The sequence below is a fragment of the Pinus tabuliformis genome, chromosome 7 (genome assembly GCF_031772625.1).
Source record: "Pinus tabuliformis cultivar Carrire ecotype Pingquan chromosome 7, CPIR1, whole genome shotgun sequence".
NCBI lineage: Eukaryota > Viridiplantae > Streptophyta > Pinopsida > Pinales > Pinaceae > Pinus > Pinus tabuliformis.
The window spans coordinates 1,735,252,481-1,735,396,659 of NC_142293.1; positions in this window are offsets into that span (position 1 = coordinate 1,735,252,481).

The following is a 144,179-nucleotide window of genomic DNA, read 5'->3' on the forward strand; positions in this document are numbered from 1 at the left end:
TGAAATGGAACTTGATCAGGAGAGGTAGACATGAAATGAAGGATTAAGAATATTGTAGCATAGATCAACTGAATTAATTCTCTTGAACACACCGAAAACACTGAATGGAGTTGGAAACATTGACCAAAAACTGAAAAATGGAGGCTCTAAAAATGGTATGATAACCATAAGACAAATAGATTACCTAACCTAACAGCCATTGAGATGAAGTGGAAAAGTTTTGTGTTCAAGAGAGATTCACTGCCATTAGCAAAATGGAATCCCTCTTTTTCCCAATTTCCCCAACCATACTGGTCAGTACCTCCTTATTTTTTAACAAGCTTGAGGATGATAGCATATGCTTGATATGTAAGTTCATCCTTTGGATGAATCCCTCCAAGTATATATAACGAAACCTGAGAAGGAGTGGTTTGATCCCATCATGATAGATGATTCCATCACCGTTTGATGTTTTTACAAGTCCAACAAAGGTAAAACTCAACATATTTTTCATGTTTAGAGAGTTTGAAGAAGAGGTGAAAAATAAAACTCCAAATGTCCCTTTTCATAGGTAGTCCCTTAGGTTAGAAAAGGTAGAAAACGATACCCAAGAGAACCTCTTAGCCATGTTCAACTAAGGTATTCCTTTTTCATAGCTAGTCTATCTTAGTCTAGAAACGGGTTAAACTTATGCTGAGTAGACATCTTTTCATTTACTTTTACGAGTTTGGAAAGAAAAGTGATCGATAATATTTCATATTTTGGGAGTCTGAAAAGAGCTGAAAGAGGACTCCTCCTAGAGTAATGAGTGTTATAAAGGGTAGCAATTGGTTCCGGTCATGATGGAACTGCTAAAAACACGTAAAGATCAAGAGGTGGGCTAACAACACCACTCATTGCAGTGGTTCCTCAGGAAAGGGTAAAAAAACCAAGTGAAAGCATATGATTGTCCAAGAAGATGGTGACGATGGAATGAAAAAAAATCCAAGGCTCATCTGGTAGAAACCAGGCTGATAAAAATGGAAATCATGAGGGATAAAATGGGAATGTTTCATTTTTATAGAACCTTGAAACATGGAAACTATGCTTGAAATTGGTTTCATTTTTTCACAAGCTTGAAACATGAGAAAACCTATGCTTGAGAGTAGTTTCATTTTTACACAAGATTGAAACATGGGAAAACTATGCTTGGAATAAGTTTGCATGCCCCCAACATAATGACTCAATTCGAGGTACATTCCCCCCAAACTTCATTTCATGCACCTATTGGGTAATAACAGGTTGATAGAATGAGGGTTCATTTACGAGATCAAGTGAAAGACTTGACTAGGAATTTACGAGATCTAATTAAAGACTCTAATTGAAAGGGGATACTTTTCATTTTTTAATAAGATTGACACAAGAAAAGAACTATTCTCATGGGACCTTCTTTCATTTTTTTAACGAGCTTGACACAAGAAAAGGAACTCTGCTCTAGAAACCTTGTTTCATTTTTTGAGGAGCTTGACACAATAAAAGGAACTCTGCTCCGGAAACCTTGTTTCATTTTTTAAAGAGCTTGACACAAGAAAATGAACTTTTCCCTGTGAACCTTGATCATGACTACCAAGAGGCCATGCCTTCCAAGAGGTTCTTATCAGATGGGAGAAAAATGCTCTTGAAGGGATACATATCAAGGGATCCAATAGAAATATCAGACTCCAATGACCCCAATAAATGATTCCCCATATCATCTTCTAGATCATTAGTAGTCGCGGGCATGGAATAGGTTTCCAAATAATTAGTCTTTAGCTAGGGAGATACCACTTGCATATAAGGACCATTTAGGGATGTTGGTTGATTGGGAGTCAAATTAGGACCAACAAAGGAAAGATGGTCAATATTCATGATTCTTCCTTCATGCAGGAAACACATCACATGAAAGAGTGAAGATACAAAAGCTCCCATGAAATAAACATAGTCATGCCCAAGGAGTAAATTAAAATCCAAAGGGCCTAGGACTACCATCCCATCGATATAGACAATTTTTTCTCCCAAAGTAATAGGCAAGTGAGGAAGGATCCCTGATGGTTGACTAGTTCCTCTATTAAAAGCCAACAAACTATGGGTAATGGGCACAAGATGCGAAGAGCCTTAATCTTTCCAAGTAGTTGAGGACATAATACTAACATATGCACCTTCATCTATGATTGTGCTACGTACAACCACATTATAAGTTTGTACTATGATTTGAAAGGAAATGTAAGGAGGTAGATGATATCATGTCAGTCTAATCCAATCAAAGGAAGTGACCATACTACTTGGAACTGCCCCCTTGTGCTATGGGAACAAGAGAACTGCTCCCCTGTATCATGGGAATGGGAGGATTTCCCCCTAGTTCATTGGAATATGAAGAAACGAGAAGAACCTGAGCGGTATGAAGTTCACTCTCTGAGGGAAAGGTACGATCGAATAAAGGTGGAATTGAGTCAACCATTTTCTCAACCAATGGTTGGTCAGGAACAAACTCATGGGATTCACATTCAAAGAGAGTGGGATTGACTGGAGATGGATTCTAATGAATCACTTCATCAACTAGTGGAGGATTGGGATAAAGCTTCCGTAACCAGTCGGAAGTTGTGGCTGAGAAGCTGTAAGGTTTTCCAACACTTTTGTGGCTTAACCCATATAAGGAAAAAGTTGAATAGGTTGAGTCCCTTCACATAAATTACTAGGAAATTTGACTTTACCCTCTTTCCCATGGACCTTACTATCACTATTTGAGGGTTTGTCACCAGCATAATCTCTAGAAGTTAATGCCAAAGGATGATGTGAGCATGTGAACCACACTTCTAATACCTTGGGAATACCAGGAAAATATTGAATAATGTGGTCACCCTTACATAAAATGCAAGGGAATTTAACTTTACAGGGTTGATTGGAAAATTTTTCCATACTAGTTGCGTTCGTAGCAATGGTTTCTCAGTTTCCCCCCTGCTTATTTTTCTTCTTATTCTTCATCCTTTTCTTCTTCTTCTTAGCTTCTTGGTTACTATAATCATGACACACGGAAAAGAGGAAGAAAGTGATGAAGAAACAAAAGGTGAAGAAGGCAAAGGGAAAAATTTAGGATCAACATGACGTTGATGTTTTCAGGTGGAGGGGAAATCGAATAGAGAGGTATTTTGGACATTCGGAACCATAGGGGTAAAAAATATCGAAACTAGAAAAGAAATGGTAAAGGTGGGAAGTGTTAACCCTGTTGGCATGTGATCCAAAAATGGATCCAAAACACTCTCTAAGTTCTTGAAACCTTCTTAAAAATCATTCAAATATCAAAACAGTCACATGAGAATAGCCCTTAAAATGGCAGACAAACGCTATCGAGAGGCCGAAAACAAGTAAAAACAATGAAAAAACAGAGTATCGGAGGCATAAACAATGGAAGGAACAGTAGTCGTCAGATCTGGTTGATCAAAGGTCCAAATCTGATTTGAAAATCGCAATCGGCCAACACAGAGGAGGACTTAAGGTTAGGTGGAAGACACCCTAAATTAGCGATCTCCTATGATAGGATCGACAGATCGGATCGGAGACAGGCGAAGTATACCCTAGGAAAAGATGGTGCGGTCGCCAAAAGCGGCGGATCGCAATTGGCGATGTCACGAAGCAGAGGCAGGACCCTGGGCCAAGCGATACCGTGATCACCGATATCAGTGTCGGCGGATCACGTCGACATAAGCTACACCATATGACTTACCCTAGTTCCACACGATATATGCGATCTGATGAACCAGACCCGATTTTATATACAAATTATTTCATAAGATTTGAGATCCACAGGAAAGGCATTTTTAATGTATTTCGTTATTTAACAAAATACAAAGAGCAGTGCCGATGCGATAAGACCTAGAACTGAAAGGGTTCGTGAAGAGAAATATATATATATTTGAAGTCCGGAGGGATCCATTTTCATGTTATTTTCATGATCTTTTGTATTTCTAAAATACAGAGGGAGAGGCCATGTGCGACATGCGAGAGCGACTTAGAGGATGGACCCGATGGGAGAATAGACTAGATTTAAGGACTTTTGAAAGTCCAGAAGAACAGTGAGTTTTGGCGGAATTCCACAATATTGCAGCATTCCTCTATGTTAACAGAAAGGGGTTGATTGAAGGGATTTCAAAGGCTTCGAAAACCCATTCGGTTATGATACTGGTGGCCACCATCCTTAGATGCATTATGAAATAATATCTACACGCCAGAAGATGGATTCGGTCGGGAGACAGTGGTCGGCAGACAGAGGTCGGAAGGGGAAAAAGCCCAACACGATGCAGCTGAATCAACCCAAAGAGATCATGGAGCATCGCCGGCACGAGCGAGCCACCTGCCAGCATGGCGAATTACCAAAATTGGTTAATGTGTTGTTAGAAAAGGAGCCCTCTTGCTCATATCTGTTTAATCATGGCATCAAGCAGTTAAAAGACAAAGGGGATAGATTAGGATAGTCGAGCCTCAGAAGGTTCAAGAGCATTGTAACAAGCCTATAAAAGGTTGAAAGTTAGAGAGAATAAGGGTTCAAATTTTGGAGACTGTGGAGACTCTATTCCTCTAGCTTCTCATCTTCATTCCAACAATATAAGCTTCTTTTGTTGTTACATATTCAATTCCCATTTTCTCTTTTGTTCTATGCTTGCACTTGAATAGGTTATTCATGTTTTCTTCCGTGTCTAATGCAAGATAACTGTCATCTTATCTCTGCATTGATAACATAGATTTGCAAGCTTCATTTACTTCCTGTATCTAGCCATTCATATGTGTTTATATATGCATCTGCTGGTACAGTCAGTATTCTCCATCTATCCATTGAATCTATAAACTATTGAGAATTAGGGGTCTAAAGCCTTGTATTGTTGAGGGTGTTCATGCATGCCTTGAGTGAGAATAGAGCTAAAATGGTTATCTAACTTGATCCAAACCATCACCCATTCCAATAGTTCAGAGAACAATATTGAAGATTATGTGTTACCAAGCATCTTCGAGCTACAACATAGGAGAGCTTCTTAGAGTGATAACATAATTGGCGCCATTGTTGGGGAGAGGAAACTGAAGCTCAACTTCCTTGGGAGATGACACAGATCCAGCTTTAATGATAGTTCTGGGCCCTTTTTTCAGTTGTAATCATCTATCTAGCAACTCTACTAGAGGACGAACCTTTTGGCGACTCCACTTCATAGTTTTGGTTCAGTTTGTGAGGCATACTCAGAGAAATCCTCAGAAGCCACAAGCTAACCCAGTATCTGACCCTGAAAAAATCATCAAACAAAGAAAGACATTACAGAAAGGATCATTAGGTTCAAGTAGTTCTAAACAATATTCTATATCTCTTCAAGAAAATATTGTAATATAGCAAATACATGTTGAGAGTATAGCATCTAGTACTAGCAGTGAAGAAAAAATCTGAGAGATTCATAAAGCTCCTTATTCTTTAGGTTCTACTTTTGTTGCAAGCCCAAAGGAAACCTCACCTCTTATCCATCATACCCTTTAGTCCTATCAATCACTCCTCAGCCCTGTGTCATTTAGACTTCCAGTACCCTTATAGCCACCACAGCTATGGTAGGACTGCAAGCACCTACCAAAATGGAAAGAATCATAGTTGCCAGGTATGGGCCTCTAGTACTGCCCACTCCTTTAAATGCCATGCCTACTAGAGAATATTAGAAGTATAGGCCTAAGTTCACTGCGACTGAAGGTGTTACAGCTGAAGAACATCTTGAATCATTCTATAGCTATGCTGATAACCTAGAAATTAGTGAAGATGATGTGTGGATTAGAGTCTTTGTCCAAAGCCTAGATGGAGTGGCTAGAAAATGGTTCAGAGAATTGACCCCAAGATCTATAGCAGATATTGAGGCTTTAGATGATGCATTCCTAAAGAATTTGGGGGATAAAAAGGATCTACTCTACTACCACACTGAGTTTGGGAACTTAAAGAGGGAAAATGGTAAGTTGTTGTCTGATTTTAATAAGAGGTTTAACCGCATGTATAACAAGATACAAGCTGAAGTAAGACCCACCACTGCCTATGCTAAACTCACCTATGCCAGTGCCTTTGATTGTAACTTTGTCTACTGTTGAGGGAGAGGCAATGTGCTACTTTGTCTAATAAGCAGGATGCAGCCTTGGAAATAGAATCAAACATCATGGCTGCAGAAAAGCTCAAGGGAAATGTTGATAGAAGGAGACAGTGGGGTGAGTCTTCATCATCTTCAGATCCCAAGATAGATAAAACGACCAAGATGATAGAGTCATTAGCCACTGAAATCTCCAAATTAAATGTTGAGCAGCACCTTGGGAAGGAATAGTTCCTAATACCTTTCCTCCTAGAAAGCCAAATCCAAATCCATATAGAAGAGCTAATGAAAAGTTGCACATTCTGCAAAGAAGCAACGATGCCAATGAAGATCAAAGGGTGAAGACCCCTTTCCAGAATGTAGTCATGGAAGAAGAGCAGTTTGAAGAAGATGATGAGATCCATTGTTTGGAAGACATAGGCAGTGCCTTCTTTTTGACCTCAGCTGCCTATGAAAAGTCATTATTCAATGACCAGATCAACCAAGAATGGGATGTTGAAGTTGTTCTGCAAACTGAAGATCAAAACAGATATAATCTGAGGTTGACGATGAATAATGCCAAGGAAACTCCTGTTCAAAGAGCTTTTGTGCCTGTAGTACAGCAAGCTAATAAGCAGAAGCGACCGACAGTTGATCGCATCATCCTCAAAGCTCCAGCTCACAAGGTAAGAGGCCTTGACAAGTCTCCTTCTCCTTTCAGTTTTCAATCAGAAATTCAAAAGCTAAGAATACCTATACCTTTGATTGAACAAGTGAAGAATGAGTCCTTCAAAAGATCCATCCTCAAGGCCCTTGAGCCTAAAGCCATCAAAGCCTCCACTAACTATGTAAATATACAAGATGACAAACCAACTGTTATTCTCAGCCCAATGATTGAAAATTGTGAAGACAACTCCCCATCATTCTATGTCTCACTGACTATTCATGACAAATTCCTTCATAACTACCTTCTGGACACTGGAGCCAGCCATAATCTAATGCCCAAGCCTGTCATGGATGAGTTGGGTCCTGACATTACCAAGCCTTATCATGACTTGTTTTCTTTTGACTCTAGAAAAGTGAAATGTTTGGGATTAATCAAGGACATAGCCATCACTTTGTCTCAGCTACCCATGAAGAGCATGACGATGGATATTGTGATAGCAGATGTACCCCCCAAGTTTGGCATGTTGCTTTCTAGAGGTTGGATCAAGAGATTCGATGGAACATTACAAAATGATCTGTCCTACGCTACTGTCCTAGTTTTTGGAGGTGAGAGCAGGAGATTATACAGAGAAGATCAGTTGACTTATATCATCAGTGATGAATGGAATCCAACTAATCATCCCATCTATGCTGTCGACACTAATTTTGGAGCTTGTATTCTTCATATTGAAGAATCCCAGTTGGCCTCCATGCAGCTTAAGAAACCAGTTTGCTAGATCATAGAGGAAGAAGGCCCACAAATTTGGGACATGTTCTTTTATGGAGCTTGCTCTAACGAAGCTGTAGGGGCAGGTGTAGTCCTTGTGTCCCCCACACAAAAATGCAACCAGCTCAAGCTAAAGGACGAGACTGGTCAGGATAGCATTGTTCAGCTGCCCAGTAACCATATACCCAAAGGATTGGTTCCCCTAGAGAAGATGTTTGACCATAATGATGTACCTTATAAGCCTGCCAAAAAGGAAAATGAGTCTGCTGTTCATAAACATAATGTAGGGAGTCTAGGCCATCCAAAATACATAAATATGTCCACTCACTTGTCTTCTACCCAGAGTTCTGAGTGTTGCACCCTGATGAAACAACTTGCAAATATTTTTTCTTAGGAATACAGTGATCTTAGGACCTATGACACCAACACCATTTGACATAAGATTCCACTAGAGAAGAACACCTGGTGGGCTCATGTATTGCAGCAATAATGCTGCAACTCCTGGGATTCCTTTCTTTACTCTTATCAACCCGGTAGTTCGTAACAAACTTGGAAGCGACGGTGCTGTATGCACAAGTACTAGCTCTTGCCGCAGCTGTCACTTGGTTAGCTGGCACAAGTCCGCAAGGAGCTTAAGCCAAATTCTATGAGATTTGAGAAGAAGCTTTCTAACTGATGGATGGAAGCTAACTCAAAGGAGGCTAATCTACTTGCAGAAAGAAACTGAAAAGCTAAAAGGAAATGCAAAACCTAATTTTACTAGCTAATCCTACTGATGCAAGAAAGAGGACGAAAGCTACTGAAAGAGATGCCATTCACTTCTAAGACTACTTCTACAGTAAAATCAAAGAAAACATATTTTTTGTATTTTTGAGTAAAATGGCAGAATCGTCACGCATGTGCTTTAACTGGTTTTTTACTGTGCAGAGGTGGATTGGCGAGTGGAAATGCTTGCAGGAGGTTTGGAAGGTTAGAAGAGGGCCTAAGGGGTCCCTAGCACCCTTCCAGAGAGTTTCATAGAGTTTTGCTATCAAGAAACAGCTTTCGTGAGCTTCTACAAGAATTCTGCAGGGGTTCTACAGGATGCTCTATGTTTTCTACAAGATGTTCTGTAATTTCTACAGGATGTTTAGAAATGGGATTTTGGAGGGTCGATGGAGAGAGAAAGGTGGAGAAGTGAGTGAGGGGGTAGGATAAAGGTGTGAATAGGTCCAAGACTTGGTGGATGGAGCTGAGGAGTGATGAGGATGGTTGGATTTGTTCAAGGAGGAATAAAGCAATGCTGCATAGAAATTAGGGCTATGCGAGTGGATGTGGCGAACGTGAGGCAAGAATCTGAGTTAGGGATGGAGCAGATGGGATTGATGGAATACGCGCAGATGGAGAGGTATTAAAGGTGCTCTGCAAGTTATTTCTCAAACTAAACAAACAATGACTTGGAAAACCAATGACCTTGCTACGTTACTCTAATCTGACCTAAGTAACAGCAAAGGAAATGAATAGAAGGTTATTTGCACTGAAATCATGTGAAATAGCTATGTGAAATAAGAAATCATGAACCTGAACACGTCCACAACTGGTATCAATTTCTGCAAATGAGAATATAACACTAATGATTGCATGGAGGAGCAAAGACAGTGATTTTGTTGGCAGCAAGGTCACCTTTGTCCCAGCTCACGATCCCACTGAGGGAGAGGTGAGATCAGAGGTTCTTGATGGCCTTTTTCTAAAGATCTTCCCTGTTATTAACCTATCAACTCAATCTGAACATGAAAAAAACCTTTCTAATCATCAACAATGACCTAGGTAACCAGCAAGATTTTAATCTACTTAACAGAAATTATTTTGCAAAGACATAAAAAGCAAATAACAGTACACAAAGGAAGCCTTGGCACTTGGGTTGGGCCCAACCCTAAGAGCTATAGGCTCTTAAGATGAACTCAGAAATGATGCCCAATAAAGCTACTTTCCATTACTAAAAAAATAATCGTGTCACGAGAAAGTTACATAGCAGTAGTTATGAAATTGAGCTGAGAAAACGACAGCACTATAGTGCAAAACCCAATAGTTCAAAATTAACCTACGAAGGTTGAAGCCTTCCTATTTATGCACCACGAGGGTCCTAGTAGCCCTCCTTAACTCAAGGGGCTCAACTGTTCAAACTGCCAGTAAACAGTCACTCTTCACAAAGCTGCTCGGCTGTCTTTAGGATTCGTTTTGGTGGCCTGGTGAGCTCTGAGTTGAGGGTGGAGATTTCAAGGAAGGGCCATTTAATGCAAGAGACACCCTTTCTATGAATCCTCACCCTTGTTCCTCCATGCTTGGCTGTCATTTGGCTCATAATTTCTTGGCCTTGTTCCAAAATTTGTCCAAAAACCTGAAATAACCACGTATTAGCCTTCTTGGTAAAGTGACCACCCTCATTCGTTCAAATAACATAAACATACTCAAAAAACATGCATAAACTATGAAAAATGGTGGATTGATGAAGAATAGTAGACAAAATGAGCCCAATAATTACCCATTTTCGGGGCTCATCATCACCCCCCTGCTAAATGGGTTGCTCATCCTCTGAGCAACTAATCTAGCTCATCATCCTTGATAGCTTTGACTGCCTCCCTCACATCCCAAGCCTCCGCGGTGATATCTTCTTCCTGGTCATGAAATCCTGCTTTCCTTTCCACTTCCTCCCACTGTCTGTTTTCCTCCTCTTCTTTAACTCCTTCTAGCAATCCCAAAAACCAGGGAGGACTGAATTTCAGGCCAATCCAATTGGCCTGCAGATTTTGCATCGACTGTTTGTAGAGGGGTACCCTTGCCAAGGCCTCCCTCATCCTGGTGGGAGAGTGGTATTCTCTTATCTTCAAGCTGTGGGGCAGTGTGTTCCACCGCCTTGTGCAGGCATGAAGGTAGTTATCCCCCAAAAGTCTCTCCATGTCCTCAAAGTGGGCAATAGCTTGAGCTTGTTGCTCAATGTACTCTGGTAAATCCTGAGGACTGTTGGCCAAGTGCTGGTGGGCGCTTGTCACTGCTGAGGGATCCTCTGGCTTTGCTCTGATCATTAGTGGCTCACTGAGTTCCCTGCTCATAATATTTCGGACCTCTGCTGCTCTTTTTTCCTCATGATTCATCCAAGAGGCCATGGCCATAAGTTGGACGTCTCCTACCACAGTGTTGGGATCCCATGAATTCATATTTGGAAGGGCTAAGTTGTGCAAATAAAACTCTGATAATTTAGCCTTGTCTTATGATGAGCTACTGTCACATAAAGCCACAAATTGATGATAATTTTGAAATGTAGTGATGCCCCTTTGGGCCAAGGTGTTAATCTGAAACTGCAACCACTGATCCTTAAGGTATAGGGCGTATGATTTGGTAGGTTGCCTACACTGCAGAGCTTCCATCGCCTAGCTGGCCATGCAGGCCAGTTGGGCCTCCTTTTCTTGCACCTGCTGTTTTAGAGACTATATCTCCTGGGATGCTTGTAAGTCCTTCTCCTGTAGTTGTCTAGTTAGTGTCTCAATTTCAGCTTGCAACCCATCTCTTCTCTGCTTTTCATTAGGGGTTTCTTTGTCTATTGTGGGCTTTTTGTGTTGCTGTTATTCTCCCAAGATGTGGGGTCTGTCTTCCTCATACTGTCCCTGTAGCTGTAGCTGGTGTTTAAGCAGCTTGTTTTCTTCATGTAGCTTGGCCCACTGGCTGCTTTCCACATGCCGTACCATAGTCAATTCCTTTCTCGCCTCTTTGAGTTGTTCCTCCAGGGGCCCTATATCTTCCACAACCTTGGACTTAGCGATCTTCATCCAAGTGTGGGTCCTCACTCTCTCTTCTTCTAGTGCAAGGAAAAGTGGCACTGCGAATTTTTGGGGAATGATCTTTCTGGCTTCTAACAAGTTATAGTAGGTGCCCAAGCTGGGTTGGGGGCTTGGTTCCACAACGTTCTTCACTTTTTCTTCTTCCTGTGGTGATTTAGCTGCCTTTCCTTCCAACTCTTTGGTCTCCTTTAGCCTAGCCAGTGTTTCCTGTAGAACAGTCTCAGCATCCTGTAGAGAGGTTTTTGTGTCCAGCATTTTCATCCTTTCTCTCCAGGTGGATGTTTTCGGGTTTCCCTGTTCATAGGTGATGGATGCCTTTGAAGGCGACCTTTCCTTTTGTTTAGCTAGGGTGTCCACAATCGTAATTGGCTCCTTTGACTGTGGCTCGGGTCTGCCAGTTTTTATCCGCATGCTCCTTCTTGCCTTAAAATACATGGAAGGCTCCCTTTTTCACTTCCCTTTTTGCTTTGGAGATGTGCTTAGGGCAGCCAGCATTGCTGCTGCCTCCCTGGCCAAAATCTAAGGTGATTTCTCCTTTGCTACTCCGTTTCCAGGCTTCCTGTAGAAAGTCCTGTGTTGACTGTTTTCATGCTTCCTGTAGAAACTATTTCAACTATTTCGGTCTGCTTGGATAGATGTGTATTTCCTTTTAATTTCTGTGTGGTTGCCTTGGTTGTGCCCTCCTTTGTTTGGAATTTTTTAGTCCTCTATGCTCTACTCTGCAATCATTTCTCCCTTGGTGTTTGTGCTTTTGTTCCTCCCACAGTTTTAGGCTCAGCAACTTGGCCTTTCCCTCGTTTCTCTTCTTGTTCTTTCTGTGGTGGTCTGTCCTGTGTTTCTTTACCACTAGCTTTCTCTTCTGCCTCAGTGTGTTCCCTTTCTTCACTACTGGATGAAGTGAGTTCCTCGGCCAGAATTCAAATATCATCATCTCTAGACATGTTGCGGAAAATCTCCCAAGAGAGAGGGACAGTGTAGGTGTGGAGGGCATTTTCCACTAGAAGCTTGATGAGCCCATGATGGGCTAGCTAATCTGGTGTCCCTTCCTTCAATTTTGTGCCACACTCAATTAATGATTGCAGAAGAAAATAGGGGATGCTTAACTTCTGTTCTGGAGGTAAATCCATCCCATGTCTGAGTTCACTCAGCAACCTGAAATGGTAGTCGTAGACAATACTGAACCGCCCCTCACAAGTAATGTATTTCATGATTTGAAAATTGACCTCGCTCCAAAAAGGATGTAAGCTGGCTCTCCGGACCCCGTTCTTATCTTTGAAAACTGTTCCTCTGGTAGGAAGAATTCTTTCTTTGCTTTCTGGCCCAATGCCCTCTCCTCCTTGCTCCAGGGTATCCCCAATGGCAGATCAGTAACTTGACTAATGAGTTGTGGGGTAAGCTTTAGGGTCAACCCTCTGCAATTCACAGTGGCCAATGTATTTGATTTAGGTTGCAGGGACATTAAGGACTCGTTTGTTATCTTATCGTCATGGCCCTGAATTCTGTCACAAAAGGTCATCCAATTAGCACAGGTGAAGAGTTTCACCACCTCGGGATGTTCACGCAATTTTTTGGAATCCGAGGGTTCCTTCCTGATAAACCCCCCTGGCATGGTGAGAGTGCTCTATTTTATGCTCTGAGCAGAGAGGGATTGTTGTTTTATAGTTTCCTCCTTTGAACTTCAAGACAGGATCTCTCAGGTGTTTATGTTTTAACTTTGCACCAATTCCCTGGTTCTAATGCTTTTGCTGCCCAAAACTCGACTGTCCGTGTTTAATAGGAAGAATTAGGTTTCCACAGACAGAGTGCAGAGCTCAATTTTCATCCCCAGCATACATACAACCATGTAAAATTCACATCCTTCATACACAGGTTAGCCCTGACAGTGCTTTATCTTTTCTACAGGAGGAATTTTCTTAACAGGAACTGTGGAGGAGAATTTGGACGTAGAACCAACGAAGAAATTCCGTGCAACACACAAGTAAACTACTATTTTCGACTCACAGGTAGACTTGTCTCTAACCCTCCAATTCAAGACAGCTAAATTCACCATTTTTCGAAATATACCATGCATGGAAGAGTGTTTTTGAGCCTACCTCTCTTGGAACTCCAAATTTGACGAAGAAAAGTCCAGGCTTCTCTGCTCCGGAAGGCTATGTTGTATTTCCTGTAGAGCTTCTTCCTGTAGAATGCTTGCCAGCTTCTGTAGGATGTCACGACGCTTCTAAACAAGCCAGGTGCGCAAGAGAATTTGGAAACAGGCCGAAAAGCTCGGGTTAACAGATTGTGGAGGCAGAGGACGCGTACTTCGGCTGAGGACGGTTGCAAGTGCAAATGAACAGCGCTTAACGCGAGTCTTCAGCCGAGCATTTTGAACTACGACACAATTCGTGGTGAGGGGGTGAGGTGGCTGGGCCGAACCGTTAGCCAACGTCACGGCCATCATTCCTCTTCGTGTCCCTGACCGCCATTACCTCTCCTCTGCCATTAACCGCTGCCACCACTGCCAGTCCCGCCGATTTTCCTCGATTGGACACTCCACACGTGTCGGCTGCACGTCTCGTTGGAAAATTTGAACGTAACCGATCTTGTTCAGATCCCATGAAGCTATGTGATTGGTTGTGGGTGGCCAGTTGACTAGCCACTGAATTCGTTCGATCCGAACCATTTTCACAGACATGCAGTTTTTGAAGTATAGTTTATGCAATTTGACGGATGAGGTTAGACACTTACCTGCGTGGCTGTGGACGTGTTATGCAGACTTCGGGACTTGGAATGACTGCTTCGCTTGCTGCTGCCTCGTGCACAGGTGCTAGAACCCATTCTTTCATTGGTTGATGCTGTATGCATGGCTTTGGAACCCGATCCTTCAGTTGGCAATGCTGCATGCACAGGTTCTATTTGGTTTCAGCTGTCGAGGATGTCTTCACGTCCAGGAGGGGCCTTTTTACATGTTTCCTTTTGCTGGTTTCGGCTGCCCCTACCTCTAGAGTATGTCTTCCAGAGGGATCAACCACTACAGGATTCCTGTAGGATGTCCTGTAGCTGCTTCTCCTCCTGGGATGCAGGCTAAACGAGCAGGGCTATATTCGCAGATGAAGAGTCTAGAGGGAGCTTGAACAGGTAGAGCGTGCGGGCCTTTGCTGCTTGATTTGTCACTTGAGTTTTTTTTTTTTTTTCTTTGTCCACCTGAAGAAAACAGGGTTTCTTGTATGACTGTGCAGGAACACACAACCAGGTGGGTGTAACAGGGGTGAGATACGGTGATGGATGGAGTAGAGGGGTGGTTGCAGGCCTAACCAACAGTTTCCAAGCTTCAGATCCCCTGCCAAAATCAAATTTGGCCCGCCCAGAGGTTCTATAGGATGTTTCCTGTAGAAATGTAGAACTTCCTGTAGAAAGCCCAAAACTTCCTGTAGAAAGCCCAGAACTTCCTATAGGAGGTGGAATCTCGGCCCGAATGTGATCAAATCCTAGGAAAGGTAAGTGGCCATGGAGGGAGTGTCTATAAGGATGCCCTGTAGCCTGGTATGGGCCCCTGTCCTCGTTTTGTGTGGCCTCCTTTACCTGCAATGTATTCCCTGCAACCTACAATTATTTTACAAAGATTAGGCCTATTTTTTTCTTTTTTCTTTTTATTTTTTTTTATTTTTATTTTTATTTTTTTATTTTATTTTGAGAGACATCTAGGGCGCCTCCATGAGGTTTTCACCCCCAATATCTTCCCTAGGCTCCTCGAAGAGATTTTCACCCAAGGATATTTTTCATTCCATTTCTTTATTTTTGAGAGATAGCTGGGGTGCCTCCATGAGGTTTTCACCCTCACTGTCTACCCTGGGCGTCTCAGAGAGGTTTTCACCCAAGGATCTTTTTATTCCTTTTTTTTTTTTTTTGATGATGATCAAGGTGTGGGTGGAATAGAGGCAGAGCCCTTCTCTACTACCAACACTGATTTTTCCAAAGTTTCAATGAACTCCTGCCTCGAAAGGGGTTTCTTGTAGATTTTCAATCGATGCCCATTGACAAGCATGGGGATGGATTCTTCATCAATGGTTTGGATAATGACTGAACCATTGTCATTGAATTTTTCCACTGCATATGGTCCTAACCATCTTGTCCTCAGCTTCCCTTTGAAATCCTTGTATCTTGAGTCATACAGCAGCGCCCAATCTCCCGGATGGAATTGATTTTCATTAAGGTTCTGGTCATGCCATATCTTCCTCTAGAGTTGAACTACTTCTGAGTGGAGGAGGGCTTGCATTCTATGTTCATTTAATCCATTCAGCTACAGTAATATTTCACGCCGAGCATGGCTGAGATCTAAGTCCAGTTGAGCTGCCACCCTCAATGTGTTGTACTTGAACTCTATGGACAACAAAGCTTTCTTCCCGTAAACCAACTCATAAGGTGTAAAACTTGTTGTAGTCTTCCAAGTGGTGTTGTAGGCCCAGGTGGCCTCAACCAAGCGATTTGCCCAATCCTTTCTGCTGCTTCTCACCACCTTAGTCAAAATCCCTTCCAATGCTCTATTAGTGACTTCCACCTGCCCATTTTCTTGTGGATGATATGGGGTGGAAGTCCTGTGATTAATCTTGTGATGAGCGAGCAAGTCTTCAATCAAGTTAGAGGTGAACTAGCTTCCTTGATCTGTGACTAACTCTCTTGGGTAGCCAAACTTGTGGAAGATATTTTCCCTTAAAAACTCAGCCACCTTTTCTTTTGTCGCTGCTTTGATTGCCTTTGTTTCTGCCCACTTTGTCAGGTAGTCGATGCACACAATGATGTAAGACCTTTGCTTTGAAGGAGGGTTGATAGGACCCACAAAATCCATGCCCCACTTCTCAAATGGCTCGAAGGTCACTTGAGGTTGGAGAGGCATTTCATCCCTTGGAGTCCGTTTCCCCATCCTCTAACATCGGTCACACTGGTTGATGTATCTTCTGACATCTTGATGAAGAGTAGGCCAATAGTAGCCCGCCTGCAGAATTTTGAAGGCAGTCCTTTTTGCTGCAAAGTGGCCTCCGCAGGGCCCATCATGGTAGGTTAGGAGGATGTCAAAGACTTCCTCCTCCCTAACACAACGCCTCAAGATCTGATCTGGGCCAAGTTTGAACAAGTTTCCCCAATCCAAGTGAATGGGGCACTCTTCCTCACAATTCTGCTCTTCTCCTTTGAGGATAGATGCGGAGGGAATTGTGTCGAGACCAAGTAATTTGCTATATCAACAAACCATGGAGAGAGTAATGAGATAGCAAACAGGTTTTCATCTAGCATCTGGTCATCCACTGTCCATTCTTCACCTGCAGGCAAATCCAATCTAGACAAGAAGTCAGCAATAATATTTTCCTTACCTGGCTTGCCGACAATAGTCAAATCAAATTGCTACAACAAAAGTAACCATCTAATGATACAAGCATTTACATCAGGCTTATTCATTAAATATCTAATCATAGCATGATCAGTGTGTACGAATGTTTGATAACCAGTGATGTAGTGTCTGAACTTGCTTAGGGAATGGACTACGGCTAGGAACTATTTCTCGGTTACAGTATAGTTCATTTATGCCTTGGACAGGTTTTTGCTGACGAAGTATATGGCATATGGTAGTTTCTCCTCAACTTGTCCTAAGGCTGCCCCTATGGCTTTGTTCGAGGCATCAGTGTGGATGTGGAAAGGTAGGGCCCAGTTTGGTCCTCTCAAGATCGGGGCAGACATTAGCTTATCTTTCAACTCATCCAGAGCCCCTTGACAGTCGTCGGTCCATTTAAACTCAACATCTTTCCCTAAGAGGCCAAACAATGGCGAGGCTAGCTTATTGAAATCTTTAATGAATCTTCTATAATATCCTGCTAAGCCTAGGAAACTCCGAACATCTCTTACCTTTTGAGGAGGTGGAACCTTCTGGATGATAGCAATCTTGTTAGGATCCACCTGTAATCCTTGCTGAGAAATTGTATGACCTAGCATAGTCCCTTCAGTCATCAGGAATTCACATTTTTCGGGACTGAGGGACAGGTTCATCTCAATACACTTGGTTAAAACTTTTCCCAGGTTAGTCAATGCTTCTTGGAAGTTGGACCCATAGGGAGTAAAGTCATCCATATAGATTTCTACCGAATCATGGACCAACTCATAAAATATGCTCAATACTGCTCTCTGGAAAGTAGCAGGAGTGTTGCATAGCCCAAAGGGAAGGACTCGGTAGGCAAAGGTACCCCGTGGACAAGTGAAGGTGATCTTATCTTGGTCCTCCGGGCTGATTTGGATATGATTACACCCGCTGAACCCATCTAGGAAAGAGAAGAACTTCTTCCCTGCCATTCCATCCAACACTTGATCTATGAAAGGCAAAGGGAAATGTTCTTTCTTGGTGGCTTTGTTAATTTCTAGGTAATCTACATAGATTCTCCACTTCCCATTTTTCTTGGGCACAAGCACTAGAGGTGAGACCCACTCACTGTCGGAGATGGGGTAGATGAATCCTGCATCCAACAATTTTTGCAATTCTTCTTTGACGATGTCTTTAAGGGCTAGATTCATTCTCCTCTGAGACTACCTGACTGGTTTACAATCTTCTTTAATGTAAATTTGATGGGTACATACCGAAGGGTGGAATCCTTTCATCTCCTTATAGCTCCAAGCGAAAGCATCCAGATGATTTTTTAGTAAGCTACACAACTCCTTTTCCTAGGAGGGAGATAGGGAGGAGCTGATCTTTAAGGTTATTTTGGGGCCAAATTCCACATTATTAACTCTGGGAGAGGTCGGATCAGTCACACAGAGGTCCATTAAAGTGCTGGCTTGGGTACCTTCCACTAACTCCTCTAAGGATAGTGCACTAGAAGGTGGATTTTGAATCAAATTCTCAATCTAGTCATCCTCGGTTTGAGGGCCTCCCCTGGTGGTTTCTACTGTGCACAATGGTGCAGAGTAGACCTCATCCTCATCTCCCTCTTCCAATCAAAGTGGTAAGTCATGTTCTAGCAGAGGTTGGGCAGGGGGGTATAGGACTAGCTGTTTGTACATAGGCCCATTCTTGATGGTCATACTTCCAGCTCGACAACTGATGTAAGCATTCGCAGTAGCTAACCAAGGCCTTCCCAAAATGAGGGGGTATCTAGTGAGCTTTGCCTTTGGCTGAAGGACCAAGAAGTCCGCAGGGTACTACCAAGAGTCAACAAAGACCAAGACATCTTCCACCATTCCTTCAGGAGTCACGGTGGAGCGGTCTGCTAACTGCAGGACTGTCGAGGTCTTCCTTAAGGAACTCTGAAGGTTGAGTCTAAGCATAGTGTCCCTGGTCATCACATTAATGGCAGCCCCTAGATCAATCAGGGTATGGGGGATTATGGTGCCATTGATGTGGACATCAACTACTGAACTCCCATGATCCAAATACTTTGGACAGATTACTTGCCCCAACATTAGATCGGACATTTGTCCTATGACATTGATAGTCGAGGCATCTCTCTTTCGCCTGCCTGGGTGCCTGAAACACTTCTCCTTGATCAATTTGTTGTATATTGGTACATCTTTTATGGCTTGGAGCAGTGGTATTTTCACACACAACTGCCTAAGTTCTCCCAGAAGTTCAGTCTCCTCTGGGTTTGGTTGCGTGGTTACTGTTAGTCACTCAGGAAAGGGTGGAATGGCCTTGGGTTCACTTTCCTGTTTCTCTTCCTCGTCCTCTGGGGGAGGAGGTTGGCGATCTGGAAGGACCTTCCCAGATCACAGGTTGATCTCCTAGATCTCCACAGCATAGGTAGGGCATGTTGTCTCCCCAGTGTATACCTGTTGGTCCTGTCTGTTGTTGGGGTTCGGGTTTGGTTGAGTAGGCATCTGGGGTTGTCTTGGAGGAGCAGGAGGTAATGGTTGTGGTTGAGCCAGTGGTGGAGGAAAAATGACAGGAGGAGAGTTGTATTGGGGCCTCCACCCTGGCTCAGGTGCATTCCACTGAGGTTGTGGCTGGACATGTGAGTGAAACGAATGAGAAGTGGGTTGAGTATGGTATTGAGATGGATAAGACCACGGAGGAGGTGCAGACCAGGAAGGATGGGCAGGGGGGCCCCAAGAAGGTATGTGAGCAGATTGGTTGGGGCTATAATAAGCTTGGGATGTCCCTTGCATCCCCTGCTGGTAAGGCCTGGGCCCATGCGGCCTCCTTTGGTTGAGGAAGTAAAGAGGTTCAGTGGTTGCCTCAGTCCCTTGGTACATGGCTTTAAATCCGGGTAAGGTTGGGCATTGGTTTGTGGGGTGGTCTTCCTCACAAACGAAACATACCTCTACTGAGTGCAATGGAAACTCATTCTTAGGGTGCTTCCTCGTACATTTGGGACAGAAAATGGCCAAAGCCCTCTCAGCTTCCTCTTTCTTTTGTTGGATTCAGAAAGTATCAAGTTGCATGGCAATGGTCTGTCTCACCTCACTTTTGAGGTCTTCCATTTGATTATCAAACTCATGCTTGGAGAAGGCAGAACTAGCTGAAAGTGGATTCCCCCTACCTCTTTTCCGAGCTTCCCTAGAATGGTTTCTAAACACAGTCTTTATGTCCTCATAAGGTAGTTGGTAGATGTCCCCTCCAGCTAGCAAATGGAGGGTATCTAGAAGGTCTTTAAGGACTCCTCAGAGCAGAACCAGCTTCAGATATTCAGGGTCAAGTGTGCACCTGGCCTGTTTATAGCTAAGTTGGAACCTTTCCTCGTAGTCTTCTAAAGACTCATCATTTCCCATGGTCATCCGAAAGATTTCTCCCTTTGTTTCCTTTGACCTACAGTAGTCCGATATTTGTTGTTAAAGGCTTGCTGCATCTGAGCCCAAGTTGTGATACTGTTTCCAGGTAACCCCATGAACCAGCGTAATGCTACATCCTTGAGGGTAGAGGGAAAGAGTTTCAACTTTTTCTTGTCTTCTGCATAGTCATAAATCTGAAAAAGGACAACAAACTCAAACAGGAAGGTATCAGGGTCCTCAGTGGTCAATCCATGGAAATGAGGTAAGGCTGAGGGACTTATGTTTTTCATCTTCATGTCCCCATTGGTCTCTTGGATGGGGAAGGTACCTTCTATTCTCTCATCATCTTCTCTACCGTTTTTGTGTTCAGCCATGGTCTCAAAAGGAATGTTTTCTTGCTCTTCTTGTGTTATAGGATCTTCGTATATCTCAGGAGGTTCACCTATAGGTTCTTCTAGGTCACTGCCACCAAAGAAGAGAGAAGGGTGACTCAGTGATGTGGTGGGGGTGTTGGGTAGGAATTTTCCGATATTATCTCTATTCCTGTGAGGCATGAAAATATTTTTGGTTGCTTTAGTTTTTTCTCCATGTACCTACAACACTGAAACAGATGGAATTGCAACTAACTGAAATCTATCTTGTGGAAATGAAAATGCGGAATTGAAATGAAAGCAGGAAAGGACTAATCTATTTTGCTGAAATGAAACTGCGGAATTGAAATGCTAATCTATGCTTGCAGAATTGAAATTCTAATCTACGCTTGCAGGATTGAAATGCTAATCTATGCTTGCAGAATTGAAATTCTAATCTATGAAAGTAGGAAATGTCTAATCTACTTTTGCAGAAAAGAAATTGCAGAATGGAAATGAAATAAACTACTTAGCAAAAGGTTGGAGTAGAAAAATAGAATAAAAGTAGCAATCACAAATACTCTGACGCTTCCCCGGCAACGGCGCCAAAAATAATGGTGGGCTCCAGTATTGTAGCAATAATGCTGCAACTCATGGGACTCCTTTCTTTACTTTTATCAACCCGGTAGTTCGTGACAAACTTGGAAGCGACGGTGATGTATGCACAAGTACTAGCTCTTGCTGCAACTGTCACTTGGTCAGCTAGCACAAGTCCGCTAGGAGCTTAAGCTATGAGAAGAAGCTTTCTAACTAATGGATGGAAGCTAACTCAAAGGAGGCTAATCTACTTGCAGAAAGAAACTGAAAAGCTAAAAGGAAATGCAAACCCTAATTTTACCAGCTAATCCTACTGATGCAAGAAAGAGGACAAAAGCTACTGAAAGAGATGCCATTGACTTCTAAGAAGGTGAAATGCATGTGTCTAAACTACTTCTACAGTAAAATCAAAGAAAACATATTTTTTGTATTTTTGAGTAAAATGGCAAAATTGTCACGCATGTGCTTTGATTGGTTTTTGACTGTGTAGAGGTGGATTCGCGAGAGGAAATGCTTGCAGGAGGTTTGGAAGGTTAGAAGAGGGCCTAAGGGGTCCCTAGCACCCTTCCAGAGAGTTTCACAGAGTTTGGTTATCAAGAAACCGCTTTCATGAGCTTCTACAAGAAGTCTGCAGGGGTTTGCAAGATGCTCTGTGTTTTCTACAAGATGTTTTGTAATTTCTACAGGATGTTCAGAAATGGGATTTTGGAGGGTGGATGGAGAGAGAAAGGTGGATAAGTGAGTGAGGGGATAGGATAAAGGTGTGAGGAGGTCCAGGACTTGGTGGATGGAGCTGAGGAGTGATGAGGATGGTTGGATTTGTTCAAGGAGGAGTAAAGCAATGTTGCACAGAAATTAGGGCTATGCGAGCGGATGTGGCGAACGTGAGGCAAGAATTCGAGTTAGGGATGGAGCAGATGGGATTGATGGAGTACAGGCAGATGGAGAGGTATTACAGGCGCTCTGCAAGTTATTTCTGAAACTGAACAAACAATGACTTGGAAAACCAATGACCTAGTTACGTTACTCTAATCTGACCTATGTAACAGCAAAGGAAATGAACATAAGGTTATTTGCACTGAAATCATGTGACATAGCTATGCGAACTAAGCAATCATGAATTTGAACACGTCCACAACTGATATCAATATCTGCAAATGAGAATCTAACACTAATGATTGCATGGAGGAGCAAAGACAATGTTTTTGTTGGCAACAAGGTCACCTTTTTCCCAGCTCACGATCCCCCTGAGGGAGAGGTGAGATCAGAGGTGCTTGATGGCCTTTTTCTGAAGATATTCCCTGTTATTAACCTATCAACTCAATTTGAACATGAAAAAAACCTTTCTAATCATCAACAATGACCTAGGTAACCAGCAAGATTTTAATCTACTTAATAGAAATTATTTTGCAAAGACATAAAAAGCAAATAACAGTACACAAAGGAAGCCTTGGCACTTGGGTTGGGCCCAACCCCAAGAGCTATAGGCTCCTAAGAAGAACTCAGAACTGATGCCCAATAAAGCTACTTTCCATTACTCAAAAAATAATCATGTCACAAGAAATTTACACAGCAGTAGCTACGAAAATGAGTTGAGAAAATGACAGCACTATAGTGCAAAACCCAACAGTTCAAAAAGTAACCTACGAAGGCTGAAGCCTTCCTATTTATGCACCACGAGGGTCCTAATAGCCCTCCTTAACTCAAGGGGTTTGACTGTTCAAACTGCTAGTAAACAGTCACTCTTCACAAAGCTGCTCGACTGTCTTTAGGATTTGTTTTGGTGGCCTGCTAAGCTCCGAGTTGAGGGTGGAGATTTCAAGGAAGGGCCATTTAATGCAAGAGACATCCCTCCTACGAATCCTCACCCTTGTTCCTCCATGCATGGCTATCATCTGGCTCATAATTGCTTGGCCTTGTTCCAAAATTTGTCCAAAAACCTGAAATAACCACGTATTAACCTTCTTGGTAAAGTGACCACCCTCATTCGTTCAAATAACATAAACATACTCAAAAAACATGCATAAACTATGAAAAAGGGTGGATTGGTGAAGAACAATAGGCAAAATGAGCCCAATAAGTTACCCATTTTCGGGGCTCATCAACACCATCCCTTGGAAGTAGAAATCAAGACCTATTAGCCCTCTCTTATTGCCTTTGATTGTAAGGATAATAAAAAATAGTTGGGATTCCAAGTTGAAGTTTGCACTATGGGTTGACAGAGTTACCAACAAGAAGTCCATAGGAAATTCTCCATTTAAGCATGGCGTTGATGCTGTTTTTCCTATCCGGCTGATTCTCCCTGTGGCCAATTTCTTTCAAGAAGAACAGGATGAAACAAATGACATGGTAAGGAGAATGAATAACCTAGTTGAATTATAGTATATTAGAGAGCAGGTGGTTGAGAAGTCAAAATTTCATCAGAAGAAAATCAAAGAAACCTTTGACAAGAAGGCAAAAGTTGACAATTTCCAAGTTGGTGACTGGGTTCTCAAATGGGATGCATTTAAGGAAAAGAAAGGTAATCATGGTAAGTTTGACTCCTTATGGACAGGACCATTTGTCATTACTTAAGTTCAGATGAACAATATTTTCATTTTGCACAATTTGGAGGAGGGAGGTGTTTTTGATGGCCCAGTCAATGGGCGATTTTTGAAATTTTACTTTGTATAAGGCTTTAAGGCCTTAATATTGTAAATAGGATTTATTTTCAGTTTCTGTTTTATGAAAATAAACTCCATGCCCAATGGAACACTAGGAGATAAATGTTTTGGTTGTTAAAGGAAAGGCAGTGGTATGCAGTTCTTGAAACCTCACAGGGAGGCTTTCATCCACAGAAGGAGCCAATGTTAGCCCTGTTGGCATGCAATCCAAAAATGGATCCAAAACACTCTCTAAGTCCTTGAAACCATCTTAAAAATCATTCAAAGATCAAAACAATTGCATGAGAAGGGCCCATAAAATGGCGGAGAAACGCTATCGGGAGGCCAAAAACAAGTAAAAACAGTGAAAAAACAGAGTATCAGAGGCATAAACAAGGGAAGGCACAATAGATGTCAGATCTGATCGGCAAATCGCAATCAGCCAACACAGATAAGGTCAGGTGGAAGACACCCTCGATCAGTGATCTCTGATGATTGGATCGACGAGCTTTTTTTGGATCGAAGACAGGTGGAGTATACCCAAAGAAAAGATGGTGTGATCGCCAAAAGCGACAGATCGCAATCGGCGATGTCACGAAGTAGAGGCGGGACCTCGAGCTAAGCAATACTGTAATTGCCGATAACCGCGTCGGTGGATTACGTCGGCATAATCTATGCCATATGACTTACCCTGGGCCCACGCGATATATGCAATCCGATGAACTGGACTCGACGGTTATATACATATTATTTCATAAGATTTGAGATCCGCAGGAAAGGCATTTTTAATATATTTTCATGTATTTCGTTATTTAACGAAATACAAAGAGCAGCACCGATGCGATAAGACCTGGACCCAAAAGGGTTCATGAATAGAAATATATAATATTTGAAGTCCGGAGGGAGCTATTTTCATGTTATTTTCACGATTTTTTGTATTTCTAAAATACAAAGAAAATACACAGGGACAGGCCATGTGTGACATGCGATAGCAACTCAGAGGACAAACTCGATGGGAGAATAGACCAGATTCAAGTTCTTTTGAAGTCCGGAAGAATAGTGAGTTTTGGCGGAATTCCACAATATTGCAGCATTCCTCTGTGTTAACAGAAAGGGGCCAATTGAATGGATTGCAAAGGCCCGAAAACCCATTCGGTTACGATACAGGTGGGCACCATCCTTAGAGGCATTATGCAATAATATCTACACACCAGAAGAGGGATTCAGCCGGGAGATAACGGCTGGCGGACAGAGGCTGGAAGGGGAAAAAGCCCAGCATGATGCAACCGAATCAACCCAGAGAGATCATGGAGCATTGTTGGCATGAACGAGCCACCTGCCACCACAACGAATTACCAAAATTGGTTAATGTGCTGTTAGAAAAGGAGCCCTCTCGCTCATATCTATTTAATCGTGGCATCAAGCAATTAAAAGACAGAGGGGATAGATTAGGATGGTTGAGCCTCAGAAGGTTCAAGAGCATTGTAACAAGCCTATAAAAGGCTGAAAGTTAGAGAGAATAAGGGTTCAAATTTTGGAGACTGTGGAGACTCTACTCCTCTAGCTTCTCATCTTCATTCCAACAATATAAGCTTATTTTGTTGTTACATGTTCAATTCGAATTTTATCTTCTATTTTATGATTGCACTTGAATAGGTTATTTGTGTTTTCTTCTATGTCTAAGGCCAGATAACTGTCATCTTATCTCTGCATTGATAAATTAGATTTGAAAGCTTCATTTACTTCCTGTAGCTAGCCACTCATCTGTGTTTATATATGCATCTACTGGTACAATCAATATTCTCCATCTATCCATCGAATCTATAAACTATTGAGCATTAGTGGTCTAATGCCTTGTATTGTTGAGGGTGTTCATGCATGGATTAAGTGAGAATAGAGCTATAATGGTTATCTTACTTGATCCAAACCATCATCCATTCCAATAGTTCAGAGAACAATATTTAAGATTATATGTTACCAGGCATCTCTGAGCTACAACCTAGGAGAGCTTCCTGTAGTGATAACAGGAAGGGAAAATGTTTCCATACAAGGAGCACCAACATTTCCAAAAGAAGGAAAAAGAACATGATTCCCATTAGAGGGGTTCCCTTGATTGGTATACTTCGGAACTATCCCATTAGTCTCAACCCAAGATCCACTAAGGAGTTGTTCCATGGAGATGATGTTGTTCCTTGATCAATTAATTGATTTTAGAAATTAAAGACACAAAAAAAACAAAAGGGGTAACTACGCATATAGGTTTTCCAAGCATTCGTGAACTGCAATATACACCTTGGTGAACCAAGGAATTAATGTACGTGTAGGAAATCTCCCTGAATGATGTGTTTTGTGTATCATGGTATACAAGGTGGCCAACTCAGTTACCTATGGATGGATAGCAACCTATAGGGGGCTCCCAAAATATACTTGGCGTTACATGGGAGTGCAGTTCATAATAGTGTTGTCTAATATGTAATGGTTCAATGAGAGTGTTCCCATATACTTTATGTGCATGGAGCGCCATCCAATATACCCAAAGGTACACATAGTACAGTCCTATACAATTACTTACATGGAACAGGATATCAGCCCCAAGATGCAACGCTGGAAAACGACGACAACTCCTACATTTAACGATGTTGAAACAAGTCTCTAGCCTAGACCTTTATGTGTGCCGTTAAGTTTCAAATTCTCCTCAGGTTAATTGAGATGAATTTTAAAGTTGAAATTGAATTATGTGTCAGTTTCAAGGCTCAAAAATCGATATCACTTGAACACACCTATGATGCAACTAATATGACAAAATAACTCTTTTCATTTTCGATGAAATCTATCTAGTGTAGGCGTGAGGTGCAAACAATAATGGAACAACGAAATATGCAACAAACAATATATTCCTAACTAGATATTTCAATTTCATTATTCCAATTCAATTCAAAGGATTAAAAGATGCCAAACCATGCAATGTAATCTATGCACGATTCCCATGAAAACTATGCAAATGTAATCTATGCACAATTTCATATCCAGTTGTGAAATTTGGGATTCTAATTATGCAAATGTAATCTATGCAAGAGAATTCTTCAAAACAAATACAAGGGGATTCCAATGAAATCAAACGTAATCTGAGATTTCATGAATAGAGGATTCAAACTGAAATTCGGTGAAAATTCCAAAAATCAAAAGATATGTCACTCAAAGGTGATTAAAACTCATACACAGTTCAACCCCCCACCCCCCCAACCCCTGATGATTGAGGGAAATTTTTGTTTGCAAAAATGAAAGAAGAAACACACAATTTCACACTAAGGAATTCCAATTTCACACATAAAACCCTAGATGCAAATGCAAATATTTTTCTTTTCACCACACTTAAATTTCAAAAATGAGGAAAAATAAGATGTGAAGTCTAATCATTGATTCAAATGCACTTTCCAAAATGAGGACTAGAACAACAATTCATCAAAGCGATCAATGATCAAATGAAGCAAGTCTGCAAGCGACCTAATGATAAGAACAAAGAAAAATCAAAACCATTATTAAGGCAATCAATCACACTTGCAAACCAAATGGAGGCTTCAAAGAGACCACAAGGCACTCTAGACTTAGGGAAGGTCAGTTGGAATTAGGTTTATCAAATCAACATTGAGCAGACAAGGAATTTTTTATCAAAAACAGTGGTCAACACAGTTGGAGAAGAGGCACAGTGCCCTGCAAATCAGGCACAGAGAGGGACCAGATGAGGTGAAATGCAGGCACAAAGAATTCCCAGGTGAGGTGTAATGCTCTGTCAGTAGACTAGAGGGTGCGTTGGTCATGGGAAAGAGGATTCCAATACAAAAATTGCAAACAAGACTCAATGCAATCACTTCCTAGGTTTGTTCTTGGATGGTTAAAGAAGGAAAGTTCTATGATAGAGGTAGACCAAACACAATGGATAAGGAAAACACTAAGGGAATACTCTATTCCCTAGTGGAGTCACCAATTTGTTATACGAGATTTACGATTGAAGAAAAAAGTATCTCCCCTAGGTCAGTGGCTAACATAGAACATCAAAGGGACAAGGAACCCAATGCTTTTCCTTAAAGTAAATAGATGATGGAGTGAGGACTACCTGGAAATCATTCACACACTTCGCTCCTTCTTTAGCTTGGAAGCTCCAATTCTAGCTCTAAATGACAAAATTAGAACCTGCACAGTCAGATAACACAATCCAAGAAACTTCGAGATCTATGCAGTATCATCTAGGCACTTCATTCAATAAATCAACATGGTATTGGAATATATGAAATGATAACATCACATATAGGAAAACAATGAATTATTTACATTAATATAAATGAAAGGAGATTTAAACCATAAGTAGAAATTGATATTTTCGAAGATCTCCTCCAAGTTGTTGACTTGTCTTTTCGTTTTCACAATATGCACTTCCAATCACCCTAAATGCATGATATGATGACCACTTAATACATCTCAAAAATCCAACCCCAAACCACATAGAAGGCTGGGAATATAGAGATAAGTAGGGTAAGTTGGGAGTTCTGATCCAATTACCAATCTAGGGTTTGAGATCCACCTTTGATGGAGGGATAGGATCAAAGTATAAGTGGTGAAAACTCCAAAGTAGGGAAGGATAGGATTTGAATGTTTTATCCAAGGTAAGTAGTTGAAACAAATTCTTGAAACTCCTCAAAGGGGAAGCTTCCAGAATCCCGATCATTCTCCCAGATTTCTAGAACTAACATAGGTGCAAAGGGGAGCAACCTACTGGTGACCAACACAGGCCACGATGGAGTAGCTTGTAGGTGATCACACCCAGTAGGCATACATGGAGTGTTGGTCCTAAAACTGGCTCAGATAATGCAGTTTAGGACTGAAATTTTGGGGGATGAAGGGAACATGCTTTGGGATTTGTACATGATAGTGACAAGGGGGAATAGGATGTTGAATGATCCCATTAGGAAACTCATTGATTGGATGTGTCAAAATGGCCTATAAAAATGTATTTCAAGCCTTGTACTTTATTTCATATCTTCAAAAGGTCCTGTTATCAATCTAGGAAGCTCTCCTAGGTTGTAGCTCGGAGATGCCTGGTAACATATAAATCTTCAATATTGTTCTCTGAACTACTGGAATGAATGATGGTTTGGATCAATTCAGATGACTGTTTCAACTTTATTTTCACTCAAGAGATGCATGAACACCCTCATCTTTACAAGGCTTTAGACCACTAATGCTCAATAGTTTATAGATTCAATGGATAGATGGAGAATACTAACTATACCAGCAGATGCATGCGTAAACATATATGAATGGCTAGCCACAGGAAGTAAATGAAGCTTGCAAATCTAATTTATCAACGCAGAGATAAGATGACAGTAATCTGGCATTAGACATAGAAGAAAACATGAATAACCTATTCAAGTACAAGCATAGAACACAAGAGAAAATGGGAATTGAACATGTAATAGCAAAAGAAGCTTATATTGCTGGAATGAATATGAGAAGCTAAAGGAGCAGAGTCTCCACGGTCTCCAAAATTTGAACCACTATTATTTTGAACTTTCAAATATTTATAGGCCTTTTACAATGCTCTCGAGCCTTCTGAGGCTCAAGAGGTCTTAATCTATCACCTCTATCTTTTTAACTATTTGATACCATGACTAGGCACACATGAGCTCGGAGGTTTCTTCTTCTAACAGTAGAGTAACTGCATTCTGGTAGTTTGTTGTGCTGTCAGGGAGCTCGCTCGTGCAAGTGATGCTCCATGATCACTTCTATTGGTTTTGGTTGCATCGTGCTGTGGCTTTTTATCCTTCTGGCCTTTGTCTCCCGGCTTCTGTCTGGATGAGTGCATCGGCCCTTTGAAATCCTCTAAACGGTCGCTTTCTGTTAACACAGAGCAATGTTGCAATACTGTAAAATTTCACCGAAACACGGTTCATTTAGGACTTCAAAAGTCCTCAAATATGGTCTATTTCTCTATCGGGTCCACCCTCAACTGCTATTGCAAGTCGCAAACGGCTTGTTCCCAGTCTTCCCTTTGTATTTTGAAATACGTTAAAAATTGTGAAAATAACGTAAAAATGGTATATGGCTGATCTGAAATAATATACAATGGCTTTAAGGAACCCTTTCGGGTCCATATTATCACATCGGTGCTTCATCCTTCGCTTTCATTTAATAAATGAAAACTGCGAAAATACATTAAAAATGATTTTTGACGGATCTCAAAATCTATGCAATAATATTTATACAGCCATCGGGTCCAGCTAATCGCTCTTTGTATTCTCCGATAGTGATCCTGTGATGCAACATGGGCCGTCGATCTGTGTGCTTGATCGATGGTCCACATTGCATCGTCGATCGCCATTGCAAGTTCCACACAGTCTGTCCTCAATCCGTTGGTTGTGACCCACTGATCAGATCTGGACCGTTGATCGACCAAATCTGACGACTGCTGTGCATTTCACTGTTTATGCCTCTGATACTTGGTTTTTCATTGTTTTTATGTGTTTTTGCCTCCCGATAATGATTTTCCGCCATTCTAAGGGTTCTTCTCCTGCAATGGTTTTTATCTTTGGCATGATTTTACTAGATTTTGAAGACTTAGAGAGCATATTTGGAGCCATTTGGATCAGGACTCGATGCAATTATAGATGTGAGAGTAATATTTTTAATTCTGGCTTATGGCCAAAGCGGAGAAAGAGGAGATGTGGCCATTAGAGCTGAAATAGGGGACATTTTCGTTAAAAATAGTAGCACTGCACCTTAGGGATTAACACTGGCTCCTTCTGGGGATGAAAGCCTCCCTGTGAGGTTTCAAGAACCACAAACCAATGCCTTTCCTCTAAAACCAAAATCAAATCTATCTCCTGGTGTTCCATTAGGCATGGAGTTTATTTTGCATAGAAAATAAAAACTGAAAAACATATTTACAATATCAAGGCTTTAAAGCCTTAAATGAAATAAAGTTTCAAGAATCGCCCATTGACTGGGCCACCAAAAACATCTTCTCCTTCTAGACTCTGCAGAATAAAGGTGTTGTTCTACTGAATTTGAGTGAGGACAAATGGACCTATCCATAAGGAGTCAAAATTACCATGATTACCTTTCTTTTCCTTCAATGCATCCCATTTGAGAACCCAGTCACCAACTTGGAAATTTTCCACTTTTGCCTTCCTGTCAAAGGTTTCTTTGATCCTCTTCTAATGAATTCTTGACTTCTCAACCAGCTGCTCTCTGATCTGCTGTAATTCAACCAGGTTATTGATTCTCCTTACCATGTCATTCATTTCATCCTGTTCTTCTTGAAAGAATTTGGCCACAGGGAGAATCAACTGGATAGGAAAACCAACATCAACGCCATAAACCAGCTTAAATGTAGAATTTCCTATGGAATTCTTGTTGGTAACTCTGTCAGCCCACAGTGCAAACTTCAACTTGGAATCCCAACTGTTTTTGTTTTCCTCCAACATATTTTTGATTATCCTTACAAGACTCTTGTTAGATGATTGTTCCAGGCCATTGCCTTGAGGATAATATGAGGTAGAATGCACCAACTGAATACCCATGGATTCACACTCGTCCACCAATTCTTTTGCCCTGAAAGCTGCTGCATTATCAATGACTAGTTTGGTTGGGCAACCAAATCTAGTGAAAATGTTCTCATTCAAGAACTTTATGACCACTTGATGATTAACATTCTTAGTGGATATAGCCTCAATCCACTTGGTGAAACAATCAGTGGCTACCAAGATCCATTTGTGTTGGCCACTGGAATGTGGGTTGATCTCACCTATAAAGTCCAAGCCCCATTGCTGGAAGGGACCATTGGTGTGTATTGGCTTCAAGGGCAGAGATTTTAGCTGTTGTCTTCCTGCAAACCTCTGACATTTGTCACAAGACCTCACAAAAGAACACACATTAGAGAACAGAGTAGGCCAATAATACCCAGCTTTCAGGATCTTGTGGGATGTGGCTTTCCAATAATGATGCCCTCCACAGATGCTAAAATGGAACTGGTGCATGACTTCCACAGATTGTCCTTTATCTAGACATCTTAAGAGGATTCCTGATGGGTATCTCCAATAAAGCAGTTTTTTACTAATCCAAAATTTGGTAGATTTGAGCTCAATGGCCTGGGCTTGACTTGAGCTAAGCGCTAGAGGGACTTCTAGCTTCTACAAAAAATGAACTATACTGGAATACCATTCACAAGTGGTTATATTTTTAGCCAAAGCCTGATTTTTCTCTTGCTCTTCTGCTAATTCCTTTGTCTTCTCATCACCTGAATTTGAACCCATGTAATTGATGTCTAACAAACTGCAATTTTCCTCAGCCATAAGTTTAGCCAAGCCCTGGCCTTTGACAAGCTTGGTGGGCTTCACCTCTATGTTGAACTCTATGAATTTTGCAATCCATTTAGCTCTCTTTCCATCAATATCTGGCTGAGTTAGGACATCTTTTACTGAGGCTGAAGGAACATATGCAACCACTTTTGAATGCAGGATATAAATTCTGAATGCCGTTAAAGATTTTATGAGAGCATAAGCTTGTTTTTCAATAAGGTCATACCTTAGTTCAACATCCCTCAGAGTTTTGATGAAAAAGGCCACAGGGTGCTCTATGCCTTCATCATTTTTCTGCAATAGAACTGCTGCAAGTGTATCATAAGAGGCAAAAGACAAGCTATAAAACTCCTTGGTGTAATCTGGGCTGATTAGAGTGGGAGCTTTCATGATAGCTTGTTTGATGGCTTAAAAAGAGCTTCTTGCAACATCTATCCATTTTAGTTCTGATCCTGTCTTCAACATGGAAGTGATGTGCTTCACTAGTTCTACAAAGTTTGGAATAAATCTCCTGACAAAGTTGATTTTACCCAGGAAAGATTGAATTTCCCTTTTTGATCTTGGGGTAGACAATGTCTGAATTGATTGAACTCTTGCTGGATCAATCTTCACACCTTCAGCAGAAACAATATGTCTCAGAAGTTTGCCTTCTTCTAGAGCAAACTGTGACTTCTTTGGGTTCACAAAAAATCTAAACTGTTTACACTTTAGAAACACCTTCTTCAAATGTTGCAAATGGTCCTTGTGAGTGCTGGAAAAGAATGTTATGTCATCAAGGTAAATAAGGACAAACTTGTCCTTCTCTCCCACAAAGGCTATGTCCATGGCCCTCTAAAAAGTAGCCCCAACATTCATCAGTCCAAAAGGCATCTTGGAGTACATGAAAGTGCCCCAAGGAGTAGTGAAGGTAGTCTTTTCCTGATCTTTTGGACGTACAACAATCTGATTGTAACCTAAAAATCCATCTAAGAAAGACATGACTCTAGCCCTTGAAACTTTTTGCAGCAAGTGTTCCATCTTAGGCAGGGGGTAGTTGTCTTTTTTAGAGCATTTGCTAAGATTCCTGAAGTCAACACAAAGCCTGATTTCTCCATTCTTCTTTCTTACTACCACAATGTTAGCAATACACTTTGAATACCTTAGGGGAACTATGATCTTGACATCCAACAGCTTCTTGATTTCCTTTTCAATCAAAGGAAATAAGAGAGGGCTGATAGGTCTTAATTTCTACTTAAAAAGGATGGTGTTCTTCTCTAGTGGAATCTTATACTGAATGACATTGGTGTCATAGGTCTTAAGATCACTGTACTCCCAAGAAAAAATATCAGCAAATTGCTTCATCAGGGTGTAATACTCGGAACTCTAGGAAGAAGACAAGTGAGTGGACAGATTTATGTACTTTGGATGGGTTGGACTCCCTACATTATGTCTATGAACAACAGACTCGTTTTATTTTTTGGCAGGGTTATAAGGTACATCGTTATGGTCAAATAGCTTCTCTAGAGGCACCAATCCTTTGGGTATATGGTTACTAGGTAGCTGGACAATTCTTTCCTAGCCAATCTCGTCCTTTAGCTTAGGGTGGTTGCATTCTTCCATGGTTTTATTTTCTTGGTCAATGTGCATTTCAGAAAATTCATCAACGACTTGTAAAAACCTATTAATTTCATCATCGTCTTCAAAAAATTTCCAGTATTTGACATTGTCAAGCATAGATGGTCTATATTTCACCTAAACTTCATAAGTCAATTTAGGAGGCAAAGGAGGAATAAACGTGCTAGCAGACATAGCAAGGGAATCAGCAAGTTGGTTCTTCATTCTTGGGATGTAAGAAATGCTGAAAAATATTAAAAGAGTCCTTAAGCTTCCATACCTCATCTCTATATGCTTTCAACCTTGGATGCTTTGCTTGGAAAGTTTTGTTGACCTGCTGAATGATAAGGTTTGCGTCTCTAAACACTTTCAGACCTTTGATGCTATGTTATTTGTGACTTGAAAAGTTAATTTGAAAGATAAATGAATGCATTCCTGTGTGGGGGACACAAGGACTACACTTGCCCCTGCAGCTTCCTTAGAGCAATCTCCATCAAAGAACATGTCCCAAATCTATGGGCCTTCTTCCTCTGTGATCTAGCAAACTGGTTTCTTAAGCTGTGTGGAGGCCAACTGGGATTATTCAATCTAAAGAATACAAGCTTCAAAATCATTGTCGACAGCATAGATGGGATGATTAGTGGGATTCCTTTCATCACTGATTATATAAGCCAACTGAGCTTCCCTGTATAATCTTTTACTCTCACCTCCAAAAACTGGGATAGTAGCATAGGACATATCATTTTGCAATGTTCGACCTAATCTCTTGATCCAACCTCTGGAAAGCAACATACCAAACTTGGGGGGTACATTTGCTACCACAATATCCATCATCATGCTCTTCATGGGTAGCTGAGACAAGGTGATGGCTAGGTCTTTGATTAATCCCAAACATTTCACTTTTCTAGAGTCAAAAGAAAACAGGTCATGATAAGGCTTGGTAATGTCAAGACCCAATTCATCCATGACAGACTTGGGCATTAGATTATGGCTAGCTCCTCTGTCCATAAGGAAGTTATGAAGGATTTTGTCATGAATAGTCAGTGAGACATAGAATGATGGGGAGTTGTCTTCACAATTTTCAATCATTGGGCTGAGAATAATAGTTGGTTTGTCATCTTGTAGATTTACATAGTCAGTGGAGGCTTGGATGGCTTTAGGCTCAAGGGCCTTGAGGATGGATCTTTTGAAGGACTCATTCTTCACTAGTTCAATCAGAGGTATAGGTATTCTTAGCTTTTGAATTTCTGATTGAAAAATGAAAGGAGAAGGAGACTTGTCAAGGACTCTTACCTCGTGAGATGGAGCTTTGAGGATGATGGGATCAACTGCCAGTCGTTTCTGCTTATTAGCTTATTGTATTGCAGGGACATTGTTCTTATGAACAAGAGTTTCCTTAGCATTATTCATCTTCGACCTCAGATCATATCTGTGCTGATCTTCAGTTTGTAGAACAACTTCACCATCCCATTCTTGGTTGATCTGGTAATTGAATAATGACTTTTCATAGGTAGATGAGGTAAAAAAGGAGGCACTGCCTTTGTCTTCCGGACAATTGATCTCATCATCTTCTTCAAACTGCTCTTCTTCCATGACTACATTCTGGAAAGGGGTTTTCACCGTTTGGTCTTCATTGGCATCTTTGCTTCTTTGCAAAATCTGCAACTACTCATTAGCTCTTCTCTATGGATTTGGATTTCTAGGAGAAAAGGTATTAGGAACTCTTCCTTTCCCAGGGTGCTGCTCAACCTTTAATTTAGAGATCTCAGAGGCTAATGACTCTATCATCTTGGTAATTTTATTTATCTTGGGATCTAAAGATGATGAAGACTCGCCCCTTTGTCTCCTTCTATCAACATTTCCCTTGAGATTTTCTGCAACCATGATGTTTGATTCTACTTCCAAGGCTACATCCTGCATACCAGCCAAAGTAGCACATTGTCCCTCCCTCAACAATAGATAGAAGTTAGAATCAAAGGCACTGGCATAGGTGAGTTTAGCAGAGGTAGTGGTGGGTTTTACTTCAGCTGGTATCTTGCTATACATGCGGTTAAACCTCTTATTAAAATCAGACAACAACTCACCATTTTTCCTCTTTAAGTTCCCGAACTTGGTGTGGTAGTAGAGTAGATCCTTCTTATCCCCCCAATGTTTTAGGAATGCATCATCTAAAGCCTCAATATCTGCTATAGATCTTGGGGTCAGTTCTCTGAACCATTTTCTAGCCTCTCCATCTAGGCTTTGGACAAAGAATCTCATCCACACATCATCTTCACTAATGTCCAGGTTATCAGCATAGTTATAGAATGATTCAAGGTGTTCTTTAGTTGTAACACCTTAAGTCCCAGTGAACTTAGGCCTATACTTTTGATATTCTCTAGTAGGCATGGCATTCAAAGGAGTGGGTAGTACTAGAGGTCCATACCTAGTAGCTATGATTCTTTCCATCTTGGTAGGTGATTGTGGACCTACCATAGCTGTGGTGGCTATAAGGGTACTGGAAGTCTGAATGACAGAGGGTTGAGGGGTGATTGATAGGACTAGAGGAGTCTGATGGATAGGAGGTGAGGTTTCCTTTGGGCATTCAAGAAAAGGAAAACCTAAAGAATAAACAGCTTTATGAATCTTTGAGATTTTTTCTTCACTGCTAGTATTACAGGATTTTCTTGAAGAGATATAGAATATTGTTTAGAGCTACCTAAACCTGATGCTCCTTTCTGCAATGCCTTTCTTTGTTTGATGATTTTTTCAAGGTCAGACACTGGGTCAGCTTGTGGCTTCTGAGGATTCCTACGAGTAAGCCTCACAAACTGAGCCAAAACTATGAAGTGGAGTTGCCAAGAGGTTTTTCCTCCAACAGAGTCGCCAGATACATGATTAGAACTGAAAAAGTGCCTAGACTTTGTCTATCATCAAAGCTAGATCTGTGTCATCTCCCAGGGAAGCTGAGCTTCAGTTTCCTCTCCCCGGCAATGGCACCAATTATGTTATCACTCCAAGAAGCTCTCCTAGGTTGTAGCTCAGATATGACTGGTAACATATAAATATTCAATATTGTTCTCTGAACTATTGGAATGGATGATGGTTTGGATCAAGTCAGATCATTGTTTCAACTCTGTTTTCACACATGCATGAACACCCTCATCTTTACAAGGCTTTAGACCACTAATGCTCAATAGTCTATAGATTCAATGAATAGATTGAGAATATTGACTGTACCAGCAGATGCATACGTAAACACATATGAATGGCTAGCTATAGGAAGTAAATGAAGCTTGCAAATCTAATTTATCAACGCAGAGATAAGATGACAGTTATCTTGCATTAGACATGGAAGAAAACATGAATAACCTATTCAAGTGCAAGCATAGAACGGAACAAAACAGAAAATGGGAATTGAACATGTAACATCAAAAGAAGCTTATATTGCTGGAATGAAGATGAGAAACTAGAGCAGCAAAGTCTCCACAGTCTCCAAAAGTTGAACCACTGTTACTCTGAACTTTCAAATATTTATAGGCCTTTTACAATGCTCTTGAGCCTTCTGAGGCTCAAGAGGTCTTAATATATCCCCTCTGTCTTTTTAACTATTTGATGCCATGACTAGGCACGCATGAGCTCGAAGGTTTCTTCTTCTAACAACAGAGTAACTACATTCTGGTAGTTTTCTACATTGTCAAGGAGCTCGCTCGTGCCAACGATGCTCCATGATCACTTATATTGGTTTTGGCTGCATCGTGCGGTGGCTTTTTATCCTTTGGCCTTTATCTCTTGGCTTTTGTCTAGATGAGTGCATCGACCCTTTGAAATCCTCTAAATGGCTGCTTTCTGTTAACATGAAGAAATACTGCAATACTGTGAAATTCCGCCAAAACACAATTCATTTCTAACTTCAAAAGTCCTCAAATATGGTCTATTTCTCTATTGGATCTGCCCTCAATCACTATCGCAAGTCACAAATGGCCTATTCCCAGTCTTCCCTTTGTATTTTGAAATACATTAAAAATTGTGAAAATAACGTAAAAATGGCCTATAGCGGATCTAAAATAATATACAATGGCTTTAAGGAACCCTTTTGGGTTCGGCTTATCACATCGGCGCTTCATCCTTTGCTTTTCGTTTAATAAATGAAAACTGTGAAAATACATTAAAAATGATTTTTGATAGATCTCAAAATCTAAGCAATAATATTTATATAGTCATCAGGTCCGGCTAATCGCTCTTTGTGTTCTCCATTAGTGATCCTGCGATGCAATGTGGGCCGTCAATCTGCGTGCTTGATTGATGGTCCACGTTGCATCACCGATTGCCATCGCAAGTTCCGCACAGTCTGCCCTCAATCCGCTGATTGCGACCACCAATTGTGACCACCGATTGCGACCCGTCGATTAGATCTGGACTGTTGATCGGCCAGATCTGACGGCTATTGTTCATTTCATTGTTTATGCCTCTGATACTTGGTTTTTCACTGTTTTTATGTGTTTTTGCCTCTCGATAGTGCTTTTTCGCCATTCTAAGGGTTCTTCTCCTGCGCTGGTTTTGATCTTTGGCATGATTTTACTGGCTTTTGAAGACTTAGAGAGCATATTTGGACCCATTTGGATCAGGACCCGATGCAATTATAGATGCGAGAGTAATATTTTGAAGTCTGGCTTATGGCCAAAGCGAAGCAAGAGGAGATGTGGTCGTCAGAGCTAAAACAGGGGACATTTCCACTAAAAATAGCAGCACTGCACCTCAGGGGTTAACAAGTCCAACATATGCTTAGGGGGAGCATGGTCAATTGCTTATTTCATGATTCATATAAGCAGATTAGACTTACAATACTGATCTTTATAAGGGAAGTACTTCATTCAACCTAGTTCAACCCTTTTCCCTTGATGTCAAAGGGGGAGAGAAAACTTGGTGTTTGTAGGAGGTTCCAAACACCAAAGTGGTTGCCATCAAGTCCAAAGGGAGAGATTGTTGGCATTATGGCTGATGTGTTGTCCTCGATGGAAACCTATTTGACAAATATGTACTTGATGTCAACTTAGTCATAATATGATGATTGTGGAACTATTGTAGATGGCATGTTTGATAGTACAAATATATCATAGTATTTGAAAGAGAAATGGAAGTTCATTTATAGATGGATGAAAATGTGAATTTTAAGTATACATGGTTCCTATGAAGGAGATTCACGTACATATGCAGGTCATATCAACAAAATTCATACACATAATGTGAACCATGGAAAATGGGATACTAGGGGCCATTACCATGGTAATTTCCCATAGTAATTGTGGATACAACATCTATTTGATCCCATCAACGAATACTACTGACTTAATTACCAAAAGAGTTTCCTGAGGCATTGACATAGGAAAATATATATAAGGAGATGGAAATTAAGGAGTTAAGGGTGAAAGTGAATGGATTATTCATGTGTGATCTGATATGGAACATGTGTACATCAAGGAGAAAGATGGCTCATATCTGATAGTTCTGAAAGTGTAGTGAAGACTAATGAATATACTTGCTTCATCTACTTGTAGTTAACAATGTTAGATATGTAGCTATGATGACAGTATGATCTGAATGTAGTGGTGCATGCCGATGTATGGTTTTAATAGATGTTGTGATTTGCAGTGAAGATCTAACTCAGTAGTCTAATATTTGTACGCAGGTTTCCTTTAGTATTATTGCATACATATGTGGATCCATTTATTTTTAGTCACACATATATTCTGAGATATGTTTTTATTACATTGAAATTTGTTCATGGGTGTTGCAAATGATAAGCACGTATATACACATGTTTGCTTAATAACAGTCATGTGTATATTCAGAGTTAAATCTGGTCAGGGTTTGCAGTGCTGCTTGATGACGACAATTAATAGGTTTTGTTGTATTTTTTGTTATTTATCAATGATGTCTTGATCAGGATGATTTGTATATGTTGTGGATTGGTTTTGCATTGATTTGATCTGGTTGTAATTGGTTAGCTTCAATATTTAATGGGATGATGTTACAATGATTCAGTTGGTTTACAATGCTTCAGTGATTGTATTTCAGATTTACTATTTAGTTTGGTATTGAGCATAATGTTGGGTGTGGGTCCAGTGTGAAAATTTGATGAAAGGTGGCCTACAAGTTTTGGTGTTTATTTGAGACAGGTGGATCCCGTGTGAAACATTTTGAAATGTGGTTCACAAAAGGTGTTGAGGATTGGAGCCTTTGGTAAGGGAGTCAGATCTTCCTTTTAGTGGTAGCTAATAAATTTATTCAGTGGGTAGGTGCTCCCTTCTGGTAGGAACTGATAAATGAAATCAAGGGGTTATAGTTACCTCCCAGTGGGTGTTGGAGAATGAGTGGAGGTTTTAGACTCTTGTAGGTGGGTGCTTGGATGCTAGTAAGAGTTTTCACTAGTACAAGATGTAATGAATATTTTCTTTATATAATAAGAAAAAAGATAGAGATGATGACATCGATGTTTTTCTCCCACATTGGGTTTCCACCTAAAATCCTGGTGTTCTATGTTTGTTGCTTATGTGATGTGATTTATTTGTTCTTTACTGCATATTGGATGGTTAATGAATTAATAATGCAATAATTAAGTTAACTCACTAATGGAAGTTATGACAAATTAAGTAAACTAGATATACATGGTTTTATTTCACTGAAGTTGCGTACACACGTGGGTTATAGAAATGATAGTAGCATACTTTTTTCTGAATATGAAATTGAAAGTAAAAGCGAATTAAAAATATTGATTCACCCCCCCAGTATTTTCCCTAACAACTCATAGTAGACCTTATATAGTCTTTGATGTTAGTATGGTCTCCATGTTCATGAAATATTTGAAGGAGAGCGATTTTAAGGGTACAAAGAGGATTGTTCGGTATATCAAAGGTATGTACCAATTTAGCATTGAGAATTTCAATATAAATTTGAATAAGTTGGTTGAATATATGGCTTTGATTGGGTTTATGATAGGGATGGTTGGAATTCAATCTGTATATAAGTCTTTTATCTTGGATATTATTTGATTTTATGATAATGTAAAAAAAAAAGTTGTTTCCTTATTGAGCACTAAAATTGAATATATATAAGAAATGGATGCTAGAACTAAGGTAGTTTGGGTTCACAACTTAATATGGGAGCTTAGGTATCCTAATATGAATTAACTATAGTGTATTGTGACAATCAATGTGTGATACAAGGGGCTTAAAATTCCATTTCCCATGAAAAGATGAAGAATGTTGAGCTTCATGCATGTTTTCTTAAACTATTGTTACATGAGAATATGGTAACTCTTATTTATTACATGATAGATTATCATATTGTTGATACTTCTAAGAAAATCATCAATGGAAGCAAAGTTTGCTAAGATTTAATCTATGTTTTCAGTTCAAGGAGCTATCATTTTAAGGGTATGTGGATATAATTCCACCTCCTAAATCTCTCATAATTTTTTTTTTTGGGTGGGGGGGGGGGGGGGTTGGGTGGGGAAGGGTGGGGGGGTTTGTTGGAATTTGTGTCAATCCAACTCGGAAAATTCAAGTTGTGCATTAACTAATTTGAGTGGGGTACTTCAACTAACAATTGAAATAAACTAAGGAGCAACCAAGTGATCGATTTATGTTGAAAAAGTAGTATTGACTAGGCCAAATTAAGTTGATTGGGAGAAAGAAGTCCAATAAACACATCATTGTCTAGTCACTTTGTGATTTCCTTGGGTGATTAAAATTGACTGAATCAACCTTATTATAAGGATATTGGTTATATATATATATACTCTTAGATGAAGAAATATCTTTATATTCCATATGAGAAATATGCATGTTATGGTCCTTGAGGGACTACTAGAGAATAAGGCTTGAAGCCATTACAAGGATGTACACATTATCAACTCATCATGTCACATGCGTGAATTAAAATCGAGTGGGAAGAATAACATATTTCTCTCTACCACCTGAGCTACATCCAATTGACCTTCTATATATACACACACCTTATTATAAGGAGTTTGGTTATGCCCTGAAGTGTGTGTGTGAATCTAAACCTATATGTGATATGAGAGTTATGTTCTCGAATATCGTAAAATTGTTTCTAAACACTACCAACTCTTTTTGGGTATGTTTTTTTTGTAATAAAGTTATGATTTCTAACAAAGTCATTAGTCAAACATTTTAGAACCAAAAATATAATTAACCCTATGTACACATTATCAACTCATCATGTCACATGCGTGAATTAAAATCGAGTGGGAAGAATAACATATTTCTCTCTACCACCTGAGCTACATCCAATTGACCTTCTATATATATACACCTTATTATAAGGAGTTTGGTTATGCCCTGAAGTGTGTGTGTGAATCTAAACCTATATGTGATATGAGAGTTATGTTCTCGAATATCGTAAAATTGTTTCTAAACACTACCAACCCTTTTTGGGTATGTTTTTTTTGTAATAAAGTTATGATTTCTAACAAAGTCATTAGTCAAACATTTTAGAACCAAAAAGAGAATTAACCCAATGAACTTAATAAATGACTAAAATTAAATAGTGATGTTCGAATATCCAATAAACTTTGTAGGATGTAGGTTGGCTTGAAATCATGAAAAGTGTGTGTGGGGGGGTGGGTTATTCTTAGTTAAGGGATTTTAGATTTGAAAATTTTTCTTTGATTTTTTTTAAATAACAAAAGTAAGATGCAATATTTGGTAAATAAATTAATAAGTAGATAGCTAGAATCATATAGACAATGAATTAAATTGAATATCTAGTTCATATCTAGTTTCATATGGTTTTTAATAATATATTGTAAAATTACATTTAAATATTGATAATATATTTTTTTCTTTATTCCCCTCAAAAAGTAAACTATATTTTTATTCACTTTCATTTTGAGTAATTTAAGGTTTGTTTTATGTAGTTGAGAATGGATATTGATGGTCACATACCCTGTCATCAATGTATAATAAATGATTTAGGATATACAACTTGAAAAACTATTCATATTGCATTAGGAATGTAGTTGTGTGAGAGAATTTACAAGTCTCTTTCTCTTATGCTTTTGGAACATAGTAACATGAGAGAATTTGCACGTCTCTTTTTCCTCTTGGATTATTCAAACTGTCTTGCAATTTTATGCTTATTTATTTATTTATTTTGCACAGTCTCACTCATTCTTTATTTACATGTGTTTTTTCCTTGATGACAAGTAAAAGTTTTACCAAAAAGGTTGGACTTGCAAATTGTCTCAAACAACTATAATCCAAAAACATTATGGACAATCAATGCGTATGTGCATAATATAACAAGAAGACACAATCAAACTAAACTTCATTTTCTCTTGCTTGGCCTATTTTAAGATATGTGAGAGATATTATTTCATATTTAGAAATCCACACACTTTGAGATTCTAGATTCCTTATGAAGGCTAAAGTTCCTTTCCTTTTCCATTAAAAAGCTTTGACTATGTCAAAAGAAATTATTACATACTCCATATTGAATTTCATCCAAATCTCTTTCCCATTAATCATATACATATAAAAAAAAATACATAAATATTACTAACTTTGAAAAGATCATTCAATGATACATCTCTTGTATAATTCAAATTAATTCACTTTAATATGTTATTCATTTTTTAAACTTCATTATTAAAACAAAACACATCCTTTAAAAAAAAATAATAATATTAAAACTTTAACCATTACATAATATCTTAATTAATATCATTAATGTGTAATTATAAATAACTTATCTCATCCTTAACTTTAGCCCCCAAAATATAATATTTATAAACCCTAAAAAAAAAAAACCAAACAAAACTCTTCCTCTAATTTCTCAATCATAAACCCCTATTCTCTCATGTTTCCAACACTACCCTAAACTTGCCCCCATAAAACTTAGCCCAGTAAAATTAAATAAACCTAGCAAGTACTCTTCCTTTGGTTTCACAATCTTAAACACCTATTATCTCCTCATCTTTTCTAATCTCCTTTGAAAAAAATATTAGACATACATACCTTTTGCGTGTTTTTTCCAACCAAATCACTATGATTTTTTTATCGTTACCAATCACTCATGAACATGAGTACATTATATTAAATTAAAAATATAATGACTTAAACCCTAGTATTAACATGAATAAATTAAAAATATAATAACTTAAACCCTAGTATTAACATGAATCCACCTCAGAGACAAGACATGGGTCACACTTCATTTTGCTTTAGTTCATCACATGCATAGAGGAGACATTATGCCATTATTGAGGAATAAGTCCATCACATTGGAGTACCTTTTACTCCTAATGTATAAAAGGTCAATATTTGAGTGGAATCCACACAGACTCAAGAATGTTTGTGGTTTCCCAGTGGCTCGTTGGTTAACGTATACTTCCCTTTATATTTGACATCTTTGTCGCCATTTAAGGGTATAATGTGTGGTGAAGTGGAATACCAAGTGAGTTGAGTTGACAAGAGTATTAATGCTACAATGTTAAATATTTTTACATTGCTTGAACTTATATTTTGAGAAATTTCCATGGTTAAATATCTTTATTTTACATTTTATTGAATTTAGAAAAACATTATATAAATTTTTTATAACGTAGGTTAAAAAGTATATTTTATTGATTTTTAAAAAATATATTTTTCAATATTATAATATATTAAAATTAAATATTTTTTAAATTATATTTATTATTAAATTTTAATGATTTTATTATTATAAGAATTGTCTTTATCTTTAGTGCAATTTTTGGAAGTTTTTTGGGTGGGTTTTTCTAGTCTAATTTCTCTAAAATCTGACAGGGATTTATTGAAATCACAAGTTTGATGGGTAATCCTGTGCAATCGAAGTGTCCTAGAGGTTTTCCACGGTGCTGAATCCATATATACAGTCAAAAACTAGTTTAAATAACACAAATCAAGATTTCACCTCAAATTTTTCCACCGGATTCCAGCGCCGGAAAGTCCAAAAAGTCACACTAAAGACAACTCCATTATTATATTGAATTATAAGGATTAATGATTTCTTCTTTATTATTATTTTTTCATTTTCGATAGTTCAAAGTTGAGTAATTTAGGATTTATTATTATAATTTCCATATATATATATATATATAGGGGGATTGAATTATGCATAATTTTTTTTATGTTTAATGTGGAGTTAATTAATAAGATTATTTTTAGTTATTTTTACATTAATTTTATATAGATATATTCATCATAAAGTTGATATTGAAATATTTTACTTAAAGTAGATATTAAAATATTTTATTTATAATTGATATTGAAATACTTGTTTTTTTATTTGACTTGGTCTAATGGTTAAGGGTCTGCGTTTTTTCTGTAAGAAATCATAGGTTCAATCCTAGAGTAGGATAGAGCGTGTATACCTTCATAGACCTTAATAGTCAAATAGTTAGGTAGAGGTAGGTCCCTTTTCCCACAAACAATTGGGTCTTACAACAATTTGATGTCTAGCTTGGTCTTGACCTTACAGTTAGTTTAGAGAGAGAGAGAGAGAGTTCATATTGACATCAAATCTATCATGGGTAGAGATTAATCAAATTGGACCCTAAAAGGGTAGAAAAAAATATTTAAAATTTCTTAGAATCTTATTTCTATGCTAAAAACATTAAGAGAAGTGGTCTATGATCACCATGGTTTTGTTGAGTTAAATGTTGGGTTGTGTTATATTCTTTCCATGACTAGCCCACGTAGTTAACCGGGGGGTCAGAAGGGGGGTGGAGCCCCACCTTTGTTGAGTCGATTGCGTAGCGGGGGGAGTCACAAGGGGTTTGAGAGGTGCAGATAACCCCACTCTATGGGGTTCGGGGGAGCGCCCAAGAAAATTTTGGTTTTGGAACCTATGTTAGGTTGGGCAGACCCACCTATGGTTTTGTGTATGATTTTCACACATGTTTTTAGACGCGATGGTTTTCGGTCCATGGTTTTGGATGCGATGGTTTTCGGTCCATGGTATTGGATGCTTCAGCATGTAAAAATATGTTTATAACATTGAAAAGAACATAATGAAAAATCAAGCTGGTAATCCCGGTTTTGGAATCTAGGGGAAAATCTCTGTGTATATGTGTTTTATGTGTTATGCTCTCGCATTGTTTATTTTCTGTGTTTTATAATTCGTATGCAGGTAATTGCTATATGGGGTTAAAACCTACATTTGGTATCAGAGTTGTTTTGGCTTCAAGGGGACGCCTTTGTTGTTGAGAGGTTTTGCTCGGGCTTGTGGTAGACCCTGTTCAGTGGGAGATCTACGAGATCGATTCTGGTGGTGAAAGAAGATGGCGAGCAGTGGAAAGATAGAGATTGAGAAATTTAGTGGTTAGATTTTTGAGTTGTGGAAACTCAAGATGGAGGATCTGTTGGTGGATAAAGAATAGTGGATCACAGTAGATCCGGGTACTAAAGCAACGAGAGTGTCCGATGAAGAATGGAAGAAGTTGGATTAGAAGGCAAAGAGCACAATATGATTATGTGTCTCAGATTCAGTATTGCTGAATGTATCAGGGGAAGCTACGAAGAAGGCTTTATGGGACAAGTTAGGGACTTTGTACCAATCTAAGTCTCTGGTGAATAAACTGTTACTGCGAAAAAAGCTGTATAACCCGAGGATGAAAGATGGAGACTCGGTGACAGAGCATCTGAACGCATTTAATAGTGTAGTAAGTTAGTTAGCATCTATTGATATTAAAATTTCAGATGAAGATAAGTGCATTAGTTTATTGTGTTCTCTACCAGATTTGTGGGATAATCTGGTTATTGCAATAGGTAGCAATGCAACTGCATTGCGGTTTGATGAAATAGACTCATCCTTGCTGACGGAGGAGATGAGATGGGAAAATATGGAGAGCCAGAATGGTGATGCCTTGTTTGTACAAGGAAGGTCCTAGAACAGAAATAAAAATAAGTCATCGAGTGGGAGATCTAAATCTAGAGGGAGATCTAAATCTCCAGGAAAACCTGTAAAGGTGGTGTGCTGGAAATGCAGAAAAGAAGGGAACTACAAAAGGGACTGTAAATCTAAAGCTCCTGATAAAGGAAAGGGATCTGATGATGCTCCTTCTGTAGAGGCGAAAACCACCTTAGATGAAGGTGGGGATGTGTACTTAGCTTCTTCAAGTACACATGTAGATCACAAGGCATGGTTAATTGACTTAGGGGCATCCTCTCACTTCACTCTCCATAGAGAGTGGTTCTGAAAGTATGAGAAATACGATGGTGGTGATTTCTTCTTAGGGGATGATAGGAAGGCTAGAATTTTTGGTCGCGGAAAAGTAAATTTGAAGTTGTAAGGTGGAAGGGTTATAACACTTTCGGCTGTTTTGCATATTCCTACATTGGCCAGAAATCTGATTTTTATAAGAAAGTTGGATGATGCATGTGTAAAATAGTGTTCGAGAAGGATACCTGCAAGATGGTTCGGGGAGCACTGGTATTGATGTGGGGAGTTCGGATTGGAACTTTGTACAAGCTGCAAGGTAGCACAGTTGTTGATGGGTGCAACAGTTCTGTGGTTCCTGAAAGTGGAGCAGAAAATCTAGTGGTCTCTAGAGAGAAGACCATGCTATGGCATCAAAGGCTTGGACATATTGGAGAGAAGGGCCTTTGAATACTTCATGGTAAAGGTATGGTAGAAGGTATGAGTAATAGCTCTTTGGATTTTGATTTCTGTGAAAATTGTGTATATGGGAAGCAGAATCGAGTGAGTTTCCCCTCTGGTGTTAAGAGCGCGAAGCATATATTAGAGCTTGTGCATAGTGATGTGTTTGGACCTGTGAAGGTTCCATCACTGGGTAAGTCTGTGTACTATGTATCATTTATAGATGACTTCTCAAGGAATACATGGATATATTTCCTTAAGAATAAATATGAAGTCTTTGACAAGTTTAAAGAATTCAAGGCACTGGTGGAAAACTAGACAGAGAAGAAGATAAAGGTGTTGAGGACAGATAACGGTGGAGAGTTTTGCAGTAAGGAATTTGAAGAATTCTGTAAGAAGTGTGGTATAGCACGGCAGAAGACTACTCCATATACACCTCAGCAAAATGGAGTTGCAGAAATAATGAACAAGACGTTGATGGAAAGGGCAAGAAGCATGCTCAGTGGTGTCGGGTTAGGACAGGAATTTTGGGCGGAGGCGGTAGAGACAACATGTTACCTGGTCAACAGATCACCTTCATCAGCGTTGGAGGATAAAACTCCACAAGAGTTATGGACTAGTAAGAAACCCTCTCTTTCACATCTGAGGGTATCTGGATGTGATGCATATGTACATGTTCCAAAGGAGAAACGAACCAAGTTGGATAGTAAATCTGAAAAGTACATATTTATTGGGTATAAGGATGGTTTAAAGGGTTATAAGCTTTGGAACCCAGTAACAAGGAAGGTTGTGTACAACCGAGATGTGGTTTTCAGAGAGGTGAAAGATGTTATTAAACATGAAGTCCAACCAAAGGAACCTTAGAAGATAGAGTTTGATCTAAAGGAGGAAGAATTAGACTCTACAACAGAGGAGGAATCATAAGATGAAGAGCCACAAACTCCGGGTGTGAGAAGATTAGTTCGAGAAAGAAGGAAGCCAGAAAGATATAGTCCATCTGCTTTCTGTTCAAATTTTGCTTTATCTATTACTGATGATGATACCATAATTGTGAAGGAAGCAGTAGATTCAGAGGATGGAAAACTCTGGAAAGAGGCCATGGTTGATGAAATGGCATCTTTGCACAAAAATGAGGCTTGGGATCTAGTGGAGTTGTCGGCTGGAAGGAAACCCATTGGCAGAAAATGGGTGTTCGAGAAGAAGACAAATGCAGAAGGAAAGGTGGAGAAATACAAAGCTCGGTTGGTAGAAAAAGGTTATTCCCAGGTGTCAAAATTGATTTTGGTGACATTTTTTCTCTTGTTGCCAAGGTAACTTCTATTAGATTACTTTTATCTGTCGCTGCTGCTTTTGATTTTGAGGTAGAACAGATGGATGTGAAGACAACATTTCTTCATGGGATTCTGGAAGAGGAGATCTACATGAAGCAACCTGAAGGCTTTGCGGTGAAGGGTAAGAAAGAACTGGTATGCAAGTTAAAGAAGTCTTTGTATGGGTTAAAACTGTCCCCAACGATCTGGTATCAAAAATTTGATAAATTTATACGGGGACTTGGCTTCACCAGAAGCAGAGCAGATCATTGTGTGTATTTTAAATTAATTGGTGACTGTGTTATTTATCTGGTCTTGTATGTGGATGATATGTTGCTGGTTGGAAATGACAAAGAAAATATCCAGGATTTGAAAACCCATTTGTCCTCCAAATTCGACATGAAAGATCCTGGTGCTGCAAACTATATTTTGGGCATGGAAATTAAAAGAGATCGGACAAAAAGGAAGCTCTGGTTAAACTAGAGGAAGTATGTCGAGATAATATTGCAGATATTTAATATGCAAGATAGTAAACCGGTGAAGGTTCCTATTCCTGTAGGTGTAAAGTTATCTGCTGAACAGTGTCCCAAGATACAAGAAGAGGAAGAGGACATGTCCCGTGTTCCATATGAAAATGCAGTTGGTAGCCTGATGTATGCAATGGTCTGTACTAGACCAAACATTGCACATGCAATGGGAGTATTGAGCAGGTTTATGTCAAAACCAGGAAAGGAGCATTAGACAACAGTGAAGCGAGTTTTTAGGTATTTGCATGGCACTAGTGATTATGGTTTGTGCTACCAAGGAAGACTAGGATTGAACAGAGTGTTGGATATTCATGGCTTTGTTGATGCAAACTGGGTTGGAGATCTGGATCAGAGAAGATCTACAAGTGGGTATGTGTTTAACCTATTTGGAGGTACAGTCAGTTGGATGAGTAAGAAACAATCTGTAGTGGCACTATCAACTACGGAGGCAGAATACATGGCAGCCACTCTTGCAAGCAAGGAAGCAGTTTGGTTGTAGAGATTGTGTTCAAGTATGGGGTTAGTTCAGGGAGCTATAAGGATAGACTGTGACAGCCAATTTTCTTGGCAAAGAACCCTGCATATCATTCAAAGACAAAGCACATTGATGTTTAGTATCACTTTGTGAGGGATATGATAGAAGACAAAAAGGTGTTGTTGGTAAAGGTGGACACTTTGAAGAATACTGTAGATGCATTGACAAAATCTGTGAGCTCTGAGAAGTTTTCTTGGTGTAGAGAAACAATGGGCATTGCAGGGTTGGATAAATTACTAAGCTCTCTTGTGGCCCCCTATGGAAAGAAAACAACAAGTGGGAGAATGTTGGGTTGTGTTATATTCTTTCCATGACTAGCCCACATAGTTAACTAGGGGTTAGAAGGGGGTGGAGCCCCACCTTTGTTGCACCGATTGCATAGCAAGGGGAGTCACAGGGGGTTTGAGTGGTGAAAATAACCCCACTCTATGGGGTCCGGGGCAGAGCCCTAGAAAATTTTGGTTTTGGAACCTATGTTAGGTTGGGCGGACCCACCTATGGTTTTGTGCATGATTTTCGCACATGTTTTTGGACGCGATGGTTTTTGGTCCATGTTTTTGGACACGATGGTTTTCGGTCTTCGCCATGTATAAATATGTATTATAACATTGAAAGGAACATAATGAAAAATCAAGCTGGTAGTCCCAGTTTTGGGATCTAGGGGAAAATCTCTGTGTATATGTGTTTTATGTGTTATGCTCTCACATTGTTTATTTTCCGTGTTTTAGAATTCATATGCAGGTAATTTTTGTACGGGGTTAAAGCCTACATTAAAAGGTTAGGAAGATTGGTCACTTGAAAAATCTTTTGAAATTGAGATCTCGAGAAATCTAAGGCAATCTAAGAGAAAAAGCTTATCTTCAACCCTCTTAGTTTTACAAAGGTGACAAACTCTTTCATCCCAAGGCATTTTAGGGATTGACCAACACTTTGTTTCACTGTGAAGCTAATGAGGGAGTTGGTTCTTATTTTAAAAATGTTTTTTTTTCTATTACACCCATCAAAATAGGGAGATACTTTTGATCTTCTATACTAGAGTTTATCACATCATTATAATATCTTAAATTCCTTTTCCCCTCTAACTCTTTATTACACAAGCTCTCCTTAAAATTTGATTTTGATATATCTTTAATATTATATTTATTTTGCAAAATGACCTCTTTCTTTATTCCTTAATGCTTTAGCCAAGGGGGATTACACAGTGAAATTGGGGTACAACCTCCTCCAAAAACTTCACAATCAAAACGATTGGAGTCTATGGAAGGTAGCTTGGAAATCAGAGAGTCTGCCCAAAATTAAAGTCTTCACCTGGACCCTTCTCAAAGGAAAAATTTTTACCTCTGAAAATTAAAAAAGAAAAGGAATACAAGGGCACTCAAAATGTGTCATGTGTCAAAAGGAGGAACAAACGATCCAACACCTCTTCATAAACTGTATGGTGGTGAGAGAGTGTTGGAATCAGGCAACAAGTCCTTTGGAAATAAACATAAATCTAGCAATTCAGTTGACAACTCTTCATAAAAACTGGGATAAAAGCTACCCATATACAAAGAAAAAAAAGGAAACAATAAATAGGATATGGAAATGTCTCCCTTCAATCCTGTGTTGGAAAATTTGGTTAGCTCAAAACAAATACATTTTCAAAGAACAAAAGCCAAATCTAGGCATGATCCTAGCAAAAACTTGGAGCCAAGTTGTAGAGATAATAAGTACAAATGGAATCTCAAAAATGGACCAGAACAATTTATAGCAAGAAGAGAAAGACTAGTACAGGAAAGTAATGTTAGAAAACAAAGCAAAAGCGGAAGCTATAGTAAAAAATAAAGAAATTCACACAAACAAGAAATGGAAATTAAGATTGGAGGACAAAGAATTTGTAGAATGGATAAAGGAACAGAAGAGACACATTTTTTTTTTACGGAGCTGCAAAAAATAACCCAGGTAAAGCAGGGGCAGGCAGAGTTACACTAGATCCAAATGGAAACAAAATAATAACCTATGAATGGAGCCTGGGAGAAATGACAAACAACAGGGCTGAAGCACACAACCTTCTCCTAGGCACAAGGATTTTAAACAAAAATGCAATCAAGGACCCTATAATAATAGGGGACTCAACTATCATAATAGCCGCTCTGGATGCCAAAAGGGGCTTCACAAGCATAGCCATCAACAAAATCTATCAAAGTATCAAAACAAGTTTTGAAAGTTTGAGAAATATAACCTTAAAGCACATCCTGAGAAACCAAAATAAGGACGCTGATAGCCATGCCAACAAAGCAATTGATAGACCAGTTGGGATTGTCAAAGAGAATAATGAAGTTTATGAAGAAAGTATCCCTTGACCCCCTCACCTAGTATGAGGATCGAGAAAGTATACCATGATCCACATGCACCTGCGCAGGCTCCCAGGTGACTCGAGACAGTTTGGAAATCAACAACAACAAATCTCTTCTCAACAGAGACCAATAAATCAGGACCAAAAACCACAAAAAAATGAAGAAATGCTGCAAAGTAGGAGTGAAGAGACAGATGAAGAATCATCGCACAGGTACCATTGGATCTCAGAGATCAACGGTTGAGGATTGACTTCAGTTGCTACGGAAGAGGATCTCAGAAATGCTGTCACATCCATTGATGGTGGCAGATCTACGGCCATCGAGCGTTATCTTGCTCGAGAGTTAGTCAAAGAGAAAAGGCAGGATTTTAAATGGACTGGTATTTCGGGCAAATATTAAGTGGTAAGCGGTATCAGAAGGGAACCGCCCTTTTCCACTCACTGATGGACACGTAGCAAGAGGGTGGATTGAGAATACCACTTTATCGGGTTGGTATTCTCTGCACGATTTGCCCACCCGAAATCCCTACCAGCCATGCGATGTATCGCGAGTGGATCGATGGTGGTGGAGTGACGTGCAAGTTGTTTGAACGATCATATCTGACATAGGATTTTCTTTGGTGGAGATCGAGCCTAATAAAGGTAAGCATTGAAATTCGCGCCAAGGCTTCGAAAAAGCAGAAATCGTTACTTCCCGTGTGTTTTTGTATAGTTCGACTTTTCGAGGTTAATGGTTCTTGGCTATATCCACCTTTTCCAAAGTTAAGTGCGGGTTTGGTCTCTGCGCGAGGCTTAAGGAGTTCAAGTAAATTTTTGGAAAGTTATCCCATAGCTCAGATCCACGACACCAACACTTTAGTTTTGCAGTTTATGGATTCAGGGTGGAAAAAGAAGTTGTGAGGACTGCGCTCCCATTTGCACACTACTTTTGAACCTGCCCTCCTCTGATTGTACAAGGAACTAGCTTCCTTTCCCTTTTTATTTTTATTTTTTGCAATATATAAAAAATAACCAACTGTGTTAAAAAAAAATGCTTTAGCCAAGACTATGCATCCTTGTGCCATTCCTGCTTAAGCCAAAGGTGGTTTTCGCTACAATTTAAAGTAATTTTAGGAAGCCTCTTATCTTCCATGTTGTTTAACTTGTTCTTATACATTAGATACCTAGTCATAGCTATGTCGCAATGGGGAAAATTTTTGTTTTGACGAGGAGGATACGATACATTGTATTTCCTTTACTTTTGAGATTATATATTATAAATCTTTGTTGGATTTTCTCTCTTTTCCTTCACGATACTGGAGTAATGTGAATGTCAAAGAGGAGTTTTTTTCTTATCCCAAATCCAAAGGTCCACTATTTTACAATTGTTTTCAAGCTTTTAATAAGCTTTCATCCTTCCATTTATCCTTTTTTTAATGCTATAGTTTTTGTTGAGCTTGTGAATAATATCAATTCCAATATATTTGTATGAGCACACTTCCTCTAAGTTGTTGTTGTCATATATGAAAGTATAATAGGTAATCTTATTAGATTTAACTATCACAACTTTCATTTTTGCCAATATTAACTCTCATACCTATATTGGACTAGAATTCTTCATAGATTCTTAGTTGCTAACTAAGATCCTAGGGAATCCTCACTATAAGAACAATATAATCAACATAAAGAAGAATAAGAATAATGACTATACCAACAAGATTTAGGCAATTACGTTTTCCAAACTATTTTTTAACTAGTGAAAAATGTGAAGAGGAAATATACAACATTTTCTCACTTTGATGTTTCAATTAATTTCTTTTAATTGGCCTTCAATGTTCTTAAACTTGACAATAAAATTCTCATAAAATCTAGCAGCAACACCTCTTAACTCAAGTGATATTTTAACTCTTTTATCTTATTCCAATTTTTTTAAGTACAATGTCAAAAACTTTTCTAAAGTCAACAAAACAACATATAAAATTAATTTTTATATAAATACTCAACATAATTTTATAGTAATTTCAATCCTGACTGGGACATTGAATCTTTCCCTATACAAATATTTCTTATTTTTTTTTAATTATATTATTTCATGAAATTTACTTTACCTTATATTAAACAAATACATTACACATTCTTAAATCCACCTTGATTTAATATTATATTGGTGGATTTAAGAACTATTATATTAATTCTCATTATTTAGATATATAAATAGGACACATAGATCTTATCAATGTTGATTTTTAATTTTCACACTCCCTTATATTTATTTATCTTCATTTAATCTAATTATTTCAATTTTAAATAAAATAATGCTGAATTATGAGCCCATACAGTCAACAACATAATTAAAGCATGAGATTATGGATTTGTTTGTCCATAGGAGAATAAACTATGTACATTAAAGCGTATACATTAAGTCAAATAAAATATTCGAAGGCACTCATTAAACACACATTTATTTCAAAGTCCATGTAAGCCTTTTCATCCTTGAAATTATCAATATCATAACTATAGTAAATCAATTATAAAATCACATTTTGTTTTAAAGTACTTAAATGAGGGAAATAATTAGATATTTTAAAAAGGAAATGGTACTTTGATTTAGATGCTCCTAAAATTATTTTTAATATCATAGTCAAAAGGGCGTAAATTCATAACCTTTATTCGAGGGACATGTTTTTATTACATGAATATTGTAATATTATAGTCCACTGATGGTGACAAAAGTTATCAATTGAAAAACCAAGTTTTGGATGCAATGCTCCCTGCGTTATCTTTGTAGGGAATATTTGCCATTGTAACAGTTGTTCCAATGCTTTGCTTTTAATGAATAGTTATAAAATTCTATAGGAAGGGGATAATTACAAAATGAAATAATATAAAAATCGAATTATAAAAATATGATTTTTAAATAGAAAAGTGTATTATTATCTTTAAGAGGAATAGAGAAGATAATGTAATTAGTTTTTTTTGTTATCAAAGTTGACTATTAATATTATAAAGAACATTAATAATAAGGAGTAATGTTATGTTTTTTATTAACTTTATTTTTATATATAGTTTAATGGATATTAATTATCTATATATATGAAGTTTAATGGATATTAATTATCATTATATATATGAAATAATCGAAAGAATTTTTTTTTATATTTTATTGATAAGTGGTTTTTGTGGTTAGAGACGTTCTAAAATTTAATATAGGGAGATGTTATAGTGTTTATAAATGAGTGTAAATATTTAAATATCGACTCAATTTTAGAAATATGTAGTGTCCTTAATAAAGCCATGATGATGATGACGATGATTAACATCCATTAAGATTAATGTGGTCTATTGGACCTTAAGAAAGTAAGAGATTAATTGCGATTCTTTAATATGTTATTTCTATGATAAAAAAGAAGGGAAATAAGCGTTCCTAGATCACTATAGTTTTGCTAATTTAACAAGTCAAGAAGGTTGGTTGTGGGAGAAATGTTTTGGAAATGAGAATGGATGTGAGTAAAAGCCGGACAATCCAAAATAAAATGTTTTTTTTATCTTCAACCCTCTTAGTATCACAAAGGTGACAAATTCTTTCGTCCCAAGGTGTTTTAGGAATAGACCAACGCGTGGTTGCACTTTCAAGCTCATGAGAATTAGTTCTTATCTTTGCAATGATCATTTTCTTCTTAGCATTGGTTAAGATAGAAAGATAATTATGGTTAGCAAGAGCGGGGTTGATCACCTCCTTATTATACCTTAGCTTCCTTTTTTGCTCTAGCTCCTTATCATCTCACAACTTATCCTTAAATTTAGAAGTAATAGTATTTTTAATATTATCCTTATTCTCCAAGAGGTTCTCCAAGAGGATCTCGTCCTTTATCCCTCAAGAGAAGTAATAGTATTTTTAATATTATCCTTATTCTCCAAGATGATCTCCTCCTTTATCCCTCAATGGTCAAGCCAAGCCTAAGCATCCTTATGCCAACCTAACTTATGCTGGAAGTGGGGGTTTTGGCTAGAGTTAGAATCAATAATAATAATAATAATGCTGTAAACTAAATTAAAAATGTAATACAAAATAGAAATAATAAATCAATTTAATTCAATTTGTTTTTTTTTTTTATTACTAAAATTACAAAAAAAAAAATAAAAAAATCATAATATGTGTATTATTTTAAAATAAATTTAAATAATAATAATTTATTTATAACCACGATATTTCAAAACATATAACTAGTAAACATGTAATAATTTAATATTTAAATTAATAAAATTATAATTAAAAATAAAATATTTTTCAATATATTTTATATATTAAATATAAATAGTAGTTAATTAATATATTAAATATAAATAGTAGTTATAAATTAAGATATACATAATCATATAAATTAAAATAATGATTTATATTTTTAATCATAAGAATTTCATATTTAAATTTAATTAATAAACATATAAAAATTCAATATTTACAATAAATAATTTTCTAAATTATATATCTATATATTTACCTATATCATGTTGTGAATATCACATCAAAGAATTAGATTAAAAAATTAGATGACCTTTTAAAGGAAAATGATATATGTGTCTATTATCATGGTTTGAAACTTAGCATAGATCCATCAAGTATGGATCTAACATGAGCTGAGAGGGATCAAATTTCTCTAGGTGCAAACTTTTTTAAAGTGCAAAATACAATGTGTTATTTTTCATTGTTTAAATTGTATTTTGAATGCTAAATAGAGTATATATAAGACCAAATAAAAGATTTACCCATAATTTTTTTAAGAAAAGTCTTTTGGTAGAAATCACATAACATAATTTTTTTGGCGCATAATAACATAATTTTTTTGGGGGCCTTTAGAACAACTAGTGTGGTTCATCATGAGAACCAAATGAAGAGGCAGACCATGGCAACGACTTAAATAGAGAGCAATGTAACGACTTAAATAGAGAGCAATGTAGAGACTAACATTTTAAATAACCGCTATTTTTGAAAAATAATATATTAACTAATATTATTAAGTAACGACAATATTAAAAGACTAATTTTTGAAAAATAATATTAAAAATAATTTATTAAAATCAAATATTATTAAAAATTATATTAATGGAAATATTCGAAAAATATAACTAACAAGAATAAAAAATTCAAAGTCAATAATATTTAAATTATGATATTAATTTATTAAAATCAAATTTTATTAAGGAACGAATATATTAAACGACTAGTTTTTGAAAAATAATATTTAAATTAATTTATTAAAATCAATAATATTTAAATTAATTTATTAAAATAAAATATTATTAATTTTTTTTATTAATGGAAATAATAAAAAATATAACCAAAATAAATAAATAATCAAAGTCAATAATTTTTAAATTATGATAATAATTTATTAAAAATAAATATTATTAAGTAACGACTATTTTTGAAAAATAATGTTTTTTTTTTTACATAGATATATATGAAGTTGATATGGACATAAATTAGTTAACATAGATCTTCAAATAGTTTATTTAAATCTCTTGTTGAAATATTTTTGAAAAATATAATATTTAAACATCTGATTCACACATTTTTTTACTTCTAATTGCTTTAGTACAAATTCATTTTGTTTTAATTATAGTTTCTATTTCAAACAATTTTTTTTTTAAATAGCACTGATACTAGGTTATGGAATGAGCCTCTCCACTCAATGAGCCTCTAATTAAGAACTAACACAGGCCCATCAAAAAGTTTGCATCTTGAGAGAAATTCAATCCCCTAAATAATTAGTAGATCAAGAATTAAAATAAATTTATGCTAATGAAACTTTAATATAACATAAACATATAGTACCTTAAAAATTTAATATTAATAATACAAATATTTTAATATTAATCATAAATAAATTATTTTGAAATTCACTTAAATCAAATATTTTTATAACTTAATAAAATATTTAATAATATCACTTAATTTATTTATTCCTATTTAATTAAAACAACTAAAACAAATTGTTTATTTGTTTGTATTTTTTTCCCTAAATTAATTTGGTCTCTCCTCCATATTTATACTAACACATATATATATTTTTTACTCATGATAATGTTTTATATATTTTCAACTTTATTTACATTTTTTAATTTTATTTTAAATTTATAATTAAAAAAAAAATTATTATAAAATAAAAAGGATAAATTTTTTATTCAAATTTTCAATTTAATAAAAATTTTTACTTTAAAATAAATCTATAAATCTTCACATAAATACCAGATCATTGAAATAAATGATGCACGTATGAATTTCTCTATTTCAAAAAAATTACCTTTTAGACGAAGATGATCATCTCTCAAATTTGAACATGTGAAATTGATTTTTTTATTTTATTTTATTAGACAATAATAAAAAAGTGTTAGATAGTAGCTAGTAGTTGCAACTTAGTTTAAATATAGTTGAATTAAAGTAAAAATATTGAATTCAAGTTACTCTTAAATTAGTTTTATTGATTAGTAAATTGAGGTATTTTATCAATTGTAATTTTGCATTGTAGTCCAATCTATCCAACAATATTTTATTGTAGTGATAATGTTTATGTTGAGAAAGTTTTCTAGAAGGTTTTACATTTTATGTGTGTAAAATATAGATAGATATATTTTAAATGGTAGTTGTTCTTTCCAGATATATCATTAAAAGATAGGTTGAATATATTCCTTAAAAAAATATAAATATTAAAAACAAAGTTGTTGTATTTACTTAGTTATTTGTTGTTTGACTTAATAACCATTTTAATTTATTAATAATATTTTTTTACTGATTTGTCATTGATATTAAGTTAAGATAGGTTGAATATATTCCTTAAAAAGAATATAAATATTAATAACAAAGTTGTTGTATTTATTTAGTTATTTGTTGTTTGACTTAATAACCATTTTAATTTATTAATAATATTTTTTTATTCATTTGTCATTGATATTAAGTAAAATTTTACAATTAAGTTTTCATATTTACATTTTCACTCCTGCTAACTAATTAAAGTGTTGAAGAAAACATCAATAATGGTGGCACTAAGAACTCCTAGTGAGTGTATTTATTTAAAAAAAATTTAAACAATACAACTCAGGATTTGGCCACAATTTGTTGGAAACTCTAAAAAGTCACACTTGATTCGGCTAGAAACTCGTTGGAAACTCCAAAAAGTCACACTTAAAAACTACAATATATTATTTATGTGAGTATTAGCTATTTTTAAGATTTTTACTTTTGGTGGTTTCCTATGAAGTTTAAGAATAGAAAATATAAAAGTATCTTAAAAACATGGCATAAATATTGCAACTGCATACAAAACTTGAGGCAATTATCCACATGGCATTGTGTTATGCAAAAGTTTAAATAACAATCAATATAGAACAAGTTAGCAAAGTAGTCATTGAAATTAAGAATTATATTGTTATAAATTTTTCATATAGAAGCTACTAGAACGATACATATAAAGTATACCATGGAATATTTAAACTCATATTAATATAATATGGAGAAGATTGATATATATTTTCGTATTTGTAAGGCAAAAAAAATTATCATTTTATGAAATTGTTTTATAAATGTAATTGTATTTACATTTATATAACAAAGTTTAACAATTTATATTTTAAAAAAATAAAATTTTGTAATTTAATTATTAAATAATAATTTAAGAAAGACTTATTCAAATTACATTTCTAATATATATATATATATATATATAATATTATTAATATTTAATAAAAAATATTAATAAAAAAACATATGAAAAAATATGTAAAATTATATCTCTTGCCATCCAAAAGTTTAACTCACAATTTAGAAAACTACACAACAAAAAAATATTATACTTATAATTAAGATTAATCTTAAATTTAAAGAAATATTGTCATTTATTTTTTGTTATTTAAAAAAATAAATATATAAATGTATCTGGTTAATTGCTAAAATAGGAAGCGAACCATAATATTTTTTTATAAAACATCATTTTAAACTATTTTATGAGTTTCGCAATAGTATATCACCAGTTTTTACATTTGTATCCTCTCTTTAGATACCTTACCTTCCTTTTTACATTCAGTAAAGAATAGAATCTCGTTAACACAAGTGTTCATGGGAGATCAACAAAATTTTGAAACCATGTAATACATTCTTTTTATTATAAAACTTTCATAAAAAATATGATGAGAGGCCGAAGTTACTCCATTGAAATTTTTATTAGCATAGAGAGATTACTACACATTTTCTGTATGAAGTCGAGGAGTATATGTGCAATTACCCTCCTAGCAATGAGTTGTATATGTAAATCAAGGTTTCAATCTGCTTTTCAAAATCTTAAAATATAATAGATGTACATGGAATTACATAAAATGAGAGCAATTGTATATATTGAGATAGAGAAAATTATTGTAAATAATCATGAGATTAAAATATTTGGAAATATGTTTAATTTTTGTTAAAAAGTTAAGAAAATTACTTTTAAATATACTAGAGAGATGGAAAAGCGTGGATACCAATTCACTAAGGACAACACTGCTTTTTGGATAGACATGAGGCCTTGATACAACATCATAGTGGAGCTCCGATACAACACAGTTGTATTTGAAGTGCTCAGTCACAGGTAGAGGTCCTATGGTAAGAAGTGCGATAAGGAGCTAGGCGTGGAGGAGTTAAAGGCCAATTAGGACATTGCAATTTCATAATCATGTATTAATAAAAGGTTCCGATGTGTAAGAGCTCTGATATAACAGTTGAGTGCATTACAGGATTGGATGAGTCTGCAGCTAAGGGAATTAAAGAAGGTTGATTGCTGGAGTTATTGTGACTTTAGAAGTTCGTTGAGACAGAGACAGAGGCCATTTCCTGTTTCCTATCCATGTCTTACAATATTAAATGAGGAATAGAGAATCCATTCTCAAAGTACTAGCAAGCTTTGTTAAACCTTGAATAAGCATGGAAGTCACAATAAAATGGGCAAGCTGACTGAGATTAAATTATCGGTATGGAGGATTTCTCAGGGAGTAAGTGAAGAACTTGGAAGCCCATACTTATGTTTAAATGCCATGACAAAATTCACCCATTCGATACAACAACAACATGGAGGATCCCTATAGAGGTACACTCGGATAATGATGGAAACTTGTGACAAAGACAACGTTGAACAGTGTGCAATAGAGGATCAAAACCACTGATTTCCATCAAGAAAAAAAGAGAGAAGAGAGTATTGTTGAATGTTATGAGCTGTGTGGAGTTAGTGGGACTGTGTCAAGTGTTGAGCTGAAGCGAAGAGCTACTGAGAGCTTGTGTAAGAGAAGGTCGAGGGTTGAGAATTGGCTGTTGTGAGTAGTGGACAAAGTGTAGTTGTGCAAGACCAAAGGAGTCTTGGAACATTAGAAGACCAAGAGAAGAATTTGAGTCAGTAACCAACCAAAGTGGTATATTTCTATGTATGTAAATGCCTCTATTTTTAGTTTGAAAATAGTATGAAAAGTAGAAAAATGGCATACAGAGGTTGGTGCCTCTCAACAAGTAGGTGCTTTCTATTCTAAGGGGGTTTGTGCCTCCTGTGAGTGGGTGGTCACAAACCATTTGCTGTAATTAAGTAGGTGCTTAATTTTACATCATAACAACAAACAAATTGGTGGTTGTTTTCCCTTTGGGTTTCCACGTGAAAAATAACAGTTTCAGTATGTGTATGTTGCTCATGTGGTGAATTTTATGTACATGTGAATGTCTCATCTTGCAGCTAATTTTATTTATGTATGAATACTTTCATAAGTAACAGACAATAGAGGAAATAATTAAAAACATATTCGGTAGAAATTGTAAAAACCTCACTATTACTAATTCACCCCCCCCTCTTAGTAATTCCTCATACCAACAATTGGTATTAGAGTCAATTTCCTTCAGGAACAATCTAACCACTGGAAGATAGATCCATAAGGAATTATGTATAGGCAAGAGAGTGAGGATGCTTACTCAAGCAAGGTACCCGTTTTTGATGGCACAAACTATGCCTTCTAGAAAGTTAGGCTGGAAGCCTATATCATGTCCCCAGGGGTAGATTCTTGGTGCTCTATACTAGTATATTATAATGTCCTTGATGTCCCCTCCACTAATGCAGATGGTAAAAAATTGTATGAGAATAATGCTAAAGCCAAGAATGCCATTCTCTTCAGCCTTAGTCAATCTGAACTTGTGAAGGTTATGCACTGTAAGTCTACCAAGGAAGTGTGGGTGAAGCTCATACAGAGTCATGAAGGAGATGAAAAAGTCAAGTAGGAAAAACTTCAAACTTTCAAAATGAGGTTTGAAAGTTTAAAAATGAGTGAAGAAGAAAATATAGTAGAATACTTGCTTAGAGTTGACAAAGTAACCAATATTATTAAGGGACTTGGTGAAGAAGTCAAGGAGGATATAAATGTTAAGAAAATATTAAGATCCCTACCCATGATATTTAATCCCAAAGTCTAAGCTATTAAAGAAATGGCCAATTTAAAGGATCTCAAGGTGGACCAGTTTCTTGGTACCCTTACAACATATGAGATGACAGTAGGAGGAGAGAATTATGAACCCAAGGAGGTAGCGTTTAAAGTGTCCAAGAAGGACAAGGAGCACAAAGATCACCAAGACTACTGCAAATGTGGATCTAATCAGGAGCTGGTTCCATTTTCCAGGAAACTAAAGCGTGGCTTAGGAAAATATAAAGGGAAGTTTCCCTTTAAATGCTTTGACTATGGGAGAGTTGGACATTTCTCGTCCAAATTCCCTTACAAGGAAAAACTGAAAAGGAAGATGACCATAAATTTAGAAACAAACCTCAGAAGTATCAGAAGAATAAATCCTATAAGAAAAAGGGCTATACTCCAAAGAGGATAGTTCAACGCTAGAATCAGACAACGAAGACTATTTGGAGGATGATTCAGATAAGTATTTACTTATGGAATTTGGAACAGCCTCCAATATGAAAAATATTATAGAATCTGAAGAAGAAGAACGAGAGTTGGACCTTGAAGGGGACCTAGTCAGTGCTCTTGATGAATTGAAAAAAGCAAGGAAAAAGAATAAGCAGTTGAAGGAACAACTACATCATGCTAAAGAAGGTATGTACAATTCTGAAAATGAGGAGTTTGTTTATCAAAAGGAGAAAATTGAAGAAGCCATTAAAAGAAAATATAGTTTAGTCATCCTACTAGAATAAAAGTAAGGAAAATATGAGAAGCTAGAAGAAGAGAATAAGTAGTTAAAACAAGATTTATTCAAGGTAAAAAAGGGAACAATTTCAAATACATACAAAGATGAAATTCTATCCTTGAAAGTAAAACTAGAAGAAGCTAAACAAAAGGAAGAGGTTCTGCAATATTTGATCCATGAATGGGAAGAAAACTGACAGAGTCTCGAGGTAGAAGTTGTCTCCCTAAGAATAGATCTTGCGAAAATAAAGATCGAAGAAGGAATACATGAGAAACTTGTAGAAGGAACAAGACAGCTAGATCATATTATGAGAAATTAGAGATCCTTAGGAAACAAAACGGGTCTAAGTTACTCCAAACCACAGGAGCCCCCAATGGGAAAGATGAATTTCAGGTCCACAGGATTTGAGGAACTACAGAGCTATGCAAAGAATCCTCAAGAAAGAATCGATGAAGATAAGAGGGAAGCAAGGAAAAGAGGAGATCACCACTGGACTAATAACTTCATCCATCTCAAAGAGGCACACCAATGAAGAATGAATCAATCTACCATACAATATAGGTAACTTTATGCACAAACCCATGAATCTTCCAATCTCAGGTACACTTATTTATTTTATGGTCATTGTTATAGATGTCACATCTTTTGGCATAAGGTTGTTGAGTGTAAAAGGATCAAAGTTGAAATTCTAGATACAATAAGTATCAAAAGTTTAGATCTAAAAATTATACACTCAAAAATCGAAATTCTTTCTCTCCCCTAATGAATGATGTTGAATGTTTGAAATGTAATAATTTTGGGCACAAGGAAAGTGAGTGCAGAATCACGATAGAGTATCCATCCAAGTCTTAGAACACTTGGTGGTTAGTGGTTCAAAAGGATGAGAAGGGTTGGAAACAAAAATATGGAAAAAGAATGGAATTTGGACTTGCTCTATCAGCACAAAACCAAGAAAATAGATGGTATGTGGATAGTGGTTGATCCAAGCACATGATTGGGGACAAGAGTAAATTTTTTTCGCTAAACAAAAAGGACAGAGGAAACAATTCCACTTTCGGTAACAATGATCCAACAAGAATTAAGGGTAAAGGCATAGTCGATCTTGATCAAAAGATAAAAGAAGAAAATGTGTTGTATGTGGAAGGTCTCATGCACAATCTACTTAGTGTTAGCCAAATGTGTGATAATGGCTAGATGTGACCTTTTGATCCATGGAATGTGAGATCTACAACATGAAGAATGGAAAGTTGGTGGGAAAATAAATCAGAACCCACAATAATATATATATGTGTTTAATGATTCAAGAGTTAACTACTGTTTAAGAAAAATGAATGAAGCATGATTGTTGAACAGGAGGTTTGGCCATATGAATTTTGATAGCTTGATAAAAGTCAGCAAGCTGGGAGCTATGAGAGGATTACCAAGACTGTCAAGGTCAGATAACTCAATCTGCAAGTCATGCCAATTTGGCAAGCAGACTAGGACTCATCTCAAGTCAAAAGAGTTCTCCTCATCTAGACTACTAGAGCTCATTCACACAAATATTTGTGCCCCAAATAGAGAAAAACTCCCAAAAGGAGAAAGGTATTTCATGTTTCTCATTTTTGATTTTACCATTACCACTTGGATCATGCTCTTAAAATAAAAGTAAGAAGAATTTAAAGCTCAAGTGGAAAATGAGAAAGACTTAAAAATAAAATGCTTAAGATCACAAAGGAGGAGGGTACACTTCAAGAGAGTTCGAAGGATTTTGTGAAGAACATGGCATTAGAAGGAAATATTTAGTGGCTATAATTCTACAACAAAATGGATTAGTTGAGATAAAGAGCAGAAAAATCCAGGAAATAGTCATAGCTATGTTGGATGAAGCATAAGTATCCCACATCTTCTAGGGAGAAGCAACACAAGCAACAATATACCTATCAAATAGAACTAAGTTCAGGTCTAGTAGTAATAAAACACCCTATGAGTCATGGAAGGGAAGACCTACATCAGTTAAGCACTTCAAGGTATTTGGGAGAAAATTATTTATCAAAAGGAATGATAGAAATCTTCGAAAGTTTGACTACTGCGCTAATGAGGGTATATTACTCGAGTACTCTTCTTGAAGCGAAGGATATAAGTGTTATAACAAAAGGAAAAAGAAGATTGAGGATTGCATTGATGTGATATTAGATGAAATATCTTCACAACTTGAGTCCTCTAAAAGAAACATGAACTCAGATGGTGAAGAAAATCTAGATATGAGGTCCACAGATCTAGAAGAAACAAATTCAAATAGTGAAGATGAGGAAGCATGCACAACTCCAAATCTAAAGACACCTTCCAAGTATTTACAAAAATAACATCCTGAGAGTCATATACTTGGAGATCAAAGACATGATGTTCAGACTATTGAAAATGGCAACAAGAAATGCTAAAAATAGAAGTGCTAAAAATAGCACTACTAAAAATAGTAGTTTGGGTACCAGTGCTGGATTGAGCAGCAGGGAATGAAAAATGGAAGTGCTAAAAATAACATTCTATTTTTAGTAGTTCAGGATGGATTCCTATTTTAGTCAGTCCCTAGACTAGAAATAGGAAGTAAAATTCGAATTTGATATTAACAACAGTTTGTAAATTAATTAATTAATTCATCTTGAGTTAATTAGTTAAGGAAAATCAAACTTGAAGTCTATGTGGGGACATGCAACAGTTTATCTATTAATTGAGGAATTTATCCATGAGTTAAAGAGATAAGGATGAGTTGTAATTAGTTGGCTCAGTTAACTGAGTCAAGTCGAGTTAGATTAATTTAACAGTTTGTTAAATTAATGAGAGTTCAGTTAGTTAATGCTTGCATGCATGTAACTATTGTATTTCAGATAACCGAGTACTCACTCATGGATAACTCATGCATGTCAGTTCAGACAGAGACCCAGTTGACATCAGAGAAGGGACAATGTACTATTAGTTGGATGAATGTTTTTCCTATAAAGGAAGCTCATCCATGATGAGGATTTATCTCCTTCAGGACTGCGCAGTTGGATCAGAGGTTGGTGAGTGTGTGAAGAGGCCAATTCACACAAGTGGCTGCACTGGACCCCAATCAGAATTACGCAAAGAAATAGGAGGCTTGGAGGGCAAACCAAAGGTTAGACATAGGCCTTTGATTGTCTATGAGCAACAAAGGTATTGCAGAGAGAGCAGGATAACTTTTGAGCTGATTCTTTTTGTAATACTGGTTATATTTCCACTTGTATGATAATACAGAGTTGGGGTTTTAGGCTGAGGCTTTCCCTGGGTAAATTCTTTTGTGTTATGTGTGATTGATTCCTTCTTATCAGTTATATGTGTTCTTATTGATGTTGCTCATGTTCGATTAAGCTTTCGCTAAATTGTTTGTAGAAGTAGATCAAGTGATTTGCTTTAGTACATTGCATTACCAGGTGATCTATAGGTGGGAATTTCTACATGGTATGAGAGCTATGATGTAGCGATGCTGGAAGACAGAGGCTATGATGTAGTCTTCAGTAAGGGAAAGGTTTTCCTTAGACACATCATCACTAGACAGGTGAAGCAAATAAGTTCACGGGTCAAGAACCTGTATGCTCTTGAGGTTCAAGATGCATGCAAAGCCTTGAGAAGCAAGGCAACTAATGGAGACTTGGTGGTTGAGAGGGAGAGTATATTACCTCTCAACATGCAGCACCAAAAGAAGTCTCAGATGATTGTGGAGGAGCCATGATTGGTGTAGCAACTTCAGGAAGTTGTGGAGTGGCCACAACAGGGGAAGCTGAGTGGAGATCGAGTAGAGACATCTACTCATGCAGAGACCTCCAGTAGGGGGAAACTTTGAGCCAGGTGGGCTGAGGGATCACATGCATCCATACCTCTAGGTAGGAGGTGGGGTGATGTGGAGTGATCGTTCCAAGGAGGAGGGGTAAGATCCTTGAGGTACCCAACCTCTTTGATTCGACTTTTCTATAAGAGCCCCGATGATGAGTAGTAGGACTGACTGATTGGGTAGAGATAGATGCGGATGGAGTGACAGAGAGAACTACAGTGCAGGAATCCCAAGACAGCACAGAGTTAGCAGGCTACATCAATGCAAGAGACACAAGTGTGTTGCACTAGTGCAGGATGACATAGAGAGGTGTGCAACGGTGCAAGATGCATGGAGATGTTGCAGTAGTGCAGAGGTTAGAGAGGGAACAATTGTCAGCAGCAGGTAGAGCTTCAGCATCAAAGTATGTTTCTAGCCCAATAGAGAGGTCAATTGGGAGTTTTTTTTGTTCCGAGAATTGCTAGAGCAACCAAACTTGGTAGAAGTGTTGCATGCAGAACATTTCAAAGGTACAGGATCGAGTTCGAGAGGAAGCCTTTCTTGTTGAGAGAGAGTGTTGAAAATGGAAACAAGAAATGCTAAAAATAGAAGTGCTAAAAATAGCAGTGCTAAAAATAGCAGTTTGGGTACTAGGGCTGGATTGAGTAACAGGGAATGAAAAATGGAAGTGCTAAAAATAGCATTTTATTTTTAGCAGTTCAGGATGGATTCCTATTTTAGTCAGTCCTTGGACTAGAAATAGGAAGTAAATTTTGAATTTGATATTAACAACGGTTTTTAAATTAATCAATTAATTCATCTTGAGTTAATTAGTTAAGGAAAATAAAACTTGAAGTCTATGTGGGGACATGCAACAACTTATCTATTAATTGAGAAATTTATCCATCAGTTAAAGAGATAAGGATGAGTTGTAATTAGTTCGCTCAGTTAACTGAGTCAAGTCCAGTTAGATTAATTTAACAGTTTGTTAAATTAATGAGAGTTTAGTTACTTAATGCTTGCATGCATGTAACTACTGTATTTCAGATAACTGAGTATTCACTCATGGATAACTCATGCATGTTAGTTCAGATAGAGACCCAGTTGAGATCAGAGAAGGGACAGTGTACTATCAGTTGGATGATTTTTTTTACTATAAAGGAAGCTCATCCATGATGAGGATTTATCTCGTTCAGGACTGCGCAGTTGGATCAGAGGTTGGTGAGTGTGTGAAGAGGCCAATTCACACAAGTGGTTGCACTGGAACCCAATCAGAATTACGCAAAGAAATAGGAGGCTTAGAGGGCAGACCAGAGGTTAGATAGAGGCCTTTGACTGTCTATGAGCAGTAGAGATATTGCAGAGAGAGAAGGATAGCTTTTGAGCTGATTCTTTTTGTAATACTGGTTATATTTCCACTTGTATGATAATACAGAGTTGGGGTTTTAGGTTGAGGCTTTCCCCGGGTAAATTCTTCCATGTTATGTATGATTGATTCCTTCTTATCAGTTATATGTGTTCTTATTGATGTTGCTCATGTTTGATTAAGCTTCCGCTAAATTGTTTCTATAAGTAGATCAAGTGTTTTGCTTTAGTACATTGCATTACCAGGTGATCTACAGGTGGGAATTTCTACACAGACTAGGAGGAAACTTGTTGGCAATACAAGTTATGAAAATCTAGATCTGTTGTCATAGATCGAACCCAAGATTCTAAGCCAAGCAAGTGAGGACAAGTTTTGGGTGAAAGATATGAATGAAGAAATTGACCAGATTGAAACAAATGACACTTGGGAGCTTGTTCCAAGACCTACAGAGAAAAGTGTCATTGGGACCAAATGGGTTTTAAAAAACAAGCTGAATGAGTAGGAACAAGTGATCAGGAACAAGGCTCGATTAGTCTGCAAACGATATGCTCAAATAGAAGGGGTAGATTTCAAAGAAACCTTTGCACCAGTAGCAAGATTTGAAGCTATCATAGTTTGTATTTCCCTTTCCAGTCATAAAAACATCAAGGTATATCAGATGGATGTGAAATCTGCATTTCTCAATGGAGATCTGGAAGAAGAAGTTTACATTGAGTAGCCAGAAGGATTTATGCTCACCATAGATGAAGGGTTTGTGTGAAAACTGAAAAAGGCTCTATATGGACTGAAATAGGCTCCCAGAGCTTGGTATGAAAGGCTGGATAAATATCTTCAACATCAAGGATTTAAAAAGGGTATTGTTGACAACAATTTATACATAAAATCTGAATGTGACCATATACTAATTGTAGTAGTGTATGTGGATGATATAATTTTTGGTAGTGACATGGAACAATTGGGGCATCAGTTCGAAAAATGTATGAAAATAGAGTTCGAAATGTCCATGATTGGAAGGCTATCTTTTGTTGAGAAATCTAGGGCATTAGCAATAGGTGATTTCTCTCAATAAGTAACTTCTTGTGAGTGACTTTTTATTCATTAGATTAGGATATTCTAGTTGCTTAAGTTATTAGTGTTCTTCTTCATCTAAAAATTACCAATCCATGAACATAAATAGACAAGAGACACAAAATGTAGGCTATCATCTAGGGAAAAAACCTCTCAATCTTTGAGAGGAAAACCCACACAAATTCTTCTTATAGATATTCCAATTGACGAATACCAAGAATAAGACTGTTGACCTATTAGCCACTCCAAGACCAAGACACAAGTCATTTTCCTTCTGCCCCTTTCTTCTTCTTGACTTCTATTCCTCTTCGACCTCCTCAACAAACTGTAGATGCACTAGAGATGTTATGAAGCATGACACCAAAATGTCACTGCTATAGCAACACTGAAACACTGTGGTCTCTCATTGAACTGTAGTTCCTTTACTGAACCGAACTGTGGTATCTTCATAGCATTGATCTATATATATATATATATATATATATATATATATATATATATACCCTTGACCAAATATTGTTTCTCTGCTGAAGTATCGAGACCTTCTCTCAGAAATCCAAACTATCATTTTTGTGATTAGCCCTAGACAAAAGTTTGATGTCCCTTCATCTCTTCCTCACTATCCCTTCCATCCGAACATGTCTATGTACTAGAGATCCGAATTTATCTCTATTTTACCCATTCAAAACACTCAGACAGATGTGTTCAAAAATTTGTCTCTGTGGAATAGGCTGAGGTGCCTATTTATAGTGGTCTCCCATGAATATAAGCCAACCTATTCTTATGAAGGGTTGTGCCTCAAAAGGTGAGCCAAAATTAGTGTTGTTACTCAATCTTGAAGCCAACATGGAAGAGGAGGACTTGTGCTTATTGTTTGAGGGCTATTTGACAATCTTATTGACTCATATATATTCTTCATTCATGGCATTGACTCTATAAGACTTTTATGACAAATTCTAAAGCTCCCAATGGGAGATTATCTAAAACTAAAACATCTTTCTCATGAAACCTATGAATGAAGGCATAATAATAATTTTATTTTTCTTCTTTACATCATTTACAAAAATCACAGTTACATGTCATTATGAAGACCAAACCTAGTTACACTTTTTCAACACTCCCTCTTAACTAGGGAGGTATTCATAATTGTACTTGGTCATTCTCAATCTAAATAATTTGTCATAAGAAGAGTCAGATTGGTAACCCATCTGTATAGAATCATATCAACCAACATTGTTACATAGCAAGGCCTTGAATAACAACTCTATCCACATGATCAGAGCACAATGATGGCAAGACCAATGACTTATAGACACCATAATCATTGGCCCTCAAGGTACATACTCCACCCAGGTGTTCACAAAGTATGACCTACTTTGGACTATTCTGATCTTGGGTAGCTAGTCCTAAAAGAATATCAATCCTCTATGACTACTCTTATCTTGGATGCCCTATATCATCCTAAAATAGCATCAAATGCCAGATGTTTACCCAATCCTCCATTCTGTCTTCCTAGGTGAAGACCATAATGATGTGTCTATCTCTCCCTATTAATTAGGTAGGACATATCAATTCCAATAATGGAATGTACTCATTCCTGCAGAAGCATTGTACCTAAGCTCCCTGCTTGAAGAGCTCCTTCCTTCGATGTCATGAATTTTTTGACAAGGAGTCTTCATCTTTTGTGGCTTCTTCATAGGAAACATACCATCCATCACTTTCATCCATGGGTCAATCATGTCATTATTCCTTTCATCAGAAATTGGTTCATCAGTCTATATCTGTCCTTGCTTCATGTCATGTTGCTTTCTTCATGCCATATTTTAAGGAAGGATCTTACATCTTTCTATATGGTCCTCTTGGAAGACTTGCATAAACTCATCCAGATATTTGTTCAAAAATAAGAAATGAACACTTAAATCAAAGTTACCTTTGTGATGGTCTTTCATCATGATGTCTTCCAATTTGCATCAACATCTTGCATACATTTTGACATATCTCCTAAAGATATCCATTGTCAAGGGTCTCCATTTTTTTCAGATTTACATCAGAGTGTTCATATCTTTCCGGTAGATTTCCTAGTGAAATATTCTTCATCTTCTAGATGTTGATTTCCTTTACCATGATTTCATATCTCACAATATATTCCTTCCTTTCTTCACACATTTCATTCCCAGGAGCTTCCAAACAGAGTTCCTTAATTGTAGTTACCCACCTCATACTTCATACGAGGTCATATTATGGTGATTTCATCTAGTGTAACTCATGCCTCCCGACATCCTTTCAGAGGAGGAGAATCCTTTTATTTTGATCATGCTTCTCAAGATAGAAGCGGTGATCTGTGTTACCTGCAACCATATGACATGACAAAATAGTATTGAATATAAGCATATATACCTCTTTTACCTTTAGGCCATCTAGGATTCTTTCAGTAGCTTCCTTGATTGAAAAGAGCTTCAATCCCTTGATATTCTTCATATGTCATCATACCATCATCCCATTAATTCCACAAGTTGGAGTGCCTGATGAAACACTTTCTTTCTCTCTAGATAGGTGAACTCTCCGATGAGGATTCCATAAGATAATCTTGAGGATATTGCATATCCCTATCCAGCAAATGTTTCTTTTTGACTTGATGTATGACGAGACTTGTTCTGGATGACTTCTTCCCTTCCTTAAGTTTCTAATGTTACCAAGATCTATATCCTTCATATTTGACTGCCATATATTTTCTTCCAGACATCCTTCATGTTTCCTATGGTGATGTCACAAACTCTTCTAATTCTTTTTCTTATTTCTTTCAGCTTCCTCCACTTCTTCAGTGAAATGGACTTCTTTTCTATCTTCCTTTTTATTTCCCTTCTTAAGCATAGGAGAATCTTTAACGCTCATAGCATTGAATCTTAGCTATGTTCTTCTTTCCTTTCAAAAAATGTCTGAATTATTTTTTCCCTCAACCTGTCTTCTCTTATCTTGCATAGAGACCACACTTTTTTGAATGGGATAGCCTTCTTATCCTCATAGAAATTTGTTATCTTGTTCATTAATTAGTATATTTAGAACAATGAGGATTATCTCTCCCATATCTTACAATTGAGATCTTATGAAGATAACCCTTTATCCTTTGATACCTTCAATTTGTGTATATCAGATCTAAGTGATGTGTCGAGCTTATCATATATCTCTTTTTATGTCTTCAATCTTGCTATATAGGGAATGAGGGAACCTTTGACTGATTTCATAAGAATCCCTTAAGACATTTGATCCCTTTCTATGTATTCAGATAATTCTTGACCTTCGAATGGTTTGGAGAATTTTCCATAGATATGATCAATGACTTCACTTTCTTTGAGGACTATGTCTATCCTCCTTTTCCATGCAAGGAAGTTCGATGACCCAACCAACTTATAGATCTGATTGTAAAACAAAATCATTTTACTAGAATAGATTATAGAATAAAAGATACTTAATTGACAAGTGAAGATGGAATATTCAACTTGATTCCTTTGATGAAGATGTATTAGTGTCCTTCTGGATGATCTTCTTTCAAATGAAATCCCTTCTTCAATAAAAGGATATTGTCCCTTTTATGATGATAATATCTTTGATCTAGCTCCCTTTGATGACGGTGATTGATGAGGATATCCTGATGCTTCCTCAGATGATATTCTTTAAGGATAAGGAGGTCCTTGCTTCAATTATTGGGAAATTGCCTTATAACCTTCTTTGACTTCAAGATACTTCGACTTCTCAGTGGCGAATGAGTGCAGATAAAAAATGCTTCTAGGATTTCGACTCTTTACAAGATGATGTGATCTTAGTCCTAGAAATGCTTCTTTCGGATGTCGATACTTTGGGCTGCCTTGCTTTGTAGATTTGTTCAACTTGATGAGGGTATTTATGGTCTTTTGACAATTACTAGAGGATCCAACATTTTTTTGGTGTAGAGTTCTAGTTGTATTGATTTGATTGATGATCCCACGAATTCATTTGAAGTAAACTTTCTTCTTTGATCTAGGGATTGATTCTTCAATGTAGATATTTTAACTTTCACTTTGATATTCTTCGATTTTCTTTTATGCCATCCTTGAAAATAAATTCTTGATTGTCTCTTTGATTAGATGCCCTTCCTTAACTGTCACCTTAGCTCTGATACCATGTTGAGAAATCGAGGGCATTAGAATTAGGTGATTTATCTCAATAAGTAACTGTTTGTGAGTGACTTTTTCTTCATTAGATTAGGATCTTCTAGTTTCTTAAGTTATTAGTGTTCTTCTTCATCAAACAGTTACCAATGGATGAACATAAATAAATAAGAGACATAGAATGTAGGCTATCATCCAAGGCCAAAACCTCTCACTCGTTCAAAGGAAAACCCACACAAATTCTTCTTATAGAGATTCCAATTAACGAATATCAAGACCAAGACCCTTGACCTATTGGACACTCCAAGACCAAAGAAATCTGAAGTACAAAGACCTTCTCTTAGAAATCTGAACTTCAATTTCTTTTTCCAACAGTTCGATAGCCAGAGCCAGATGAACGAGGATCACCCCTGTGGGTACTTACCGGGTGGGGGATAAGTAACTAAAAAACGAACTAAAGACCATAAGATATATAGGTCTTTGAACCTGAGGCAAGATCTGGTAGAGGGGACTCAATATGAGTACTCTGAAGAAGCAGATCACTGGCCCTACTCTTGCGAATAACGGAAACAACAATAGAATAAGAAACAGCAGCCAAGCCTGCCTCAGCAACCCCTTCTTAATGGTGCTTCTATCAGGTATTGTATGCAACATTTACCTATGAGTGTATAGTAATAAAGAGAATCAACTTGTACTAAGCATTAAGTTACTGGTTGTAGTCAGGGGTGAGTGTCTAGTCATCAAGATCATATCCCTTGGATGCAGCATTTACCAATGTAGGTTAGGTAAGGGTGGCGAATCATAAAATCCATTGGTTTTATACACTCGACCGAAGGAGCACCCCAGCACTAACGAACGATGCTTGCTGTAGGATATTGGCTTTCTCTCTAAAAGGAAGGGCTAGCTAGCCAGGGACTTGCTAAGCGTAAGGGCTAGGGTTGCTATCTAAGGTAAGCAGGGAAGAAGGATTAGAGACCGACTCAAGCTCATCATTCTAGATGTGGATTCCAAGAGGAATAAATGATTAGCCCTAGACAAAAATTCGATGTCCCTTCATCTCTTCCTCACTTTCCCTTCCATCTATTCCTCATTATCCATTCCATCCGAGCTTGCCTTTGTACTAGAGATCCAACTTTATATCTATTTTACTCATTGGAAAGACTCAGAGAGATGTGTTTGAAAATATGTCTCAATGGAATAGGCTGAGGTGCCTATTTATAGTGGTCTCCCATGAATATAAGACGGCCCTTTCTTATGAAGGGTTGTGTCTCAAAAGGTGAGCCGCCATGAGTGTTTTTACTCCATCTTGAACCCGACATGGAAGAGGAGGACTTGTGCTTGTCGTTGGAGGGTTATTTGACAATCTTATTGACTCATATACATTTTTCATACATGGAATTGACTCTATATGACTTCTATGAAAAATCCTAAAGATCTCAATGGGAACTTATATAAAAATAAAACCTCTTTCTTATGAAACCCATGAAGCAAGGCATAATAATAATTTTATTTTTTCTTCTTTACATCATTTACAAACATCACAGTCATATGTCATTATGAAGACCAAACCTAGTTACAAATTTTCAACATCTTTCTTCCTAGGATTGAAAATATCTTAGTATCCAAGTGGAGTATTTATCTCCCAATCCAAATACCTTCGAGAAACTCTTAAGAAGTTAGGGATGTCAGATTGCAAGCTAGTGAGCACACCTATGGTTACAGGATACAAATTATGCAAATAAGATGAGACACCACTCATAAATCAGACTGAATATAGATCCATGATAGGAAGCTTATCGTATCTTATAGCTTCGAGGCCAGATATCATGAAAGCTATGGGTCTTGTGGCCTGATTTCAGGCCTTCCCTCGTGAAATTCATGTTGTTGTTGTCAAAAGGATTTTCAAATATCTTCAAGGAACAACAAAATATGGATTGTGGTATGCTAAGAGCAAATAATTCAAGTTGAAGGCCTACATTGATGCTGATTGGGCTAGTAGTCTTGATGATAGGAAGAGCACCTCAGGTGCAACTTTCTTCTTGGGAAATTTCTTGGTTTCATGGGTCACCAAGAAGAATTTCTCCATTTATTTATCGATTGCTGAAATAGAGTATATTACGGCTGCTACCTGTTGCACGCAAATTCTATGGATGAAGCAGACCTTAAAAGATATTCAGATAGAGTTGATTGATCCTATTCCAATTATGTGTGATAATACAAGTGCCATCAACATCTCTAAAAATCCAGTCATGCATTCAAAGACCAAGCATATTCCTATCAAGTTCCATTTCTTAAGGGAACAAGTTGCAGCCAATACTGTCAGACTTGAATATGTGGCCACTAAAGACCAACTTGTTGATATCTTTACTAAGCCAATGGAAAGAGAACCCTTTGAATATATCATGTAGTAGATAGAAGTTGTGACTCCACCTTCCAAATGACTCCATTTTGGGGGTGTTTGCAGCTACTCAGCATGAGGGATCAATGGAAGAGTAGGCCGTAATGGTTTAAGGGGAGTATTCCAGAGCATTCTTTGCCATTGATGTGAAAGGGGGAGAAGCCTACTAAAAGAGCATGCCTAAATTTAGGGGGAGCTTATGGTGTTTCCATCAATGCCAAAGGGGGAGATTTTTGGATTGTTGGTATTGTCAGGATGGCTAGTGGTTGTGAGTGTGTTGGTATTGATGTCAACTAGATGACTATGGTGAATTAGGGAGTTAGATTCTTGGCATCATATTTCAAGCTGCAAGTAGGCTTAATACTTCATCGAAACCTCTCCATTGGAAAGTGCTTTGAAAGAGATTTCCATTGGTATGAAAAGTTCTACTAAGTGCCATCAGGATCAAAAGTTATTGACTGTCAAAGTTTGTCCATAACAAGTCAAAATATTGGGGCATGCCAGCTTATCTTGCTGGAGGTTTCCGAAATATTGGGACCCGATATCGAAGGATGAGTAGGCAAGCATTTCGGCAAGGCCAAATTTTAGGATCCGAAAAATCGGAGGGCAACAGATTGAAGATTGGGATTTCGAAACTCCAATGAAATTCCCTCTGAAGAATGTTCTGATCCAATAAGACAGTGTAATAGCCCTAGTGAAAATTCCATGTAATAAAAGTTAATAAAGGAAAAAATAATAGCCATGGTTGATGGGATGCTTATTCTAGGATGAATGTTGAGCAAGACATCTTAGGGGGTGTTCATTTGGTTTATTATGGCTAAGGAAATTGACAAAGGAAATGGCTAATGCTTTGGAAAGGAAAAATGGTATTTTTGGCATGTTTATTTATGAAAATAATGGAAATTATGAGAAAAGGGAGGTGAAAGGTCACGAGTTTCATGTGAGGAGGAAATTGAAGGAAAATAATGGAAAATGAAGAAAATAGAGGCCTCATTAATAAAAAGGTTTCTGAGGATCAGTGGGTAACCTTTTTTCAGTTGAGTTTTGGAGCTCTCTCATTATTCTCTCTCTTTCTTACTCTTGGACACTTAGTGTTTTCTTGGAGAATTTTTTCATTGGATCAAGAAAGTCAAAGAAGGTAAGAGTAAGAAAATGTCAAGTAGGGAAAGGTAGGATCAAGCAACTACAACATGATTCATTGCAGGTATCGATTTGCATGCTTATTTTCCTTTCTATATTTGGCATGCATGGTATTGCATGTGGTTCTTTTGCTATTGTGGCATGGGTTTTTCTAGGTGTAACAATGTTTTCAGCCTAGCCTTTCCATTTCTAGATATCGATGGTGTGATGGAGTTCTCATTTTTTGGTTGAGGTCGATTGCTAGATGGATTCCAAGTTGAGTGGGGTGGATCTTCGAATGATAGATCACATGGCTTAGTGGTCCCTGTACTGGAATATGGATCACGATAAAGCCACTGGCCTAGTGACCCCTGAGCCAGACTATGGGTTGCGGTAAAGCCATGATTTTTTTTGCCTCGGTGGGCCTAGGAATCCTTGTCGGTTAATGGTAGGATATACTGTAAAGCCAAGAGCTGGTTTTCTCCTTGATGGGCCTAGTAATCCTGGGTTTGGGATATGTGGTAAGCCTAGAGAGTGGTTCTTGGTTTAGGGCTTAGTGATCCAAATTTGGATTATGGTAATGCTTGAGAGACTAGGAGACAAGAAAATTCCTCACAGTGTAGGTGGATAAATCTGATGGCATCCATTATTGTTTGGCCTAATGATCGGGTGGAGATCATGGTAAAGCTAGTTATGATGTGTTCATTGTGCTGGCCTAGTGATCCAAGATGGATTACGGTAAAGCTTGGTTTCTATTGATGAGGGTGAGGTAGTTTAGCCTTGGTATGCCCTGGTTGCTTCTTCAGTTTGAGTCCCACATTCATGCTTGGAATATGGCATGGGGGTGAATGGATGAAGAGATATTTGGCTTAACCATTCTATGGTCGGGTGGAACATGGAAGTCCCATCACAGGTTTGGTTTTTGCATCACTAATGAAAGGTTATTTCTTCTTGTATTTCTATGAAAATTTTGATGGATTATATGTGGTCTATATGGCTGTACTTTCATGAGTATATTTGTTGTTATTATGTTGGTTATATGTGTGTTTTATGACAACAACTATGTATGGCTCTTAACATGTTTTTTCTTGTAAATGAATGGATAATGTATCTATGTCCTAATAGACGGTAATTCAAAAAATGACATGAGGGAACAATGGTTCTTAGCGATTCTCAGATAAGTATGAGATCCCTACACCTGTGGGTTATATGTTGATGATATGTTTGACGAAATCCCTTGAATGGATAGTAGGGGTCTGATTAAGGTCTCGTTTAACTTATTGACTTTCATCATTGTTTCCCTATTCTTTTACTTCTCCTAAGTTATCATTCCATTTTGGGCAGTGCCCTGGGCTCTAGGCCTAAAAAAGTGGCTTAAATCTCAGGGTTGCTGGCATAACACTGGAAAATTGGGTCTTTGGACGCTGGTAGGCAAGCCTGTGAGAGAGACTATGGGTTTCTAGATGTTGCCATGCCTATATCATGAGAGAGATTGAGGCATAAGATGTCCAAAACATCAGTGGGACGTAGGGATAGGATGTCTGAGTGTCTGACATGTTTCCTGAGGTTTCTATTGCTGATGTGGATAGGTTGGTTGATGTGTTCCATCAATTCCACTTCCTTAAGGTCACATAGGAGGTCGAATCCAATCATAGTAGCTTCTCGTCACATGTTTAACTCGATTGGCTGGTTACCTTGGTAGATGTGTGAGGAGGGTGTTACAGATAAGCTCGGTATTAGAGCCTCAAAACAAATGAGTCCATTAGAACCTCGACAGATTGGAACCTCAAAACTTCTTAACGAATGAATTCTTCAAAAGGTCCCATAGTGTTAAGTGTCGAGGGATGTTGAGAAGAGAAATATAAAGGATTTCATCGAAAAACAAAAGTTTGATGGATCCCTTTCTCTCTCCTCCAGGTGGACACATGGCAATAGTTTATTTTCCCTAAGGGCATGAGGTGGCAGATGACGTGTCATGACGTGGCCATGTGACATGACACATGACAGGTGGATTAGGCATTTTGGGTGGCCTAGTGGGGAAAATATAGGTGACACGAGTCACCACTAAGGAGGCACCACGTGGAGTGATGATGTCAGTGTGACATCACTCAAAGGTCAGCATTTCGGAGGTCAAGGATTTCGTAACTCCAATGTGAAAGCCCTATGAGAAATTTCCTATGAAAGGGGCTTTGATGAGACTGGAATATGGTCATGAAGCCTAGAGAACCAAGGGAGCAGAGCGGGGCTAGCACCTTGGCGCTATGGGGCATATGGGAAGATGGAGATTTCGTAACTCCTATGTAAATTCCCTATGAGGAAAGGTTCAATGAAAGGAGGGCTCCAATGGCATTTTGATGCTCGGTCATGTTGATTATGAGGAACCAAGGGTGGAGAGGACTTAATAAAGGAAGATGGGCCCTCGATAGGAACAAAAGGCCCTAGCACCTAAAAGCGAAACCGTTCGTTACAATGCCCAGTCCCATGGAGGAAAAACAAGAAAGTGCCAAGTGAAAGAAGCTCAGAAACTCGCGACTTTGTAACATCATTTCAATAAAAGTTACATGATATGGTGGCTCTAATATTGCAGCACCCAAGGGTTATACCATCAATCACAACTCTCGGTCCCATGGAGGAGAAACGATAAGGGGATAAGAAAACGGGGCTAAAGGAAAATTAGAAGCTCGTAATTTTGTACAGTCTTTTTAATAAAAGTTACGATATGCACGTGCTCCGATATAACACCATAGTAGAGCTCCAATACAAAACCGTTGTATTTGAAGCGCTCGGTCATAGGAAGCGGTCCCATGGTAGGAAGTGTGATAAGGAGCTAGGCTTGGAGGAGTTAAAGGCCAATCAAGACCTTGTGATTTTGTAACTTTTATTAAACAAACCTTACAAAGTCACAAGCTTATGATTTTCCTTTAGCCCCTTTTCCTTAGCCCCTTATCGTTTCTCCTCCAGGACCGAGAGCTATGACTGTCGGTATAGCCCTTGGGTGCTACAATATCAGAGCCACCATATCTCATAACTTTTATTCAAATGATGTTACAAGGTCATGAGGTTCCGAGCTCCTTTCGCTTGGCACTTTCCTATTTTTCCTCCATGGGACTGGGCGCTGTAACCATCGGCTTAACTTTTAGGTGCTAGGGCCTTCTGTTCTTGTCGGGGGCCTATCTTCCTTTCTAAGTCCTCTCAACCTTTGGTTCCTAAGATTCAACATTACCGAGCGTCAAAACACCATCGGAGCCCCCCTTTCATCGGACCTTTCCTCATAGGGCATTTACATAGGAGTTATGAAATCTCCATCCTCAAATATTCTCCATATCACTTAGGTGCTAGCCCTGCTATATGCCCTTGGTTCTCTGGGCTTCATGACCATGTTCCTGTCTAATCGGAGCCCATTTCATTGGAACTTTTATCATAGGGCCTTCACATAAGTGTTACAAAATCCTTGACCTCCGAAATGACGACCTCTGAGTGATGTCACACTGACATCATCACTCCACGTGGAGCCTCCTCAGTGGTGACACATGTCACCTGGATTAGACCCACTAGGCTACCCAAAATTCCTAATCCACATGCCACGTGTCCTATTGTATGACCATGTCATGACTACGTCATCTGTCACCTCAACCCCTTAGGGAAAATAAACTGTTGCCATGTGTCCACCTGGAGGAGAGAGAAATGGGTCCATTGGACTTTGGTTTTTTGACGAAATCCTTTGTATTTTGCTTCTCGACATCCCTCGACACTTAACACTATCAGAGATTTTGAAGAATTCATTTGTTAAGAAGTTATGAGGTTTCAATTTGCTGAGGTTCCGATGGACCCATTTGTTCCGAGGTTATGATATCAAGTCTCTCTCATAGGATCAAAACATTCTTCAGAGGGAATTTCATTGGAGTTTTGAAATCCCAATCTTCGATATGTTGTCCTCCAACATTTCTGATTTCAAAATTTGGCCATGTTGAAATGCTTACCTACTCATCCTATGATATCGGATCCCAATATTTCAGAAGCCTCTAGCAAGAGGTTCCGATAAGCGAGCTTGCCTCGATATTTTGACCTTTTCTATAAAAACTTCGACAATCAATAACTTTTGATCCTAATGGCCTTTCTTAGACTTGTTCATACCATTGGAAAGCTCTTATAGAGCACTTTCTAATTTCCAATGGAGAGGGTATGATGTAGTAATGATCCAACTTGTAGCCTGAAAGATGATGCAAAGAATCTGACCTCGCGATTCACCATAGTCATCCAGTTGACATCAATTCCAATACACTCACAGCCACTAGCCATCTTGACAATGCCAACAATCCAACAATTACAACCCAAGAAAATGAAAAGTATTTTCTTTCTAATAAAAGTTATCTTCATATTGTCCATATGAGTGCATTATGATATATTCATCCATGACCATATCAAACTCTGAATTCTTCTATCTTCTACCAAGCTACCTAAAACATCTATTCTATAACCTAAGTGACTATCAAAATTATTTTGTAGAGAATGATAGAATTACAAGGTCTATAGTTGTTGCAATATTCTAGATTTCAAAGTCACCAACACCATATGACTGCAATTCACAAAGTACCCAGATACTTACGGAAATAAAATATGTGATAGAATGTTGCTTTCTGGTAAAAATATCAAATGAATTACAGAGCCAAAACAACTCTAAACCATATATAAAAGACTATAAAATCTGAAAACTTGTGATACCGAGAAATATTGACAAACTAAAACAACACAAGAAAATTTATAAAACACTTTGTGTATATATTTCACAATGAATGAAAGAACCCAAGATGTTTATAAGACCTTTTCAAAAGAAAACTCAAAAATCCATAATGGCATACTCATATCAATACTTACTAATAATGAAGAATTTGATGTTTTGTAGTGATAATGGCATTAATTGCAATTTAGTAGTTCTAAAAAGAAGGACAAAAACCAAAGCAAAATATGCATCCAAATAGTTAAGGAAATCGTTTAGATTGTAAAATTGTAAGACAAAGGTTGTTGGAAGTAACTCCCTCAATAAGCCATGTCGTATACATGTTGAATTTATTTGTTTGGAAGAAGTTTCATTTATTTTTCATGTTCTTTTAAATACATGAACACAATATTATTATATTTTATATCCTTAAAAACATACCTGAAATAAACAAAATTGTTTATGTTCAAGCGAATAGCATCATAAGAATCCCTTTCATAGACCATTATGAAAAATATTGTTAATATCTTTTTCCCTTAGTGCAATAGATTTTTAGTTGTTTTAGTTTAGTTTTTAATGTGGTTTACTTAGTTTTATTTTAATTATTTTTAACTTTTAGTTTATTTATGTTACTTCAATTTTTATAATAGATTCTTAATTAATATGCTTTTATATTTTTACATTTTTGTTTGTAATTTAGTTTGAATGATTGATTTTTTTACTTAATTCTTTAGTTTGGTTGTATCATTAATTTAGTTTAGTTTTAATTAATATGATTATAATTTAGACTTTTAGTTGTTTTAGTTTAGTTTTAAATGTGGTTTAGTTATTACTTTAGTTTTATTTTAATTACTTTTAATTTTTAATTTAGTTTTGTATATTTATTTTTATAATAATTTAGTTTAGTTTAATTTCATAATTTTATTTTGATTCTTAGTCAATAGACTCTTCTATTATTACTTTTTAGATGGTAATTTAGTTTGAATTATTGATTTTTTAATTTTAATTGTATTATTAAATTTACTAGTTTTAGATAATAAAATTATAATTTATTTAAAAATATCTTAATAAAATTAAATAATAACCAAAATAAAATAAACAAAACTTCCTGCTGAAATATATCTATTATTAATTTATTATTAACTTGATTACATTTAAAAATTATATATTTTAATAATATTTATACAACATAAATGTCTCTTTATACAAGAATACTAATCCTATATTGATTAAGAGATGTGCTCCCACAGCAACATAGAAAATCCAACATACCATAGTTTCCATGCAGATGGAAGTAGTGCAAGCCACTAGTGTCATAAGAATCTGTTTCATATTGCCATTATGAAAAATACTGCTAATATCTTTTCTAATTAGTGCAATACTTGTTTTAGTTTAATTTTAAATGTGATTTACTTATTACTTTAATTTTATTTTAATTATTTTTAATTTTTAGTTAATTTTTATTATTTTAATTTTTATAATAATTTAGTTCAGTTTAATTTTATAATTTTGTTTTAGTGCAATAGACTTACTTATTTTAGTTATTTTAAATGTGATTTACTTATTACTTTAATTTTATTTTACCTATTTTTAATTTTTAGTTTATTTTTATTATTTTAATTTTTATAATAATTTAGTTTACTTTAATTTTATAATTTTGTTTTAGTGCAATAGACTTACTTATTTTAGTTATTTTAAATGTGATTTACTTATTACTTTAATTTTATTTTAATTATTTTTAATTTTTAGTTTATTTTTATTATTTTAATTTTTATAATAATTTAGTTCAGTTTAATTTTATAATTTTGTTGTGATTTTAATTAATATTATTTTATATTATTACATTTTAGTTTGTATTATTATATTTTAGTTTGTAGTTTAGTTTGAATAATTAATTTTTTTTTTTTTTTTTTATTTTTTTAATTTGGTTGTATTATTAATTTCATTCAGTTTTAGTTAATATGATTATAAATTAATCTTTTAGTTGTTTTAATTTAATTTTAAATGTGGTTTACTTATTGCTTTAGCTTTATTTTAATAACTTTTAATTTTTAGTTTAGATTTATTATTTCAATTTTATAATAATTTAGTTCAGTTAATTTCGTAATCTTATTTTAATTCTTAGTTAATATACTTTTATATTATTATTTTTTAGTTTGTAGTTTAGTTTCAATTAATGATTTTTTAATTTTATTTTTTATTTTGGTTATAATATTAATTTCATTTAGTTTTAGGTAATATGAATATAATTTACTTAAATATAGTTTTAGTTTTAGTTTGATTATTAGATGCTAATCATGATCCCCATGAAAATTTTCAAGTTGTAACGGTGACTAAATTTCATGGGTGACATGGGACACATGTCAAGAACACTGAAATAAGACACCCAAATTTTTAAGCCAATCAAATGCTAACACATTATTTTTTTAATTAAAATAAAAAATATTTCAATGATTTATAAAATTAAACATTAGAAATTGTCATGATCAATGCTAAACTATTAATAGTCCATAGGAAAATCAGTTGCTAGAGTCACTTTAGCACGAACCAAAAAACCTAAATCAATCATATGGTAGATAAATAAATTTAAACATTAATAAAAACTAATAAAATTCAATATTAAACTAAACTAGGGAGAAAAAAATAATACCAAGTTAAAAAGAAATTAAATATATAATACCAAAGAAATTAAATATATAATACCATGTCTAGAACGAGTATAATAAAAATGAAAACCCAAAGATATACTTTTAACTATAAAAAAACAAGTTAAATATGTTACTAGAAACTTTTTCCATCTTAATTTAATCCCCTTTTATACATATATGAAAAGAATAAAACGAAGACCCATTCCAATACAAAATCCACATAAGTTAAAAAGCAAGTTAAATATGTATAAAACGAAGACTTTTTCCATCTTAATTAAATCCCTTATAAGAAAAGAATAAAACGAAGACCGATACAAAATCCACATCTAGGAGATTAAAAATAAGCTACATAACTTTCTTTATATATATATATCATATTTCAATCTAATATTTTATATATTAAATTTAACAAATATCATTATAAATTTTTAAATTTAATAAATATTAATTTAATTTTGATAGAAAATATAAAAATTAAATATTTTATTAAAAATAGAAAATCATTTAAATATAAAAACATTAAATTATTAAAAAAGATAATTACAAATATTTTAATTTAATAAAATATTAATTTAATTTTAGGAAAAAAATTATTTCAAATACCTCATATATATATTTTTAATTAAATTTATTTATTAATTATTATTTTATATATAAAATCATAATATTTTAAATTATTTTTATTAAATTAATAGGATTTAAACATTATTTTATATATTTAAATTATAATATAAACTATTAAATTAATATACTTAATAATTTAATAGTTTTAAATTAATTATAACTTATTATATCATGTAATTTAAATTGACAAAAAATATCTTAAACATGTTCTTTGACAAGGTAACATTGTTGGAGATACTAAACTTTTAAGGTAAAAATATATTATAATGTTGTATATTTATAAAAAAAATTTCTTTGTAAGTTTGGTAACGATCAAGTTACATTATGGCCATGTCTAAGAATAACACTCGAATAGGGTGGGGAATTGAACCAATGATTTACATCTAGGAGTGCCTTAAGAGTAGACCTGATCACCATCTATCCAAGACCCTGTTAATTTTTTCTTCTTCTTAATTTCAAATAAATAAGTCAATTTTTTTGATTTGTAGGATTAAGTTTTTTATATTATTATTAAAAATATGTATATAGATAAGTGGTGAAATTTATTGGTGTGTTATTTGGGAAACTAGACGAGTAGTATTAGTTCAAAATTGTATAGTTGAATTTTGCATAGGCTATTAAATTGTCTTTTAGATTATAAAAAAGATACTGGAAAATAAAGTAAACTACAATATAAGAGTCACGACAATGGCAATGTCATCATAGAAACTTTGTTTGAAATATCTGGCTTGCTTGACCATTACCTTCTTGGAGAATCCACCGATTTCGATGGCAACGACTCATTGTCATTGTCTGAGGAAGTAAAATCAAAGTTTTCCAATTTATTTATTATGATCCTTGGGCCTAAAGTGTGATAAGAAACCAATAATTACAATCATCTTCAAGTGCGAAACATCCTTCTATAATGAATATAATGTATAAAACAATAATTGATGATGCTAACACTAGGTCTCCTTAGTGTATATATAGGATTCAAAGTGTACAATCATAATAAAATAGGACCATAAGGGGTTCTAGCTTACATAACAATATAACATTAGAAATGTAATCACCCAAAATATTGGGCTTAATAAGAGGTTTTTGGTTTAACATGGGGCTTATAAAGGGCTTAACATGCCCCTTCCCTTCAAAGAAGTGTTGTCCTCAACATTTAACTATTTAGGAACATTTATGTATGAACAACTCATTCTCCCATGTCACTTCTTCTAGAGGTAGGTCCTTCTATTTGATGAGGTAATCAATAATTGCTCAATTTCTCAGCTTCTTAGTCCCTGTATCTAAAATTGTTTCTGGTTCTAGTATTATTTTCCCTTCTTCATTAATCTATGGTAGAATAATTTGAACTAGAATCTTGTCAGAAATTACCATCTTTAAGTAGGAAACATAGAAGATTGGATGTACACACGGAGTTGGAGGTAGCTCCAATTTGTAAGCCATAGTTCCAATCCTATGTAACACCTTATAGGGGCCATAACATCTCAAAGCTAATTTATTGTCCTTATTTTGGTTCTTGAGGGACATATTTTTATATGCCATGTAGTTTCACAAATACCCAATCCCCCACTTCAAATTCCTTTTCACTGTGATGATGATATGCTTGGTGTTTCATTCTATTTTGTGCCATAACCAAGTTTTTCTTTAATTCTTTGAGAACCTCTTGGTTGTGCTATTGGGTCCTCTACTACTTGAGCCTTTATAGTCCCTTTTAAGGGTGATATGATGGATGGAGGATGATATCCATAAAGTTCCATAAATGGTGACATTTTTGATGAAATATGAAAGGAAGTGTTGTACCACCAATTTTCTAAGGGAAACCATTTGACCCATTGTGTTTGTTTATTAGATGCAAATCAAAGTAATTATCCTTCTAAACATTTATTCAAAACCTTGTTTTTCCCATTAGATTGAGGATGGTAAGATGAGCTGTGAACCAATTAAATACCCAAATAATAAAATAATTTAGTCCAAAAATTTCCAGTGAAAATTGGATCTCTGCCACTTACAATAATATTTAGTATTCCATGTAGCTTTTAGATTGTTTCCATGAATGCCTCTGCCATGATACTTGCTTTAAAAGGACGAGAATGGGAGAAAAAGTAGGCATACTTTGTAATTTGATCTACCACTACCATAATGACACTTGTTCATTCAGATTTGGGTCAACCTGTAATAAAATCTATTGAAACTTCTTCCCAAAAGTGGCTTGGTATAGTTAATGGATGAAAGGGCTTTAGAGTTTTGATAGCATCTCTTTTATATTGTTGGCATACCACACATTATGCCATAAAATTTTTCACATTTGATTTAGTACCTTCCCCAAGTTTTTTTCTTGATCCTATGGTATGTAATAATGTATTCAAGAACCTTGAATGTTTTCCTATAGGAGAAGTGTGTAATTCCAAAAGGACCTATTGTTTGAGTTGAGAATTATTACATAATAAGTCTTGATACCATAACAAATCATTTTTCCAAGTAAATTTTTCTATTGTGTCAGGGTCCTCCAATAACTGTTGAATGATCTTGCATATCTTCTCATCTTGCTACAATTCAATCCTTACTTCTTCCACCTAGTCAGATTATGGAATGGAAATATCACATAATAAATCATTTGTGTCTTCCTCTTTCCTTGAGAGTGCATTTTCCACAATATTTTATTTTCCCTTTTTGTATTTAATTTCAAATTCATAACTCAACATATTTGTGAACCATTTTTGTTGTACTTTTGAAGATTGTCTTTGCTCCAAGAAGTACTTCAAACTATCGTGATCTTTTTTTACTTTGAAGCTTTTTCCTATTAGGTATGGTCGCCATTTCTTAGCTGCATGTAGTATATCTAACATTTCTCTTTCATAGATGCATGTGAGTAAGTTCATTCCTTTAAGTTCACTACTTTCAAAGGCAATGGACCTTCCTTTTTATATCAAAACTGCACCAATGCCATGGCTTGAGGCATCACACTCCATAATGAATACTTTTGTGAAGTCAGGTTTCGCCAAGATGAGAGTTGAACATAAAACCTTTTTAAGTTATTCAAACACTTTGGTTTCTTTTTTAGTCCAAGAAAATGCTTCCTTCTTTAATAATTTTGTTAGAAGTGTTGTTATTTGACCATAATTCTTGACAAGTTTGAGGTAATATCCTATTAATCCTAAAAATCCTGTGAGTTTATTGAAGGTATTGGGGATTGACCATTCTCACATAGATTTGATTTTATTAAGATCTACCTTGCACCATCATGTGATACAATACGAATAAAATATTCCACTTCTCAAACCCTAAAGGAAAACTTGGAAGGCTTTGCATATAGTTGTTTCCCTTCCAATAGTGTCAATACCTTGTAAACATGTTATACATGCTCTTCCAAATATTTGTCATAGATCAGTATGCCATCAAAAAAATACCAACACAAATTTTCTAACGAAGGGTTTGAAAATAGATTCCATCAAGATTTTAAATTTTGAATGTGCACTTGTAGGTCCAAATGGCATAACCAAAAAACCATATTGACCTTTATGTGTTCTAATTTTTTTTTGGGAATGTCTTCTTGCCTCATTCTAATTTGATGATATCCAGAATGAAGATCCAACTTAGTAAATAAAATTGCTCCATGTAATTCATCTAACAATTTATCAATGACAAGAATAGGAAAGTTATCTTTGATTGTCATTTTGTTGAGCTATTTGTATTCTAGACACATATTCCATGAACCATCTTTTTGGTTAACCATCACCACTGGTGAAGAGAAATCACTCTCGCTAAGTTGCATGATGCCTGCCTCTAACTGTTCTTGAACCATATGCTCAATCTCACTATTTTATGCATATCAATACATGTAAGGCATAATTTTAGGTGGTACACTTTTAGGTTGCAAATGAATAACATGGTCATGGTCATGGATAGGTGGAAGACCCTTAAGAATTTCTCTAAATACCTTACCATGATTGCTGATAAATTTTTGAAGATCCATTAGAGAAGAGGATATAGATGTTTGAACATATAATGAATGCAATTGTGCAAATACACCTTGGTGTCCATTTTTTAGCAAATTTTTCATGATATTAGAGATTATCAGTTTACCTAGTTTCAATTGGATACTTCTAAGCTCAATTTTCTTCACTTTTAAGAAAAATATTATGAAAACATATTGGAAATTAAGGGCAACTATTCCCAATGATTATAACCATTGTACCCCTAATACAACATTAACACAACCCATTTGGATTGTAATCATGGGGCTAACTAATAAGTACTCCCCCATATCTAGCTTAATATTATGGAACTTGAGCAATTTATGTACCTCCATCTATAATCATCACTTGAAATTCAATTGTTGGATATACAAAGCAATTAAGAATTTTTGCTTATTTGTAATTGACGAAGTTATGGGTACTTACTAAATCAATCAATATTTCTACCTTTTTTCATTTTGATATATCCTTCCATCTTGCGAGTTTTTAGAGTACTGATGCCGGCCATGCATGGAAAGAGAATGTTGGAGTAGTTTCTTCTAGCTCTAGATCTTGTGACGTTTCCACTTCTTTATGTTCTTCATCTTCACAATCTGTGTAGAATAATTTCTTCTCATTGTATTTATCCCCTTTACTATACTTGATGTCACAATTGAAACATAATCCCATTTCTATTCTTTAATCCATTTGGTGAAGAGTCAACCTTGTTGGTTTAGGAAAAGGAGCATGATTTTCTCTCTAGTTATTAGTGACCAATTTTCTAGTGGCCATATTTTTACTTTCCCTTACCAAATTCAATGCATGATCTAGAGTTTTAGGTTCAAATAGATACGCCTCATGTTGGATACTTTCCTTTAAAATTGCCATAATAGGTGTAACAAGTTATCCTTTGAAATATTCTTTACTATGAGACTCAAATTTTGGAATTGTTGAATGTGCTTTGTAACTGGAACCTTTTGTCAAACATTTACCAACTTACTGAAGAATGTGTTTCTCTTAATATTTTCCATAATGTGCTATCAATTCCTCTATAAAAATGGACCAAGATATAACATAATACTTTTTCCTTTCACAAAGCCATTAATACCAGACAAGTTGGTCTTGTTATAAAAATAGGGATGCAATATTTTTACCTTTTGTGAGGATGCCACTTGGTGTAGATCAAAGTAATCTGAAATATCCATGCTACACTATCATTACCACCAAAATTCCTCATATTAATATTCAAAATGAAGTAGTTCCTTGGTGCTAACTTGAAACACTGATGATGTGGATCTTCGATTGAAAATTCATGATTATTGTTCTAAGATTCAATATTTTTGCTCTCCAATTGTGATAGCATACTCCCTATATGAGTTTGATTCTCAAAACCATGCTTCTACTTATGTTCCTAGTTTCCTTGGATTTCCACATCCTTTTTAGGGATATCTTTTAATATATTGTTTTGTAATTCTTTGATTTCTTCTGTGATGGATTCTTGTATATGTTCCTTGACATTTTGTGTTTCTTCCTTATTTCCATTCATCCTACTTTCTATTTCTTCCTTATTTTCATCCATCTTCTTTTTTATTCCTTATTTTCATTCATATTCTTCCCCATTTCACTTTTAAACCTTTCTTGAGAAATTGACAAATCCACCTTTTTCAACATATTAACATCTATTTCATTGAATTTCTTGTCTAATTGAGATGACCTAAATTATAATTCTTCACTTTCTTCATGAGTCAAGGATGAGCCTTCAATATATTTAATGTTTGTAGTATCTTTGTTTAGAGGTATGTTGGAAAATTGTTGGAAATACTGAGAGGGGAGGTGAATCAGTATTTCTTTTCAATTGTTACTTTTACCAGTTAGATCACTTATATTTATAACACAAAATGAACAATAAGAATAAATGATTTTATTAATTTATTCTTTACAATAAATCAAGTACAATATATGTAGGGCTCCAACCCTAGATGAAGACACCAATCTTCAATTCCCCAAGCTCCAACTTGTATTCTACCAAGCACCAACTTGGACTTCCCAAGGCTCCAACCTTGTCACTTTGAAGCACCAAACTCTAGGGCTCCAACCCTATCTCTGGTATAGGCACCAACCTAGTCTCTTGAGGACTCCTATCCTCTAGGGATCCAATCCTATCTTCCAAGGCACCAACCTTGTCTCTTTGAGGCTCCAACCTCTAGGGCTCTAACCCTATCTTCCAAGGCACCAACCTTGTCTCTTTGAGGCTCCAACCTCTAGGGCTCCAAACCTATCTTCCAAGGCACCAACCTTGTCTCTTTGAGGCTCCAGCATCTAGGGCTCCAACCCTATCTTCCAAGTCACCAACCTTGTGTCTTTGAGGCTTCAACCCCTTGGGCTCCAACCCTTAGCTTTACTTCATCAAGATATGTTTGGTTATACTTCATCGCTCCCAATGTCTTCTTCAACAAACCCTATCAATCTTCAGCTACGCCTTCACTTAGTCTCCACGACACATCATCAATGACAACCTTGTTCTTCACATGAAGGTGTCACCATTGCTCTTCATGTTACCCAAACAAAACTTATTCAAGGTCACCTCATAATGGCTTCAATGCATCATGGTCTTCAACGATCTCCACAAATCTTCAATATGCTACTTCAAAAAGTTCTCCAAATCTGCCCTATTATGTTCTCAAGAGAAGACTTCAACAAGCTCTATTTGTCCAATCCCCATAAATCAACACTTCGACCACAAAAACTATGACAACTTCAACCACGACAACTTTAACCATGACAACTACGGTAGATTCAACCATGACAACTACGAAAACTTCGACCATGGAAACTACGACAGCTTCAACCACGACAACTATGGCAGTTTCAACGAAGACAAATACGACAACTTCGATTACAGCAACTATGACAGCTTCTACCACGTCAACTATGACAACGCTTCGACCATGAAAACTACGATAGCTTAGACCATGGCAACTACTGCAGCTTCGACCACGATTTTATGCGAAAACAAAATTATCCTTTGTTCGTCGTAAACAATAGTCTCCTTATTTTCCTTGGCCTTATGTATTCTTCTGTACTTCGTATCTCTGAATTCTTGCCTGAATTGGTGATAAAAATGAAGTGTTTAGACGTCAATTTATAGAGATTTCATTTATAACTGAAGGGACACGTCTATTTGAACTGAGTCCAACTTGTATGACTGAGTGTAGGTCGACACACTACTAGGAATACTTTCCTTAACTTAAAAATTCAATATCTCACAAACTATTGGGAGTTTCAGGGCAAATAAAGGCTCATTAGAAAGAGGAAAAAATCCTCTTTAAGATGGTATAGGATCCATTTTGAAAGGATGCCTCCAAGGTGTCCAAAATAATTTTTCTTTGTCACTGTACTTAAATTTTATGCATAAAAACTTTGGGACAGCATGAGGAATGTTTGGGACAACGTGACTTCTTCATTATTATCAATGTAATCATGATCATAGATTCATTATGTAGGAGTTTAGCACTCATATAGAATGACGCATGAAAAATGTCATCATATACTAGTGCAACCATAGTGCAAAAACTCCAAAATAATCTTCCAACCATCAAATGATCTCCAACCATGTTATCAAGACCTCATCAAGTGCCATCATCAATTGTGGTCATTCATCAAGAATATGACATAATCAAATGTAGTCCTCCATATGTCATCAAGGGCTTCTAAATACTTGGCACTTGGCACTTCTTAAGACTTCTTCATTAGTAACTTGACATGTTAATTGTTGACATTCTTATCAAACAAGAGTTATGATATCATCATATGGAACCAGGCATCTATTGTCTTCAACCTTGTCATCTCATTCTAAGGTTTCATGATATTCATTAGGCATATCAAGAATATTTTCCATCTTGCAACCATCGAATGATCTCCAACCATGTTATCAAGACCTCATCAAGTGCCATCATCAATTGTGGTCATTCATCAAGAATATGACATCATTAAATGTAGTCCTCCATATGTCATAAAGGGCTTCTAAATACTTGGCACTTGGCACTTCTTAAGACTTGTTCATTAGTAACTTGACATATTAATTAATGATGGTCTTATCTAGCAAAAGTTACGATATCAACATATGGAACCAGGCATCTATTGTCTTCAACCTTATCATCTCATTATAGGGTTTTATGATATTCATTAGGCATATCAAGAATATTTTCCATCTCAGCCAATGCCATATTGACATCAATGACAACATTAATTAACAATCTCCCCCTTTGTCATTGATGGCAATGCTTTTTCCCTTTCCACATTCTCTCCCCCTTTGACATCAATGGCACACGGGGTGCCCAAATACTCCCCCTATCAAGTTGCTTCTTTTCTTCACGAATAGTAGTTCTTCATAGGTATGTTACTCCCCCTATCATGGTGCTCTTATTTTTGGCAATGTGGTCCATGATAGATGTGCTTAAATTCCTTCATGTGATGAACCAACTCCTTGTGTCTGCACGACCTCCTCTAGCTTATGAAAGATTACCTTCTTAGTGATCAAGTGGAAGAGATCTTCAATAGTATTTCATGGATGAATAAAGGATCATGTTCTTCAATGGAAATGCTCTCGAGAGATGATATATCAAAGAATGATTGTCCATGTGGCTCATCAAGGATTTCATAGCGCCCATTCATAGATAGCTTCTGCAAGAATGCTTAATCATCATAAGCTCCCCCTAACTATATGCATGGTCTTCCTTTTGGCAGAGTCTCCTCATCAAATACTTGAAATATCAAGGATGACTTCATCAAGTCAACAACATGTGTTGTTGGCTAGAGTGTTCAAGGGACTTCCGAATTCAATTTGCTTCCTTCTCCATAATTGTGTAACTTTCTTCTCTGGCATGGTTCTCCCTTGTGTAGGGGCCCAAGTAAATTTATAATCACGTGACATATGTCCAATGTTATGACACTTGAAGAACTCTACATTTTTCATGAATAAGAATTCATGACTTCTTCTTGCAAAATTGCTTCTGGGAGATTGACAGGGACCATTATATTCCCTACAATATTTTGCCATGTATCAAAGCTTGTACAAGCATAGAAATAACCAAGAAATATACTTTGGTACCTGGGAGATGGAGATTTCCTTTATGTACCTCTGAAGTCTTTCTGCCTTGAGATCCTTTGATGCTTCTTGCATCCTTGGCACCATCTTCATTTCTTCATGGAGTAGGATTTCTTCCAATGTCAATTTGAATCTTGCCTTTGTTGGGGGCATCAACATTTCTTCTAGTTTTCCTCACATCCTTGTTGTTTGAAGCATTATCATTATTGCTTGAGGATTCACCTGCATAGGCAAGACCTTATTTATCAAGGGGGGACCTTTGATGACTTAGGATGTCATCTAGGGTTTGAGAACTTTTCAAGTTCTTATTTAGCAAGTCAACTTCGTTTTTAAGAAAGACAATTTCTTCCTTCATTTTCTTGCATTCTTCATCCTTCTTTGATAGAATGATCTCCATTTCTTCATTCATCTTGGTTGCTTCACATGATTGGGCGTGAAGCGAAGTGATTTTTGATTTTAACTTGGTGATGTCATCATCCTTATCTTCTACTTGGAATATCATGGTGTTTCTCTCCTTTTCTGTTTCATCAACTTGTCCTTCTATGAATTTCAAAGCTTCCATCACCTTCTCATCTCCATGTGATTGTTTCCTTGCTTCTTCTAGTTGAGATCTAAGGGAGGAGACCTCTTCCTTGTATTGACCTATCTCTACTTCAAGTTTGTTCAAGCTCTTTTGCCTTTGTTCAAGGTGGCTTGACAAAGTATCTTCCCATTTCTTTGCCTTATACAATTGATTTGTCATAGATATGACTTCTTCATGATGCTTTCTCTTGTTTTGATGAAATTCTTCCTTAATCTTGGCGAGCTCCTCATCTCTTTCTTGTACTTGAAGCTTGACAAGGTCAACTTCCTTCCTTGTCTTGTCTTGGTCACCAACTTGCACTTTCTTCTTAAGTTCCTCGTTTCCATTTTTCAAATTGTTAATCTCTTCCATGGCAGCCATTAGTTTAGTGAGGAGATCTTCTTCAAAATCTTTTTCATTCTCTTCATCTTCTAGGTCTTCTTTAGCCTTGATGTTATCACTCTTATCTTCACCTGCTTTGATGGGCTCTGGATTTCCTTCTTGTTTTCCATCATTTTCTTGACTAGAGATCATTGTCAATGCTCCTTTTGAGTGAAGATCATGAAGTTTATCCCATACGCCTTTTGCTGATGAACATTTTTAAATATTGGCCTTCATAGAATCAGGTAGCCCATTCAATATTTCTTTCATTTCTCCTGTATTATTTTCCTTGGATTCCCCATCCATCATGCTATCAACAATCACTGATTTCCAGACTTCAATGCCTTGATTTTTAAAAAAACTCCTCATTCTTGCCTCCCATATATCAAAGTTTCCATTGAACAATGGAGCCTTCATAAATTGATTGACTTCAATTTCGGTGGTTGAGGGAGATACATATTTAGGAGGATTGGAGACTTTCTTCCTTGGCTTTGCCATTTGTGTTCTAATGATTAACCTTCAAGCTATTAGGCTTTGATTGAAGGTATTGGCTCTGATACCAATTGTTGGAAATAATGAGGGGGGGGGGGGTGAATTAATACTTCTTTTCAATTGTTACTTTTACCAGTTAGATCACTTATACTTAGAACACAAAATGAACAATAAGAATAAATTATTTTATTAATTTCTTCTTTAAAATAAATCAAGTGCAATATATGTAGTGATCCAACCCTAGATGAAGACATCGATCTTCAATTCCCCAGGCTCCAACTTGTATTCTGCCAAGCACCAACTTGGACTTCCCAAGGCTCCAACCTTGTCACCTTGAGGCACCAACCTCTAGGGCTCCAACCCTGTCTCTAGTAGAGGCACCAACCTGGTCTCTTGAGGACTCCTATCCTCTAGGTCTCCAACCCTATCTTCCAAGGAACCAACCTTGTCTCTTTTAGGCTCCGACCTCTAGGGCTCCAACCTTATCTTCCAAGGCACCAACCTTGTCTCATTGAGGCTCCAACCTCTAGGGCTCCAACCCTATCTTCCAAGACACCAACCTCAAGGGCTCCAACCCTATCTTCCAAGGCACCAACCTTGTGTCTTTGAGGCTCCAACCCCTTGGGCTCCAACCCTTAGCTTTACTTCATCAAGATATGTTTGGTTATACTTCACGGCTCCCAATGTCTTCTTCAACAAACCCTATCAATCTTCAGCTATGCCTTCACTTAGTCTCCACGTCACATCATCAATGCCAACCTTGTTCTTCACATGAAGGTGTCACCATTGCTCTTCATGTTATGCAAACAAAACTTCTTCAAGGTCACCTCATAATGGCTTCAATGCATCATGGTCTTCATTAATCTCCACAAATCTTCAATATGTTGCTTCACAAAGTTCTCCAACTCCACCCTATTCTGTTCTCAAGAGAAGACTTCAACAAGCTCTATTTGTCCAATCCCAATAAATCAACACTTCGACCATGACAACTATGAAAAATTCGACCATGACAACTTAAACCATGGAAACTACGACATCTTCAACCATGGAAACTACGACAGCTTCGACCATGACAACTACGGCAACTTCGACCACGACAACTATGGTAATTTCGACCACACCAACTATGGTAGCTTCAACTATGGCAACTACAACAACTTCTACCATGGCAACTACGGTAGCTCTTCAACTACAACAACTATGACAGCTTCGACCACGACAACTACTGTAGCTTCGACCATGATTTTATGCCCAAACAAAATTATCCTTTTTTCATCCTAAACAATAGTCTCCTTGTTCTCCTTGGCCTTCTGTCTTCTTCTGTACTTCGTATCTCTGAATTCTTGCCCGAATTGGTGATAAAAATGAAGTGTTTAGATGTCTATTTATAGAGATTTCATTTATAGCTAAAGGGACACGTCTATTTGAAGTGAGGCTGACTTGTATGATTGAGTGTAGGTCGGCTCACTAATAGGAATAATTTCCTTAACTTAAAAATTCAATATCTCACAAATAATTGGGAGTTTTGGGGCAAATAAAGGCTTGTTAAAAAGAGGAAAAAATCATCTTTAAGATGGTATAGGATCCATTTTGAAAGGATGCCTCCAAGTTGTCCAAAACATTTTTTCTTTGTGACTGTACTTAAATTTTATGCATTAAAAGTTTGGGACAACATGAGGAATGTTTGGGACAACGTGGCTTCTTCATTGTTATCAATGTAATCATGATAATAGAGTCATTATGTAGGAGTGCAACATCCATGACGCATGAACAATGTCATCATATATTAGTGCAGTCATAGTGAAACATCATTAGGAGAACTACAAAATAATATTCCAACCATCAAATAATCTCCAACCATGTTATCAAGACCTCATCAAGTGCCATCATCAATTGTGGTCATTCATCAAGAATATGACATCATCAAATGTAGTCCTCCATATGTCATCAAGGGCTTCTAAATACTTGGCTCTTGGCACTTCTTAAGACTTCTTCAATAGTAACTTGACATATTAATTGATGACATTCTTGTCAAACAAGAGTTACGATATCATCATATGGACCCAGGAATCTATTGTCTTCAACCTTATCATCTCATTCTAGGGTTTCACGATACTAATTAGGCATATCAAGAATATTTTCCATCTCGGCCAATGCCATATTGACATCATGACAACATTAATTAACAAAAATAATAATAGTACTCCTCTTTATTATAAAAAGAGATCTTCTAATCAACAATTAGGTCACTAGTAAGTTATGAATGAAGCTTAATTAATATATCCTTAAGATTTGAGGCCTTGTAGATACAAGTTTTTTTTGTAATACTCTGATATGTATTTTATGCAATTCCATAGGTGTGAACCAAATTTAATGTTCCCATTGAAAGTTATGGTAAGTTTCCTAAAACTTGATAAATTTATGGCCTCTTCCCACAAGCAAGCTCGTATAGCATCCCATGTGTCCAATTATTCAACTATAATTATGAAATTTGTATATGAGGTACTTTTTTATCTCTCCTGAATTCTTTGAAGATTTCATATTCTGAAAATTCCTAGACAGGAAGATATAGCAAAAATACCAAACTGACCTATTTAAAATTTATTTCATAATTGTTCACAAACCCTAACTTCCACAGGGTATAAATATGAAAGTATAGAAAGAAAATTATGAAACTTGAACCAGAAATTCCCTAAAATTTATCCTTAATATGGTCAATCAAGTTTCACTTTTTGATGCCTTATAGTAAAAAAAACTTATAGCAAAAATTCCAAACTGATCTATTTAAGACTTATTTCTAGAGCATAGAAAACCTTAACTTCCTTGGAAAATATCTTTTAAAATAGTGAAACAATATGTATAAATTGAGCCAAATGTTCACCATGATTTCACCTTAATGTGGTCCAAGTTTTATGTTCTAAAGCCTCCTAGAAAAAAACGTTACAGTGAAAATATGAACTAACCCGTTTGAGATATATTTTAGGAGCATTCATAAACCATAATTTTATTCGAACTATTGACAACCCTGGATCCGCCAACATCAGTGAATCACCTTGGTATGAAATCCCAACTAGACCTCAAACTGTTTGGTGTGGGAGTCCCATCCGGTATGATGGCCCGATTTCCATTATCTTAAGGATTTGCCTCAACTTTTGCTTGTTAGCACAAGAGAGTGGTCTGCTTTGTCTTCGAGAAGTGAGGTTTGCGTGCCTGGTGATTGTAAGTGTCACTTGTGTCAAGGGTTATTTCACCATAAAGGGATAGGGTGGGAGTGAGTCCCAAGTCGGTTGGGGGAAGTACCAACTCTACTAGGAACACACAACACAATAGGACACGTGTTGCTTCCAGCGAAACAATCCACACGCATGTGGTAGTCACAACACATAAGGGAAGATAGCATGTATAACACTCAAAGGATTAGTCCACACGAGTACATGGTTGTTATATCAAGTTCTATGTGAAAGTTCTGTCTGATGTCTGGGAGAGTAGTCTACACGGGCGAGACAACATTAACACCATATACAACACATTTACATTAATAGATTATGTATTACAACAAGTGAAATAGTTCAAATGTAGAGCACAAGTTAAAGAACCATGCATCACAAGTGTTAAAGATTAGTCTTACAACAATTACAATACATGAGTGAAAATGTGTTGTCCTGTTAGCAGGCTTCTGAATTAAGCGAAAGTTCCAAGACACATCGTTACACCATACATCACTAACCCCGTGTGAGGGGCATTGGAGCCATTACTTACTCCTCAAAGGAAAGATTACAGACTGTCTTGGATATGTGGGAGGAGATGAGGTGAAAAGTCCTTTGCATGTATAAATGAGGGGGTATTTATAGCCAAGGGTGAAACTGACCCTTGTGGTTGTTCGGCTACCCTCATGACTATTTGACTTCCATGACTTTTAGACTTTACATCACTCTTTGCAAAACAAGTGGGTCTCTTGGAATTCCACGTTACATTCCATTGATTGACAACATGGCCCACAGTAGATATGTGGATGACATGACTCATGAGATGAATCGACATGACAGTGTTGGTACATTCATGCTATTGTAGGAGTGAATGTCGAGCTGCAGTGCTGCTGGGCGATGGATGTCTTCATGGTGTGTCACAACTTCACCTCTGCATGGCAAGGTGCACAGAGTCTTTGATGGTCATTGGTTCACTTGATGTTGCTTTGGCATGTTGCTCCTTTCTTGTATGTTGGAAGGCTTGACAGGATCATCTGTTTGTGAAAGGTGCACGTTCGTCTGTTCGTGAGCACATATTGCATTTTTTCTCGTCCATCCATCCACGAACACATATTTTCATGATCATCCATTCATGAGCACATCTCTTCGCATGCATCATTCTTTCGTCCATTGGTGAACCTGTCCTTTTGCATGTGCTCCCTTCGTTCATCCCATTCGTCATCATGCCATGTTTGTTAGTGTACCTGTACCTGCATTCGCTCATGAGGAGACGACATCAAATACAAAAAACTCCTTGTCTACTATGAGACATGATCATCTCGGGTGATCATTTTAGATGTGGGTGACTAGGAGAGGCAACAAGGTTGCGAGGTGGGATGATGGCTTTGGGAACTGCTAATGAAAATTGTGTAATAGTCACTGGGTGATGGAAATGGGAAAGCTAAGTCGACAATGACTATCCGTGAGGTCTGGCTCAACTAGAAGGGAAAACTATGAAAATTTTGGGAGGGATTGTTCGGGTTGTAGAAATGCAAGGCAAACAGAATATGCTCATTTTCCAGAATGAGCAGGCATCAAGGGCTTGACAACAAAATTTTCACAATTTTCTGGAGGAATAGGTTGGGAGCCTGTCAGCCAAAACTACGCAATTCCTGGAGGGAACTAGCAGCTGGCTGCTGGGTCACTAGCAACAGAAACTGCACAATTTCCAAGGGGAACTAGTAGTCAGCTGTCGGAAGCTTGGCAGCAGAAAATGTACAATTCCAGGAGGGAACTGTCAGTCTACTGCTGGGAGCTGCTGGCGAGAGAAACTGCACTGAGTCTGGGAGGCTAGCCTGTTGATCATCTCTACACAATTTCTAAGCTGAACAGACTGCTGGGTAGCAGAAGGCTTGCTCATGAAAACTGTGCCATTGAATGGATGAGTAGTCGATCGACTGTCGGGAGGATAGACTGTGAAAACTATCAAATTTTCTGAGGGAGATAAGGATGGTCACTAGTGTCTGTTTGGCCTATCTGTACAATTTCCTTAGTCAGCAGAGGGGGCAAGGTTAGCAGAATCTGCACAATTTTTTAGGGGAGTCAGTCCTCGGGTGGCTGTTGGGTCCTGTTACCCTTGCTGGAAAAAGGCCCACAAATGGATCCATATAGGCTCTTAGAGTCTCCGAAGTTGCTTAAAAACATGCCAATGAGTCCATTTATGGCCTTGAAATCTTCAATTTTTGTTCAAACATCATCTAATGATCAAAATCAGTGTGAAAGGAAAGCCCTTGGAAGGGAAAAAATGCACTATCGGAAGGCAAAAATGCTTTAAAAACCATGAAAAACCCACAAACGCAGGCTTAAATAGTGAATAAATAGCCGCCATTAGATCTGGACGATCAACGACCTAGATCTAGGCGGCTAATCGCAATCGGCCGAGCAGAGGGGACAGTCTAAAGGTGGGTGCATGACACCATCGATCAGCAATCACCAACAATCGGATTAGTGGGTCGCATCGACGGGAGCATATGTTATATATATAGAGGCCCAGGGATTTAGCGATTAGCAATTGTGATTTATCGCATCGCTAATATCGCATCGGCGCTATACCAAGGGGTGGGACCTATGAACATACATACGAGCGACCCGATAGCTGGACCTGACGACATTATAGTTGGGAATTCATAAATTTTGAGATTCACGCCCAAGCAATTTTCCACGTTTTTTGTGTATTTTCATTGTTTCAACGAAATACAAAGGGAACAGAAGACAATGCTGATGTGATAAAACCCGGACCCGAAAGGGTTTTAGAATAAAAATATATATATTTCGAAGTTCGTAAAAGCCCATTTTTAATGTATTTCGTTGTTTTTCATTGTTTTAACGAAAAACAAAGGGAAACAGGGAACAGGACAAATGAGACTTGGGATGATGACAAGGGTGGACCCAATGGGTTTTGGAATGGAATTGTATACATTTTCAAATCCGAAGAAAGCCATTTTTTATGTTTTTTGGTGTTTTTCACGTATTTCAGAAATACAAAGAAATACACAGGGCCAGGCCAAATGCAACTTGCGATGGTGACGAGGGCGGACCTGATGGATAATTAAACCATATTTTAGGACTTTTGATGTCCAAAATGTTGGCATTATGAGACAAGTGTTGTCCTTGATGGCAAATCACACAGATGATAGATCATAGTGCAGCAGGTCAGCAGAAACGATTTGATGATCAGACTACAAGAATGAAGAGAAAATATATATACGCAGGTTCATCATGACCGAGCCGCGTATACACGCGGGTTAGACGTTACAAAGGCGCGTATGTGTATACATGCACTTTCATGCAAGGAAAAGCGCGTATATGTTGGAGAACTTACTTTTGGTCCATGGTAGTTAGTCCTTGGTATTTGAACCTATGGTTTTGGACCATAGTATCTCGTCAAATGTGTTGATCCAAAGTATTGGGTCCATGGTATTGGTTTGTTATGGTTTTGGACCATGGTATTGAGCAAGGCCTAAGACTATAAAAGAAGAAGAAGATCATTAGGAAAGTGTATCGAAAAAGTCTTGAATATCTAATGAAGGATGAGATCCAGTATGCAGGTTATGGGTTTATGATGCATTGCTTGATCTGAGCTAAGGAGGGATCTCACCAGTTGATGGAGAACAAGATCTAAGGATAGATCGGGATCAAATGGTTTGAAATGAACTATCTCTATATGGTTGATTATGTTTATTCTAGATCTGTATACTGATGCATGTAATGATTTGAACTCGGTATAACTTAAGTTTGAAATCGCTGCAAGTCATGATTGAATATTTATAGATATGTACGCGGGTTGACTTTGGTGAAAGCGCATATGTACGCGGGTTTGGTTCATTGTAGTAGCGTATACCATTTGAGCTATGATGTTTGAAGTTACAGGTGGTTCTGGTTGTTGATGAGTTCTGATGACAGTTTAAAGGTGTCAGTATTCTGCATATCATGTTTGGTTGATTGTGTTTAGCTTCAGTATTGATGGATGAGAACTAATATTGGATCAAGATCATAATGACTCATATTAATGTGATCTGATGGACTAGATCTGGGTGCTAACACACATATTATCCTTGTATATGTAATAATCTGGATATGCCTGAAGTCAGGAAGTGCATCAAGTTATAAGTAAGTAATTGATGACATATACGCTGGTTCACCTTGGTGAAGTTGTGTATACATGTTGGTTCAGCACTTCCAAGTAGCGTATGCACTCTGATGCATGATTTTGATGATACAGTTAGTTGTGAATATTATTGTTGAGTTCAGTGTTCTGCTCAGTGTTCTGGTGACTGTGTTGTTGACAGGGTTTCAGTGATTTAGAAATTGATGATGCTAGTATTGATTGTTTTGTGCTTCAATGATATTTATGGGTCCAGTGTGAAAATTGGATGAAACGTGGCCTTCAGATTATAGTGTTGTGCTTCAGGAGTATCCAGTCTGAAAATGTATGAAATGTGGTCCCTGGAGGGTGAAAGGAGATTGTAGGTCGGCGCCTACGTACTAGTACATCAGCTAGTACAAGAGCAAAGGGGGTAGTAGCTCCCTTCCAGTAGCAGCTAGAGAACAAGTGAAGATTGGAGCATTTAGTAGGCAGGAACCTATGTACTAGTAAATGGATCAGCTAGTACAAGAGCTAAGGGGGTTGTAGCTCCCATCCAGGAGAGTCTGGAAAACAAGAGAGGGTTGTAGCCCTCTGCAGGTAGAAGCCTGCGTACTGGTATAAGACTGCACCAGTACAAAACTATTGTAAAATGAAGTTTCTTATTAAAAGAAGATAGAGACGACTTGCAGCAGGTGGTTTTCACCCACATTGGGTTTCCACCTTATATCATGGTGTTCATGTGTGCTTCTTGTGTGATGATCTGTTCTGTTTTACTGCACCTTCTTACTGTTCATATGGTTAATGAAGTTCTGATGCACTAACTAAAGATCAACATTTAATGGATTAACTGAATCATAAGTATTCTGGATATACGCTAGTTGCATTAGACATAGTTGCATATACATGCGAGTTTCATGAACTGAAGTAGAGTATATGTATCAAAGTATGGAAATGAAAAAGTTTTATTGATTTGATAATACTGATTCACCCCCCCCCTCTCAGTATTATTTCCAACAATTGGTATCAGAGCAGGTCCTTTGGTAGAAGCTTGATCGCTTGAAGGAGATCCATGGAACTATGGGAAAGAAGCTTAAGAAGAAAGCACCCAAGAAGAAGAAGACATCTCAGAAGATCTATGAAAGTGGCTATATTGATTGGGGAATATGTGGAAGGAGCACATCAGATTCAGAATCACTTCAAAATGAAGATGAACAAGATCTATCAAGTATGAATTTTTTATCCTCTGGTGATACATCTATTTATCCTCTTAAAGATGATGAATGTGATAGCGAAACAACTGAATTTGCACTTATGGGTGAGCAAGAAAGATATCAAATAGAGGCAGAATTTAAAAGGCTTACAGACAAAATTAGAGATCAACAAGATCTATTGAACACAAAGGAATGTGCTTTCAAAGAAGAAGCTACCAAACTAAAAGCTCAACTAGAGGAAGGAAACAAGGTAAGGAAGTTATTCAAGAACAAGGAAGATCAATGTCAAAAGTTGCAGGATGAAGTGACATCATTAAGAAATGAGGTCAATGAAAGGAGCACAATCATCAAGAAACTCAGAGATAGATCCAGTTATTATGAAAGACTTGAAGCTATGATCCGCTTGCTAAAGGAAGATCTTGAAGAATCAAAGAAGCAGAATAAAGATATACTCCAAGCTGTTGAAAAACAAGAAAACAAAGTTCTTGAATTAAGGAATTAGTTGGAAGAAGGAAGGAAAGCTGAAGAAGACATGAAGAAGCACTATCGTGAAAAGGAAGAGCATCTCTAGGTTGAGGTAAATATTCTAAATGATAAATTAGAAGAAAAGGATAAGCTCTTACGATTTCAAGATAGTACTAAGATCTTGGATGATATTCTTAGTAGTCAAAGGTCTCCTGCTATCAAAACTGGTCTTGGTTTTTATGAATCCACTAGCTCACAAGGAGAGGCAAGAAACTCTAATGAGAAATCTGAAATGCACAACGAAGAGATGTGAAGAAAACCCCATCAACAGCCAAGGAAAGAAATTCTTCAAAGGAAATCTTTTATGAGAAGAAAACCTTATGTACAACAAGATACCAGCTGAAGTAAAACCTACTACTACCTCTATTAAACTCACCTATGCCAGTGCTTTTGACTCTGAATTCTGCCTACTGTTGAGAGAGAGGCGATGTGCTACTTTGGCTGACATGCAAGATGCAACCTTGGAAGTAGAATCAAACATCATGGCTGTAGAGAAGCTCAAGGGAAATGTTGATAGAAGAAGATAAAGGGGCAAGTCTTCATCATCCTCTGATCCTCAGATAGATAAAATGACCAAAATGATCGAGTCATTAGCCTTTGAAATCTCCAAATTGAAGGTTGAGCAGCACCTGGGGAAAGGAAGAGTGCCTAATCCCTTTGCTCCTAGAAATCAAAATCCAAATCCATATAGAAGAACTAATGAGCAGTTGCAGATTTTGCAAAGAAACAAAGATGCTAATGAAGACCAAAGGGTGAATGCTCCTTTTCAAAATGCAGTCATGGAAGAAGAGCATTTTGAAGAAGATGATGAGATCCATTATATAGAAGACAAAGGAAATACTTCATTTTTGACCTCAGCTGAGTATGAAAAGTAATTATGCAATGACCAGATCAGCCAAGAATGGGATGGTGAAGCTATTCTGAAAATTGTAGGTCAGCAAAGATATAATTTGAGGTCAAAGATAAATAATGCCAAGGAAAATCCTGTTCAAAGAGCTGTTTTCCCTGCAGTACAGCAAGCTAATAAGAAAAAATAATTGGCAGTTGATCCCATCATCCTCAAAGCTCCAGCTCATGAGGTAAGAGTCCTTGACAAGTCTCCTTCTCCTTTCAGTTTTCAATCAGAAATTCAGAAGCTAAGAATACCTATACCTCTGATTGAACTAGTGAAGAATGAGTCCTTCAAAAGATATATCCTTGAGGCCCTTGAGCCTAAAGCCATCCAAGCCTCCACTGACTATGTAAATATACAAGATGACAAGCCAACTGTTATTCTCAGTCCAATGATTGAAAATTGTGAAGACATCCCCCCATCATTCTATGTCTCTATGACTATTCATGAAAAACGCCTTCACAACTACCTTTTGGACACTGGAGCTAGCCATAATCTAATGCCCAAGACTGTCATGAATGAGTTGGGTGTTGAAATCACTAAGCCTTATCATGACCTGTTTTCTTTTGACTCTAGAAAAGTGAAATGTCTAGGATTAATCAAGGACCTAGCCATCACTTTGTCTTAGCTGCTTATGAAAATCATGATGATGGTTATTGTGGTAGCAGATTTACCTCCCAAGTTTGGTATGCTGCTTTCCAGAGGTTGGATCAAGAGATTAGGAGGATCATTACAAAATGATTTGTCATATGCTAATGTCCCAGTTTTCAGAGGTGAGAGCAAGATATTATACAAAGAGGCGTAGTTGGTTTAAATCATCAGCGATGAGAAGAACCCTACTAATCATCCCATATATGCTGTTGACCTGATTTTGGAGCATGTATTCTTCATATTGAAGAATCCCAATTGGCCTCCACGCAGCTCAAGAAACTAGTTTTCCAGATCGCAGAGGAAGAAAACCCACAGATTTGGGATATGTTCTTTGATGGGGCTTGCTCTAAAGAAGCTGCAGGGGCAGGTGTAGTCCTTGTGTCCCCAACACAAGAATACATTCATTTGTCTTTCAAATTAACCTTTCAAGTCACAAACAACATAGCAGAGTACAAAGCTTTGATTATGGGCTTAAAAGCTGCTAAAGAAATGGGTATCAAAGGCCTGAAAGTGTTTGGAGATGCAAACCTCATCATTCAGCAAGTAAATAAAACATTCCAAGCAAAGCATCCAAGGTTGAAAGCATACAGAGATGAGGTATGGAGAATCAAGGATTCTTTTAATGATTTCAACATTTCTTATATTCCAAGAATGAAGAATCAGCTTGCCGACTCCCTTGCTGTGTCTGCTAGCACGTTTATTCCTCCCTTGCCTCCTAAATTGACATATGAAGTTCAGGTAAAATACAAACCATCTCTGCCTGACAATGTCAAATATTGGAGAGTTTTTGAAGACAACGAGGAAATTAACAGGTTTTTGCAAGTCGTGGAGGAATTTGCTGAAACACACATCGACCAAGAAAATGAAACCAAGGAAGAATGCGGCCAGTCCAAGCTAAAAAACGAGATCGGCCGAGGAAGCATCGTCCAACTACCTAGTAATCACATACCAAAAGGATTGGTACCTCTAGAGAAGCTTTTCGATCATAACGACATGCCCTATAAGCCGCCAAAATAGAGAATGAGTCTGTTGTCTGTAAACACAATATAGGGAGCCCAACCCATCCGAAATTCATCAATCTATCCACTCATTTGTCTTCTGCCTAGAATTCCGAGTATTGCACCCTCATGAAGCAATTCGCTGCTATTTTTCCTGGGAATACAGTGATCTTAAAACCTATGATACAAACATCATTCAGCACAAGATCCCACTGGAAAAGAATACTACCCCTTTTAAGCAGAAATTAAGACCTATCAGCCCTCTCTTATTGCCTTTGATTGAGAAAGAGATCAAGAAGTTGTTGGATGCAAAAATTATAGTTCCCCTAAGGTATTCAAGATGGATAGCTAACCTTGTGGTAGTGAGAAAGAAAAATGGAGAAATCAGGCTTTATGTCGACTTCAGAAATATGAACAAGTGCTCTAAAAAAGATAACTATCCTCTGCCTAAGATGGAACACTTGCTGCAAAGAGTTTCAGGGGCTAGAGTCATGTCTTTCTTAGATGGATTTTTAGGTTACAATTAGATTGTTGTACATCCTGAAGATCAGGAAAAGACCACCTTCACTACTCCTTGGGGCACTTTCATGTACTCCAAGATGCGTTTTGGACTGATGAATGCTAGGGCTACTTTTCAGAGGGCGATGGACAGACCCTTGGTGGGAGAGAAGGACAAGTTTGTCCTTATTTATCTTGATGACATAACGGTCTTCTCCAGCAGCCACAAAGACCATTTGCAACATTTGAAGAAGGTATTCCTAAAGTGTAGGCAGTTTGGAATTCCAGTGAACCCAAAGAAGTCACAGTTGGCTCTAGAAGAAGGCAAAGTTCTGGGACATATTGTTTCTACTGAAGGTGTGAAGATTGATCCAGCAAGGGTTCAAGCCATTCAAACATTGTCCATCCCAAGGTCAAAAAGGGACATTCAATCCTTCTTGGGTAAGATTAACTTCGTAAGGAGGTTCATTCCAAACTTTGAAGAGCTTGTAAAGCACATCACTTCCATGTTGAAGAAAGGATATGAAATAAGATGGACAGATGCTTCAAGAAGCTCTTTTGAAGCCATCAAGCAAGCTATCATGGAAGCTCCCACTCTAATCAGCCCAGGTTACACTAAGGAGTTTTGTATCTTCTGTTTTGCCTCTTATGATACACTTGCAGCAGTTCTGTTGCAGAAAAATGATGAAGGCATAGAGCACCCCGTGGCCTTTTTAGCAAAACTTTAAGGGATGCTGAACTAAGGTATGACCTTATTGAAAAACAAGATTATGCTCTCATAAAATATTTAAAGGCATTTGGAATTTATATTCTGCATTCCAAAGTAGTTACATATGTACCTTCAGCTTCAGTAAAAGATGTCTTAACTCAGCGAGATATTGATGGGAAGAGAGCTAAATGGGTTGCAATATTCATTGATTTTAACATAGAGGTGAAGCCCACTAAGCTTGTCAAAGGCCAGGGCTTGGCTCAACTTATGGCTGAAGAAAATTGCATCTTGTTAGAAATAAATTCCATGGGTTTAAATTCAGATGATGAGCAGACAGAGGGAGCAGCAGAAGAGCAAAAGCAGAATCAGTCTTTGGCTGAAAATATAGCCACATGTGAATGGTATTACAACATATTTCATTTTTTGCAAATGCTAGAAGTCCCTCTAGGGCTTAGCTCAAGTCAAGCTCGTGCCATTAAACTCAGATCAACCAAATTATACATTAATAAAAATTCGCTTTATTGGAAAGACCCATCAGGAGGGCATCATTATTGGAAAACCACAACTCACAAAATCTTGAGGGCTAGATATTATTGGCCTACTCTATTTTCTGATGTGTTTTCTTTTGTAAAAGCTTGTGACAAGTGCCAGAGGTTTGCAGGAAGACAACAACTAAAATCTCTGCCCTTAAAGCCAATACATGTCAATGATCCCTTCCAGCAGTGGGGCTTGGACTTTATAGGTGAGATCAATCCACATTTCAGTGGCCAACATAAATGGATCTTAGTAGCCACTGATTATTTCACCAAGTGGATTGAGGCTATACCCACTAAGAATTCCAATCATCAAGTTGTCATAAAGTTCTTGAATGAGAAAATTTTCACTAGATTTCGTTGCCCAACCAAACTAGTCACTGAAAATGCAACAACTTTCAAGGAAAAAGAATTGGTGGACATGACTGAATCCATGGGCATTCAAGTGGTGCATTCTACCTCATATTATCCTTAAGGCAATGACCTGGAAGAATCATCTAACAAGAGTCTAGTAAGGGTAATCAAAAAGCTGTTAGAAGACAACAAAAAGAGATAGGATTCCAAATTGAAGTTTTCACTATGGGCTGACAGAGTTACCGTCAAAAATTCGATAGGCAATTCTCCATTCAAACTGGTTTATGGAACTGATGATGTTTTCCCCATCCAGCTCATTCTCCTTGTGGCTAAGTTATTGCAAGAAGAACAAGATGAAGAGAATGATATGGTAAGAAGAATGAATAACCTGGTTGAACTACAGCAGATCAGAGAGCAGCTGGTTGAGAAGTCAAAAGTTCATCAGAAGAAAATCAAAGAAACCTTTGATAGGAAGGCAAAGGTGGACAATTTCCAAGTTGGTGATTGGGTGCTTAAATGGGATGCATTTAAGGAAAGGAAAGGTAATCATGGCGAGTTTTGACTCTGTATGGACAGGTCCATTTGTCATCGCTCAAATTTAGCAGAACAATACATTCATTCTGCACAGTCTATAAGGAGGAGATACTTTTGGTAGCCCAATAAATGGGTGGTTCTTGAAACTTTATTTCGTTTAAGTCTTTAAAGCCTTGTCATTGTAAATATGTTTTTCCAGTTTTTATTTCATTACAAAATAGACTCCATGCCCACTGGAACACTAGAAGGAAGATTTGACTTTATTTTTTCAAGAAAGGCATTGATCTGTGATCCTTGAAACCTCACAGGGAGGATTTCATCCCCAGAAGGAGCCAGTGTTAGCCTTGCTGGCAAAAGACCCACAAATGGATCCATATAAGCTCTTAGAGTCTCCAAAGTTGCTTAAAAACATGCCAATGAGTCCATTTATGGCCTTGAAATCTTCAATTTTTGCTCAAATATCATCTAATGATCAAAATCAGTGAAAAATGAAAGCCCTTGGAAGGGCAGAAATGCACCATCAGGAGGCAAAAATGCTTAAAAAACCATGAAAAACCCACAAACACAGGCTTAAACAGTGAATGAACAGCTGTTGTTAGATCTGGCCGATCAACGACCCAGATCTAGGTGGCTAATCGCAATCAGCCGAGTAGAGGGGACAGTCTAAAGGCGGGCGCATGACACCATCGATCAGCGATCGCCGATGATCGGATTGGTGGGTCGCATCGGCGGGAGCATATGTTATATATATATAGAGGCCAAGGGATTTAGCGATTAGTGATTGCGATTTATCGCATCAATTATATTGCATCGGCGCTATGCCAAGGGGCGGGACCTATGAACATACATACGGGCGACCCGATAGCCAGACCCGACGGCATTATAGTTGGGAATTCATAAATTTTGAGATCCGCACCCAAGTAATTTTCCACGTTTTTTGTGTATTTTCGTTGTTTCAACGAAATACAAAGGGAATGGAAGACAACACTGATGTGATAAAACCCAGACCTGAAAGGGTTTCAAAATAAATATACATATATATTTTGAAGTCTGTAAAAGCTCATTTTTAATGCACTTCGTTGTTTTTTGTTGTTTTAATGAAAATCAAAGGGAAGCAGGGAATAGGCCGAATGAGACTTGCGATGGCGACAAGGGAGGACCCGATGGGTTTCAACATGGAATTGTATACATTTTCAAATCTGAAGAAAGCCATTTTTTATGTTTTTTTGGTGTTTTTCATCTATTTCAGAAATACAAAGAAATACACAAGACCAGGCCAAATGCGACTTGTGATGGCGACGAGGGCGGACCTGATGGATAATTAAACCATATTTTAGGTCTTTTGAAGTCCAAAATACACAGAGAAGGAGATATTTATCAGTAATGGCTGTGTTTTCTATTTAAAATAGAAATATACATTGTTTTCATCAGAGGTCCACCATAGGGCAGTGTTGTTCTGCTATAACAGAAGCATGCATTGTTAAATCATTGGAAGGGGCACAACATGCTGTAGCCCAAAACAGAAAGATCGGGGAGCTCATATAGCGCAACAGCCACACCAATAAACATTATGGAGCATCTCTGGCACAAGAGAACTCCCAGACAGTGCAACAAGCCACCAAAAATATCTGAAAGAGGTTACTCTATTGTCAGAAGCAGAAACTCCAATCCCATGCTTTCCTAGAGGGCATCAAATCAGTTAACAATGCATATCAGGCAGATTAAGAATCCGAGCCTCTTGGAGCTCAGGAGCATTGTAAATAGGCTATAAATAGTTTAAAGTAAGATGTAATAGGGGTTCAACTTTTGGAGATTATTCCTCCTCTGTTCATTCAAGCTTCTCATCTCATTCTAGCAATATAAGCTTCTTTTGCCATTATATGTTAAATGTCCATTCTCTTTGTTGTTCTATGCTTGCAATTGAACAATTTTTTCATGTTTTCTGTGTGTCTAAGGCCAGATAACTGTCATCTTATCTATGCTTTGATATATTAGATTTGTAAGCTTCTTTTCTACCTCTAGCTAGCCATCAGGGAAAATTTTAAGAACCCCCCCTAAATTTATAAATATAATAAATGGGCGAATCTCCATGGTATATAGGAAAAATGGAAGGCGATTTTATCAATAATATAATATGTATATATAATTTTTTGGCGAATCTCTCACCAGGCATGGCGAATATTTTACTCAATTATAAAATATTGTAAGATCTTGGCGAGTCTTTCACTAAATAATAAAACTTTGTAAAGTCCTAGTGAATCTTAGCATAGGCTACATGCTGGTTTAATTCCCCCATTTAAATAGGCTACATTCCATGTGAATACCATGGGTCAATACCATGTGCCATTTTGGTGAATACCATGGGTCAATACCATGTGCCATTTTTATTTTTATTAATTCTAATATTAGGGTTAACAATGGTTTTTTGCATGGAATTAATAACAATCTAGTCCATGGTATTTGTCCCATAGTATTTTGGCCACAGGTTTCACCTAAATATAACCCATTTTTTGAGTGTTAGTAAATATAAGGTGACTTATGGAGTAAATATAAAAAAATGTTTTATTTGTTTACCATACCTCTCGTTTATTATATTTTTATTAATTTACCATACCTCTTTTACAAATATGGTATTTGGCCCATAGGATTCACTTAAATAAAACCTCTTTCTTCAGCCTTCATAAATAGAACGAGGGTTATGGACTAAATATAAAAAGAGGTTTTATTTATTTACGATACGTCTAGTTTATTTATATTTTTATTTATTTACCATACCTTTTGAGTAAGTATAAAAAGACGTTTTATTTATCTACCATACCTCCACTTTACTTATATTTTTATTTGTTTACACCCATACATGTATATAAGGTGACTTATGGAGTAAATATAAAAAATGTTTTATTTATTTACCATACCTCTCATTTATTTATATTTTTATTAATTTACCATATCTCTTTTGTAAATATGGTATTTGGCCCATAGGATTCACTTAAATAAAACCTATTCTTGAAAATGGGCGAATGGATTCACTTAAATAAAACCTATTCTTGAAAATGGGCGAATGGAAGGTTGTAAGTCCTAATTTCAAGGGCTAAATTTACCTTTTTTACCCTCTCCCTTAAAATAAGGTGGGCTATTTGAGGTGATTTGTAAAAATGTACTATGATACAAAATATTCGCCCACTAAAAATTTAAAACCCCTTAATTTCGCCAAAGGGTGAACATTCGCCCCTAAAATTATCCTTGCTAGCCATTGATGTATGTTTATGTATGCAATCTACTGGTATAGTCAGTATTCTCCATCTATGCATTGAATTTATAACTTATTGAGCATTAGTGGTCTAAAGCCTTGTATTGGTGAGAGTGTTCATGCATGCATTGAGTGAAAACAGAGCTAAAATGGTTATCTAACTTGATCCAAACCATCATTTATTCCAATAGTTCAGAGAACAATATTGAAGATTATATGTTATGAGGCATCTCTGAGCTACAACCTAGGAGAGTTTCTTGGAGTGATAACAGGTCCAACTCTCCAGATGGCCAGCATGAAGGTTGATTGAATTGCTTGGTGCTTCTGTGCTCTTCTGGGTGACAGTCGATCGAGTCGATGGTAGGGTGATGGTCCTACTGTAAGAGGGAAGTCTGGTCATCAGAACTTTAGCAAAATGACTAAGTGTGTGAATGATTAAAAGATGAAAATGTGATCTTAGAAACACACAAAAACATGACTTGACGACGAGATGACTCAAACCATCCCGACACACATGTTCAACATGACTGACTGACGGTGCAAACGACAAGTGCGACACTCATGATTGATAGTTGATCGACTGTGATGACACTTGTGTGACAATGGATGTGACTTTGTGTGTGAGTGTAACTGATGCTTTCATAACGAACACAACAAGTACACACGAAGCGAGGACTTTGGGCATAACTAGAACATGGTCACAAACATGACTTTGACATCAACATGCAAGACTTGGTGAAATGAACAAGCAAGGTGAATGCTAATACTCACATGAGTTCATGGAGTGAACCGAGTGTGTGTAGTCATCAAGTGGAACTCTTAAGGAAGGCTTCGAAATCGGGTGCAGGCCAAAATTTTGGAGGGTGGTTGTAGCCGCTACAACACTTGGTGACACACTCATAAAACTCCAACTTCTCTATTTGGTTCATTACTGGCACAAGGCCTTGGTCTTTCATGGAGTATTGAATCACTGTGTGGGTTACTTCGGCTTCCCCACTTACCCCATGGACATACATGGTTCACCTTTTTCCAACTCAGTCAAACACAATAAAAATTTCAACTTGATCATAGTGTTTCAAATCCGGGAAGGATAGTTTAGCTCATGAGTTGAATATTTTCAGAGTATAAGTTTTCATCTTTAGTGTTGCTCTACTGCTAGAAAGCCTGGATTGTACTCCGGTGGAGTCACACAGGAACACACACATTTCTCCACTTCCAGCGAGCTTGGTCAGTACCCCGGTGGAGTTGCATGCTTCACCTCTCTACGCAGGAAGCATTTCTCTTTTTTCGTCTTTGTATTTTTGAAAGAGGATTGTGCATCGGCACTTATTTGTTTTTGGTATGGAAGAGGGATCCCAACTTATTGAGAGTAGAAGAGGTTGTTCCTACAGAGAAGCATGTAAGACCTTTGACATAGGTTTGCTTGTTTAGATTTCCCCCTTCTCCGTTTCTATTAGTTGGATGAGATTAAACACATAGAGCAGAAGGCTGAGTACAGGAATGGGGCTTCCCAGTGTGGACATAGGTTCATGGGTTGACCAAAAATTCCCTTGTATATGATTCATATTTTCTATCAAGACTTCATTGGTTGAAGGTTATAACCAAGCACAAAGAAGACAAACACAAGACTGGCCAAGTGCTGTAGTGTCACAAGTTTCTTCAAATCTCAACCACATACTCTATTCAAAAGCTAGAAAGCAGTAGTTGGCAACACTTATCTCTGGAAACAAAAATAGTAAGGTATTAAGAAACTCAAACAAACGAAAACAAAAATAACAAGTGAAGCAACCAAATCAAAAACAGAAGCATAAGCGAAAGCGAGTAAGAAAACACACAAGAAAGCAAACTGAAAGCAAACACTACTCCTACTCCTAAGCTAACGATGCATGCCCCTGATCACGTGAAGTCATATTTCCAATGTAGCCACTAGCGCATTAGTTGACCCATGTTGGTGAAGGCTTGGTCTGCAAGCAACTCATTTGTGCGAACCAGCAAATATGAAAGATAAAACAATGAAAACAGACACACTCCAAGCTTACAAGAATTAACAGAAAAAAAATGAGTGAAAGCGTATGACATGTACTCTGTAGAATTACCATGGTGTTGTGCTACACTACGTATAGATGTTGAGTGTAAGAATTCCCTTGACCGTGGTATGCAAGGAAACGTGAGAAAGGTAGACCACTTACGTTGCGCAAGTGTGCTTGTTGTGTAAGATTTCTCCAATGCATGAGTGATGGGATCATGTAGTTCGAGTGGAGGAAGTAAAAAACAAGTGTTAGATTGATCTTGAGTGCATACAGATGAGTGATGAGGAGCCGTGAGTGTTTGAACAATTTCCTTCTTAGAAGTGAAACCAACCTCAAGATAGCGAGGGCCTGACATAACCATCAGCTCGGGCTGAAGTGCCTCAATAGTCTATGGGGTTTGGGCTTCGTTGAGAGATGGATCTTTGTAGACCAGTGGCTTAGATGAATTAACAATGAGTGAATCAACATTGTGATCGGATGATGAGGTGAGGAGATCATGACAACCAAGATCAGAAAATTCAGGATGTTGGTCAGCATCCTCATGGTTTGATGAACCACACAAAGGGGTAGATGAGAAGGAAGGATGTTCACCCTTTGCATTTCTAGAAAGAGCAGATGAAAGATCAAGTGGATTTTCAATGAATGATTGGTCCTATTCATTTATTAGATTATGGGCTGACATATGGTGTGTTCTGTGAAATATCAACAATGGTTGCATCCGTGGACAGAGATACACATGAAAATTCAGGGATGGCAGGATCAACAAGGATGCCAAGAAAACACAGAGGAGGTACGGATAGACATGGATGGTCCCCTACTGTTGGTAGATGTTCAAGCTCCCCATCATTCTCTTCTTGAATGCTAGCGCATGTTGGTCGTGCAACACCAACTATGTGGATAGATCGATCCTCATTCAGAACAAGTGTAGAGTCCAAAATGGAAGAACACAAGGCAGTGTCATTGGGAGGATGATCAGAATATGAAGACAGAGGTTGAGGTACAAAATACATGTTACGAGGTATGGGAATCATAACCAAGTCTGCGCGAAAATAGGAAGGAACGATGTCGGGAGGACATGATAGTTCAACAAATGTGTGTTCATTTTCTCCCAAATCATTCTGCGATGGTGGAGTTGTTTGATGGGAGGACGATGGATAGTCACTTGTGATAACGACCGAGTCCGTCTGTGATTGCGTAGCTCCATCATTGAAGAATGCTGAGCGGGGTTTGAGCTTGAACTTCTTCTTGGGATGAGCAGATTTCTTAAGACAGTACTCGAATCGGTCCCAAAGATAGAAAAATTTCATCTGGCTCTTCGGAGCTTGAAACTGCAAATCACAGAAGCGCTGCCAAAAATCCATAGGTGATTCATGTAGAGCCTTCCATTGTTGTTGCAGTTTTTGGTCAAGATGTTCTGGATCAAAATGATAGAAAGTGTCTTCAATGAGATCATAGAAGTGCTCAAGTGAGTGCATGCTATCAGTTGGTAGGCTGCACAACCATCGATCTGGAGATTCGTGAAGTGTGTATGTAAGCAACAAGCTGGCCTGTTCATTAGAACATCCATCTACCTCATGAATCATGGAAAGAAAGTCATGTAAGAACTCAGGCCATACCACTTTGCCTTCACCATCATATGTGTAAGTGGACAAGTGATCGAAAAACTCCCTCGTGATGGTGACATCTTCATGATTTGAAAAACATTGCAGAGGGAGAAGAGTGTAAGAATCCATGATGCATATGTAAAGGTTTAAAACAGGATGAGAGGACATAGCTTGTCATCTGGTCCTCCTTCTAGCGCCAAAAATGTTGAGGGTGTTGGATCCGCCAACATTCAAGGGATCACCCCAGTATGAAGTCCCAACTAGACCTCACACCGTTTGGTGTGGGAGTCCCATCCGGAACGATGGCTCAGTTGCCATTATCTTAAGGATTTGCCTCAACTCTTACTTATCAGCACAAGAGAGTGGTTTTCTTTGCCTTTGAGAAGTGAGGTTCACGTGCTTGGTGAGTGTAAGTGTCACTTGTGTCAATGGTTCTTTCACCATAGAGGGAGAGGGTGGGAGTGAGTCCCAAGTTGGTTGGGGGATGTCCCAACTCTACTAGGAACACACAACACAACAGGACATGTGTAACTTCCGGTGGAACAGTCCACATGGATGAGGTAGCCACAACACACAAGGGAAGATAACGTGTATAACACTCAGCGGATTAGTCCGCGTGAGTACAACAGTTGTTATAGAAATTTGTATGTGAAAGGTATGTCTGATGTCTGGGAGAGTAGTCTACACGGGTGAGACAACATTAACAACATATACAACACATTTCCATTAATAGATTATGTATTACAACAAGTGAAATAGCTCAAATGTAGAACACAAATTAAAGAAACATGCATCACAAGTGTTAAAGATTAGTCTTACAATAGTTACAATACATGTGTGAAAACGTGTTGGCATGTTAGTAGGCTTCTGAATTAAGCGAAAGTTCCAAGACACATCGTTACACCATACATCACTAATCCCATGTGAGGGGCGTTGGAGCCACTACTTACTCCTCAAAGGAAAGATTATAGACTCTCTTGGCTATGTGGGAGGAGATGAGGTGAAAAGTCCTTTGCATGTACAAATGAGGGGGTATTTATAGCCAAGGGTGAAATTGAACCTTGTGGCTGTTCAACTACCCTCATGACTATTTGACTTCCATGACTTTTCGACTTTACATGAATCTTTGTACAACAAGTGGGTCTCTTGGACTTCCACATTACATTCCATTGATTGACAACATGGCCCACAATAGAGATGTGGACGACATGACTCATGACACGACTCAACATGACAGTGCTGGTACATTCATGTTGCTGCTGGAGTGCATGTCGAGTTGTAGTGCTGCTGGGTGATGGATGTCTTCATGGTGTGTCACAACTTCACCTCCGCATGGCAAGGTGCGTGGAGTCTTCGATGGTCGTTGGTTCGCTTGATGTTGCTTTGGCACATTGCTCCTTGCTTGTATGTTGGAAGGCTTGACATGATCATCTGTTCACGAAAGGTGCATGTTTGTCCATTCATCCGTCCGTGAGCACATCTTACATTTTTAATCATTCGTCTATTTGCGAACACATCTTTGAATGATCATCCATTCACAAGCACATCTCTTTGCATGCATCGTTTTTCCATTCATTGGTGAACCTGTCATTCTGCATGTGCTCCCTTCGTTCATCCCATTCGTCACCGCGACATGTTTGTTAGTGTACGTGTACCTGCATTTACTCATGACGAGATGACATCAAATCCAAAAACCTCCTAGTCTACCATGACGCATGATCATTTTGGATGTGGGTGACCGGGAGAGGTAGCAAGGTTGTGAGGTGGGATGATGGCTCTAGGAACTGCTAATGGAAACTACGTAATAGTAACTAGGTGATGGAAATGGGCAAGCTAAGTCGACAATGACTATCCGCGAGGTTTGGCTTGGATGGAAGACAAAACTACACAAATTTTGGGAGGGACAGTTCGGGCTGCAGGAAGGCAAGGCAAACAGAATCTGCACATTTTTTGGAACGAGTGGGCAGCAAGGGCTTGACAGAAAAATTTATGCAATTTTCTGGAGGAACAAGCTAGGAGCCTGGAAGCCAAAACTATGCAATTCCTGGAGGGAACTAGCAGCTGGCTGCTGGTTCACTGGTAGCAGAAACTGCATAGTTTACAAGGGGAACTGGAAGTCAGCTGTTGGGAGCTTGGTAGCAGAAACTGCTAATTCTTGGAGGGAACTATCAGTCTGTTGTTGGGAGCTGCTAGCGAGAGAAACTGTACTTAGGCTGGGATGCCAGCCTGTTGATCATCTCTGCACAATTTCTGAGTTGATTGGACTGCTGGACAACAGAAGGCCTGCTCATGAAAACTGTGCAATTTTTTGGATGAGCAACCAATCAACTCTCGGGATGAATGACTGGGAAAACTATGCAATTTTCTGAGGGAATCAGGGATGAGCACTCATGTTTGTTCGACCTGTCTGCAGAATTTCCTCAGTCAACAAAGTGGAAAATGTCAGCAGCCTTTACGCAATTTTTGAGGGGAGTTAGTCCTCTGGTGGCTATTGGGTCGAACTCTTTGGGTGGCCAACATGAAGGTTGATTGAATTGCTTGTGGGTAGCATAACTTGAAAATACTTGTGTGGTGCTTTTGCACTGTTGGGTGACTGATGGCAGGGTGATGGTCTGGCTGTTAGAGGGAAGTCCGGTCATCAGAACTTCAGCAAAATGACTAAGTGTGTGAACGAGTGAAAGATGCAAACGTGATCTTACAAACACACACCAACATGACTTGATGACGAGATGACTCAAAGATACCCGACACACATGTTCAACATGAATGACTGATGGTGCAAGGGATAAGTGCGAAACTCATGATTGATCATTCAACGACTGTGATGACGCTTGTGCGATAGTGGATGCGACTCTGTGTGTGAGTGTGACATATGCTTTGATAGCGAACACAAAAAGTACACATGAAACTAGGACTTTGGGCATAACTAGAACATGGTCACAAGAATGACTTTGACATCCACATGCAAGACTTGGTGAAATGAACAAGCAAGGTGAATTCTAAGACTCACACAAGTTCATGGAGTGAACCTGAATGTGTGCAGTCATCAAGTGAAACTCTCAAGGGAGGCTCCGAAATCAAGTGTAGGCCAAAATTTTGGAGGGTAGTTGTAGCCGCTACAATAAGAACATATGACCAAAAATATAGCAAACAAATATATGATAATTGAATTAGATATTTCTTGAGATGCATTCTCAATCTTATCGAAGTTTTATCATTTGAAACCTCATAGAAAAAAATTTATAGTTAAAATTCCACAATGACTTGTTTGAAGCAGCAAAACCCTAGAATCATGAGTTGTACTACCAAATGTTATGATCCATGTGCTTAAAAAGTGATAAGAAACCAATAATTATATTCCTCTTTAAGGGGGAAACCTCCTTTTACAATGAATACATTGTAGCAAACAATATTTGATGATCCTAAGACTGGGTCTCCCACGGGGGCTTCACTCAAAGAAGGTTTGACATATTACGTGGATTCATGGCATACTAAACAATACCCTTAATTTGAATATATATTGGAAAATACCTCTAAAACTCAAATTATTTAACCCCCCAAGAATATGAACCCAATACACCTTCCTGATTTAAAAACCCCTACTCTCACTAGATATTGTAGGTATCCATTTTTCAATTAACATTTTGTATACCCCTTTATATTTTTTCCTTAATTTTGAGCTCCATTTTTGATACTTTCCAATATAAAAACCCTTTACCCTCTATTATATGCTCAATATATTATGTCATTTTCTCCTCAATATATATCCCCCAATATGAAAACACATGGTATGGTATTTCTCCCCTAGTGACAAAGGGTACAAAGGGTACAATTATAATAAAATGAGACCATGAGGTGTTCTATCCTACATAACAATGTAACAAAAGAAATACAATCACTAAATATATAGGGCTTAATAAGGGGTTTTTAGGTAAAAATGGGGCTTATATAGGGCTTAACATTCTTGGAAAGATCATAAACCTTCTTTTTTAACCTATCCACTTTTTTCCATTAGTTCAACTAGGCAAATGATTATTTCTTGTTGAGCATTTGCATGGTCTATAAGTTACCCACCCATGAAAATTTTGATATGCCAATATAGATTGATGTATTTCATATAGGATGAATAGTAAGCTTTAGTGGTTTTTCCTACAGTAGGTATCCAATCCTTGGTCTTTCGATCAAATTGCATGGTAGGACTGAACCTTCTACCTTGTCTGGCTTGGTCTTTAATGTCATATATTTCTCTCTTAACCACTTTAGAGATGATATCCCTATATCTGGACATGGTATATCTAATGGCTACTTGAGCACATGTTTTTCTAGTATAGGGGGGAGATAAGATAGTTTATTCCTAGCCATCATATGAGAAGGATGAAGAGGGGGAAATAGAGAGAGAAACCACAATGCGAGAGGGATGGAGCAAATTCCAAGATGAGGCTAAGTGAAGAGACAAGGGAAAATATAAAGATGGACTAGAAGCATAAATGAGAGAGGGAAAATGGTAGTGAGAAGAAAAGAGTTGAAGAAAACCTTGCCTTCAACAAACTAGGTAGAGAGAGAGTAGTGAGGCATAAGGAAAAAAACTTCAAGAAGTACGCTAAAACAAATAAGTTAAATTTGGCCACATTATCATCTATTTAACTTCCTAAGACTTATTATTCTACATATTATTTGTAATCCTCATTTTATTAGTACCAACCTGTAGGGATTATAACTTTCACTTAGTGGTCAAAGTGAATTTCCCTTCCATTTATTTACCTCAAATTTGTAAACATAACTAAAGTTTTGTAAACTTGGGATATTAAATGAATTTATTTTTAAAAGTAAAATAATTTTCATATTTGTAAAATTTCCAATTTCCAATTTTCCATTGGCTAAATAATATATGAATCGACATCATTTCCCTCAATATGTGATTTATTTTCAACAATTTGTTAGAATTAAAAAATCATTAAAAAAAACATTTATCATTGGTTATTTTAATAGGCACTAACACTGCACTACATTAGAATCTACACTTGCAATGAATATTCACCGCAGTTGATGGTTTGAGCACGAAAATCACTGCAATATCATCTAATTAGCTTGACCACCCAACCTATTTATCATTACCATGATAGATCCCAGAGTCGATGTTCATGTAGTGCAGTATGTGGCAACCTGTCCTCCTTGTTACCATCACCTCCACCTCATAGTGCCACTTATTAATCCCTCACCACCAACTCACAAAATTGAATTGCTATTATTTGGTTGTTAAATTCTATTTAGTTCTGGTTCAAATATGAGAGGCTAAGGGAGTTGGGAGTAAACAAAAATCCATAAGTTGTATCAACTCCGGGTTAAAGTTTCATGTAATAAAGGAAAAATAATACCAAGTTCATGGGACACATTCCAAGCTCAATGTTGGGAAAAATATATAGTGGGCATCACTTTTTGTTTATTTATGGCTATGGAAATTGACAAAAGGAATTGGCAAAGGAAAAGAGGAAATAATGGGCATTTAATTATGAAAATACACAAAAATAGGAGAGAAGGAAGGTGAAGAGACACAAATTTGCATGCTAAGGAAAATAGAGGAAAAATGAAGGAAAATGAAGAAAAATGAGATATCAATGATAAAAGGGCATGAGAGAACTAGTTCACAAGTTTTGTCATTTTTAGCTTGGATCAAGTGAGAAAGAGAGAGAGAGCGATCTAAGAGGAGCAAGCAACCAAGCAAGAAAAGAAAAGGGCAATCCAAGGAAAGCAAGGAGAAGGTTGGACCAATGACTTCAACAGGAATATTTTATAGGTAACATGTTGCATGGGTGATTTCCTAGCTGAGATGTGAATGCATGGTACATGCATTTGTTTATTTGGTTCATTTTCTCTCATTGGCATGGGTTTTGCTTAGTTTGACAATGGTTTTAGCTTTGCCTTGCCATTTCCTAGATAATCATTGTGTGATGGGATTCATTTCTAGTTGAGCTCTGGATTATCAGAAGGTTTTGAAACCGAGTGAGATGATCTCAGAAAAATTCACAAGGCTTGGGGGTGGAGATGGTTTTCTCTAATAAGCCCTTGATAGGTGGGTGGAGACAGGGAAAATTCTCAAGGTATGGTGAGGAAATTTTGAGGCATCCAAGCTTGGTTTGTTTTTGTGATCTTAGGGATGGTTTAGGTGAGATAACGGTAGTGTGGAGGTGGTTTAACCTATGGATTCCCATGGTTGTTTATGACTTGGTTTATCTCATGAGATCCGACATTCATGCTTGGAATATGGCACATGGGTGATTGGCTGAAAGAAAGATTTGGTTCAACCCAATCTATGGTCGGGTGGTACGTGGAAGTCTGTGACTTGGTTGGATTTTTCATATTTTAATAAGAGCTATTTTCCTATTGTAATCTATGAGCACTTGTACTTGTTATCATGTTGATTTGATGGCTATTCTTTCATGGTTAATAATTTGGTTATATGCTGGTTATAAGCATGGTTCTATAATATGTTCTAGTTATGGATCTTTTTCATAAATTGGTATGATAATGAATGGTTGATGAATGCATGGGCTAACAAGTTTTATTGCAACTAATATGAGAGGCCATTAGACATTCTTGGTGATTCTCAGATGAAGTTTAGACTCATAATGTTAGATATGCATTGTCGTGGCGGAAAAAGTCGTTTGTGCGGACACAACTGACCTCCCTAGGAGTCTAAACTCTCTAGCGACAAACAAGACAAAATGGAGTGATCTTTCTCTAAATATACCTTTTAAGACATGAAAACTACAAGTGTTTAGGCTTACCTTATTCCAAAACGTTGTTGTTGTAGTCCGTCCTTGCCGATCCGGATGAGCTCCTCCTTCAAGTCAATTCCTGCAACCACAAACAATCAAACAATTACCAAGCACTTGCATTTCATATAATAAAACATATATTCAACATGCAGACCAAGGAACACATGAAATAACTCATTAACACAAGCTATTGAGAAAAATAAACCAGTTTGTATTAATAACGAAACAAAGAAACTCTTACAACCTGGCCTTGGTGTTGTGCAAGTTCCTCCCAGGGTCCATCAAGGGTTTTCCTCTACTTTGACAAAGCTCACCCACTTCCAAGTAGAATCAAGCAAAGACAATCTCTCCTCACAAGGTTCTAAATGGGAGTCCTAATTCCTGCAGCATTTACCCAAAGAAAATGTATAGCTCCAACCTCTCCTCCCTCTGGCTCAATGTCTTTATTTATAGTGCTGTAAAGAGGTTATTCAGGTCCACCATCAATGGGATAATCCCCCTCTTTGGGTGGGATAGCTCCCTTATTGATGGGATAAGTTCCTCCTTAATAGAGATACATGAACCAATTGGAGGCGCATCCAATTCATCAAACCGACCTCTAGAAAGTTCTAGAAGTAACCACAAGTAACTTTTTTAAGATGAAACTCGCGCATTTTGCCTTTTACAGAAGGACGCACCTGTCCCTTAACATACAGAGCGTCCATGGACGCAACTTTTGTGAACATTGTGAGCGTCCCCGCAGGTAAGGCTAGAGAGAACCTGCGACCCCAGAGATAAACACATTTTTTACAAGACTTTCTCTCTTCTTTGAGTTTGAGATGGATAGCAGAGGCATAAGACTTGCCTAAGAGGGTAGCATGACTGTTGATTTGAGCCATACTAACTGTAAATAGTCATGGTGACATTTTTTAGTGTAACATGCATTCATGACCTGTAGCTTCTATGTTTGTCATATGTTTGGCAAAATGCCTGTCATGGTTAGGTCAAGTTCTTTTTCAAGTTCCGAATGATTAGCATTGATAGCATATTTTTTATGCTTCTCGAAATTTTAGGAAATATGGGCAGTGGGTTGGATACTAGCCTAAAAAAGTGGCTTGGATTCCAGAACCGCTGGCACAAAACTGAAGCTTTTGGGACATAATTGCATTGAGGCAAGCCTGTGAGTGTGATTATAGCCTCATAACCACATGGATGTAGTGTCCAGGGTGTAGTTATGGGTCTAGGTTAGTGAAAAATGGGTCCATATTAGGGATTGAACACCTGGGGTGGTTTGCAACCTTCTGAGTGGTTTGTGGTCTCAGAGGGGTGTTAGTAAAGTTGTAGGTTTGTCGGTCCCACTTATGTAACTAGAACTTGGAGGTCAGGTCATGTCATAGTAGCACTCCACTTCACATTTACCCGGAGGGCTTGATAAAGTGAGTAAGTAAGGGGAGCAATAGCTACATATTGGTATTAGAGCTTCTGGGTTCAAACACTTGGATTGGATGGGTGATGTGTAATTGTTATGCATGCATGTCAGTCGTATGCACGCATTGCAGTGACTATGATTGTCATGTATATAGTCGGTGTTATAGTACGTGGCATCATTCATGATGATTTAGATGATGCTGATAGGTTGATATGTTGGTGTATATACATGTATATCATGCTAATATGGACTAATTTTTGTAGATGAGATATGCTTCCCTAAACTTCACTAAGGTATGATTTTGATTGTGTTTATATTTGGTTTATGTAACATGGTATGTTTGTAAGAAGAAGACGATTATAGATGACGAGAAAAAGGTATGATTATAGTTCACGTGACTCTCCTTATAAATCAGTTGAGCAACAAAGAGAAGAGTACTCTCCTGACATAGTAGATACACTGAGAAGTCTGAAGGTAGAAATCACAAGTTGCAAAGAAGATAATGACAAGATAATTGAGTCATAGGAAAGGATTTCCAGGACTTAGGAAAGTAACGCTAAGGTCAATATGGTCATCCTTCAAAGCTTTATCATATTTGTAGAGACATGGACAACCAAGGATTAATTATGGATAGAAGGAAAGGAATAATAGGGCATATGGTAGTAGGTCTCGATAAAGGTACATGTTGGACATGGATGACATGGTCAAAGGTGGTAGATTGATGGATACACCTATGATATGGACTTATGCAGGAACACAAAAGAAGATAGATATAAAAATAAACAAGGAGATTCAATAGAAATAAAACTTCATTTCATTAACATCAAATAACTGAAAAACTCTTACACACAGAATGGAAATAAACTAGCTCAGGAGATGGTAGAAAATATCTGAAAAGAGATGTGGCAGATACATGCCTATGAACTATGTTACAATGAGGCTCAAGGGATTCTTATTTTTGAACAACAAAGGGAAACCCTAAAAAACCAAAAATATAAAATAGGAGATGGAACGCCAAGGGTTTGTGGGCCCCGTTGGTGTTAGTTGGGAAACCAAATTCCCAGGGTCGTAACTTGGTCATATGATCTTTGTTTGGCACATACGATTCCTTGCTAGAAATATATCTCCGACTACTATTGGATTTGTGGCAGGCCCTTGCCTATGGTTGTGGGCCTACGATAGGCCTCAAAAAATGTTGTTTAGGAGGCAAAGAAACTCTAGAATATAAGGACCCAAAAAACTACTAAAAATAGTAAATGCCACTATAATCAAGTAAACTGATGAAAACGACTGGAGGTATAGGTAGAGTAGGTGGGTGGCCACCAATATCCACCTGGATCAACCAGATGGGAGAGGTAGTAGTTATGGGTTCTATTCTAGTTTTGGTTCAGATAGATATCATGGTCATCATCAATATCATCCTTATAGGAGGAGTGAGAGGAGTACTTTCCATATGAGTTCAAGAAAGCCAAGCCTTCTACCTTCGATGGAGATTTGAAGAAACTGAAATATGCAGAAGCATGACTACTTGGGATGATGAGGTTCTTTGAGCTGCATGATTATACAAAGAATATGAAAGCCATGATAGCTATTTTCTGTCTCAAAGGGAAATCATTTATCCGGTGGGAATATGTGTCTTGTTAGAGGCATCAAGATAGAGGAGTTAAGTTGGCATACATTTAAGAGACTCTTCTAAAATAATTACTTTTCCAAGAGATACTATGATGGAAAGGCTAAGGAGTTCTATGATACGAAGATGGGTTCTATGACAAATGAAGAGCACACGACTAAGTTTTTGGAGTTTTTGAGGTATGTTCTATATCTTAAGGATGAGAAGATGAAGGTTCAGGTTTTATTAGTGGAATTCCATTAACATTCAAGGATCAAATTGAGTATGATAAGCCTTGGTCATTGGAGGAAGTAATTGGGAAATTGAACCATTGTTATGAGAAGTCAAAGCGTAAGTTTGAGCCTAAGCATGATTGGAAGGGGAATGTTAAGACCAAAGGAAAATGGCCTCTGAAGTGGGAAAGACCTCAAGATGCAAGTGAGAAAGAAAATGGGGCTCCTTAAAAGAATTTTAATATAGATAGTAAGGGATATGGACCTTAGTTTGGAGAGAAACAAAATAAAGGTAGTGGTCGAGAAACATTGAAGTTTTGGATTTGTGTCAAAGATCATCGCAAGAAGGATTGTCCATTGTACTAGGGTGGTAGGCCTTAGATCTATAATGACCAGGAGGTGAAAATAGTTGGGGATATTGGTCAGAGCATTCCTCAGAGGAAGCATTTGATGACAAGTACGTAGATAATTAGGCATCCATTATTGATATGGAAGGTAAGTTTTGTGATCTATTTATTTCCGTTTTGATTGATCCTCGATCTATTATAGTTATGTTAGTTCTAACCTGGTGGGTATGTGTGGCTTGATTAAATAAGTGCATGTATAGTCTTGGTTGGTGTCGTTGGCTACAAGGATCAAGAAAATAGTGCATCATTGGGTGAGAACTTGTGCACTTGAGCTGAATGGTATGCCTATATCAACACATCTAAATGTGCTTCCATCGGGTTCAGAGCTCATGCTTTTGGGCATGGATTGGTTGTACCTTCACAGGACTAAGGTAGATTGTTACGAGAACGATATTGAATGATTGAATGATTATGGAGAGAAGAGAATATTGTAGGGAAAGAAGAAGCCTTCATCAATGAGAATGGTTACAACTATGCAAACTAAGTGCATTTGCAGGAAAGGGTGTGTATTATTTGTTGTGAATGTTTCCAGTGACAAGGGGAATGATGTTGAGGATGATGAAGTTATGAAGAGGTATATAATTTTTCAGTAGTTTCAGAATGTGTTTTTTGCAAATATTTCAGAGTTACCACCTCATAGGGAAGTGGATTTCTCTATTGAATTCATCCTAGGAGCAGCACTAGCATCAAGGGAACCTTATAGGATGTGCACTCCAAAGTTAGTGGAATTGAAGTTGCAACTTAAGGGAATTCTTGATAAAGGATACATTAGGCCAAGAGTGTTGCCTTGCGGTGCACTAGCATTGTTTGGAAAGAAGAAGGATGATTGATGAGGATTGATGACTTGTTTGATCAGTTGAAGGGATCAACAATGTTCTCGAAGATTGACTTGAGATTAGGTTATCATCAGGTACACATCAAAGAAGAGGATATCTAATAGACTTCATTCTATAGCAAGTATGGGAATTTTAAGTTTGTGGTGGTTCCTTTTGGTCCTACTAATGCTCCAACTACTTTCATGTGTTTGATGAATAGCATGTTGCATCCTTATCATGACAATTTTGTGATAGTCTTCATTGATAATATAATGATATATTATAAGAGTGAGGAAGAGCATGTAGAGCACCTGGAAACAATGTTAAGATTGTTGAGAGAGCATCAATTATATGCTAGGCTTAGCAAGTGTAATTTCTTTCAGAATGAAGTTCATTACTTGGGGCATGTTGTTTCCAAGGAAGGTATAACAATGTACCTATAAAATATTGGAGCTATAATGGAGTGGCCAGCTCCTAGGAATGTGGATGAGTTCAGATCATTCATAGGACTATGAGGTTATTACATGATGTTCATTAAGAAATTATCACATATTTCCTATCCTATTACATCCTTGCAACAAAAAGGGAAGAAGTTTGAATGGAATGGGGTGTGTGTAGCTAGTTTTGAGTAGTTGAAGAAATTGATCACAAATTATACAGTCTTGAAGATTGTAGATCCTAACAAAGAGTTCGTGGTATGTATAGATGCTTGTAAGAGAGGACTGGGTGGATTCTTGATGCAAGAAGGATAGTTGGGATGATACAAGTCATCGAAGCTGAATGAGCACGAGCAAATATATGTGACTCATGATCTCAATTTGGTAGCTATCATTCATCCATTGAAGATGTGGAGACATTATCTCCTTGGTATGAGGTTTACTCTAATGAGTGATCAATGTAACACCCTCCTCCGACATCCACCCAAGTAACCATGCTAACTAGGGTAAACATGAGACGAGAGGCTACTATGATTAGGTTCGATCTCCTATGTGACCTTAAGGAAGTGGAATCAACGGAACATCACACAAATTCATCCAACATGATCAACATAACCCTCAGGAGACAAGTCATCCACTCAGACAACCTGTACCTAGCTCCCACTGTTGTTCTGGATCTCTTATACCATAGTACCTTTCATTCTATGGGTAAGGGAGTGACCAAAAACCGAAAGTCACTCTCACAGGCTTGCCTACCAGCGACCAGAGACCAAAATTTCCAGTTCTGTGCCAGCAACCCTGGGATTTAAGACTCTTTTTCAGACCCAGAGGCCAGGCCATTAACCAGAATGGAGTGATAGTTTATAATTAGTAAAACTACAAGGAAACAATGATGCAAAAACAATAAACTGAACAAGACCATAACCAGACCCCTACTAGACATGACAGGCATTTTGTCAAACACTTCATTGACATGTAACCTACAAGTCTAAACAACAAAATTAAGTGTAGGGATCTCATACTTATCTGAGAATCGCTATGAACCATTGTTCCCTCATGTCAATTGCTGCATTATCCTTTATTAGGTGATAGACACATTATCCATTCATATACAAGTAAAAAAATGCTGAGAGCCATACACTTATTTCATGAAATATATATATAACTAGCATAATAGGAACATAAATACCATCAACATATCAACCATCAGAATCCACATATACATCAATACATTTACACATGAAAATCAAGGGAATGAATTTCTCATTAATGAATGCAATGAACCAACCGGAGATGGGACTACCACATTCCACCCGACCATAGATTAGCTGAGCCAAGTCTCTCTTTAGCCAATCACCCCCGTACCATATTCCAACCATGAATGTGGGTCTCATAGAACACACTAAAAACACCAATCAACATGGATGCCACTAGAGTTCTCCACCTACACCGTGAGGAATTTGAGTGCCTCCTAGTCTCTCAGGATTTACCATGCATCCACAGTCCGATCCAAGGATCACTAGGCCCTACACTAAGACATACTCTCCAAGATTTACCGTGTTTCCCATCTTGGGACCATTAGGCCCAATGGAGATAAAATCCACCTCTTGGCTTTAGTGTATATCCCACCATTCATCGGAAAGGATTCCTAGGCCCACTGAGGCACACAATCTGGCTTTACCGCAACCCATAGTCTGGTTCAGGGGGTTACAATGCTAGTGGCTTCGTGATTCTCAGTCTAGTTTAGGGACCACTCAGACCATGTGTTTGTCAATTAAGATATCAATCCCACTAATTTTCGAATCCAGTCCGACCATCCCACATAAACCCTATTAGAGAACCCATCTCATCAAAGCTACCAAGAAATGGCAAAGCTAGGTTGAAATAACTGTTACACATTGAAAAACCCATGCCATGGTAGAAAGAAACACATGCAATCCCATGCATGACAAATATAGCAAGGAAAATATAGATGCAAGTTGATACCTGCAATGAAGCCTGCTATAGGTGTTAGATATTTCCTTTCCTTACTTTATCTTTGCTTACTCTTTCCTTTTTTTCCTTTGTTTCTCCAATGCCAAAGTTCTCCAAGAAAAATCTAAGTGTCTAAGAGTGAGTGAGAGAGAGAGAGAATAATTAGAGAGCTCTAAAACTCAACCGACAAAAGGTTACCAAATGATCCTCAAAATCCTTTTTATGAATCAGGCCTCTATTTTCTTAATTTTCCATTATTTTCCTTCAATTTCCTCCTCACATGGAACATGTGACCTTTCACCTCCCTTTTCTCCTAATTTCCATTATTTTCATAAATAAATGTGCCAAAAAATGCCATTTTTCCTTTCCAAAGCCTTAGCCATTGCATTTGCCAATTTCCTTAGCCATAAACAAACAAATAACACCCCCTAGAATGTCCTACCCAAAATTCTCCCATCAACATTGGTTATTTTTTTTAGCTTTTATTACTTGGAATTTTCACGAGGGCTATTACAGAACCCTCCCCCTTGTGGGACACTGTCCTTAGTGTTCAATAACACATATACCTCAACAACCTGCTAAAAGAAGACATACTACTCATGGAGCTTTATAACACAGCGCATTGTAGTATTTATAATGAAAGACCTGATCAAGAAAAAACATCATGACAACATGACAACATACCACATAATGGATCCTTATAACACAACTCATTATGATATTTACAATGATCACCTTACTGAGTACCAACCCACATGACATCATAATATCATCATAACATAACTACATGATAGCATAGTAACATGACAATATAAACATAATGACATAACACCCATACCGCATTGTGGAGATTTATAACATAACTCATGGCGGTATTTACATCCATATACATGTGTACATATAGAAACATCATCAAAAAATATATATAAAAACCATATACCAAATCATATACCAAAACATATTTAAAACATATACTAAACAAAATATCTAAGTATATATCAAAACATCATATAGCATATACCAAACCATCATAAATCATATATCAACCACCATAAAGCATATACCAAACCACCATAAAGCACATATCAAACCACCATAAAGCACATGCCAACCACCATAAAGCATATACCAAACCACAATACCGAAGCTGGTTTGCCTCAACTGGAAAACAAGGAAGGATACAGAGCTTGCATTTGATCTGCCATCTCCCATGTAGCTTCATTGGGCCCAAAGTTCTTCAATTTCACTTTAGCTTGCTTGATTTCTTAGTTCTAGAGCATGAGCACCTTTTTTTGCAATATACATAGAGGCTCTTGCTGGAATTATCCATCTAGTTCCACCTGCAATATAGACTAGTCAATCACATGATCAACGTCCTTAACATACTTCTTAAGCAAAGATACATGGAAAACATCATGTAATTTCACTATTGGAGGCAGTGCAAGTCGATAGGATACTGACTCAATCCTCTCAATGATATTGAAGGGTCCAAAAAACCGTGGTGCCAACTTAATACATGATCTAATCCGCAAGGAGCTCTTCTTCAGTTTTATGCACAAGTACAACTATTCCCCAACCTGGAACTCCTTGAACAACCTGTTCCTATCTGCATAAATTTTCTTCCTATCCTGTGTTTCCTTTAGATTCTTGTTGATCACCAACATTTCTTGTTCCATGTTTACCATTTCTGGTCCAATCAACACCCTGCTAATTGGATCACTCCAATTGATGGGAGTGTTACAGCTCCACCCATACAATGCCTCAAAAGTTCTCATCCTACATGACTCCTGATAACTGTTGTTAGATGCGAAATCTACCAAAGGAAGATACTATTGCCACTTCCACTGTTGATGCATCACATACATCCTCAACATGTCCTCCAATATCTTGTTGACCCTCTCTATCTGTCCATATGTCTGCGGATGATAAGCTGTGCTGAAGGCCAACTCTGTGCCCAAACCTGCAAATAACTATTTCCAAAACTTGGAAGTGAACTTTGCATCCATGTCTAACATAATCTTGTTTAGAACACCATGCAGTCTAACCACATCTATGATGAATACCCGTGCTACATTACTAGCTAAGAACATAGACTTCATCGGAATGAAGTGTGCAACCTTTGTTAACCTATCCACAATGACCAGAATATAATCATGTTGTTTCACTATCTTCAGAAACCCTATAATGAAATCCATGGAAATGACCTCCAATTTCCACTCTGGAATCGTGATCAACTGTAGCAGTCCTCCTAGATGTTTACACTCTTCTTTCACTTGCTAACATTCGAAACACCTCAACACAAGCCCTGCTACATACCTCTTCAAATTCGGCGAATAATAGAATCTCTTCACCATTGTTAGTGTCTTCTGATAACATGGGTGACCTGAATAAGGTTCCGCATGAAATTCCCTCAAGATCACCTTCTTGAGCTTGCTTCTATCTGGTACATATATCCTATCTCGGATCCTGACCAATCCATTTGTTGTAAGCCAATAATCCATACCCAATGCACTTGCACCTATACTAGTACCTATTCCTATACCTGTACTGCCTGTACCTGTACCACTACATGTACCTATAACAGTACTTGTAATATCACATGTACATGTACCAACACACTGTTGCAACCTATGCACAATCTCCATATACCTGACATCATACTCACCTGCCTGCAAGATCCTATCCTGTAAGTCTATCCCATAGGAGCTCATAGCTACTAAGTCATGTACCTGTACCCGTCTATTGAGAGCATCTGCCACCTGTTCTCTTTACCTTTGATTTACTTGATCTCAAAATTGAACTCGCTGATCATGGCCAACCATCTAGATTTCCTGGCATTCAAATTCGTCTAGTCAAACAAATACCTCAACCCAATGTTCTCACTCATAAGTACAAAGCTCCTGCTAAGAAGATAGTGTATCCACATCTTCAATACATATATGATCGTAGCTAACTCAAGATCATGCGTTGGGTAATTCTAATCGTGTTCATTTAGTTTCCGGGACTCATAGCAGACCACCTGTCCATCCTACATAAGGACTCCACCAAGCCCTCGCTTGCAAGCATTTGTGCATATGACAAAATCTTTGTCAAATCTGCAATCTGTAGCACTGGTGCATGTGTCAACAAAAGCTTAAGCTTCTAAAGTTAGTCCCACACTCCTCTCTCCATTCAAACTTCTTACCTTTCCTTTGCAATGATGTGATGGAATAAGCGATTTGTGAGAAGTTCTTGATCAACATCCTATAATAGCCTCCTAGACCCATGAAATATCTTACCTCATCCAAACTCTTAGGAGCTACCGACTCCAAGATGGCCCTTATCTTCTCTGGATCTACTACAATTCCATACTTGGAGACAACATTCCCCAGGTAATGTACCTCAGTCTGAAAGAAACTACACTTGCTAAGCTTAGCATAAAATTGGTTCTCTCTCAACAACCTCAACATTGCTACTAAATGCTCGACATGCTCTTGCTCATTTTTAGAATATAATAGTATATTATCAATGAACACGAGAACAAACTTATCCAAATATGGACACAAAACACTAGTCATCAAGCACATGAATGTAGCTGGAGCATTAGTTAAACCAAATGGAACAACAACAAACAAAATATGCCCATACTTGGTCTTAAACAAAGTCTTGTAAATGTCCTCTTCTTTGATGCATACCTGATCGTATTTGGATCTGAAGTTGATCTTCAAGAATACTGCTGCTCCCTGCCGCTCCCTTAAATTGATCGAACAAGTCAATAATCCTCGGCAATAGGTACCTGTTCTTGATAGATACTTTGTTAATTTTCTTGTAATCAATTCATAATCGAAGAGTACCATCTTTCTTCCTCACAAACAATACCAGTGCACCCCATGGTTATACACTTAGCCTAATGTATCCCTTGTCCAAAATTTCCTTCAACTACTAATTTAAATCAACCAACTCAGGTGTGCTCATCCTATAAGGTGCTTTCGAAGCTGGAGCTACCCCTGACACTAACTCAATAGAAAAGTCTACCTCCATCTGAGGTGGCAACTCTGTAATGTCCTTAGGGAATACATCCTTGAACTGCTACAAAACTGGGCACTTGCTCCACACATATGCATCCTCAACCTCCTTTCCCTTATCACTATAAATGTGTATTGAAAATAGATTGCACCCCTTCCTGTGGCTATGCTTTTCTTGCATGGATGTAACCATCCAAACCGTTGTGGCTTTCTTCTTACCTTGCAAGACTCTTGGTTCCCCATTTTCATCAACACACTCAATAGATTTACCATAGCATTCTACCTTGGTATTATGGAGATACAACCAATCCATGCCCAACAACATATTGTATGATCCCTAACGGTGATACATTTAGATGTTCTGTGGTAGGCACACCATTCAAGTCAAATGTGCAAGATCTTACCAAATGATGAACTTGCTTCTTTGTACCTATAGCCAACTGCACTAACCAAAACTCTACATCTAATTCCTTTCTCAAACCACACTTATCCACCAAGTCAAGACTAACATAGATATAATTAGATCTAGGGTCAATCAAAATAGAAGTAACTTGATCACAAAGCTTACCGTTCATATCAGTCATAGATGCCTGGTGTTCTGCTTGCATGTTGTCCATTGCTGCATAGATATGTGGAATACTCTAACTGACATCACCAACAGTCTGTGCCTCCTGTGCAATATATATTTTAGGCCTACCACCGTGATGCAATAGATCATCTCTCCTAAGGTGCTCCTCACCACATGTCCAACACTCCAACTGACTAGTTCCCTCACCTCTATGTTACTGCTACTGTGATCCATGTCCCTTTCTAGCTGCATTAAACTTATTTTGCAGTGCCCTATTTTCTTTCCCATTTTCATTCCGAGGCCTTGTTCTCTTAGGCTGCCATTTGCCTCTACCTTTGTATTTTTTCTTCCATTCATGCTGAGATTCATTCTTATGCTTTGACTGCTCATAAAAATGATTTAATTTCCCAATGACTTCCTCAAGTGACTGAGGTTCATCATACTCAATCTGATCTTTAAATTCTAATGGAAAACCACTCAAAAATATTTGAACTTTAGCCTTCTCAATAGTAAGATATGGTACATACCCCAATAGCTCCAAAAACTTCATCATCTACTCTTTAATTATCATTGATCCCATATTTAGCTCATATAAATCTTTAACCTTATTGTCGTAGTACCTTTCTAACAAGTACTTCTTCCTAAAAAGTCTCTTGAAGTCCCGCTAACTCTAATCATCTGCCTTGATTTCTCTAACCCACTTAACATGTTCCCACCAAATGTCTGCTCTACCTTTTAAGCTAAAGATAGCTATTCTGGCCTTCATGTTATCTGTGTACTCATGCAACTCAAAGAATTTATTCATCCCATGTATCCAACCCTCTTCCTCTTCGGGCTTCTTCACATATCCATCAGAAGTAGGTGGTTTTTATTTCTTGAGTGGGTAAGTATCCCCTCTCATCCATCTTGTAAGGGCGACAGTGATGATGATCATGATGTCTATCAGAACCAAAACTAGAATAGTACCTGTACTCATCGCCCCTCCTATCTGAAGTGTCCAACGAACTTCCATCTCTCACTATATCAAATCTATCTAACTTGTGTCTACCAGGAGACCTATTTCCATATGCCCCATTAGTTCCATCCTCATGTCCATGGCTGATCCGAAGTGGTCCTCATTGCTACAATTCTGACAAACTTTGAAGAAGTATAAATGAACCTCTATGTGCTTCTCTTGTTCTTATATGATCCAGTCATTATTTTCCTTACAAATCCTTATCTCTCCCTTTAAGCTTCTTAGTGTAACTGCAAAATCGTAAGGATTTCCAACGCTGTACTTCTCTTCGGATTCATAGGGAGAGTCTTTGTAGTCAACCATCTTTCTAGTCATTTGATATTTCCTCCTGCAATGCATAACATGTCATATAAACTAAATCACAATAAATCGATGTACCTTAGTATAGCTTAGGGAGGATACCTTGTCTACAAGATCACCCAATCAACGTGATACATGTATAACATAATCATAAGAACATACAGACATATGCAAATAAATTTATCAACACATAAACATCACTCTAGCTAGGGTCCATTCATCAATGCAAGGCCATATCAACAATGCATGCTATGACCTCATGCATTACAACAATCATTACTCCATTGTACACATTTCCACATGCAACCAAAAACATGCATAAGCAATGCCTAATCAACTACACATATATATAAATGCGTGTAGTCGAGCATAAGCGATCAGTTCTTGTAATCAACCTACAAGATTGATACATGTAATCAAAACATACAAGAATGTAACCTAACATAAAAGGATGTAAGAAGGCAACATAAAATCAACATGTAAGTGACATATAATCCATGTGCAACTAGTCACATACTCATGAAAAATACATTTCACAAAATCAATATCAAATTCTCCATAACAACCATACTACAACCATAATCAATCAGTAAGAAAATCTTACAAGCACATGGAATATAAGTGTAATACATAGAAATGCAACTGACATGCATGCATGACCAAAACACACAACCCATCTAGTCCGAGAGTTGAACCTAGCTCTGATACCTCTTTGTAGCACCCTCCTCCCACATCCACCCAAGTAACCAATCCAACTGGGGTAAACATGAGACAACGGGCTATTATGATCAGATTCAACCTCGTATGTGACCTTAAGGAAGTGGAATCAACGGAACATCTAACACAGTCATCAAAGATCATCAACAGAACCCTTAGGAGACAAATCAGCCACTCAGGCAACCTGTCCTTGAGTCCCATTGCTGTTCTGGATCTCTTAGGCCATAGTCGTTCCCATGCAATGGGAAAGGGAGCAACCAACAACCCAAATTCGCTCTCACAGGGTTGCCTGTCAGCAACCAATGGCCAAACTTACGAGTTTTGTGCCAGCAACCCTGGGATTTAAGCCAATTTTTCAGGCCCAGAGACTAGGTCACTGCTCAGAATGGAGTGATATCTTAGTATAGGTAAAAATACAGGGAACCAATGTTTCAAAAGCTATAAACTGAACAAGACCATAACCCAAGCCCTACTAGCCATGACAGGAATTTCGTCAAACACATCATCAACACGTAACCTACAGGTGTAAACAACATAATTAAGTGTAGGGATATCATTCTTATCTAAGAATCACTATGAACCATTGTTACCTCATGTCAATTGTTACATTATCCTCTATTAGGTCATAGACACATTATCCATTCATATAAAAGTAAAAGCATGCTGAGACATAGCTGTTGTCATGAAATATATATCTGACCAACATAATAGGAACAAAAATACCATAAACATATCAGCCATGAGAGTACACATATACATCAATACATTTACACATGAAAATAAAGGGAATGAATTTCTCGTTAATGAATGCAATGAACCAACTGAATATGGGACTACCATGTTCCACCCCACCATAAATTGGCTGAGCCAAGTCTCTCTTTAGCCACTCACCCCTATGAGATATTCCAAGCATGAATGTGGGACTCATAGAACACACTAAAAACACTAATCAACATGGATGCCACGGGAGTTATCCTCCTACACCTTGAGGAATTTGAGTGCCTCATAATCTCTCAGGATTTACCATGCATCCACAGTCTAATCCAGGGATCACTAGGCCCTACATTGAGACATACTCTCTAGGCTTACCGTGCATTCCATCCCAGGACCACTATTCCCAATGGAGACAAAATCCACCTGTTAGCTTTACCGTATATCCTGAAATTTACCGACAAGGATTCCTAGGCCCACTGAGGCACACAATCTGGCTTTACCGCAATCCACAGTCTGGTTCAGGGGTTACTAGGCTAGTGGCTTCGTGATCCTCAGTCTGTTTGAGGTGCCACTTAGAACATGTGTTTTTCAATTCGGAGATGCACCTTCTACATTTCAAGGTTTGATGAATTCCATTTTCAAACCCTTAGAAAATTTGTGTTAGTATTTTTTGATAATATACTAATTTACATCAAGTCTTGGAAGGATCATATTCAACATGTTGATAGGGTGCTCAAACTATTGGACGAGAAACAATTATATGAAAAAATATCCAATTGTTTCTTTGGAGTACAAGAGGTGGAATCTTTGGGTACGATAGGTTTTAATTTTCAAGAACTTTTCTTGAAATCTTTTTGGGAAGGAAAGGAGGTTATATTAATAACAATAAGGGGTTAAACTAGTAGTATAGGGACCTAACAGAGAGAATAAAGAGCAAGATCCAAAACTCAATTTGAAAAAGGTTACCAACTGATCCTCATAAGACTTTTTGTGAATGAGACCTCTATTTTCTTCATTTTCCATTATTTTCCTTCAATTTCCTCCTCACATGCAACCTGTGACCTTTCACCTCCTTTTTCTCCTAATTTCCATTATTTTCGTAAATAAATGTGCCAAAAATTCCATTTTTCCTTTCCAAAGCCTTAGCCAACACCTTTGCTGATTTCCTTAGCCATAAACAACCAAATCAACACCCCCTAGGTTGTCCTTCCCAACATTCAACTTGGAATAAGTGTCCAATCAATCGTGGATATTGTTTTTATCTTTTAGTACATGGAATTTTTCACCAGGGTTGTTACATGCCCAATCCTCTCAATTATACTAAAGAGTCCATAAAACCATGGTGCAAGCTTAACACATGATCCAATCACAAGGAACTCTTCTTCGGTTTGATGCGCAAGTACACGTGTTACCCAACCTGGAATTCCTAGAACAGCCTGTTCCTATCTGCATAACTTTTTTGCCTATCCTGTGCTGCCTTTAGTTTTTTCTTGATCATCTTCATTTCTTGTTCCATGTCTACCAACATCTCTGGTCCAATCAACACCTTGCTAACCAGATCACTCCAACTAATGGGAATGTTACAACTTTGTCCATACAATGCCTTAAAATGACTCATCCTGAATGAATCCTGATAACCGTTTTTGTATGCGAACAATACCAAAGGAAGATACAATTCCCACTTCCACTACTGATGCATCACATACATCCTCAACATGTCCTCCAATATCCTATTGATCCTCTCTATCTGTCCATCTATATTTTAATGATAAGATGTGATGAAGGCCAACTTTGTGCCCAAACTTGCAAATAACTCCTTCCAAAACTTGGAAGTGAACTTCACATCCCTGTTTGGCACACTCTTCTTCATAAAACCATGTAGTCTAATCACATATCTGACAAATACATGCACTACATCACTAGATGAGAATGAAGTGCACAACCTTAGTTAACCTGTCCAAAATGACCATAATGGAATCATGTTGTTTCACTGTCTTTGGAAACCCTGTAATGAAATCTATGGAAATGACCTCCCATTTCCACTCTAGAATTGTGATCAGCTGTAGCAGTGCACTTGGATGTTTACACTCTGCTTTCAATCACTGACAGTCAAAACAACTCGCCACAAACTCTGCTACATCCCTCTTCAAATTTGGGCAATAATAGACTCTCTTCACTGTTGTCAGTGTCTTCTAATAACTTTGGTGACTTGAATAAGGTTTCGCGTGAAACTTCCTCAAGATCATCTTCTTGAGCTCACTGCTATCCGATACATATATCTTATCTCCGAACCTGACCAATCCATCAGTTGTAAGACAATAATCCATCCTTATGCACCTGCACCTGTAACTGTACCTGTGCATGTACCTATACAACCACTTGTACCTGTACCACTACATGTACCTATACCTACACGTGTACCTACAATTGTAATATCACATGTACTTGTACAAGCAACCTGCTGCACCCTGTGCACAATCTTGATATAGCTGACATCCTGTTGACCTGCGTACAAGATCCTATCCTATAAGTTTGTCCCATAGGAGCTCATAGCTGCCACGTGATGTACCTGTGCTCGTTTGCTGAGATCATCTTCCACCCTGTTCTCTAAACCTTTAATGTTCCTAATCTAAAAATCAAACTCGATGATCATGACCAACCATCTAGCGTGCCTGGCGTTTGGATTTAGCTGGTCAAACAAATACCTTAACCCAATGCGATCACTTATAAGTACGAACCTCTTGCCAAGAAGATAATTTCTCCACATCTTAAGCGCATGTATAATCGCAACTGACTTAGGATCATGCATTGGGTAACTCTACTCATCCTCATTTAGTTTCCGGGACTCATACACTAGTACAAAATGGCTAATTAGTTACTAAAACAACGACTAAAATTTGCATATAAATGACTATTTTTCAGTTGGTGAACAATAGCAGCTAATTTACAGTATCTTCTAACACGACCAACTTTTAGTCGTTTTTAGCTTAGTCATTAATTGATTGTCTCAATTTTATCATCTAGCATTATATTTAGTCATAAATTTGTTCATTAATTTAGTTACTGATTTAGTCATTAATTGCCACAATTAATGACCAAATATACAACAAAATATATTACTATATGATCACCTGAGAAAATCAATTAATGACCAAATAAATATGACCAAAATGTTGGTTGTGTTATAAGATACTGTAAATTAGCTACTAATAGTCATATATATGAAAATTTTAGTCGCCATTTGAAACCAATTAATGACCAAAGAAATATGAATAAATTGTTGTTGTGTTATAAGATACTATAGGTTAGCTACTAATAGTCGTATATATGCAAAATTTAGTTGTCATTTGTAATGAAAAATTAATCATTTGCAATACTCATTTATATTTTTTTGGTAGTTTCATATTCATTATATAAATGACTAATTTAGTAGTTTATATTCATTTCATTTATTTTCTTTAATAATCATTATAAACGACTAATTTAGTCGTATATTCTTTTTATTTGTGTTCATCATTAATCAATATAAACTACTAATTTAGTAGTTTTAGATTGAGTTTATGTGTTCATTATTAATCAACACAGATTAATTAGTATGATTTTGCGACTAAATTAAAAAAAAAAAAACATCATACATTGTGAATTGGTTCATCTAATATGAAAATTCAAAATTACATATGTTAATTAAAATACCAAACAATATCAAGTGAAACTATAAATAATTTCAACCACATAAATTATATTATATGAAATGTCGAGTATTACAATATGAGTTTCCAACTTAACATTGGCTGGACTACAATTTACACATGAAATGTTGTTTCATCACTATAAAACATTATCATTGTGATGTCAAGTCATTGTAGGTGAATTCACCAACTATGAAGACTTGAACATCAGTCTCTATGTGTGTGTCGTATGTGGGATATTGGCTTTAAGGGTACCACTAGACCAGTTCTCTTCTCTCTCTTTTTGCATTTGTCGCTCCAGTGTTAGTGTTCTCCTCTTTCTTCAAATCCTGCTACTTACCATCAATACTGAGTTCCTTTTCTGAAAACAAAAGAACCTAGAATGTAGAGTGTAAGACGTGAAAGACGATTAACAGTAGAAAATAAATGAAAGCAGGCTATAAAGGATTTATATTACATATACCTCAACATCAACAATGTAAAAGCCATTCTTCCCCATAAGAGCAAGAAACTCGAACAAGTTTTCTTTAGTTGAGTGATAGTGACCACTATGTGGCTAGATGACTTGTATAAACAAATTAAAGTCACCATAGAAAATAACACCTTAGTAACTTAGTAGTCAACCTTCAAGGAAATCTTAGGCACAATCATGCCAACTAAGATACATGCTAAAAAGCTCAAGCTGTAAATAACTTGTTAAAATAAATAATATGAGGTGTGATGTCTAATCCTTGTGATTTTATTCACAACAATAATTTGTTGTCTAATGCATGAAATTCACAACATTAATTTGTTGTCTAATGCATGAAATTGGTCAAGTATATAAACAACATGTTCTCAAATAACAACATGAAATTAAACTTTTCTAATAATCATGAAAATATGTCAATACAAAATAGTTAAAAGGATTTCAATCAATATCATGTAATATTAATTTCATCTTCAAGCTTTGGTTGTTTTTTAAATAGACATAATACCAAGTAATTTCAATTTCATAGTTAAAATACAAAGAAAAATCGAAATAAACGTTCAAAATGCAATCAAACAATAAAGAGAAGATATCATGGAATGGACATTGAAATTATAAAAAATTTGTTTAGTCCATTAATATCTTATCACGCAATCCTCAAAAATTTTCTTGCCCAAAATAACCATGAGGTGAAAGAATCACAATATTAAAACCCATAGGAATACTTACTAGAAAAATTTCCAAAGTCGATGGCTGAAGTGCCTGAAGGATCTCCAACAACAAATGAATCATATCCAAGACATGATCTCTATATTGTCTCCCCAGGCTTTTTCCAATCACATTTCATGTAACCTACCCACACCAGAGTCAAGTAACAATCAAATGAAGGAATTAACATTTGCTTTTATCTTTTATAGGTATAAAATTTGAATATAATTTGTTTTGGTAACATATTAATTCTTATTTAAAGCCTTCCTATCATGAGAGTGTATCAATCAAGTAGAACATCAGAAAAATTGACCTCAATGAGGTCCTCTAACAATTTCTACAATATCAATATTTGTCTGGTTGTGATATCTTGGATAGAAAAAAGAACAAATATGCAAACGAGAAAGCTATATATTACTTATGTTCAAACTATGTATATGGTGTATTCTTAGGTAAATTTTTAAGACGTCCCTCTACCTTTACCAAAGAGGATTTTAGCTTGGTTAAACTCTTTATTCTTTCATTCAACATCAATTTCTGCAAGATAAATGTCACACATTATACTTTCCCATTTCTCAACATGCTAGATATGATAAATTAAAAGTCACATAAAAGCAAGAGAAAACCATTTTCTAACCAAAACAAATAAACAAACAATGCCTCTAATAAAACTTCACACCTCAGAAATTACTCTGCCACGTGCTAAGACTAAAGGTGATATTCTTTGAATCATCTTTAGGTCATATTTCATGGGATATTCATATTTTTACCATTATTTCAATTTGGTGCTAAAAGAAATATATAAATCCAGGTTATTATCAGTGAACTTCAAGTATAATTCAAAAAAATAATTTCATTATAAGGTATGGAGAGAGAAACATCTTCATAACTAGGATTCTCTATTTTAGTTTGGTTTGAGTTGAGTTGGTATTTGAATATATAGTTTTCTCTAAAAAAGTGAAAAAGAAATATGAGAATTGAAATAACCCTGTGATTTTTAATTAATTCGTATTATATTTCTCTAAAACAGCCAGGTTGTCCTTCTCTTCTATTTGATAGAGATTTATTGGCATAGAATATAATGAATTAACAATCAAACACAATGATGCAATATATTAACCAAGGAAAGAAAAATGACATGTCTTTGGTATTTGTGTGCTCAAAGGAAATCCAACAATGGTTGTGTTCTTTATTTATCATGAAATAGTATTGAAGACAAATGTTGGTTTAGAAATTGAACTCCGTTACCAATAGGAGATGGTCGTGTTGGGTAAGGAAAGGATGAATTGAAGGGCTCAAGATATAGCTCCAATACATAGTTATCCTTGTCACTACAAAATACAAAGTTGTCATCATTTTCTTATCTAGGTAAAAAGAAAAGTGAGTTTGTATTTGTGCACTTGTGATAGTATATGAAAAAGAGAGCACTAGTGGAAATCAAAGTGTGTTGTCCCATCATTCAACCTAAAAGAAAACTTATATATTCAGTTGTTGACTACAGTGGAAATCAAATGTAAAACCCACTCAACTTGATCTTTACATGACATAGTCGTAATGAACTAGTACAATAGAAGCATGCTAACTCATAAACAAGAGATGATAAAAAAGAATAATGGAACATTATTTCCTGCCACATAATTGGCATGAATAAAATTTCCACAGAATTCATCCAAAAAATGAGAAGAACTTATGGCAAAAGAACAAATCATTACTGTTTTATACCCTTTTTAACACATGTAGCCTAGGGAA